Source organism: Paramisgurnus dabryanus, chromosome 22 (assembly GCF_030506205.2).
Source record: "Paramisgurnus dabryanus chromosome 22, PD_genome_1.1, whole genome shotgun sequence".
In the NCBI taxonomy this organism is placed as follows: domain Eukaryota; kingdom Metazoa; phylum Chordata; class Actinopteri; order Cypriniformes; family Cobitidae; genus Paramisgurnus; species Paramisgurnus dabryanus.
In genome coordinates, this window is record NC_133358.1 from 28,378,915 (window position 1) to 28,523,093 (window position 144,179).

Sequence of the window (144,179 nt, forward strand, 5' to 3'; positions counted from 1 at the left end):
CAAATAATTTCATGAGCTCATGTCTCCACCTGCGTAATGAGAAATGTAATAATATTTTCATAAAACGAAAACAATACTCAATACATGTAGTAGTTTAATATGTTTTATTATGATTGAATGATACTGCTGACTGTGTCGGACCGCGTAAAGCTCGACGTGTCGCCATAAACAAGTCCATTAAAAATTGCCGTTTAAAAAAAACTTCACACCAGAGGGACAGCCCCTGAAAAGTTAAAAAACAAGAAGTCTTGGTAAATTCCGTGTACGAACACTTGACTGAGTTTCCCATTGTAAAGATACTGGTATGTGCGCATTGAAGACCCGTCATCTCCGATCAACAACACGAAATGATTGAATTTATCTTCATATATCTTCATTTATCTTAATTTCACCCTCACTGGTTCATACATGGCAGGTGTAGTAAATATTAACTGTTTAAATCATGTTTTATGCGTGCTCCCACTACACTGTTTTCTACCGTCTGGATATTGAAATGAAAGTCTCGCACCGGAAAGGAAATACGTCACATCACTTACTTCCACGTCCGAGAAACAGGTGGATATACTTCTTGAGACACTACTACTTATTTTGAACATAGTCTTCATAAATATAAAATATGTTTTTAGAATTTGTTTCTTTTTTACGTTATATTACGGGTCTTTACAGGTTAAACAAGTCTTAGTTTGTCATTGGGGACCATTTTAAAATGTCAACACTTTGTAATTATTATATTATTTTGTAGTAGAGATTTCAATTTCTAAACTTATCAATGTGTTTTTATGTCTTAGTCACACGCGAATATTTGTAGCAATAGCCATCAATACATTGTATGGGTTAAAATTAACCATTTTTTTAATGCCAAAAATCATTAGGATATTAAATAAAGTTCATGTTCAACTGAGATATTTTGTTTTCCTTACTGTAAATATATCATAAATATATTTATCATTAGTAATATTCTTGCTTAGGACTTTATTTGGACAACTTCAAAGGAATATTCCATTTTCTTAAAAGAAAAATCCAGATAATTTACTCACCACCATGTCATCCAAAATGTTGATGTCTTTCTTTGTTCAGTCGAGAAGAAATTATGTTTTTTGAGGAAAACATTGCAGGATTTGTCTCATTTTAATGAACTTTAATAGAGCCCAACATTTAACACTTAACTCAACACTTAACAGTTTTTTGTTTCAAAGGACTCTAAATGATCCCAAACGAGGCATAAGGGTCTTATCTAGCAAAACGATTGTCATTTTTGACAATAAAAATAACAAATATACACTTTTAATCCACAACTTCTCGTTTAAATCCGGTCGTGATGCGCCAACGTGACCCCACGCAATACGTCATGACGTCACAGAGGACGAACGCGAAACTCCACCCCAGTGTTTACAAGTGTTGAGAACGCGGACCGTTCCTACGTTGTTGTATGTCAACTGATACTAATTAATGTCTTTGTGTCAGTTTATTGTTTACAATGGTCCGCAAATGTGCGTTTTATATATGTAACACGTGACCTCCCTACGTCACTACGCATTTACGTTAGGTCGCGCTGGACCGGATTTAGACGAGAAGTTGTGCTTTAAAAGTGTATATTTGCTATTTTTATTGTAAAAAATTACAATCGTTTCGCTAGATAAGACCCTTATGCCTCGTTTGGGATCATTTAGAGTCCTTTGAAACTCCATTGAAAAAAACTGTTAAGTGTTGAGTTAAGTATTAAATCTTGGGCTCTATTAAAGTTCATTAAAATGAGACAAATCCTGCAATGTTTTCCTCAAAAAACATGGTGGTGAGTAAATTATCTGGATTTTTCTTTTAAGAAAATGGAATATTCCTTTAAAGGCGATTTTCTCAACATTTCCCCAGATTTTCAAATAGTTGCATCTCGGACAAATATTGTCCTATCCTAACAAACCATACATTAATGGAAAGCTTATTTCGAGCTATCAGAATTTCAAAAATGGACCCTTAAGACTCCAGGGTCACAAATGGTCAAAAAATGGTCCCAAGCTGTCAATGGGGCAGTATCCGTATAAAAAGTCATAATTTGTTCCATTTATGTATACATTTGTTACAAAAAAGTATCTCTGAGGTACTAATATGAACTCTTTTAATGCAAAAGTGTACTTTTTAAAAGGGGGTACCACCCAAGTGACAGCTAGGGGCCATTTTTGACATTTTTTTCTGACAGTGTAGCAATACCATCCCGTTCATTATATTCTCTTTTTACAAATGCAAAGTTTCACAACCATAGACCAAGTCAAAACTACTAGTAAGTAAAGTAGTAAACTACTAAAGACAAAATAAATTGACATCACAATTGCGTGTCCCAACATATATTAGATTTGATTAAGATGAAACAATATAATTTAACTCTTCGGCATCTGATGGACTGTTTCTGTTTCACCACCGAAATCACATCAAACTGCAAAACACTTCAGTTTCAGAGCCCCGCTCTGAGGTCAACACTTTAAAACCCAGCACGCAACCTCCTCTTCCAATACAAAATAAACAGGAAAAATGGCGTAATATGAGTTGCAAACAGGGCATGCGGTGCAAATAAAAAGATCCAGCGGGCCGACCTCTCATTACATATACTTCTGCTTGTTGTTTCCGTAGCAATAAAGTGGCAGACATTGGGACTGGTCTGTTGAGCCATTGTTATCATCTCTGACCATCTGCTACTGAAGGCTGACATTCCATCTCATTTGCATGGTAACTGATATGGGGGGAGGAGAGAGAGAGAGATTGTGGGTGGAGTGGGTGGGGTTTGGAGAGGGGGGGTGGATGTCGTTCAGAAGGGCATATGCCCAAACATCCATGACAACAATATACGAGTGAAAGTTTTTTTTTCCATTTAAAGGAAAACTACTCCACGCAAGCATGCAAATGCACGCACATGCATGCACATGCGGGGAAAAGAGGGATAAATTGTCTTGTGCATGTGCAGAATGACAAAAGCTTTTTCTTCCTCCCCCCGTGTGTGCCGGTTTTTATGTTTTGCGGATGTGGGTGTGGAGTGAAGTGTGTGTGTGTGTGTGTGTGGAGGGGCTGCTGTTGAAGTGCAAATGTGCATCATATTGAGAGCTTGTGAATAGAGAGGTGTGACGTAGCAGAAAGCAGAACGCAGGTGCTTATCTCCGGGCTGTCACAGACATAGTGTGTCATATTCCTGGGGACTACCTTTCAAAAGCCACCGGCTCCAGCGTTAGAGCATCAGCCGAGCGGGAGCGCAGAATCACTGCTAACTTTCAGCATCTGTCAAGTAGGTTGCTTTCTGAGGTTGTTTTTTGTGATTGACGCTAGCTGTTGCCTTGTATGCTTGCGTTTGGGTATCAAATCGAGCTGTGTAAGTTGAGGAGGTGTGTTAGTGTTGACAGATCAATACAACAAAAAGTTTGGATAAAATATCAATTTATAATCATTTATATAAAATATGCATGTGAATTTAAATATTTATATATTGTGCATTGCTCTTAAAAATGTGTATGTTTTATTTAAAACATTAATTTCACAAAAAAATTAACAAATAATTTTTTTCCTCAAAGTTTGCCGTAGTGTTTAATTATCTATACGGCTAAAGAGACTTTTGTTGCATTTAAAACCTCTCTAGAGTAGATTATTAAACATGGTTTCTTTCAAATGACCTGTTTTTTAATCACACTAATAGCTTTAGATGTCATCTATCCAAATAAAGTCCCTATGCATGTGGTGCTGAGTTTAAATGGCTCTTGGCCGTGTTGGCACAACGCTTGCTCAGGTTGTTTGTGGTTGTGGTGGAGCAGCTGAGCACACAGAAGCTCTTGTGATCTTTCATCTCAAACTTTCTGCCTTGCGTTTGGTTTCTGTTTGGTTTTGATGAAATATAAGCTCACGTCTTTGTTTATGGGATGTGACGATGGAAAAAGATTGATTACATCGATTTCTGACGAGACTTTGATTAAAGTTCGTTTTCGATGTTTCTAAATCATTGCGGTGTAGTTTAACTAAATAAAGCTGTTAGTTTTGATTGACATCTGCTGATGGGGTTCATTGTCATGTCAACAGGTGAAATTTTTATTAGTACTTTGAAACAACACATCCAATAATGTTTCAGGCCATAATATGACTTAAGTTTATCACCGTGAATGTTTCACGTGAACAAACATACTTTATTTTCTGAAAGCAGATCATTATTTCACATACTATAATTTTGCTTAATATATTGTTTCTATGTAACACTTCGTTATTAAACAAAAATGTATATATAAGTAATTTAAAAATAATGTAATAGTCAAACAATTAATTTTCCTTCTATGTTTAATATATCTCTTATATTTCATTTTTTTGCTGTTTAAAACTAAAGCAACATCAAGACATACACTGATACTTTTAATATACAGATTATATTTTTTCTTAAAAAAAAAAACTGCAAGTTTATTTAATTAAATATTTAATCAATGCTTTTATTTAACTAGTTGTTGTTGTTGTTCAATGCTAAAAAGTCAAAGTTAACATATTTGCATGTTTTAAAGATATTTTTACACTTTTATTGCTATATATATCAATGTTGCCATTGAAACTTTAGCCTCCAGTATGAGAACCTGAGGAACTGTCCATGGTGCTGTTTAACTCCCGCAGTCCTGAAGAAACTCAGACCTCAGCGATGATCTCTGCCTTTCAACTCTGACAGATGCTGAAGGTCATATGGGATCCACTTTAACCTTCATGACCTCTGACCCCCTCTTTCACCCCCACTCAGTTCTTAGAAACAAAAAGATGCGACTCTTTCTGTAGCGGCACACATATTACCAAACATTCAGATGTAACTTTATTGCATCAGTGCATTAACCAACAATCTGAGTAATTAAATCCACAAAATACCCAATAAATCCGGAGACACGGAACAAAGCGCTCATCTCGTAATTGTGTGTCCATGTTGCATCTTGTTACCTGTTGTTTTTCTCGGCCCCCCTTCCACAAACACGTCCGTGAACAAACTTCACTTGGTTAATCCAGGCAAATGAATTTTGTGGGTTTAATTCAACAAGGTTTTAAAAATGTTCCATCTGCCGCGGAGCAGCTGGTGATGGTCTGAATGTAATTAATTACTTAACTTTTGAACAGTAGTCCAGGAAAACAGAGCTGAAGCTCTGTGCGTGTCTGCGTGTGTTTTTTCCAGAAACACAAGTGAAATCAGCACCATGGCAGGAAGATTGCGCACAATAGAGCAACGTTTGATTTTTACGAACGTTTGATGCCGTGACTTCAGAATTACATTCGCAATTAACCGAAAAATGCTTTTTAGAAACCTAAATTAAAATTAATGCCTAAACAACATCACAAATGGGATAAATGAAGTTTGGAGACGGAATTCTGTTGCGGAAAAATCTCGGCGTCTGATTGGTTTGTCGTGATGTATAACTTGTGATGTGGAGGAGATCACCAAATGTGATTCAAGATGTACATTCTTAAAAATAAAGGTGCTATAGAAGAACCATTCTTGGCTGAATGGTAAAGTAAAAGATGATAAAATGATATAAAAGAAATAAATTGAATAGTTCTGTTAAGCACCGTTACTTTTTAAACAATTCTGGCTTTAAGATCAGTTTGTAACGAAAATGCATACCAAAAAATATGCATGTAACTTTTATTCCCTGACATATAAAGGCAAAGTGCCACGTTGTGTAATTTAAATTGCACGGGCCTTTATAAGACTCTTTCTATCCGAATACATTGCAGCATCTACCTTGATAGCAGAGTTACCTCGTTGGCAACGTGTGTGTGTGTTTGTTGGCCTAACTATAAAGGATCTGTCTGTACCCTTGTGGGCCGGGAAGAATTAGGATTTATGAATTTATTTCCTCTGTTGTATTGTTTAAACAGCTTTGGTTCAGTTTTGATCCCGTCCTCTCGCCTTTGAGGCCGTTCCATGATGTCAGTTGCTGACTGATAGCAGGAGAACAGCCTCACAGTTTGAATGAAAGCGAAGTAGCGGTTGGTAAACACTGATAAGGGATAAATAGAAAGCGGTCAGGCAGAGATAGTTCAGTGGGAGCCCAGATTGTGTGCGGTCTGGTAAAATGAGATTCGAAGCCTGTCCTTTTTTATTCTTCAACCACCCCCCCGAAACAGACCCCCCCTCTCCTAACCGCACCATCCGCCACCCCTTCACCACACACACACGCGCACCCCTCCGAATTGCATTTGTCTGGAAAATCTCCAGTGACCTCGCACAGCAAGTCCTGGGCTTTTGAAATCTTTTTATTTTTTGTTAGTGCTTATGTGTGTGCGTCTGTGTGTGTTTGTTTTGTCTCCTGACATGGGTCAAGTTAGCCAATAGACACGTCCCTGCTGATTATGGACAGCTGCCACTGCTCTGAGTGCCACCTTAATGCATTTTACATGGAATTATGAAGCAGATAGACTATTATATACAATGAAGCGAACAGATCGGCCGTCTGATCTCACCTAACGTCAGGCCCGTTTTTAAACATCTTTCTTGTTGTCTGAAGAGTGATACCGCTAATGCTTTTTATCACAGTATCAGGTTTTATCAATTTGCTAAAACTATAAAATAATACAATAATACAATAGCTTTTATTTTTTGCGGTTGGAATAAAAATAGTACGGACAAGATTTTTATTAAGTATATTAAGTATTTAATGGAGATTATTTATAAAAAATAATAATAAACATTTGTGTTTACCTATTTAAAAAATTCTAAATATGTAACAAAATTGTTGTAATATATTTTGTAATATTTTTACTTTTATTATTATTTTAATTATCATTTATTTTATTATATTATGGATTCAAATTATTTCAATATATAATTATTATTATTTATTAAAATATTTCTATAAACGTCACATTTTTGGGGATTTATTAAAAAATTGCATAGATATTATTATGTATTTAAATATAAGTGCCTTTAACTGGTCAATATTTATTATTTACCAGTTTAATCATATTAACTAATTCATTTCAAATGGTTAGGTATGACATACTCTTAATTATTACAAACTCATGATTTACAATTGAAGAGTTTGTTGCAAAACGAGATAACTCCGTTTTTAACATTTTTGTCAAACATTTTTATTATTATGTTATCATGTTATTATTTTGCTTTATGGTGCTACTTAGCTGTTTTTTTTAAAGTATGAGGTTTAAATCAAAACAAACCAACTGCAGTTGAATTGATATTAACTGGAATGCACAACCAAAAAACGAGTTAATAACGGAGTTATCTTGTTTTGCAACGAAACTCTTCAATTATAAAAAAATGTGCATAGCAACTTCCCAGAAGTATTATCTTTCACCCAACCATTTATTAGATTAAATAACTAAATATTCATAGTGTAGATTAATACTTCAAATCTATCTAAGCAATCCATTTTATTTTTTGACCTTTGGTGGAACGCCCTTTTCCCATGCAAGCCATCTTTTATGAGATTAGACAGAAGTTATACCTTGAGGGTCACCATGTGGTTTATTTATTCTGAAAATAGTTCAGCCCGTTGTTCGTCGCCGCCTAATGAGATTGGTCGTAAAATGAGTGACACAAAGGCTTGAAGGGGGGATAAGGGGTGGAAAGAAAGCCAAAGCCCTCGGTTTCCCCTCTCGGCACGTGACACAACAGCAACACGCATCGCTAACCCGACCCCACCTCCTTTACTCTTCACTAACAACACCTTTCATGTCGCTGTGAAAAGCTTGCGTGGACGTGGTAAGTCAGGTGGTCCTTCACTGCCCCGCTGACCGTGTTTATATCTGTCTGCTGGTTTAAGAGAGAGATGATGAGGGTGAGAAGGAGGATTGGCTGAATGAAGGGTTTGATCTATGAAATAGATGGAGATGAGAGCAGAGGTTGTGTAAAGATGTCATTTACAGAGTCGTGTGTGTGAGGAAAGATGCTCAGATGATGGTTAGTGTGTTATTCTTCACTTGTTTTTGTGTTTTGCTGTGAAATGTGTTCATTAAGATGTTTTTTTGTTTGGTTAGGCAAGCATGGATGTTTGTATGGGTACGTTACTTTCTATAGTTTGAAACTTGAAAAGTGAAAAGAAGTTAGGAGTCATAAACTTCTGTGTTTGGTTTGCTTTGACTGGTGCGGTGGACTTGTGAACTATAAACTGCTTTTATTTCTTTACAGTCATTTAGTGTAAACATTTAACTAAAAAGACTAATAATTTATGATTATTCACATCACAGATTTGCTGGATTAAATATTGTTCAATTATAAACATCCATCATATTCACAAACTTTTAAACAAGTTTATTCTGCGCTTATAATTCAAATGTATAAAAAATGTATTATATTTGATCCTTTATTTAGCTTGTATTTTATAATATATAATTAATTATTTTTATTGTATTATTATTATTTATTATATTGTTTTGTGGTCCTGTGTAACTCAGTGGTGGCGAATAGCATTAGCAGCGTAAAAAGTCATGGGTTCAAACCCACATACTGATAAAAATATATACCTTGTGATCCACTGTAAGCCGCTTTGGATAAACGTGTCTGCCACATGTGAAAATGTATGTTATTATTAAATGTAAAATATTATTATTCATGATATGTTAATAATAAAAAAGTCCTAAAATTTTGGCATAACCCTTAAAAAAGTGTTTAAGATATTATGATCGTTATTTGGGAAACAGCAAATATCTGACATTGCACGCAATTGCATTATTAATGAATGTAAATATTTTTAGATATTGATCCTGGATATATATCCTGGTCAGTGTCCATCTTTCTTTATTAAATCCTGGAGTTTAAATGTTGTATTTATTAATATTATTAATGTACATATAATCGTTTTGAAGTTCCATCTGTTGATCTGGCAAGCTTGGTTTAAACTCATACCGTGACTTTTCTGATCTTTTAAGAAAGAAATGTGACCTCATTGTCCATCTGTGTGCATTTGTGTTTGTGTATCTGTGTCATGGAGTTATACAGTTGGTTTGCTGGTCTTCATGTTTAAGACACAGTGTCAAACAATAGTATCACAATGTTGTCTGCGGCTTACCAAAGCAAGTTTATGTTGAAATTGTTTATGCCTCCATTCTAGTTATTAGAGGATTACAGAATGATACATAATAAATCCATCATCTCCCACCCTCGGCCCTATTGGACTTTTCAGTTCAATCACATTTCCCCGCTCGCCCCTCTTTTTTAATGCTTAAAATACTTAGCAACTCTTTCCAAACAAAGCTTTATTCGGACTGGGACTTCCTATGCCAGAGGTAAATCCGAGTTAACATGGATTTAGACTGGCATGAGTTAAAGGACCAGAGTTTGTAATCCAGGTGGCCAGGGGATTTCACCACACTCTGGCAAAAATCACTTAAAACTCCCCGAGCCGCCTGTGCTGCCGTGTCTTCCTGAAATGATGACAACACAGAGAGATATGTGCTGAAACAGAGAACTGTGAGCTTTCAAAACCTGAGAGGACTTTCCACTTCATTATAGACCTGCATGTTTTACTTTGTATTGAGTTTATTGAGATCGGTTGTTTGTTTAGAGGTTTACTCTCAGTTTGTGTGGTATGAAGTAAATTGTCGACGGTTTGTGTTTCTAATGCTTGCTTGTCTTACCCACCATAACCCTATCACACTTAAAATCCCCTATATCTATTTTAATTAATTAATTAATTATTATAATGTTTATTAGTATATTATATTACGTTACATATTCATTTGGCAGACGCTTTTAACCAATGTGACTTGTCAATGCATTATTTATGATTACGTACTGTATTTTCCCTTGGTTTCAACCTTATGACTTTAATGCTTTTACTCAATGCTTTAACAATCGAGTTAAAGGAACATTTAGGTAAAATTGCAGTCGCCTCTCTATCGCCATCTCTGTTTGAAACATAAATTGCAGGTTACTTTACGAACTTGTCTGTACTGTACATGTGCTGAAGTCAGTTGACGTCAAACTGACATTTGCTGAGAAATCCAACCCAGTCTCACGGAAATTCGTGTTATAGTCATGAAAAATTTGATGAATGTTTTTGACACAATTTTCCGCTGCTTTTCATGCCTCTGGATCACAAATGTCTTTTTCGTGCCACCCAGCACAAACTCCTATAAATGGTTTTTCATGTCCATGCCACTACTTTCTTTATCGTCCCATTTTATATTTTGTTTTCTCATTGTGTTTCCTATTTTTTTACCATTGTCGCTTGGAGTTTGGGTTAGGATCACTTTCTGCGACTTCCTAACCCAAACCCCAACTCCAGGCGAGAATAGTTTTATAAGCGGACGAAAAACATGTAGAAACCAATGCATAAAATTACATCCTAACGCAAACCCCGAATCTAACTTATAACCCCAAGTGACAATGATTTAAAAATAGTAAAAAAACAAGAAAAAATTATAAAATGACACAATAAAGAAAGTTGTGGCACAGATACGAAAAACCATTTATAGAAATTTGTGTTTGCTGGCATGAAAAAGACGTTTGTGCTCCAGTGGCACGAAAAACAGCAAAAAATCTTGTCAATAACACAAAAACATTAATACATTTTTTTGTGACAATAACACGACTTGCCGTGAGATAGGCTAGGAGAAATCGTATTTAAATTATGAATCATATGCAAATTTTAGAAATCGCATTCAAATGACAAATTATTAGTGTAAGCCAGTGGTTCCTAAACTTTTCGACGTCCGCCCCTTGTTTAGGGCCCCCCCAAAGACATTTCATGACATAAAACAATCACAAAAGCTATATTTTGTGATGTTTGACTACACAGAATTTATGATAAATTAATTTGTAAATGTCATAAAACTGGGGCCCCCGGGCAACATCTTGCCCCCTTCCCCAAGAGGGGCCCATCCCCAAGTTTGAGAACTAAGCGAAGAGAGTGAAAGAGACACTTTTAAACACTGATTTTTATAATGTACTGCTTAATAAATGAACTTAAAAAGTTACAGATTGCAGCTTTAAGTTTTAAGCCCCCTCAGTTTTTGGAGCCGAATGGATTTTGCAGGCGACCTCCAAATCAAAAAAGCATCCATTATTCTCTTACTTGTCTTTTTATCTGTTTAGTATGCACAATATTATCAGTTCTGTGTTGCATCCTTGTCACTTTTCTGAGATTTTCAGTGGTTACATCTTACTTTATTCAGGTGGCAGGCGCTACAGATGCAACAGCACAGTTGCAGACGTCATCAGCATCTGAGCGTTGTCGCGGACTCCTATCTAATGAATTAAGACGTCGTAATTATCTCCCAGTACGGTAATGTGCAGTTAACCTTCGCTGTTTAGAAACTGTATGGTTCAAAATTTGACAGTCTCGACGTTAAATTTGTAGATTTCTAAATTCATCTTTGTACAACAACAGAGTTCAAGGGGCGCGAAATCACATGCTCACATGAGTTAAAATTTTATACAAAACTGTGTTCCTCTTAACTCTTTCCCCGCCATTGATGAGTTATCTCGTCAATTAAGAGAAAACATTTGCATAAAAAAAAAAACGTGTTCTTGATAATTTTTTTTGTTAATCTGCAATACCGCGAAAATCCACTAGACTTACCCAATTTATGAAAAAACTGAAGCCAAAACATTATTTACTAATTTTAAACTCTGTGTAGGTTTTGATAATCGTTCTGAATCTGATCTCTTACAAAATTCCTTCACAAAAATGCACTTATTTCAGCTTTTTACAAAAAAATTGTATTTTTTAAGAAAAATACCCATATTTAAGAGTTTATAAGCAGAGAAAAAAATATAAATGGGATGAAACGGGGGTTTTTTTCGTTTTGTTTATTGTTTGTTTGAAAGCAGAGGGTCTGTTCTTTCATATGATATATTTGTATGTTTATATATTTTTAGAAGAAAATTTTCCTGGAAGGCCTTTTGTGAAAATCACAAAAAATGCTGGCGGGCAACTTTTCGAAAAATGGCTGGTAGGGAATGAGTTAATAATTTTATATAAACATATATTAAAGTTTTTCATATTTGCAATTGAAAGTTTAGATTACAGTGGTTGGAAATTGCTGGCAAACTGAAGAAGTTTGTTTGATACGAAGTGTTTTCCCAAAACTTTCTTCTTTGCCAGTAAAACTAAAAAACTTCAAGTGCAACTTAACATCACTTGCGCTGGCAGATTGTTTTAGGGTTAGATCACTTCCATATATCATAAAGGGGGATCTTTCTGTCACTCTTTCTCTCTCATCTATTTCTCCATCTTACCCCTGGCTGTAAGGAGTGAACAAACAGGAGGGATGATAGTGTTTGTGGAGGATGAAGAATCTATGGTGAAGTGGAGTTGTTTAATGACACGAACAGCTGACTCATTAGGCAAGTGCAGTGAAAGGTAATTAACCCTGGGAAAAGTACAGCTGCCACACGGGCTGTTCATTTCAACGCAATCTTATTAGAAATCAGGAGTTTAAAGGGTCTTCTCCTTTCCAACCCTCCCATCATGTACTTTCCCCCACTTTCGGTTTTGTTTTTTCAACCCAAAGGCTTCGGAGCCTGGAGACCTGGCTTTTGTGCTCCAGGATTTAGCTCCAATGGTAGCCAGGGCTTCGACAAATTGCTGACCACCTGGTAGTACTCATGCATCCTCGCTATTGAGACACCTTCCCGGTCTGAAACAATGGCCCGGATCATGTGTGCCGATAACAGGGGACGGCCGTGGAAGTTCGCCGCAAGCACCTGGCCGTCTCGTATTGTTTTTAGCTCCTCTTTTATGTTTCTCCAGACCACATTAAGAGGAGGCGACGTGTTTGCCTTGTCCCAAATCTTGAATTTACAAGTCAAAGGCTATTCAGTTGTTAGCATACTCAATTTGCTTAATAGCTTTTTGAAAATCTGCCTACAGTATATGGCGTTAGCCTTAATTGTAAATGTTACCAGTTTTTGTGTTTAAAAAAAAGTTGTAAGTCATAAAGTAAAAACTACATATGATAGTTTAGCTATTCAATAAAACTTGAATCTAATTTCTGTTGTACTTTATTTATTTGGTTTTCAGTCATTTCATTCGGTCACTTTTGTACAGTCTTCTACGTGAGTCTCAATGTTGGATCTCTTTGAAAGCTTTTTTAACATAATTTTTATAATTCATGTTGTCTGCCAGATTTTTAGACTAATTTATCAGATGAGAAATGCTTTAAACTGTTGTATCTTTGAAGTTCCTCCCACATTAGACCTCGGGACACATGATGCACTTTAAGGTAATTATACTGAAACTAATTATACTTGCCCTAGAAAGACAACACGGCCTTATATACCAAATACAAGTTAAAATAGCAGCTTTTGAGTTCTCAGATTTCACAGTTTCAAATCTCTGGCATGAACTATGAAGACTAAAATCTGCCTTTTACACAAACACACGCGCGCACACACACTCCCTCGGCCCATGTAATCTTGTGGCACTCTGTTAATCTCTCTCTCTCTCTCTCTCTCTCTTTGTTTTGAGCTAAAGGGCCTTGGTTGTAAACATGCAGAGTTTTTATGATCTGTATGTTTATCGTCATTACCTTTAAAAATGATTGCTTAGACTAAAAAATAATAATAATTAACACATCACTTTGCATAATTTTTTTTGAGTTAAGACGACTAATAACTAACTATATTGAGTTGGATATACTTAGAAAAAAAGTTAATCATAAAACACTTTTGCAGAAGGTTGCAGAAGATCAACAGTCTTGGCACTTTTCGCAAAATGCCTTCTGATTGAAATAGCATGTAAGAGAAATTGCTCGGTGAGTCTGTTCTCCACTTGAGCAAACGCTTTACTCTTCAGCACAATGGTAACATTATAAAGTCACCTTTACTCTCAGTTTCAAGTCCCATGAAAGGCTGCTGGGAACCTAAAACATGAACATGAAAAAATTAAGTTATCAAGCTAATTACATTGAATTACTACAACTTAAAAGAACACTAAACTTATTTTGAAAATACGCACATTTTCCAGCTCCCCTAGAGTTAAACATTTGATTTTTACCGTTTTAGAATCCATTTAGTTGATCTCCGGGTCTGGCAGTAGCACTTTTAGCATAGCTTAGCATAATCCATTGAATCTGATTAGACCATTTGCATAATGCTCAAAAATACCCAAAGAGTGTCGATATTTGTCCCATTTAAAACTTGACTCTTCTGTAGTCACATCGTATACTGAGAACGGCGTAAAATTGATTGTTGCAATTTTCTAGGCCGATATGGCCGATAACTCTCATGTGTGTAACATGTGTGCAGCAGGTGCAATGATATACGCTTTGCCCGAAAATGAGCATATTTTCCAAAAAAGTAAAGTGTCCCTTTAAATATATATATAAGTAATATAACAATATTAAATTAATGTAATTATCAACATTATTATGACAGGACAACTCAATAAAAAAGTTCATTTAAAGGTGCAGTGTGTAAATTTTAGCGACATCTAATGGCTCAGTGCACTGCTCACCTCTCGCATTTGAAACACACAGAGAAACTATGGTAGCCGCCACCAGACAAACATGTAATCAACAAAGACAACTTAGTAAAAAAAGTTTGTCCGTTAAGGGCTTTTGTAGAAACATGCGGCACAAAATGGTGACTTCCATGTAAGGGGACCCTCAGTGTACTGTATGTAGATAAAAACGTCTCATTGTAAGGTAATATACACATTACGGATCATTATGAAAGGCCTTTATACACCCCTGATAATATAGTTTTGTATATTATGTTGCATTTCTGTCAAGGAATCCTTCTAAAAATTACACACTGCACCTTTAAAAGGGTGGTTTCCCAGGCAGGGTTTAAATTAATTCAGGACTAGGCCTTAGTTATATTAGGACATTTAAGTAGTTTTTAAAAACAAACTGTACAAAACAACAATATAGGTGTTCATCTTGAGACAAAACAATGACACTGATGTTAAGATGTGTCAGTACAAAGTGTTTAAAAAAAAAAAATTAGGACCGCTCAAACATGCATTTTAGTGTTGGACTAAGATAAGCCCTGTCTGGGAAACCACCCCAAAATAAAAAATTTAGAGTTTTATACTTGCACCAATGCATCAAATTAAGTAAAGGCAACAGATCCCCTGAATTATTTTTTGAGAGTGTTGAACCTTTTGGCTTTTTCGTGTTTCGTTTTGGATGTTATTAATTTTGTTTAGACAAAATGTTGAATGTCCATTAAACAGGTAACACTTCACGATAAGGTTGTATTTGTTAAATGCATTAGCTTACATGATCTTTGTTAATGTTAGTTAATGCATTAGCATTAGCAGTTTTCATTAAAGTAAACAATAATAGTAAACAAAGTATTGATCATGTATTATCATTTAAACCCCACCCAGTCCAGATCACACAGTTTTGGCAGATTTCTGCACACCTTTCAATGCTTTTCTATTACAAAGAGCGCATCAACAAAATCCAAACCGCCCTTCCGATTCGCATTCAATTGCAATCATTTCCTTTCGTCTTTTCCTCCCCATTACAGTAAAGAGATTCAGCACCGGAGGAAAAGCAGGTAAAACGCTTCTCTCTGTCTCTTTGCGCTTTATTACGCCACCACAGAAGAAAAAAAAACACTCAGCATGTGAAATGAATGTGGAAATTATTCCTGGGGTAAACTATAAACACAGAAGTTATCCCTCCTCCCCCCAGCAGCACCATCCTAGATCAGAGTGTAATTGCCAGTAATCAGGTCTGTTTGGGGCTGATAAACCTCTCTGAATGCGTGGAAGCCTCTCAATGTGATGACTCAATTACGCCCGGAGTGGCTCATCAAACCTGGACCATCAGCGGCTTTAATAAATAAGGAGGAACAAACTTGCTGCGGGCGCATTGTGATTCCATTCATTCCATAATTAAATCCATTCCTGCCTTAACCCTTTTCCAGCCGGACGCCACCGACGAACAAAAAGAGGGCGAGAAAGAAAGAAAGAGAAAGAGAGATAGGAAGAGTGACCTTGCCATGAGAGCGTGTGCCTTCATAACTCTCGGTTTGAGATACAGGCCGAGACAGGTGATATGGAGAGAGAAAGAGAGAGAGAGAAGGAGGGAATGGGAAAGGCTGATTGAAAGAAGAGGGGCGGGTGAATCTGGGTGGAGATAGAGCTCAAGGTCCTTATTTATTCATTGTTTAGTGAAACAAAGTGCTTATTCCACAATTACACCCAAAGTACAATCTCATTTTGAGAGGACGAGGGGGCCGAGTGTATCCGGACGGATGTTTCTTTTGCGTTCTTTAAGCGCTATCATTGTACAGTGAAGCAGATAAAGTAAAAGAGCAATATTGAACCTTTAAGAGAAGAAGCCTTGAAAGAGCCAAAGACACAAAGATTTTCTGAGTGGTCCTTCACGTCTTACTGGAATACACTGCTGAATATAAATTCAATCATTTTCACTGTCAAAACGTTCACAAGAAGTGCATTTATAGAAATAAAAGTTAATAACTATCAAGATTTAAATGCGAGTCAAACTTACAATTGCAATTATTTTATTTGTTTATACTAGGGCTGTGTATCGTTAACAATTCCCCGATACGATACATATCCCGATACGATGTGCATCACGATGCAAGACTATTTTGATTTACATTTTTGTTCAGAATTTAGTAACATTATTATTATTATTTTTATTATTATTTGTTTATTGTACATTGAATATGCAGTGTTGTAACAGCTGTGTTTTTGCCATTCATTTATTAGCTATTAGAAATATTTAAAATCCCAGAGTTAGTACTTAACTTATGTTTTTTTTAAGCAGTTTTACAAAGATGGCGCCTTATTCTTGTCTCTCATTATTCTACATCTATGAATATATCTATAAACATGCGGTCAGACTTAATACTATTTAATAGAAATCAGATTATTAATGTGACAGTTATAGTTTGAAGTAGCTCTGTATCTCTTCACTAGACGTACACTTTTCACATGCAAATCTTTGTCGTGTTTCTTCTCAAATGCGTTAGTACTGTTTAATAAGAGCATGGCTAATAAAGCCCTTTGCAGTAGTATAGGCTAAGATATCTGCGCAAAGTGAAAGTATACCCCGCCACCTTTATCTCTACGTACTCCGCGGGACACATGCGTCCTTTCCATATGGATCGCGGATCAACAGCAATTCATCACGTTACTTTCAAAAGTACATCCGAATCGATACGGAAGGTGCTGTATCGATGCGCGCATCGTCAGGCGTCCATGACGATGTATCGTCGCATCGATATTTTGAACACAGCACTAGTTTATACCCCAATGTCTTTTTTTTTCCTTCAAATTAAAGTGTTGTTTTAGGTTTCTATGGGAGTGGACAACGCTATCTTACTAGAATTCGTACATATTTTACGAGTTGGCTAATTCATATTATACCACGGTATGCTTTATTCTGATTGGTTTAGAAATGTTCCATGGGTGTTGATTATTTTTTAATAACCGCACAGCTAACCTTTCAAATGTCTTGAAAATAGGCACCAGAGCAATATTTTTCGGTAACCGTGATATAAGCAGAATAATTGACTCCGGTCCTTTGAATTATAAGAAAATAATGCACACCCGCAGTGTAACCCCCTTGGGTGTGCATTATTTTCTTATAATTCAATGGCCCGTCGTCAATTATTCCTTACTTAATTCATACGACCACATTTGTAAGTTTTTGTAGGATTCGCCTTGACCCGTGTGACGTTGGGGTTAGGTGCAGGGTTAGGGGCAGTGGCGGCTCGTGACTGCTCATCCGAGGGGCGCAAATTCAAAATAAGTGTTCGGAGTGTCATGTGTGTTGCTCATGTTTTCAAAATATGTGTTTGTTGCATCATGTGAACCATATGCATCACGTGTTTTGTCAAAATAAGGGCCTGTGCTGCACACGTGTCAAAATCGTTTATGGTAAAAGAGACGCTCACGTTCACAAAATACACGCAAGACACTCCCTTAACAGTAAACTTTGATTACGCATGAGTATCACGTCTCTTTTATCATAAACCCTTTAGATGCGTCTGCAGCAGGTACTTATTTTGACAAGACACGTAATGCACACAAGATCTCTCAAAGTGCAGAACAGATATTTTGATATTACGAACCACACACATGACGGGCTACATACATCTTGTGACGAACTTTGCATCGAGCGCCCTAGAAAAAAGAAGTCACCAGCCGCCACTGGTTACGGGTTCGGTTTTGTTGTTGTTGTTTTTTTCATAAAGATTGTACGTTTTAGCACGATTAACTTCGTATGAATTCAAAGAATTAGCCAACTCGTAAAATATGTTTGAAATCTTGTGAGATCAGGCTGGAGTGAATGATAATCGAAAGGACCTAAATATGTTAAATACATAACTCTCGTATTGAATTGTCTCGTATATTTTAAGTGCCCAATTCTCTACTTTCTTTTTGTGAATATCGCTGTTGTTACACATTATTTTAATGCAAACATCCTAAAACTGCCTAAACAAGATAATGTGCACTGAAAGAAAGACAAGGTCAAGAGTTTCACTAAATAATGGATTATATTTTCACCAAACCCTTAAAATATACGGCCCAAGTCAAGTGAAGTTATTTGTTTAAAGGGATAGTTTAAAGGGATTTGTTCAAAGGACTATCCCTTTAACACTTTTAGATCGGTTTGAAGCTTGAAGAGGCGGTCACCATCCGTTCCAGAAAACCCAAAACAACACTTTAAAAAAAAAATCAGCATTTGGATTCTGAGAAACAAAAAAAAGACTTTGTTGGATCAAAAGACATGAGGGTGAGTAAATAATGACCAAGTTTTCATTTTTGGGTGAACTATCCCTTAACTTCCTTTTAAGTGTATTTTTAGTCATTTTTCTTTGTTTGTTTTTTATAAGTCATGGCCTTTTACTGACCTTCTGCTTGTGATTCAACATGCAAATTAAAATGTTTGCAGTGTTACACTTACTTACTTGTCTCACAAAAAAGAAACAAGTTAAAAAGTAAATTTTTCAAAACACAATTTATCATCATTATGTCGTATTTCCCAATCAATTTGCTGGACTTCCAATGCAACTTTGATTATTAGTATCTCAGCTGTTATGATGCCATGGACAGATTGTGATGCAGATAAAACAGATGCGTTTATAATATGCATTGTTTTTTATTTGTTTGTCTGTTTATGCAGAAGTTAACGTCTATGTTGTACAGATGCTATCTTAATATTCGTGTGTGTTTCTGTTTTTCCCAAACAAATGAAAGAAAGTTTCTCCCATTTGGTTCTCCCAAATATTTCTGTGATGCTTTATTGTGATCAAATCACATCCATTCATAATATTTAAAGGCTATAAAGTGTATCTCTCTTTCTGTCTGGGAAAAAGAGCAGATGGGTTAGGGCAAAGTGCATTGGCCACATAAACACACACTCACACAGACGTACACACGCCACATCAGGAAGCTCCGTCTCCTTGGAGACCGAGGGGCCATGCACATTAGCGGGCCGGCCCTCAGAGGGACGGGTCGAGAGAAACCCCCTTATAATGATTCAGCAGATGACGGGCCGCTCAAGGAGTGGGCCGTCTTTCTTCTTATGCTAATGAGCGGGGGCCCCTCCTCGTCCCCGGACCCCGTGATAGAGGGGGTGCGCGAGGGGCCGGGAGAAAGATACTGGGAGTTTTTAGCCGTAATGAGCACAAAGCTCTCTCTCTCAAAGCCAACAGGCATGAATGGCTGAGCAATAGCGGAGCTGTTGTGTAGCGCAGTGTTTAAATTGTCCCCGATGCATGCAATCACACTGAACTCTTCCCGGATTAACCGTATTAATTACACACAAGCTATTTGATTTCTGTCAAGCAATCAATTTGCATCTTGTTAAGAGAGCCACATGAGGTCTTGTCTGTTAATTCGCTCGCATTTTTCTGCTCTGAGTGTTTAGTTACCGATTTTACCATTTCACTCAAAAACTGTGCCTTTTAGTAACAGCCTGCAGTGTAGGATGATTTATCAGATTACACCAAATAAAGTTATCTTGAAAAGTTAAGGTCTCTCGATCGCATCTATCCGTTTATCAACTTCATCCTCACTGTGTTGCTTAAGATGCGAGTGCTCATATTTTCACTTGACACATTTGTTGATTGAAAGATGGATTTCACACTAATGATACAAAAATACTCTGTTAGCATCTTAAACGTGTGATTCGAGTTGTCGCTGACATCTTTTGTTGTTTGATTTCTTGCCCTCAGAACATAAATGTCACACTCACATCTCAGAGCAGCTAAAGAAAAGCGTGTGCAGTAATCGGAGCCCGCGGGGAACTCGCAGAACATCTTATTTATTACAGGACAAACTAACAAAGGTAAAATGATATTGGTTTTCCTGCTGAAGATTTTTCAGCGAATCAGAGCATCTTTTATATGCATTTGCTGTTTAGACTATCTTGTGCATTTATTTGTGGACTGAAATGAGGCTTGGGTACACTTGCAAAAATTAAAGTACAAAAGCTGCCACAGGGGTGGTACCCTTTCAAAAAGTAAACCTTTGTACCTAAAGGGTGTATATTTGGACCTCAAAGGTACTTGAAAGGTACTGTACATATCTGTACACTGTAAAAAAATACAATGTAAAAAAAGTTTTTTTTTGTTAATTTACAAGTCATTTCAACTTACTATTATTTATCTTGACTAGAGATGAGTTGTTAAAACTTATAAAATTAAGTAGACTTTTTTCAACTATATTTGATAAGTTGTAGCAACTCATCTCTTGTTAAGATACAAGATTGTTAATAGTAACAAAAAATTGTAACAAATATTTGAAGTAGCAAAGATTTTTACAATGCAGCATTAAGTTGGTTTTGCAACTGTGCAACTTTTACAACTTAGTTTTGGAAGTCATTTCAACTTACTATTTTAAGTTTTGACCTGTGATAAGTTGACATTAATTATAAAAACAATTTGAAATTGTTTAAGTTAATTTGTTAAGTAAAGTAACATAAAAATATATGTTGATTTGACAAAAATGTTACTTTTTTACAGTGTACCTAAAAATGTAAAGTACCTAACCTTTTCAAATGTTGCTGTCCCAATGAAAATTTTTTGTTTGCGTTAAATCTAAAATGTACCGAGCCCCTTAGGGGACATTGGAGTAAAAAAATCTAAAGTTTAGTTTCATGTACTCACGTGAAACTTTCATGTATTCACGCGAAAACTTCATGTGCAGAATTTTTGTAAAAGTTTAGTTTAGCATGCGCGTGAAACTATCGCGTGCGCATGTAAAACTATCGCGTGCGCACGTGAAACTATTGCGTCCTCACGTGAAAGCGAAAGTTTTCTTAATTTTATTAAAACTTTATTTAATTTTTGCTCCATGTCTCCTTAGGAGCTCCGGAAGCGCACATGCGCATGTGAAACTATTGCGTGTGCACATAAAACTATTGCGTGTGCACCTGAAACTATCGCCTAGTTTTAAATTGAAAGGAACTGGTTTTATTTAAGTAAAGAATTTGAGCTTTAACACCAATGCTCCCTAGCTGTCACTGGGGTGGTACCTTAAGAGTTCATATTAGTACCTCAGAGGTACATATTAGTATCAAATGTATACATATCTAAACCTAAATGATACATATTAGTACCTTTATAAAGAGCACTGCCAGCTTGGGACCATTTATGGACCACCGAGTTTTAACCCGATGTACTATGTTAGGTTTTTATAAAGACAGCATTTATAAAGAAACAAAGAAGTCCACAACTTATGAAGTAATGTATATAATGGTCTAAAAAGCATTTTTTACTATTCACAATACACTTCGTAAACCATATGAAGCTGTGTCACTTGTAGAAAATCTTCAAAATGCACGGTTAAAAATCAAGGTGATACCTGTGGTGCATGTTGACATATGCTTTGGTTTTGTAGACTTGTGACGGGGGTAAATTAAGGGTTTGTTACCGGCCAGCTGTTGCCCGTTCCTGCTCTTCTTGAAGTCTTTCCAGGCCATTCTGAACATCCAAAATATCAAATTACGTAACCCCCCCAAAAAAGCCTGATTACTGTCGGGCTAATAAAAGATTCCTTTTCCGTGGCGAATTTGGAAATAAACCCAAACAATACGCAAATCAAACGGCTTAGATTTTAATAGTTTGGGCTTTAAAATCGCGCGGAAGTGTCGGGCCACTTCTGGCGCGCCGTCCGCGCGTACACTACCGAGCGAGTGTAATGAACTAATCAGGTACATTAGTTTTTACAGAATGTAATCTATAGTGTTTGGGAGTTGTTTGTCTCAATAGAGGCCCCCGGTAATCAAAAGTAATGAAGCTATTACGCTCCGGGAGCCGGGAGAGGGCCGGCATGATATTAAGAGGGAGCCACATAAAAGGTTTATTAAAGGAAATTAAGGTCCATCAGTGCCACACCTGCTCCCCCTATTATAAATGTATGACAGGTCAGTGGCTTCAATCACAACAGCCAAGCCGAGAGAAGGGGAGATAGGAGTCATGTTTCCATTATAAGCCAGTGACTCACCGAGCTCACCAGACCCTCCGACCGCTATAGAGCACCATCAGCCCAGAATAATTACATTTAATAGGTTTTATTTGGGATCAGCAAGGCAGCGCTGGCAGAGAGAGACTAGTGCTAGTGAGTAGGTGCAGCGGTATTAACAACTCTTTTTGTCTACTATCCCCCGCTACTTTTGTTTGTAGCGTGATTTTTGCATTATTACATTTTTCGCCCGCCCCGTCTCACCCTCTCAAAAGTAAAGTCTGTTTGTTGCATTTCGCTTTGAGTCAATTAAACTGAGTCCATCAAACACGCCGCACGTAATGGACCTGATCCGCTGCGTAAAATCCTGTGAAATTTTCCGGTTTTATTTGTCGTAAAGTTCAATGACCTTTCATTTTTGCGATAATGTCCCACCGCACGCTCCGGGATTGGATTTGGTTTTTTACTACTGTTATTTACAGTAATCCTAAAATGTTATACTTGTTTTTCTCTTTTAAAGTTATGTGCAGACATTGCGTGGGTGTTGGGTGAAAACCACCCTAAATAAAGTGCTCGGGATGACGTCATAAACTCATCCGTGACACTAATCTGGCTTACTTATTAATAACCTGAACTGAAAGGAATGTGGCCGCTATTCTGATGATGAGATCCTGTTGAGATGAGTTATTAAACAGGATTATACATTTCTGAAATTGAAATTGCTATTTGTTATTGACTTTACTTCTCACTTTTGGTTTACAGATGGAGTCCGACAGCGAAGAGAATCGAAGTGAAATATGTGATGGACGTAAGTGAACTTTATTTTTTCTTTATATATTTTTTCACTGCCATGCCATTAACAAACATTAAACTCTCCAATGTTAAATATTTAATTTAATTAAAGCCAAAAATTGCAGTTCTGTCATCATGTTGTTCTATGAATAATTTTTTTTCCTGATGAACACAAAAGAAGATATTTTGATAAATGATAAGCACACAGCTGATTGTATCCATTGACTTCCATAGTAGGAAAACAAATAGTACTGTGATAAATGATGAAGAAGATATGGTAACACTTTACTTTAAGGGGAGTTCATAAGACTGACATGACACCTTCATAATCATGACATGTGTAATGAACATTAAGGAGATTTTATGCACATTTATGACAACTGTCATCAAGTGTCATTTGTTTAATTATGTATTTTTAATGTAAATATGACATTGTTTGAATTGCCTAACTTGACATAAACCAACACATCATAACTTGTCATAAATCTGTCATAAACATAACATAGCAGAATAATTATCAGACTTAAAAAACTATCTAGCTTTATGGGTTAACATTACACGAAACTGTCATTTAAATTTCATAAAGTGTTAATACTGTCAAATAATTTTAAATACCTTAACAAAATGCAACAGATATGTCAAAAAATTATACTTAACTTTATGTATGGGCACAATACATAAAAACTGACAACTAACAGAACTTGTAAAGGGCTATGAAATTTTCTGACATAGAAGAAAAAACAAACTAAACATTTAATCAATTTAATTTAATGTAATTAACTTTGCAGCGATATGGACCCAACACTGCATGGGTTAACCTATTATTGTATTGCATTCATAACATTGTATTGTTTATTGTATTGTCTCCAAATGCAATAAAATATAATTTTTTTATATAATTTTAATTGATTTAATTTGTTAAACACATGGAGGAATTTTAAAAACATGATGAACTGAAGAATATTCATGATGTTATAAAACTATTTGACAGAGTATTAACACTTAATGACATTTTAATGACAAATTATATTCGTACCACTGTAGTTGAGGTCAAGAAAAATATTCATGACGCTGTTATAAAACTATTTGATTGAGTATTAACACTTAATGACATTTTAATGACAAATTATATTTGTACCACTGTAGTTGAGGTCAAGAAAAATATTCATGACGCTGTTATTTAACTATTTGACAGAGTATTAACACTTTATGACATTTTAATAACAAATTATATTTGTACCACTGTAGTTGAGGTCAAGAAAAATATTAATAATGCTGTTATAAAACTATATGACAGAGTATTAACACTTAATGACATTTTAATGACAAATTATATTTGTACCACTGTAGTTGAGGTCAAGAAAAATATTAATAATGCTGTTATAAAACTATATGACAGAGTATTAACACTTAATGACATTTTAATAACAAATTATATTTGTACCACTGTAGTTGAGGTCAAGAAAAATATTAATAATGCTGTTATAAAACTATATGACAGAGTATTAACACTTAATGACATTTTAATGACAAATTATATTTGTATCATTGTAGTTGAGGTCAAGAAAAATATTCATGACGCTGTTATAAAACTATTTCACAAAGTATTAATACTTAATAACATTTTAATGACAAATTCAATTTGTATCACTAAAAAGTGATAAAAAGTGGTCAGTTATGTTGTCTTGGTAATGTCAAGTTCTCATGACAAGTTATGATGTATTGGTTTATGTCAAGTTGTCATAACCAAGACATCTCAAACAATGTCATCTTTGCTTTTAAAATGACACAATTGAACAAATTACACTTAATGACAGTTGTCATAAATGTGCATAAAATCTCCTTCATGTTTAAAGCATGTGTCATGTCATGATTATTAATGTGTCATGCCAGTTTATGAACAAAAGTGTTATCGAAGATATTTTGATTGATTGAATTCCATCATATTTGTTTTTCCTACAATGGTAGTCAATGGTTACAATCAGCTGTGTGCTGAAACATCATTTCTCAAAATATTTTATTTTGTGTTCATCAGAAAAAAGAAGTTCATACAGGTTTAAAACAACATGAAGATGAGAATTCATGACAGAATTTTCTTTTTTATGCAAATTATCCCTTTAAATCAACTTGGCTATATAGGGAAAACCAAAAATTACACTTTCGAGAACTGATCAGGTAGAAATGAACATTACGTAACGTATATTCAAAAATTTAGCTATACACATGCACAAGCAATATAATATTTATTGACTTTATTTTTATCTTACCTTGTAATAAACACATTTTAATTCTTATGACACTAAACTTTTGCTATCAGTTACTAGTGTTTGTAAACATGCAGAGATGCATTTCATTTGCCCGTGCAAAGTTCGCATAAACAAGGTCAACACATTACCCATAATGCCGCAGTGCAGTCATTTATTTGTCACCGTGACGTGCCACCCGGCAGACCCTCTTCCTCCCGTGACCCGCCCTGCCTCCCGGGTGCTCACACCTCCCTCCGCACGCACATTTGATGTGAAGTGCTAGTTTAACAGCCGCACATCAGATCTGTCAATTTTAATATTAATCCAGTTTAGGCTGAGAGAGGTGCGTCTGCATTATGCAGAGACAGTGACTTCATTATGTGGCAATATTCTTTCAAATGAGTTAAGGAGGACGTTTTGAATGGGACGATTGACTAAAGCACGGCCGGCCGCATCATTATTCAAGTGTTCGGCGCCTTGTACTGTACCTCTCGTGCGCGCCTGGCCCTTTAATGTGCCGGTAAAAATTCATGATGGTTTTTATTGAGTTTTCACCGTGAGACTGAGGTGAAGCTGTGAATGAGATTTCTCTCCCACTGACACACATTCCTGCTCTCGCTCTCTTTTTGTCTCCCTCTCTTTTGAAACTAAGTTCACAGTCTGGCTTTGACTCTATCATGCTGTCAGAATTGTGATTGTTTAACCTTGTGTTATCATTTTTTCAGGCAAAATGTGTATTGTTTTTCGAATAAAGCTGTGACCTTAATTTTTCTCTTTGAGACAATGTGGGATATAAACCAAAGAATTTCACCTTGATGTAAACGTTTTGCACGTAAATTACAATTATGTGTCCACATCTAAAATATAAAAAAGCAAAATAAGAGCATTACATACCACAGACAACATCATCTTCTATCTTAAATATACATTCCCAATTCTTTTGTTAAGGGAACACATATTTGCGTATAATTTTATTGATTTGCAATCATGCGGTCATCGGGACGATTAGGCCATAACTAGTTTAAAAATAAAACAGGCGGTGTGGTACCGCACAGGGCCAGCTGTATCCTCTCATCTGGGCTTAAAAAAATACCAGAAAGCTCATTTGCATGTCCGTCTTTAAAGGATGAAACTGGCAGGGTATTTTGTATAGATTTGCATCCTTTTTGTTACAATCCATAGCCATATTTTCAAAGCTCAGATCACACAGAAGAAGGTACGGGAGTGTGCTTGAGATGTATTTTTACATTTTTTATGTGCCAGAAGAGCTCTTTTTCAAAATACCATCTATCACGGAGTCAGCGAGATTGTGTCCATCCGTGAGTGTGACATTAAGGGGTGTGAAGGACCACGGGCAGGTGTTGTAAACATGTGTGTTTACTTTTCTCTCTCTCTATCTTTCTGTTTGCAGTTCTGGCTGACTGCATCGCTGAGTCGCACAGGTAAGGCAGAGTTCACAACTTGCATTCGAGTGTCAAGTTTGTTTTTTACCGCATACGTGCGGTTGTCAAAAAATACAGTTAAGACCTCAGATTATATAAAGTGCTTTTGAAGTCTTAACAAGGGATAGTTCACCCAAAAAATAAATATTTTGCAATCATTAATTCACCTTCATGTTGAATGAGTTTTTTTTTGTTATGCTAAATATAAATTAAGATGCTTTTGTAACCAAGCAGATATGGGGCACCATTGACATCCATTGTAGGAAAAAATTATAGTATGGAAGTCAATGGTGCCCCAGATCTGTTTGAGTAGCAGAATATCAATTTTTGGGTCTACTATCTCTTAAAGATGTCTGATTTGTATTACATACATGTGCAACATATCAAACCAATTGATCAGAATTAAAGACATTTTTGTGAATCATTTCGACCAACTTGTCCCAAGGTCATTTTCAGTGTATGTATGAAGTCTGTTAGCCTCAAGTTTACACAGGTGTCCTAACCAGCTGTGGATCGTCATGCCAACAATAGACATGTTTAAATAACACTTGACAAATACTTCTTTGTTGTGAACAATATAAACATGTTTTTTTTCAGTTGTTGAGAAGTGTTACAGCTCTTTAAAATAAATCCTAGTAAGTTTAATATATTGTTCCTGTAGCTCAACTGGTACCGCATTGGATAAGCAGCACAAAAGGTCATAAGAACATACACACACAGAGATAATAAGTATAGATGGAATGCATTGTATCTGCCAAATGCATAAATGTAAATACAAATCTTTAAAATGCGACATTATCTTTTACTTAGATTTAGGCCTAAAGCAAACATTTTCGTTTCTGTATCAGTTCTCATAATGCAACGTAACAACTTATTATAGCAACAGATTTCTCATTGAAAAGAACGAGCCGGTTCATATTTGACTCTCTCTGTTCACACATAAATTCACACATGAGGATCTGTGATGCTTAATTTCTTAGTCACATCTTGCAGGAAATTTCAGATGATGTCCTGACGTTTTTTGAACTCGGTGACTTAAAGCATTTAAAGTCTACATAAAACAACTTACTTCACCTTTATAATGTGACATACTGTAACTTATACTCTTAAAAGTTAAGGTAAAGAACATGATAACATAAGAACCTTTGACTGAATGGTTCTTTGAGGAACCCAAAATGGTTCTTTAATGACATAATTGTGAAGAACCTTTAAGCACGTTTTTCTGAGTGTATTTCTGCCTAAAATCAATTGGATAGTGAAAGTGGTCTTTATATGATGTGGTGTTGATAAATAAGAGCGCTTGATGACAGCAGAGAAGGGGAAGTTGTTTCAGAGGTGAAGTGAGTTATTACATTTTGATGAAAGGTTAAGAAGAGAAATAATTTTTTCTTTGTAATAAAGTTCACTTCATAATGATAGCGATACTCGACATGATGAGTGCTGCTTTGGAAAGAGTGTTTAAACTAAGCTTTGAATTTAGATGGAAATTAAGACTACGTAAATCCGTGCAGTGACAGTTCTGGGGTCAGTGGATAGTACTTATTTACTTATAATATATAAAAATTCAAAATGAAACGGAAGTAGCGATTGTCTTATTTTCCCCTTGGTGATGTATATCCGAATGAAACGACTTCTGACTTGAATTTGTCCACTTGAAAATTTATTGGATCGATTGATTAGCTATTTGCTAATCCCAAAATAACCCCACCCACCTGCTATACTATATGACCGGAAGTAAAGAGAGATCATTTTCGAGGAGGGGAGGAGATTTGCGTTTTTGATTTAAGATTATGAGGGCACTTGAATTATTACAAAATAATGAAGCTCACATTTAAGTAAAAAATATTCCAAAACAAAGTACAGTTTTTCATTTCAATTTCATTGCGACTTTAAGATTTGCATTTGATTTTATGTTCGATACTACATATGATTATTAAGCCGATTATGCTAATGAATTCTTTTGTGACCAGTAGGGGTGTGACGAGACACTTAATCTACGAGACGAGACGAAACACGAGATTGGGTTCACGAGAACGAGACGAGACGATATTTTTACACTTTTTAAGAAACCCTCAATGATAAAATAAATGAATAAGAAACTGAAATCACATTATTTTTAAATGTTTTAACTAATCAAGGACTGGCCCTAACAATTATTTTGCTAACTGATAATGAAGTAATTTGTTATTTTGGGGTAATAAAAATAGACCCAGGTGAGCAGAAGCATTTAAAATTACATAATAACGAAGATGCAATAACAATTGGTTCAAATAAAGTATTAAAACCAAGTTACATTAAACAAACACATTACATCTGTGGCATAAAAAGCATTATGTATGTATTATAACAAATGCCTGCAGGGGGCGATAGAAGACTCGTCTCGCGGACGCTGTCTTCACTTTCACTTTCGACGGAGAGAAACGCTTATTTTTAGTCAAACAATGTTTAAATCCATATTAATATTTAATATGTCCATTTCTTTACACTAGAAATGATACAGCCACTGTCATTTTTTGAGCAAGAACATGCAGACATTAAATCATGTAAACTCTGTGTGAGGGTTTAATCTGCTGAGACTTCACATCTGACACTGATCAACGGACAAACACAACGCGTCTCAGACTTCACATGAGCTCCCAAATGAACATTATTAGAAACCCAAACAAAAAAGAAAATGCAGTAAAAGACAAATATAATGCATGCACTGTAAAAGGTTCAAACAGAAAGCTGCATCCTTCGGAGGTCGCATATGCAGGCTGCATACGTCATCAAGGTTTATTTCAGATCATTAACTGAGCATTACATTCGCAAGTCGTGAGCATATTACAACAATTTGCGATTAACTAAATAAATCGCACGAGATCTCGTCACACCCCTAGTGACCAGTGTTGGTTAGTTACTTTTAAAAGTAATGCATTACAATATTAAGTCACTCCCCAAAAAAGTAACTAATTGCGTTACTTAGTTACTTTTCATGGAAAGTAAAACTTACGTTACTTTTGCTCAATATTACTTAAATATTAATGTTTACATTTATAAAGTAAAGTAATATTATTACGTAATGCATGTTACTTGTAATGCGTTACCCCGAACACTGGTAAAGAGAGATCATTTTCGAGGAGAGGAGGAGATTTGTGTTTTTTATTTAAGATTATGAAGGCACTTGAATTATTACAAAATAATTTGTGACATTTACATTTATGTATTTGGTCATCTAAGTCACAGTGCATTTAATATATACATTTAACGAACGCTGCTAACGCAATGCTCTACCAATTGAGCTACAAGAGCCCTGGCAGAAAAGGACCAAACATGCAAACTTAGTGAGTAATGGCAGGTGAAGTGCGCTAGCATACGTCGCCACTTTTGTTCAGTTCACGACCTGCATGTAATAAAACCTATTAAGTGATATTGAATATAGCACTTTTCTTAAAAAGTGTATGTGTGTAAGTTGCCTTTAATTTGATGCAATAAAATGACACCAGTCTTGGCCCTTCAGCTTGAATCCCGGAGCGGGTAAAAAGCGAGCGGCTGCAGAAGGGGCCCGCGGGGCGCCGGTCAACAAGAGGAAATCTCTCCTAATGAAGCCCCGGCACTACAGTCCCAGCCCCTGCTCCAGCGAGGGGGATGTCGAGCAAGACCTGGCAACCGCTCAGGATAAAGACGCGCCCAGGAACACTGACACTCCAGCAGGTAGACAGATGTCCTGTTGTGTAGTCTGTTTTGATGAACAATTGACGCTGAATTTTAAACTACCATCTGTTGCATTCATATATTTGTTTCCCTCCTCATTCCCCTCCCTCTCTGCATCATCTTTCTATCCATCAGGCCCCTCGCACCCCCACACTTAATTTTCACCGGGGCCGCTTCTGTTTGTCTATCACATCGTCTTTATGAAGTTCAGGACAGCTGATCTGTCCGGAGTTTATTTGGTTTTTGCCAATTTGATTCGGATCGCGTGCGACCGGATTAAAAACTTGGTGTAGTTAAAGTGCCTTCCTGATTATGCACCCTGCAAAAGTGCCTTTTTTATTTGCAAGTGCGCTTGCTTGCATAATTATGCAAATAGTGGAACTGAGAATAGAAGGCACCAAATTATATTGTGCCTCCTTTACAAAGAGAACGATCACACACTCCAACAACAAAACATTTTTGGCAACAGAGGCACGGAAACGCTAAAGTTGATATTGCATTTTAAAGCAGCATCCTTTCTCAAACCAAAATGCCGCCATTTTCTAATGAATCGAATTACGAACATGTTGGCAACAATACCCATGCTTTACATGTGTACCTTCACACCCCTATAATCTGCACTTATTTGGTATATTTTTAACGATGTAACCAGGCAACAAACGTAATTGTCCCTTTCGAAAGCTTTTGTTAGACCATCGAACGCAGACCAAATATACATAATTAGGCATAATGTGTGCGACTCATTATTGGACACATGTGGGTTGTTAAATGGACAACAAAATAGCTCAATAAATTGAACAGCATCATTGGAAATGGAATTTATTTGTTTCCCTGAATTCATATTACCCATAATAATCGTAACCTTTTTTCCCTCCGAATTTTTCACGTTTTTTTTTTTTTTTTTTGAAGTTGAGGAATGATTAAGAAAATCTCATCTGTCGTATTTCCCTGCTGTCTCGCAACATGTTTACTTTGCGTTTTGCCAACGAGCACTTGGAAAATCGATAAGCCTGGAAAAGCTACTAAAAAAAAGTAATAAAGAATTAAAAAAGCATAATGTGCCATGTGTGACTGGATGGAGACGAAAAGTGACAAAATGAATGGATCTGTGGAGGGAAGAGAGAGGGAGTATCAAAAAGCGAAAAGAAAAAAACAGGGGAGGAATTAAAGGGGTGTACGGCTTCCATTTGGTGCTGTTGTGTATGTCACTCCAGCCAAGCTTCTGGTCTCCATACACACAATGGTAATGGTTATTCTGGAGTATAAACCATTCACCTGTTCCAAAACACAAACCAGTTTCTGCGTCCAAGTATTTTTCGCCCTTGTTCGCTTCAGTCTTTCTCTCTTTTTTTTTTCACTGTATTTTTTTCTCTTTTGGTCAGGGCTGTCTCCATCTGGATGGCAGAGAACTCCTAATCGTCTGCTTTGTTAATTGTGTCTTAGCATAACTGGCGAACTTTTCATCTGCGCTGGACCGCTTCGGGTTTTCGCACCTCGCTCATGATTCAAACTGCTGACAAAAGTGACAAAAATCAGGGAAATCGACAGCTTTCGAGCGCGTTCCCTGTGATTTGGTTTATACATAAATTGCATGGATTTTTCACATGCAATCTTTTATCTGCCCTCAAGTCGTATTAAAATGGGTGAGCCTTGTTCTTGTGTGGAATACTTTTGACTTAAAAGAGTAAATGCAGTGCTCAAATTGAGGGGGGGGGGGGGGGCTGGGGGGATCCGGGACCCCCCATAAGGCATTAGAGACCCCCTATAAGATGTCAAAATTATACTTAGGGGAGTCCCTCCTAAGATATTTTTATTTTAGTACAGATAATGCTGACAAACTCAAATAGATGATCAAAGTCAAAGTAATCAAGCAGGTATTTCTGTGCAAAATAATAACGCGTAGTGTCTATAAAATCATTAATTTCAGTATTTTTCTTTTAAGGAATTGTATATAAAGTTTAGTTTTTATAATTTACAGCAACAATCACAAATTATATGTCATTTGTCGGTTTATCATAAATACTTTGACACGCTAAATCTCAAAATTAAATAAAATTGCTGAACTTAGCCGGGAATTCCCAGGCAGGATCACATTTGTTTTTTTTTTAGGTTTAGTTATCAAAAATGCTTTTTTGTTAATTCTTTGTGTGATGTTCTGAACATTGTGGCTTTAAAAACTTATGATGAATCATTTAACGAATGTTTATCCTGCCTTTCATTTTAACTTAAAGAAAGAGAGTAAAATACCACATAAATACCAACATAAATTGGATGCATTTAGGTTTACTTTTTCTTTAATAATTTCATAATTATTGTCAGTGGCATCACTAGGTCCTTTAAAAATTTCTGCCCAGTCCACCTAAAAAATTCTGATTTATTCCAAAATTGTTACACAAATTCGTGATCGCTTTTAAGTCCTATTTAAATCTCATATGAAAACATCAGCGGTCTTTGGCTCCGCTCCGTCATTCAGCAAAAAAAATTCCGATCCTGCAGCCATGGATCAAAGTATAGTGTACATTAAACAATGACATCTGCATCTGTGTTGTTCTTTTTTAAAAAAAAAAACAGTTTACAAAATGTGATGTCGGAGCATTATTTTTTATATTTATTTTTGCTATGTCATGTTGCATGGTGGCGACCCCCCATAAGACCTGATTCAATATATGTATCATGTGTAATAGTAGATCATTTTAATTTAGACATCATTTTATGAAGTACATTTAATAAATGTCATCTTTTTCATCAATGTAGTTGTCTTTTAAAAATCATATAGCTCGACAAAGAACCTTTTAAGAAACTTTTTAAAGTTTTGCATCTTGGTAATCAGGTTTTTGTTATATGTAATAGCTGTTAATATATGTATGATATATGTTAATATATGTCATAAAGGCAAATTTTTTAAAATTGAAATTTATACATCATCTGAAATCTGAATAAGCTTTTTCATTGATGTATGGTTAAGGATAGGACAATATTTGGTCAAAATTTTGAGTAAATCGCCTTTAAAGTTGTCCAAATGAAGTCATTAGCAACTGCATCCACTCACAAAAATAAAGTTTTGGTATATTTACGATAAGAAATTCACAAAATATCTTCATTGAACATCGATACAATCGATAATTTTGACCCATGCAATATATTGATTGCTACAAATATACCCATGATGCGACTAAAGACCAGGGTCACATATAATGTATTTACACTGTCAAAAATATGGTAAAAAAAAAATTCCCTAGCTGCCACTGGGACGGTACCCCTTTAAAAAGGTCCTTATATGCAGCATTTACTGTAGGTAGATATGTATACATTTGTTACCAATACGTATATCTGGGGTATTATTATTATTTAGGTACAAAAAGCTACTTTTTGAAAAAGTACCACCCCAGTGACAGCTATTTTTGACCACTTTTTAATGCTGTGTTGACCAAACTATCCAAAAGATTGCTGCTTCATCTTGCTAAGGTAATATTTTTCAGAGTTGTTGTTCCCTGAGAAGGGAACGAGACGCTGCGTCTCCCTTGCCTTACTTCCAGCGTCCCTGTAACGCCGTCTTTGGCAATATTTCAGATAACGATATACTTCCTGGCTCCGGCGTCACCCTGTCTTTGTCGTTATGCCTCACCATTGGTTGAATTTGATATACACATTCAGACCCCTGGAGGCATCCCCAAAGTGTCACCGCAGTGACGTAGCGCAAGTTCCCTCGAAAGGGAACTGTAACAATGTATCTTAAAAGGTAACAAGATGTAACCTTGCTTTTATTTAAAAAGTGTCCCCACATTTAGTCCTTGAATTTGATTGTATTTGACCTGGAAAGTCCTTAAAAGGTCCTTGAATTTGAAGTTAACTAAGGTGTGGGAACCCTGATGTGCATTTCCAAAAATAACACAAAGCATAATTTCCAGCACAAACAGAATCACAAGTCAGGTTTCGTGCTCGCATTATACCCTTGTATTTTCTCAGCACCGATCTGCAACATTATGCTAGAGTTTGGCACGATGTGAACGAATCGGAAAGCACTCTAACCCCTCAAAGCCTGGTTTCAATTTTTGGCACGAGACGGGCGAGATTGTAAATGCCACTGAGCTCTCTAGCCATCATTTAGGGATGTTTTTGTGGAGATTAAAAGCAAAACTACTTTAAATGCTCTTTAAGACCAACAACTGTTTGGTAAGGCTATATAATCCCATTAGAAGCCCCCGAAACGGCATGCGGCGAAATGTTGTAATATCTAATCAACTCAGCGGCTGCATATGGTGTTAAGAGTGGCGTAAGAGGATAGATGTACAGTATCTCGTACTTATGGCTTATTTTCAACTTTAAACCCTAGCGGCCAAAGAGCTTTAATGCTAACGGGTAAGTTTTTAGAGAGATCAGAAGGATTGCAAGTCAATCCAGATAATAGTTGTCTATTGTTAATCATTAACTCATTGACTTAATCGAGTCATTTAAAGATGATTTTATGGGTTAAAAAGGTTTGAGATCTGTCTGACCCTATTAAAAAAGAAATAATTCAGTATAAATCTAAGCTAAATAAGCTTTATGGATTTATCAAATGTAGTATAGGAAATCATGCATCTGTGGTTATTGTGTAAAGCGTTTTACTGTATTAATAATTTGACTTAAATCCTTTTTGGCTAAAGGATTTGGATTTGAAAACATTTAAGTTTTACTGTAAGTAGCCTTGAATTAAAACACAGTTATGAATCTTAAATGGTTGGAAGATTAAATTGTTTATTATAAGTTTAAAGATCAAATTATGTATTTTATATTGATGTATTTATTAAGCTCATAGTGTAAATGTAAGCGAAACATTTGAGATAATACATGTGATGTCAGTTTTTTTCTATGAATGCATTTGAGATGCATATTAAAATGTCCCCATACTGTAGATCAAGTCATGCATGTTAACCCTTCTGTGTCTCAGATGAGGATCTCCGTGGTGATGATGTTCTGGATGATAGCGTCTATCACAACACAAAGTCCCACCCCCTGCTGTCGTGGTCAGAACAAACAAGCGAAGGTTCTCCAGACTTGGTGGCTCAAATATCTAAACACCAGACCGAACGGGAAGAGGAGGACTTTGAAGACAAAAACCAGGTGGAGATCAGAGCCGGCTATCATTTGTCCCCGGACCAAGAACCAGATGAGGAAGAATGGGGCAGTCCTCCATCCCTGACCAAGATCAATGGCATCCATCACAGCCCCAGTCCACCTGCAGATGATGGCCTTATAAAGAAACTCAGAATAGGGCACCAGCTCCAGGAAGATGCCATATCTGCTTACATCAACAGATCTAGCGCAGGGACCTTGATGGATGAGTACGGTTGTCAGAGGGAGCTCAGTGACAGTGAGGAAGAGCTACAAATGCCCAGGATGGAGGAACGAGGAGGTATTTGGGGTCCAGGTCTGGTGGCCAGACATTTAGAGTTGGACAGGGCCCGGTTGAACCTCAGTCTGCTGGAACAGGCTATGTTACTCCAGTCTGAACATAGACAGGTCATTCACAGTGCCTATAAGGACATGGACCGCTTTCTACTTGAGCAGATGAACCATGAAAGGAGGCAGCAGAGGATGCTGGAGATGGACGCCCGGACCCTATTCCACAGCAGCAAAGGTGACATTTACATTCATACAGTATATCACTTAGTTCTCTACCTACGGTAGGTACCAAAAACCAACAACCAGAGCAGAGTACCTAAAATTCAGCTTCGATACAGATACACTATAGCTTCAATACAGATTCGCCACAGACTCCCTTAAGCATCAATATAGATTTACTACAGCTTTAATACAGATCGCAACAGCTTTAATACAGATTCACTAAAGCTTCAATACAGATTGCCAAAGATTCAATGCAGATTCACCAAAGATTCAATACAGTTCTGCACAGATTCAATACAGATTTGCCACAGATTCACTGCAGATTCACCACAGATTCAATAGAGATTCACTACAGATTCAATTCAGATTCACCATTGATTTAATACAGATTCGCAAAAGATTTCATTTAGATTCACTACTGTTCAATATAGATCACCACAGATTCAATTCAGATTCACCACAGACTCAATAGAGATTCACTACAGATTCAATTCAGATTTACTACAGATTTAGTACAGATCGCCACAGATTCAATAAAAATTTGCCACAGATTCACTACAGATTCAATTCAGATTCATCATTGATTCAATTCAGATTTCTACTGCTCAATACAGGTCACCACAGATTCCCTACAGATTGCCACGGATTCACTACAGATTCAATTTAGATTCAACACAGATTTGCCACAGATTCAATAGAGATTCACTACAGAATCAATTTAGATTCACCACAGATTCATCAGATTCACTACAGATTCAATTTAGATTCACCACAGATTAAATTTAGATTCACCACAGATTCAATAGAGATTCACTACAGATTAAATTCAGATTCACCACAGATTCAAAAAAGATTCAATTCAGATTCACCATAGATTTGCAACAGATTGAATACAAATTCACTATAGATTCAATACAGATTCACAACAGATTCAATACAGATTCACCATCGATTCAATACAGATTCAATTTAGATTAACTACAGCTTCAGTACAGATCGCCACAGATTCAATTCAGATTTGCCACAAATTTACTGCAGATTCGCCACAGATTCAATAAAGATTCACTACAGATTCAATTCAGATTCACCATAGATTCAATACAGAATAACTACAGCTTTGTTTCAGATTCACTACAGCTTCAGTACAGATCGCCACAGATTCAATACAGATTCACCAAGCATGGTTGTGCCCTTTATACCTTAAAGTTCCCTTTTTACCTCATGGCAAGTAAACTGAGAACTGTTTGAATTGGGTAATGTTACTAGCTTACATGGGCTTTAATTTAGTTTTTTAAAATAAGGAATATTTATCACTTTAAAATATTTATATAAAGTAAAACATATATACACTATATTACAAAATAGGTGAGAAGCCATGAAATTAAGGTGCGGATGTAAAATGTCTTTTATTATCTGTAAGTCTGTATACAAATATTGAGCTTCAGAGCTTCTAACCATATGATTGGCCCACTGCAGTTTCAACACATTGCAATGCAACAAACAGTAAGAGGTTTTAGTCCAGAGGGACAAATAAGTAAAATCCTCTTAAGCGCTAAAAACATTTTGGCAAGCAAATATTTAATAGTAAATAACCAAAATGTTTCATTAAAAAATAAGTAGAAGAAGCAAATCTTCCCAGCGCAGCATGTTGGATTTTGATCAGCCAGATATTTTGCCACAAGCAAACATTAAGTGATAAATCCCAGTAAAGTATCTCTGATGTGAGCTATAAGCACTTTGAATCTTGTGATGACTGCTGTTTAATGGGTAATCTCTAACGATAATCTCTCTATGGATCAACGCTAAGAAACCAATGCCCTTAGTGAGACCTCATCCTTAACTAATGTCACAAACATGTCATTTGTTTAACAGCTCGCGTATAGAGACATGCGATTGGATTAACTGTACATTCTTCAATAGCACTTGTTTACTGTGTGTGCATGTGTGTGTGTGTTACAGATTCCCCTCGGACCGAAAAGAAAGACATCAAATGCCCGACCCCGGGCTGTGACGGGACAGGTCATGTGACCGGTCTCTATCCACATCACCGGAGCCTGTCGGGATGCCCACACAAAGTCAGAGTTCCCCCAGAGAGTGAGTCTGTTCTCACGTTACGCATCACTTCCTGAAGACATTAGACACACTTCACCCATTCACGGTGATACAATGCAAAACAGAACAAATACAATTAGCGGTTAACAATACTGTAATCGTTTATAGCCCATAAATATTCATGCTTTACTAATGATCAGGGACTGGTTACACAAATACCATGGGATAAAATATTACTTCTGGTTGCTTAACTAAACGTCCCCTATTATATTCAGCGTATAAATGCATTTGCAAAAGCCATGAAGTGCTTCCAGTATAAATAGTGTACTATGAAAACATATGGGTGATTCTCGCGAAATTAGACTTATGAGGTGTCATAAAAAAGTGAGAGTATCAAAATAAGAAACAGATACAAACATCTCTTCATGTACTATTTTGCACATGATTTCAAATGACATCATACAAACCAATTTTGTTGTTTTTTCCACATTTAAGGGGAACATTTTCATTACCGCAACGTGTCTATGACTGGATTTGGGTTCTTTGACATGGAAATATTTATAATTTAAAAATCAAAAAAATAATAAGCTTCAGTGCATGTTATACTATAAACATTTACAGTAAAGAAACATGTGGTATTTGGTGATCATTGGTAAATGTAGAGACAATAATAAGGAATATAAATGTGTCCAAGAAAAAAGTTCTCATCCTCCGCAACAATTTTCAATCATTGTTTAAGCCCTCAAGGAACTAACATTTTCAAAAAAAATTGTTGTAAGGGACATAATTGACTGTGACACTCAAGATGGCTACCAGGTAAGCAGTTCTTATTTTTTTTGTCTCTGGATAAAAATTGAAAGATTTTTGTCATAGTACCTAGACAACTTTTTAGTTCTCATTACCGAATCATGAGTTTGTGAATGCATATATTTAATGTAATTTCATGTTGCGGTAATGATTATCATTATAAAAAATTATCTAAAAAATTTAAATAATTTATAGGAAATATGTTTTAAATCCTCTAAAAATAATGGTTAAAGTTCAGACCTTAATCTTATATGTGCAAAAAAAATAGGCTTTAAGAGCTTTTTAAAAATTCTTGACACGGATTTCGTGAGAATAACCCACATGTATGCGTGTTATTTATTTATTATGATGGACCACAAAAAACATTTAATATGTTTATGTGCAATATGTATCTCAGTCTAAATGCATTCCAGTTATGTACACATAAATGCAAAGTATTTACATAATTTCACTACGGATGGTTTTGATAAAGTTTTTAACCAGTCGAGGTTTGTTTCCAGAGAAAATGCTTATTGAATACGCGTCCTGTGAAGGACTTTTCACTCCCTGTTTTCTGCATTTGAAAGTAGAACAACAAACATTCACCATTAAACAGCGATGCGACAAAAGAAAGGGAAATGTAATTAAGTTTTTCCTCTTTTTTTCCTTCCAATATAAAAGCCTGTACTCCTAAACCAGAGGCGGCATTCTGCGAATCAAAGGACCCGCGGATGCAGCCTTTAAATAAATGGATGTCCACATCCTCCAAACTAATTGAAAATTATAAACAGCAAAAAGTTACTTAGGATATTGGATGGAACTTTAACAATATGTGTGTGTGGTAGTCATCATGGTTTGTTTGTAGTCGTGGTGTGTTTGGATGTTGATGTTTGAAGAGGAAGCTAATTTAAAATGTTCAATTTACAAAAAGTGAGTTTTTGGCTTTAACCAGCCTGGATAAGAATGAAATCTTTCAGTATGCCGGTTGTTCTCCTTACATCAGGGTGTCATGCACATATAATCGAGATTACACTCATTTGTAGTTTATTTAATAAAAATTTAGCTTTATATGATTTTCTGTTTGTATAACATAATCTTTGCTTTTGTCTTCTAGTTCTTGCAATGCACGAGAATGTCCTAAAATGTCCGACCCCCGGCTGTACAGGGCGAGGTCATGTTAATAGCAACCGTAGCACGCATAGAAGGTAAGCACAATGATTATTTGGTGTTCAAAATCTAACATTACCCTGATTTACAACAGTAGGTTTATAATAAGTAGGGCTGGGTAAAAAAATATAGTTTCTGCGCTTTTATTCGATCTTCAGTTTAATGAAACAATAAAAGGTTTTATGGGCCTGTTTTGAACCTGTTTTTAATTTTGAAAACTGTTTTATTTCATGTTTCAAGTTGTTGAAATCAGCACTCTTACACATTACAATGTTTTTTGTTTTGCAGGAATCTGCATTGTTCAGTGTGCATTGTTCGCACATATTTATAATGTTTATAAATGTTTGTTAAACATAAGTTACGCGTGGGCCTACTCTTAAAGGAACAGTATGTAGGATTGTGGCCAAAACTGGTATTGCAATCACAAACCTTGTGGCTAAAACTGGTAATGCAATCACACAACTGGTGGCCAATACGCAAAATGACAACATAAACATCAGTTGAGGCTGCAACTCCACTTTTTAAATGACAATATCCTTGCCAGGCCACTGATGTCAGTGATATAAATATTTGAAATGAAAATAAATTCTTAATGTCTAGTGACATATCAGGGCCATTTTATGATTAATTGATATAAATTTCTTACATACTGTTCCTTTAAATGTGTTTTTCCTGCCTGATCTCACAAGAATTTGTACATATTTTACAAATTGTACAAAAATGGATGAACAAATTAATACGAATTAGCCACCTCATAAAATACGACCGAATTGCCAAGAGATAGTGTTGGTATTTCATTGATATAGCTAAGTGGCACGGTTTCAGTTACCAGCATTTATATTTAAATATGGATGAAAAAAAAATTTTTTTTTATGAAATATTTATAACTAATCGATATTGTATCGAATAGAAATTGAATTGAATCAAAACCATACGAATAATAATTTAATCGAATAGCCAAATTGTTCGCAATACCCAGCCATAATAATAAGAAATTGAGCTATTAGGTCGGATTTCGCGGAAATGTCAACATAAATATACGTATCTTGCAATTGTATACTTCAAACAGAGATGGCGACAGAGAGGCAAAAGTTACAGACCGCATCTTTAAAGATTATTCCTTACTTATTGTAAACTTGAAATTTACTTTGCAATCACAAATTAATGTTGTTTAAAATAATGCGCTTATAGTTAACTTACCTCTGTAAGTAAAAAAAGTGTTTTAAAGCATTAACTGAATTAAAGCATCTTATATGGTCAAGCAAGTTTAATTTTTCTGCAGACAGATGCTATTAAAACTCGAATATTGACTAAATAAGAAAGATGAAGTTTGCTGGAATAACGCAAGCCAAATGTTAATGACACTTAAAAAGAGAATACTATAAAACAACGAGGTGTTTATTGCATGCAGACTCTTAGATTCACTTTAATTGTACTATTACTGTTTAATGCATCCCATTTCAATTAAAATATAAAGTTAATAACTCGAACAAGACTTCAAAACAACTGACTAAGATGAACCATGAATATGCTAACTTCGTTTTCTCATCTTAGTCTCTCGGGCTGTCCGATAGCTGCAGCGGAGAAGATCTCCAAACCACAGGAGGAGACGGCGAAGTGCAGACTTATGACAGAGAGAATGGCCAGGTAATAAAACAACATCGAGACATTTAGAAATTAAAGAAACAGGCTGTTAAAAGGTAAACAAAACACTTAAATTGCATTTGTTCTTCATTCAGACCTTTAGGAAACATGAAGAAGTTTGACTTCACGTACAGATTTGCACATCCCATGGCAGCGTTGCAGGCCGGCGTATCTAAAGACATGGAGAAGTTCAGTAAAGGCCAATTCGACTACGCCAGCTTTGATGCCCAGGTCTTTGGCAAGCCGACGCAGATGGCATCTGACCAAACCCACGAGTCTTCGCACTTTTCTGACCGTGAGTGTCTGTTTAGTTTAAAATGTAAAGTTGCTCAGCATGCACAGACATTAAAATGATATTTTTGTGATACGATAGAGAGTAACTATTTCGGATACATAAAATCCCGTGACTCCTGGATGATAAACGGTTGATTCAGTATTAGATTATAAAGGAAGGACCCAAGCAACATTTGAGAACCAAAACATGGGAGTATTTTGCCTTAAACCGTAAAGCAATGTGCTAAAGCAGTTTAAATGATAACAAACGCATCGCAACCACTTATAAACCCTGGCATTGTGGCGGCAAGCTAGGCACAGGCAAACACCAGTCACGTTTCCTCCCGAAAATGTAAAAATCTATGATAATATTTTAATCAGTCCATCTGTCTCAGTATTATATTATCAATGTATCTCTCTCTCTCTCTCTCTCTCTCTCTCTCTCTCTCTCTCTCTCAATTTTCCTTTATTGAAATAAATACATTTGTATTGCCAAAGCATCTGTCTATAGAAAAAAAGGTGTATGTAGTGTAAATCTCTCTCTCTCTCTATACTAACTATACCTCTCTCTCTCAGCATCTGCACAATACTCCAGTTTTCTGGGTCCCTGCAGTCGCATGCTTGTGACCGGAGACAACAGCCCCGTTGGCCACAAAGCCCAAAGCAACGGCCTCCAGTCCAACATCACGTCCGCATCCATCCTCAACCTCTCCACCCGTTGCCGAGACAACAGCGAGGCCCTGCCCCCTGGCCGGCCCCTGGCATCATCCACAAAGGTAATCAAATTAGACCACTCAGAAAAAGGTATTTAATGTGGTCATTCTGAAACAACTGTGATTTGTGTATGAAAAAGAGAGAGTAACATCAAAAGACACTTTTTGGCACACAGAACTGTTTGCCTCTGGTGGCACAACAACAAGAGAGTGCCGCTTTTTTCTTTTCAGTTTTTTTTTTACCCACGCTGTCCCTAAAGCTTTAATGTACACAAAGGAGAATTTGTGTAATCACATCAAAACGAGTTGGGAGGAATACAATCACAGCTTCTTTCTCCATAACAATTATAAAGCTTTTTGTAAAACATGTGGCCGTGTATTCTGGGTTTGCGCTAATGGTAACGCCGTGTCGTCCGCAGGGCTTTTTTTCCACTGCAGATGGCCGAAGACATTTTGCTAAGTAATATATTATCCTAGATAAGCTCGCACAGATCCTTTGGCGTTGATCTCTAACAGACGATCTATGAGAAGTTGGATTAAATCAATTGGTTGAGGGATTTATAGACGGCACACTTTTATTTAAATTAAAAAAGTCACCAGATTATACTACGAAAAATGAATGCTGAATGAAATATGTGTCTGTATTGTCTTTGCTAAACGCAAAACATTGTTAAAGATTTATTAAATGCATCCCATGGCTTAAGTTGGCCTAATGGTTAGTATATGATATACAATGCTTAACAAATTTATTAGACCAGGTGTAATGTAAATTTCTTAAGCACTATACATCTAATGCTTGTGCAACCCCACCTCAAGACATTTCATTGTATAGTGATGAAATATATGATTTATTTATTCGTTTTCATGGACACGGTTTTCTACGGACCCCCTAAGGGGACATGGAGTAAAAATTATATAAAGCTTAGTTTCGTGTGTACATGTGAAAGTATCGCAAGCGTACGTGAAAGCGAAAGTTTCATGTGCACAAGCAAAACGAAACTTTTTAGAAAAATTCTGCACATGAAGGTTTCGCGTAATCACGCAAAAGTTTCACGTGAGAACGCAAAAGTTTCACGTGAGCACATGAAACTAAACTTTACGGTAGTTTTCCATGTCAATGATGTCCATGTCTTTTTCGTGTTTCTCAGCGCAAATTTCTATAAATAGTTTTTCTTGTCCCTAGCACGACTTTCTTTTTCGTGTCATTTTATGTATTGTTTGTTCCTTTTTTTCTATTTTTAAATCATTGTCGCTTGGGGTTAGATTTGGGATTTGGGTTAGGATGTAATTTTCGAACCACAACCACAAATGACAATGGTAAAAAAAAGAGAGTGCTGAGTGACACGAAAAAGACATTCATGTTCAGTGAAACGAAAAAAGCAGAAAATCGTTTCTATGAACACAAATAAATAAATAAATAAAATATTTTGTGACTTATCACAACTTGCCTTGAGATTGGGTTGTACTGTGATGGATGTTTGAATATACAGTAACTTGCAACATTTTCTGCACTTATCTTAAATAAAAAATGTGCAACAAGTAAAAGTATTTTTATTTTATTTTACTAACCCTCTAGATAAACACATACTGATGGGTACTGTCGAGCAAGTGTTCATTGTTATATAATAATCACCAAGTTAACCTCCATCATTTGACAGTAGCGGGTCTTCCACCTCTTTGAAAAAAATCGAAACTGAGAAGAAGTCAGAGAAGTATGTGATGAAACGTTTCACACACCTACACACCGAACAGAGCGTTCGTAGTCGCAGCACTCAGTGGGCAGAGAGCAGGTATACTGTACATAAACTGAGCGAATGAATTAAACAGTGTTAGCCGATCTGTCATCTGCGTCGAAATGTCTTTATGCATGTTAAGTATCTTGATTTCCCTGTTTGTGCCAAGCCGCTTGCTTTTTTCTAAGAATACAGCTTATCGTCTTACAGCATTTCATGGAAGTGTGGGTGAAAAACATCACCTCAGTTGTTTCTGATGCTGTAGAGAATGACAGTAGATTTTGGAAGTTTGTTCCAGCTGGTTGAGAGCGCTGGAGAGTTGGATTTACACTTTTTTAAATAAAGGTAGTTTGTCAGACCGTATGGTTTCATAAAGGACCTTTAACATCTACAGAACCATTCTCTTTCACATAAGCTTTTTGTAGTAGAAAAAGGTTCGACAGAGTATAACTAACGAAATGGTTCCTTTAATTGAAGGGTTCTTTGGAGAACCCCCAAATTATTATTTTGTGGCATCTCTGTGAAGAATCCTTTAGCCATCCTTTAGTGCTTCCATATTTGAGGAATAATCTTATAGCGATTAGTTTGTGAGTTTGATAAGCTTTTGAAAACAGACTTAAAACAGTAAAATATTTGGGGAATAATTGGTATCACACATTTTAAGTAGTTAATGAGTTTCATAAAAACTCTACGCTAGAGCTGTACTCATATACCGCCACATCTGTCTGCGATAAAACTTAAGACATTAAACAAAGCTGAGATTTTTTTTATTATTGCTTTACTGTAAATAAACTCTTTACATGTCTGACATCTGGATAGCTGTCAGAGAATAAAACTATAACAAACACATCTGTCCATTACCAGAAAATTCTGTCTGTCTGACCATGTCTGTCTGATCATCTCTTTATCTATCTATCTATCTGTCTGTCTGTCTGTCTGACCATCTCTTTATCTATCTGTCTGTCTGTCTGTCTGTCTCTCTGTCTGTCTGATCATCTCTTTATCTATCTGTCTGTCTGACCATCTATCTGTCTGTCTGTCTGTCTGCCTGCCTGCCCATCTCTTTATCTATCTGTATGTCTGTGTCTGTCTGTCTGTTTGTCTGTCTGACCATCTATCTATCTGTCTGTCTGTCTGTCTGTCTGTCTGTCTGACCATCTCTTTATCTGTCTGTCTGTCTGTCTGTCTGTCTGTCTGACAATATATCTATCTATCTATCTATCTATCTATCTATCTATCTATCTATCTATCTATCTATCTATCTATCTATCTATCTATCTATCTATCTATCTGTCTGTCTGTCTGACAATATATTTTTCTGTCTGTCTGTCTGTCTGTCTGACCATCTCTTTATCTGTCTGTCTGTCTGTCTGTCTGTCTGACAATCTATCTATCTATCTATCTGTCTGTCTGTCTGTCTGTCTGTCTGTCTGACCATCTCTTTATCTATCTGTCTATCTATCTGTCTGTCTGACCATCTATCTGTCTGTCTGTCTGCCTGCCTGCCCATCTCTTTATCTATCTGTCTGTCTGTGTCTGTCTGTCTGTTTGTCTGTCTGACCATCTATCTGTCTGTCTGTCTGTCTGTCTGTCTGTCTGTCTGTCTGTCTGACCGACCATCTCTTTATCTATCTATCTATCTATCTATCTGTCTATCTATCTATCTATCTATCTATCTATCTATCTACTGTATGTCTGTCAGTCATTCTGTCTGCCTGGGTCTATCTGACCATATCTTTATTTGTCTGTCTGTCTGTCTGTCTGTCTGTCTGTCTGTCTGTCTGTCTGTCTGTCTGTCTGACCATCACTTTATCTGTCTGTCTGTCTGACCATCTATCTATCTATCTATCTATCTATCTATCTATCTATCTATCTATCTATCTATCTATCTATCTATCTATCTATCTATCTATCTATCTATCTATCTATCTATCTATCTATCTACTGTATGTCTGTCAGTCATTCTGTCTGCCTGTGTCTATCTGACCATCTCTTTATCTGTCTGTCTGTCTGTCTGTCTGTCTGTCTGACCATCTATCTATCTATCTATCTATCTATCTATCTATCTATCTATCTATCTATCTATCTATCTATCTATCTATCTATCTATCTATCTATCTATCTATCTATCTATCTACTGTATGTCTGTCAGTCATTCTGTCTGCCTGTGTCTATCTGACCATCTCTTTATCTGTCTGTCTGTCTGTCTGTCTGTCTGTCTGACCATCTATCTATCTATCTATCTATCTATCTATCTATCTATCTATCTATCTATCTATCTATCTATCTATCTATCTATCTATCTATCTATCTATCTACTGTATGTCTGTCAGTCATTCTGTCTGCCTGTGTCTATCTGACCATCTCTTTATCTATCTGTCTGTCTGTCTGACCATCACTTTATCTGTCTGTCTGTCTTTCTGTCTGCCTGCCTGTCTGACAATCTCTTTATCTGTCTGTCTGTTTGACCATCTCTTTACCTATATGTCTGTCTGTCTGACCTTCTCTTTATCTATCTGTCTGTCTGTGTCTGTCTTTATGTTTGTCGGTCTGTGTCTGTCTTGTGCTCTTTCTGAAGTATTTTAATTTTTTCGCCATAATTGTAGAGCACTGTGTGCGGTTTTTAGCCCTACTGAAAAAAAGCTGGTTTAAGAGGGTTTTTGAACACTATTTTATTGGTCACCCACCAGCTTGACAAGGCAGGAAGACCAGCTGACCCACCAGCTAAACCAGCTGCTTTTATCATAAACCAGTTAAGACCAACCAACCAGCTTAGGCTGGTTTTAGCTGTTTTTCACTAGGGAGGGCATCAGTGGGTACTTTCAAAAACCTTACCTTAATCTCCATAATATCCTGGTCTATAGTTGTTCTTTGGCTGTTTCTTCAATGTACAGTAAGTCTATGACACTTTAGTACAAGCATTGTATTTCTTCTGTCCTCCAGGATTCCCTCATTGAGGTAGATGAGAATGGAACACTGGATCTGAGTATGAAGAAGAAGAGAGATAAAGCGAGGGAATCTCCTGTGATGCCAGCATTAGGAGAAGCTTTGTTCACCCCACCTGAACCTTCTCTAGCCAAAGCGGCAGGACTCCAGATCTCACCGGCCATCTACCGTGTCCTCTACGAGCAGGACACATGGGACACGCCATTAAACTTCAGCAAAACCCCTGTCCAGCAGGACAAAGAGGTGAGAGATTGAAGAGGCAGATCATGCTTTCTACCTGCTGATGGATGAAGAAACAGACACAGACAGCATAATGTTTGTATTCATGTTTTTCATTATCTTTGTATGAAATTGGCAAATTACTTCTTCAAAAAACTACATTAATAATATTATTTTTAAAACTTATTTAAATAATTAATTTGGCTGGATAGTGAAAATAAATACATGCATACACAGGAGTCACATCTTCTGTATTGTTTATAAACATCCTCATGTTGTTAGTTAAATCTAGAGATTGTGCAAAGCATGGTTGTTTTTTTTTTTTTTTTTTTTTATATAAATTTCTAAACTTTTCATTAATTCCATATGTTTGATGCATTTTAATACTTTACATATATTTTAACAAATATAATAGAAATTAGAAATACAGTTTTTCTCAGTCGCTGTGGTACAATTCTCAGATCAGAATTGAAATTCTCAAAACTGCTTGTTCAATTCTCACATCATTGTGTCACTTGTGCACATCAAAAAAGCAGTTTCTTATTTCTTTGAACAAGTTGCAAATGCTTTGGTACATCCATGCAAATAATTATGTACAATTCTCTTATTTTTTCTACATTATCGATTGCTTATGTCATGTTGATCAAAATGTATTATAATGGGTCTCTGTTGAATAGTCTTACCCCCCACAACATTTAGGCATTGGTTCATAGTATAAGTCTTTACTTGCAAAATGGTTGAACAAGTTCTCATAATACAGGGTTTGGTCAAACATATTTCCTTACATTTCCATTAGATGTTTTTTTCTAAATCTGTCCTGAATTGGTAAATTGCTCGCAGGTGAATCTTGACTTTCTCTAACAGACAGAAACGTCCCCCAGCAAGCAAAAACCGAGATGTTGAAATGATGGCTAACTATAGACCCAATAGAATGACCCAATTGAATTTGGTTACATGCCATTTTTGGCCATATAACTTGAAGATGTATGATATTCCAACATGTAAGCAAAGTCAACAAGTGTTCAAGGTGTTTGCTTTCATTTCTTTTACAAGTATACACATCGTCTATTCTTGGGTCATGGTTAGACGTCTATTAGACTTTTACTGACAGCCAAAATTTAGCCTTGTTTTAGCCAAACATGTTTCCTGGGTCAGGAGGTGGAAGAGATATTGTCCCATGTTCACATTTCTACTTTTATGTTATGCAGTGCTGTCTTTTCCTTTCTGTATCATTATGACATGGTCTGTCAACCAATGACAGTACAAACAGTAAAAGCGTAAATGTAAATTTTGTCCAGTCTCTTGCAATCAAACTCCCACATAACTTAGACTAAGGTATAACTTACAATTTACAATACTTGTCATCAAATCTTTAGCCATAGTTTACATCAGAACATCCCTCCAGAGTAAACTGTTATAATGACAACATGACTAAACAATTTGACTGTCTTATCCGTACACAATGACACAAGGACTTGTTATTCTGATGGCACTGACATGTTCATTGACACAGATATTTAATTTTGAGAGATGAACTAAGGATTTTGAGTAAAAGAGTGGCTTTTGCAGGTTATCCATGGTGTTTTGCTATTTGTACGAATTGTTTTGAGAAATGCACTTACTGTTTTGCAAATTGTGAGTATGATTCGAGAAATGTACCAAAGCGACTGAGAAAAACTGTAATAAAGAATGAGTGTCCAAACTTACAAGAAAAAGAAGCATAAGAAAAAGTTTCAGATTGTAAAAAGAAAGGTGCTTAAAAGTTTCTTCATAGTGTCTTATACACATCAAATGCTAAGCGTTCCTTGTTTTAGATTTCTCGCGGGATTTAACTTCGTGTCATGCAAATTTTTTGCTTGAGTTGTATATTTTCAACTTGATAGACTCGTTTGAGGCAAATAGCGTGTGTTTTCGCATCAATCCCGCCGCCCGAGTTTGCATCTATTCGCGTCTTTGCATTGACTTCGTATGTAATCTACTCACGCAAACCATTGAATTTGCATTTAGTGTGTACGCCCAATTAGAAGAACCAGTTCTTTCATACACTCTAAAAATGATTAGTTGACTTTACTTTAAAAAATTTTGGAAACCTGTTGCGTTACAAAAATAAGTAAGCAATTTTCCATACTGTTACGTATCCTTGTTGTTTTGACGTATGTTGTTGCATATGTGTACCAGAGGATACGTTCCGGGTTTTCTCAGTTTTTTTAGAATCTAACTTTCTATAATCTAAAAAACCCTTTTCACTACAAAAACGTTAGGGGTGGGCACCGATAAATGCTGATATATACTAATAATGCGTGGCAGATAACTATTCTGTATCACACAGCCGATATTATTCACAGCTATTTCATGTACTACGGCTTTTGATTAGTGAGTCCTTATCGATCTAAAATCACTGTTAGTTTGAGTCATTTATAGAGGGTATGCATTGACGTCACTTTTCCACGTGACCACACCGGAGCACGCCCTGTTGAGTGGCAAACATTCAACAAAATGGCTGATTTTCATAGCAGCTGCTTCAAAAATGCCTGTAAAACTGACTATTATTAGCTTAAATTGAATTTACAGATGTGGCCTTTAAAAATGCGCGTTTTCTCCCGCGGCATTCGCCAATTCGTCTCGCAGAGTCTCGCAGCATTCTGCAAGTGCTTTCAGGGGGGCTACTTTCCATTTTCCCCTAATGTGTTTCGCTTCACAGAATATCCACCAGGTGGCGCATAAAATATTGCATTGCCGTTGTTTCCAGAAGTTAATAAAGGCATTGCTGAATATTTTACATTGCTACTGTATTAAAACAGCAAAGTGATATGTCAACCCCTTCTTGCCAGCATAACAGCGCATACAACTATTAAGATACGTGCAATTCGAATTTATAGGAAGTGCAACAGAGAATTTAGTTTTAGCCTAATAAACGCGACTCTATTTACAATGAATATCTTAATTATTTGTGTTGTCGAATTTTGACACCGTTTCATTGTTTGTTCATAATATTTATAATTGTCAGTTTTTCTAAAAGTATCAATATTTTAAAGAGATTAATGTGGTATAAAAAAGACATGTTTTAAAGTTAAAAATGTTGTAAAAAATATAGTAGTATTCTTATATTTTAAGAATAACAATATGATACATTTATACTGCGCTAAAATGCTTTACATATGGAAAGAGGAATTCTTCTCAACCACCAATAAAGTTTACAAATTATTCTTTAGAAAAAAGGCGTTTAAACTCATGCGGGCTGTACAGTTGGCATATGATATCTTTTTATTTCGTTTTTACATATTTATATTTATAAAATCTTTAATAATAGGCTACCTTTCTTGCGCATATCAGTGTTTCTACGTAATTCATAATTGTAAAAAATATTATTGTAAAATAGAATATCACTAAAATAATTTATTAAAGTAACTTAATAAAATGTCTTAATGTCACTTATGTGTTTTTTTAGTTGGTCAAACCAAAATAATTGACGCGAACAGAGAAACTGTGCCTTTTGCGGACGAAAAACACCTCCAAAATGTTGAGTTTATGAATATTTACAATATGTACTTTGTGAAATGTGTGTGTAAAATAATCAATTTTATAACATGTGGCTGTAGAGACAAACACGCCGCATCGCCTTCCAGATATCTTACACGTTCGCATTCAACACTTTTCAAAACTTATTCAATCTAATTAATAATTATAAATTATGACATGAGAAAATTAGAAGTGTGCAAAAGAGCCAATTCAGATATTGTTAATTAAAGCTGTTTTATACACCTTCCTGCCTTGTTTAAATTAACAAGCATTTTATTTGCCACTGTCAACACGTTTTGTGATTGATTTAATGATTTATTACAGAAACTTATATGAAGCAAAGCTATTGTACTAAGCATCTTTATATATATAAATATATATGTATATGTTATAAATGTTGTAAAAAATATATTAGTATTCTTATATATTAAGAATAACAATATGATACATTTATATTGCGTTAAAATGCGTTACATATGGAAAGAGGAATTATTCTCAACCACCACCAATAAAGTTTAAACATTATTCTTTAGAAAAACGCCTCCGAAGTGTTGAGTTTATGAATATTTACACTTACAATATATACTTTGTGAAATGTGTGTTTAAAATAATAAATTTCATAACTGTAAAGACAAACACGCCGCATTGCATGATTTTATAAATACCGAGGTCCATATAAGTATTTTCCAGGGCATGCACCCCAGGAAAAAAAGCTTCTTATTTCCCTGCTCTACATATATGAATTTTAATACATCAGGGGCCGGATTCACGAAAACATTCTTAAGACAAAAAATAAGAAAGTTCTTAAGATAAATTATAAGAAGTTCGTAAGAATGTTCCTAAGTGCAATTCTCAAACATTTCTTAAGAAGTTCTCAAATTTTTTCTTAAGAATATCTTAAATTTGTGTCTTAAGAATAAAATGACAAGCTTTGGAATGAATTATGATACCCTGCTAATGATGTAATAAACTTATTAATCTTTTGACTAACGTTACCTTGCGATCATTAACGCGATACAAACGAGTGATACATTAAGACTATAGAGAATGTTATTCGCTGTTGTAACAGAGGCCAGCTAGTATTAAGGCGGTGCGGTGAGTAAATATCATTTCCTAACGTCGCAATCGGTCCGTCGTTCGGGTCGAGCGCACTGGGCGTGCGTGCTTCACTCTCCGTGCTCACGGCTTCGTCTCCCGCGCTCGCGCGTCAAGAGACGGACGCGGAGGGTGCAGCGTGCCCGCGGTTTCAGATCCCCTCGACTCACATGACAAAGCGATTACCGGTTCGCCTCCCGCTTAGAGCGGCTTTTAGCTGTTAAGTAATTTCACAATGAATGTAGACTATTACTGAGGAAGTTAAATGTTTGCTAATATTATCACTAATACTTATTTGTTTTTCATGACATATTACTGAGTAAGCCATTAAACTTCATTATATGAGTGTGAAATTCCTCTTTAAACTAATCTTTGTGAAGTAAATTGATTAAATTGCCATTTCAGACTACAAAATAGCCTACAACATGTCACATTTAAAACAATCACATTAACTTATAAAACATCTTACATTTTGAGATTTAGGACTACTGTAAGGTTGTCCTAACTTTAAGATGTTATTTAAGATAGTTTATTTTTCGAGAATTGGAATTCTTCCTAAATTTTTTCTTAAGAACATACTTAAGGAAAAAAATAAGAACTTTCTTAAGAAGCTTTTTTGAGAATACAAAATATTCTTAATTTTTTTCTTAAGCTTGAATTTAAGATAAAAATGTCAGTTAAGAAGATTTTTCTTCTTAAGAATGTTTTGTGAATCCGGCCCCAGAAAACCAAAGAATCAAATACCTATAGATTTCAAACCATGTCAGTATGCAGAAGACTTGTGTTGGTCATTAGGAATACATTGTAATAATTATTTTACCATCCTGGGCACACTGCTGCACACTTTCTCTTCTTTTGTTTATTTGTTTATTTAACTTTAATGACTTCAACAGGTACTGTTTTTTAGGCTTTAAGACTGAATGCAATAAAATGTTCAAGCCAAAATATGAACATTTAAACTCCGTGCACGCGCGCTACGGGTGGATGAAGCGTTGTACCGCGCACGTGATGCATCGCGTTTTCAAGTTCAAGCTTAGCAGAAGTCCAGTGCAACACAGGGAATCTAATCATTATACAGTTAAAAACATATCTTCAAGAATTAAAGGGTGGCGTTGAATGTTGTAAATAAACATGCTGAATAACGGAAAGTGAATTACTGGAGGGAGAGAAAGCAGCGCATTAAATTTGGACACCCAAGTGCTCAGCGGCATTAATGTTTCTTGTCCTGTCACCTTGACAGTCACTACGGTTTCATTTTTCTCGTCAATAAACTGCTGTATAATAGTCAGTGTTTGATTACTTACATCTCTCTTGCACTTCCACTAACTGCGCATCTGACCTCTGTGTTGCACCTCTGTCTGCCTGGTTTGATTTCATTGGTCATCTCGGTTTCATTTTGACTTTATCTTACTTAATAGACCCTTTAACTGTTTGTACACCATGATGACATGTCACTGTATGCGTGCGCATTTAGGCAACGGAGGTATGGCAAGAATCAGCAGTGAAGCAACCTACCCATTACACAAAAAATGCACACGGCCGCGCCGCTCTCAGTGTGTCTGCATCTATGAAAAAAATGTGCACCACCTGCATGCAGAGAGCACGCGCGCTGCCTGCACGACATCCAATCACTGCAGTCCCACGTTGGTTTGGATGATGGGACCGTACCAGTACAGCTCAGCAGTGGTGTAGTCTACTAGGAATTGTAAAGGATCTCCATATACCCGCTAAAAGTAGCGTGAGGATGCGTAACAGCATGGTTTTGTGACATTTCAAACTTTTAGTACACTGTAAACCCAAATTAGTAAGCAGAACTCAAAAAAATTAAGGCAACTCGTTGCCTCAAAATTTTTAAGTTCATGAACTTAAAACACAATTTCTTTTAGAGGTTAAATATTTTGATTACTTGTAACATAAACCTTTTGATTATAATTAAATTAAAAGTTCTTATTAAAGTCTACTCAATAATTTTCAGTTACATTGACTCATGGCATTAAGTTAACATTACTAAAAAAAAATAAGTACACAAAGAAGCACTTTTAAGTTATGTAAACTCAATGTTTTTATTTTTGTTCAGTTTTTTTTTAATTACACATTACTCAAAACCTTTGACACACAAAACTCAAAATCACATGGCTCAAAACTTAATTTTTTTGAGGCAACTCGTTGCCTCAAATATTTTGAGTACAGACAACTTAAACAGTTTGAATTACATTGTGTTTCACAAAATTTTTGCCCTTTCCATTTAAAATGGCAGTGTCAATTTAAAAGACCAACACAGACAACAATTCAAGTCACAAATACCGTTTGAAAATACAAAGGCACATTGTGCATATTGTGAAGAAAACACATTTTTAGATACATTTCTACATACACATCAAGTCCTTTTTGAGACTCTGTTACTTGGATGACACTTTTCCATCATCAAGGCAAAGTAACATTTGAGTGAATTCAAGTGTGTTGTCAGTCGCCTGGGATAGCTGAGGTGTAGTGCATAGATCAGTCCAAACATTACCAGAAAGGCATCAGTAAATCTGCAGAGGTTGACCAAATCTCGCTTTCAACGATGACAGATTTTCTCAGGCTGGAAGTGAACTGGACTTGTGTCGTCATCTATGATGACTGTAAGGAGGGCCTTTACAACATCTTAAAGCTCTGGCTCATCAGATGTGTCCTGCAAAATAAAACAGATATTAAAGCAAAAACTGGTTACACATGGCAAATACCAAGGGTAAATAGTTTTTTATTAATTAATTTTTGAAAAATTTTCAATTATTTACAGCAGGTTTAGTGCAAAAATAAAGGCATAAATCTAGTCATGACATATGTTAAACAAACAATATTGCTACAGAACAACAGACAGAAAGTGATTTTAAAAGATGTGTGAACAAGGAACACATCAGTGTTCTAAAGGAGCCAGCCAAGCTACCAGTACATCCAAGTTGATAATATGCTCCAAAACCTATAAAGATAAATGCCTTATCTTGTTTAAAGAGCACCTATTATACGATTCATGAATTATATTTTATTTTTTGGGGGGTTGTCAGTGTGTATTAGTACATGTTAAGTAATCGATGACGCAAGTTATCCTCTCCAACTTAAATCTCTTTTCTTGACTACTACAAACACATGGATTGTAGGCAACAGTTTACTTCCATGGCCTGTTGACGTGAACACGACGATCATTATCATAATCCCGCCTGTTTCTGACTCACAGCCTGTAAAGAATTTTTAAAGATTTAAAGAAGACTTAACCATGACTCAATCACGAGTTTTGTGCAGTTCAGAATAGCGCTTGTTTGTTACGCAGAACATAACAGATTGGTAAGGTAAGGATACTAAAACGTTAAAACCATGCCTGCATTTGTGATCGTAGAAGCGACAAACAACCAGCGCTACTCTGCACTGCTCAAAACTTGTGTTTGAATAATGGTTTAGTCAATAAATTCTTTAAATATGAAAACATAAGCGGGCGGGATTATGATAATGACCGTCGAGTCCAGATCAACAGGCTTAGGAAGTAAACTGTTGCCTACAATCCATGTGTTTGTTGTAATCCAAGAAAAGAGATTTAAGTTGGACACAATAACTCACGTCATTGTTTACATTGGGATTTGTAAATTTTGCATATCATTAACATGTACTAATACACACTTACACACCAAAGGAAATGAAAAATCATGAAAAACATGTTCTTCTAATAATAGTAGTGTATATTTTCCAAAAAAAAAAAAAAAACACTCACTGTGCAGGTCCTGAAGAACCCTGAGACGTCCTCATGTTTATAGACTGGAAGGAGATGAAGAGCAGCGATACACTTGGTGTGTATGTCACGTACCTCCTATAATGATAAAACACCATAGAACATAACTGAACTGTAAATGTTAAACTTGTAATGCAATCAGACAAATAAGTGAAGAAAATGTAGCATTCAAAATTGAATCATTAAACTTGTCAAATGCTTTTCAACTTTCCTCTTTCAATTAAGAATAACACCCATAAAATATTTAACAATATCTTTACCTGTTAATCGTAAATTCTTAGGATTTCAGTCAAAGCATTTGATGTCTTCCCAATTTTGGTGGTCTTTCTAGACTGATGACTCTTTTCAGGAAGAGGATGTCGGTCAAGCTCAGAGCAGAATATGTTGGGCAGGTTCTGTATTGTAATTCGTTGGAAGTCTAAATACACCTACATTTTTAAACAAAGACAACACAGTTATTTTAATTATGTGAATCTGGTAAATCTAACCCTCCCATAAAGCATAAAACAGCCCCTGAATGTGGTATAGGTTATCAGGAAAGGAATAACAAGAAAAAGTGCCACTACACATTACCTCAGACTCTATTTGAGTGCAGGCCAGAGTTCCATAAGGTTTTTCACTGGTGGGCATGTCTTCACTATGGTCTGTTGCCGCAGGTCAAATGCTGTCTGCATCCTCTTTCTTATAAGTGAAGAGGATGAAATATAAATCTTTAATGAAAGTGTGTCATATTTGTAGTTGAAATGTAACATTCATTTCAAATTTGGTTCCTATTTGACCGAGAAAAGGAGTGTTTGTAGTCTCACCCATAGATATGTATAAAGGCTAGATGTCTTACGGCAGAGTCTCTAACGTCCTCACCTGGCGGCCATCTTACCTCAGACAGTTCGCTCACTCTGAGCATTGAGTTTAATGGTGCAGGTACTTTTAAATGACCATAACTTGCTCAATGCTATACCAATTTTCAAACGGTTTGGTTTCTTACAAACATTATTAACGGGGCTATAATTCTGGATGCTTCAACATTTTTCATGAATTTTTTCTATTTTTTTAGTATAAGCATGCAGTGTCATAGGTACATCTTTGACGTTTATAACAAACCGTTTGAAAATCTGTACAAAATTAAGCAAGTTATGGTCATTTAAAAGTACCTATACCGTTAAAACTCAATGCTACGAGTGAGCGTCATGTAGTAAGATGGCCGCCAAAATGCGGACGTTCCACTCAATTGGCCAGCAGCACGGGCGAGAAATCTAGCCTTTATACATATCTATGGTCTCACCCCCTCAACAAAGATATTGGACTTCCTGCTTTCAATGATGCAAAATGATGATTTTTACATAATTGAAAGAAGGAAGTGCAACACTGAAATCTGTATTTCTCCGTGGCAACTGAGAAAATGATGCACGACCATTGAAAAACATGTTCTAACTATACAAAGCTTAATGCAAATGGGTGAAGTGTCCCTTTAAATATTTGCAATCTGTCAGTAAAAGAAGATGAGCACAACTTACACTGCCAAATCATTTTGCAGCCAGCCACCTGAAAGGCAAACAAAATGCATGTTAGCAAGTGTATAGCTCCATTAAATCAGGAGAACTTGAAACAGTTTGAGTAGAATTCCTCATACTTAATACTGAGTAACGTATAAGTTAACCAACAGTTTACATGATTATTGAACTTCCGAACACATGTGAAGGCAGCAAAAGTTGAAACTTTAGACCCATTTCTACGGTCTGATTAAGTGATTATCATTACATGCATCTTGCGTCTTTATATATTTTCTGCTTTTGTTGTCAGTTCTGTTTCATAACCAAGACATCGATGATAAACACACACCATAAAGAACTGAGATTTTGGCTATATTTTATCACACACACAGCGCATGCACAGCTTATGTCTTTGTAACTGTGTTTATTTACATACGAACTATGTTCGTGCTTATATATCCAAACAGTTGATAACAGTGACAGGTTTTAAAAACGCTGACCGCCATAGATAGGTTGATCTGAATATGCTGCTTCTCCCTTCCGAATCACACACATTACACTTTAATGTTTAATCACACACGCGAGAAAAGCGAGACCACGCGGGGCAGTACTGACGTGTTTCCCACTAAAGGAAAGCGACAGTTTATCCAAAACCCAGCCGCCACGGCAACGCGACTTCGGTGTTTCCAGGTTATTTACTTTATGTCCACATCAGACAACATTGGCAACGGCTGTTTTTTTGTATCGCGGGGGACGCAATCAACTGTTCATTAGAAAAAACACATTTAACACTTACCGTGAAACCGATGGTGCTGATTACTGCCGACAGCTTGAAGTTCGAATGCAGTCAATTGTGGCGCCAAGCCGGCAACGTCATTCCCACGTTGCGCGTTCCGGTTCTCACGCACGCGCTGATCTTGGACCACGTGAGTGTCGTAAGCCAATAAAATGATGGACCTAACCTAATTCAAAATTAAACTTTTTTCAAACGTATATTAATGTTATCTGTGATAAATTCAAATAAACATCTAATGTTGAACCCACTGGCATGGTCAATGAAATTACAATTCTGAGACCCTAATTTGAAGTGAATGTGTGTGTATATTTTAAATGTTAACCATTTTAAAATTTATATCATTTAATGACACTGACACACGCACGCACACGTTACTGATGTCAGACGCTTGACAGTTGAAACAACAAAAATAAGTACATTGAAATTATACTCTTAAGTGAAAATCAACTTAATCTGCAAATAGTTTCAGTAAATTAAAAATATTGAGTTTAATTTACTCACAATTTAAAAAAAGTCTCAGAAACGCAAAACATTTGAGTTAGTAGAACTTTTTTAGAAAATTAAGTTTATACTACTCAATCAATTTAATTATTTTGAGCATTTGGGTTTACAGTGTAATAGTGAAGCACTGGCATGCTACACTTGCTACTTTAGCGGGTTGATATTGCGCAAATGCTCTCGGTCTCTTCAAGGTCTACGCGAATTAGAGGTTTGTTATAAGACTCCGTTATACATCATGTCTCTTCTAATTGCACAGAAAAAAATGAATCAAATGATGCGCATTTAAGTCGGATTTTTATGGAGAATAGGCTTTGTGACCGTTTAACCCCACGTGGACCGAACAAGAAACGTATGCTTTCATGGAGTCCGTGTATGACATCTCCTTTATTTAGTTTGACATATTTTTATTTATATGCATTTAATAATACCGTAAGATCATAATGTATACACTGTAAAAATGATTCAGTGGCTTTGTAACTGTAGGCTATCTAAAATAAATGATTAAATTAACTTAATGTCAGTTATGTGTTTTTTATGTGTTTATTTTCTTCTAATTAATATTATTTGCATTTAAAATCAACTTTAAAAAAATGTACGTTTTACGCCTAACTTGAACTATGATGTACTTACTATTTTTACATTGATATTATTTGAGAAAATGTAGGCAAAAAAATAAATTAATAATAAGTAGAACAAATGTTAATTTTAAAAAATCCCATATAGCCAACAGGTTTTAATCAGCAACAGAGAAACTGCGCCTTTTGCCGATGACAAACACCTCAGAAACTCCTCGAATTTATGAATTTTTACACTCACAATATGATTTTATTTACTTACTACAAAAATATAACTCATTATACAAATTTATTCAACACCATTGCACACTTTATATCGAGTTTCATACCATGTAAAGGAAAACATGATAATATAAAAAGTATAGTAATGCAGAAAAGCGCATTACAACCATGTTCAGGCTATTAAAAACGTTCAGATGCAAAAATGAACTAAATGTACAATTAGATAAACTAGTTAATGATATTGCGCAAATGCTCTCGGTCTCTTCAAGGTCTACGCGAATAGAGGTTTGTTACAAGACTCAGTTATACATCACGTCTCTTCTAATTGCACAGAAAAAAATGAATCAAATGATGCGCATTTAAGTCGGATTTTTATGGAGAATAGGCTATGTGACCGTTTAACCCACGTGGACCGAACAAGAAAACGTATCCTTTCATGGAGTCCGTGTATGACATCTCTTTTATTTAGTTTTACATATTATGCATTTAATAATACCGTAAGATCACAATGTATACACTGTAAAAATGATTCAGTGGCTTTGTAAATGTAGGCTATCTAAAATAAATGATTAAAGTAACTTAATAAAATCTTTTAATGTCAGTTATGTGATTTTTTTTTAGTTAGACAAACCAAAATTAATGACTAGAAATAGATATTTGGTTTAAAATGTACATATTTTATTTGATGTATACGCCTTAATAATATAAGTATTTAATTTACAGATTATTTTAATCAATATATTTGATAATGTCAGAATTATATATTTAAGTTTTTAAACCTGTAATAATTGCTTTCTTCAAATTAATATTATTTGTATTTAACATCAACTTAAAAAAATGTACGTTTTACGCCTAACTTGAACTATGATTTACTTACTATTTTTACATTGATATTATTTGAGTAAATGTAGGCAAAAAAAAATAAATAATAAGTAGAACAAATGTTAATTTAAAAAAAATCCCATATAGCCAACGGGTTTTAATCAGCAACAGAGAAACTGCGCCTTTTGCCGATGACAAACACCTCAGAAACTCCTCGAATTGAATATTTGCACTTACAACATGATTTTATTTACTTACTACAAAATATAACACATTATACAAATGTATTCAACATCATTGCACACTTTATATCGAGTTTCATACCATGTAAAGGAAAACATGATAATATAAAAAGTACAGTAATGCAGAAAAGCGCATTACAACCTTGTTCAGGCTATTAAAAACGTTCAGATGCAAAAATGAACTAAATAATTAGATAAACTAGTTAATGATATTGCGCAAATGCTCTCGGTTTCTTCAAAGGTCTTTGCGAATTATTTTGTTATAAGACTCCGTTATCATCACGTCTCTTCTACTGTAAGTGTACACAAAAAAAGACGAATGATCCGCGTTTAAGTCAGATTTTTATGAAGAATATTTGACTGTTTATGTAACTGGCAAAAGAAAACTTCGTGTCAAAAAGCTTGCATGTGACATCAAAGTACTGCCAGCGCACCGAGAATCCCTGTCATGTTACTTCAATATCATATAGTATGCTTAAAGCATAAAGTCGAGCACACATTGTCGTCAGTATGCCCTACTTGAAACACGACTGCCCTCTACAGGTTTTTTATTTCCTGCGTCCCCCACCGAATCCCCCTTCTGCGGGATCTCGCAGAATTTCGGAAGTCTCCGCGGCATTCTGCTTTCAGAGACGCGCATTTTTAAAGGCCACATCTGTAGTTGGACTTGATAGCAGAGGTGGACAATACTTAGTTACATTAGTTACATTTTCCAAGCATCTGTGCTTTATTAGGATGTTTATATTGGGAAAAATTTTACTTCACTACTTTCTAAAGCATATAATCATACTGTGTATTCTTTAATATTGCATATTAAAATGTATTTAATACCCAATTACATTAAAATTGTGTACTTTTACTTGAGTAAAAGTACGTTAATGTACTTAAATATTAAATGTAAAACAAACACGTGTATTTATGAAATGTAAAGATTAAAAATTATGATAATATGCTTTGGAATGTATGTTTAAAAAAAACAGAGATCAAATACAAATACTTGAAAAAATACTTTTAAGTAGAAAGTAAAACCTCTGCTTGATAGTGACACTAGCAACTTGTCAACCCACCTGTGGTCTGTGGACGTTGGCATGAACGATTAATTTACTTCTCCTTTCGGTGTTTTTGGGCAGTCTGTAAAACGATAGCTCCAAATTCTTGTTAAATCTGTTAGTACCGTCTATCGCACAACAGCTGTTTCCCATTTAGACGCGTTTTCGCTGATTTCACACTGTACACAAATGCTCTGTCTTTTGCCACTCAGTGGGCGTAACCGCATTCACTTCCGCCGTCACGTGCATACCCTCTATAACATGCATTTGAAAAAGCAACACTCGTCAAACATAATAATTATACATATATTCCTTATTATCATGAAAATACCTGAAAAGTTTTGAAGAACAGCAATATAAATATATCCTTAAGCCATTTCCTGCTCATAGGTGCGTGTGTACGGTTCTTCGTCTACAGCGCATATTGAGTTTCTGCACGAGAGCGCCCTCTGGCTTTTGGATGTAGCGGCATTTCAATGTAACTTTCATTGAGAAGCATAACAAGCACCCCTAAAAAAACTTTTTTGTTTGTGTGAAAGGTGTTAAAGGTTATTTATGGAACCATTCAGCAAAAAAAAAAAAATCTTCCATGGCATTGTGAAGCACCAGAGTGTGGATGAAAGAGCAATATTGACCTGAGGAAACTACATATTCATGACATCAAAATGATCTCATTCGGTCAGACACAACTTTAGGCAGAATGTGACAAAAAACTGGAAAATAAATTTTACATGAATGTTTCTGGGAAGCTAAAAATGGTTGATCCTCTCTGGAATCTAAAACAGAGTTGTCTGTTTGTCTGATACTCCCCTGACATCTGGTGCTCAAAGATACTTAAAATAAGGTTTTACATCCAGCTCGACTATTAAAAATACTATGCGGGATTATGCAGGAGTTTAAATGGATATATTGGTTTACTAAGTATACTTAAGCAACAATAGAGGTCTCAGAGATCTTGTGTGCTTACAGATCTTCATCATATGTTTTCCTATGATAACTACACAGTGCCTCTTGTCTTTTAGATGGATCAGTTGGAGAACTCGACACATGAGGATAAAGTTTACAATGGGGATGTGAACATGGCAAATGCAAAAAACAAGATGCTTATAAGAGACAGCAAAAAAGAGTTAATGAGGTATTAACATTATTTTGTATATTGTCTCTATGTCACAGTCCTGTAGCTTGTGCTAATGTGTAATGCATTAGTCAGATGCTGTTATCCAAAGTATTACAAGCTATACATTTTATCAGTATGTGTGTTTACTGGGATCAAACCTATGACCTTTTGCACTGCTATGCTACAGGAACACTATAAACTTATGTCATGTGCATCTATGTTTCATGATCTGAACATTTGGGGTTTGAAATCTCATTCGCGCTGAATACAATATAAAGCATCTTCTTCTCTGCAGTTGTCCGACACCAGGTTGTGACGGTAGTGGTCATGTGACTGGAAATTACGCTTCACACAGAAGGTGAGGGACTTTATCCTGTTAAACCTAAGATATAGATGAAAGATGTAGCTTTTGCAAGCAGAAACCAGAGACAGCTGTTCATTTATTTTGGCATTGTCCTCATGAATCTCTTTTCTGGTCAAATGTACTTAATTTTATTGTTGACAATGTTGAAGAAAGTTTTACTTTACGGTGGAAAGATGTTCTTTTAGGGATTACTGATAAACAGACCCACACTTATTTTAGTAATTTTTTTATTTTTATGGTAAAATTTCAAATTTTTCCTGTGTAAAATATCAGGAAAAAACATGTTTTATTGCATTTAAAAATGAAGTAACAAGTGTTATATTGATACGATATTGCTCTCAAAAAACTGCAAAGCTATCCATATTTTACAAGTAAAGTATGTACTCTGTTCAAAGTCTTTTTATAAAATTGTTTGTATTTGATACCTCCCCCTAGCACTTGAAATGTGACTTGAACAGTTTCATTGTGTTGCATTTACACTTATTGTTTTGCTTATATTTTCTTTAATAAGAAAAAAAATCTGTTAAAAAAATCCCTACAAAATAAATGTTCCTACACTGCAAAAATTACTTTCTTTCTTAGTGATTTTGTCCTGTTTTTTAAGTACAAATATTTAAACATTCTTAAATCAAGACAAATATAATTTGAAAAAAAAGAAAAGTTTATTTTTTGGACAAAATAATTAAGTAAATGTGTGCATACAATTTTTTTTAAAATCTGCAAATGTTTTTTATTTCTTAAACCCTTTTTAAAGAAAAATTAAGCGAATATTTTCTTACCCCATTGGCTGATTTTTTTTGCAATTTCGCTTTAATTTAATATTTTATTGTCTAAAAAGTAGACTTATTTTCTCAGATTATTTTGCTCATCAAGAAAATGTATCTTGATTTAAGATTTTTTTTATATTCGTACTAAAAACAAGACAAAAATACTAAGTAAGAAAAGTCATTTTTTGCAGTGTAAGGTTCTTTATCAGGCTGTATGGTTTCATAAATTCTTTGTTAAATTAAAATCATAAATGAAACCTTTAGAAAAATAAGGCTATAGGTACTAACCAACAGCAATTCGTTAATTTAATATGTTTTCTTTAATAAAAATGTAAAGTTTAAGATTGTTTTATGTTATACATTTTCTTTGGGGGGCCGCAAAGGGATGCACCGTACACAAGGGTGGCCGCGCGCTGAAAAAGTTTGAGAACATCAAAAGAATCTGATGCATAAAAGGTTTTTGTAGTAAACGCTGAGAAAAAAGGTGCAAAAGCTTTCATGGGGTGCTACCCTTTTATAAAGTAGCCTACAGGGTATGTATTAGTACATCAAAGGTATACATATTGGTACAGATTGTACCTAAATGGTACATGTTAGGACCACCATCACAGTGACAGCTTTTGTCTGTTTTCTGACAGTTTGGAAAAGGTTGTACAAGTAATAAAGAAATGATTTTTCTATAGCATCGCTGTAAAAAAGAAGTTAGTTCCCTAGCCCTAACCCTAAGTTCACCCAAAAATGAAAATTTGATCATCATTTACTCACCCTCATGTTTTTTTCAAACCAGTATTTATTTCTTTGTTCTGCTGAACACAAAGGAAGATATTAAGCAATGCTTATAACCACACAGTTTTGGGCACCATTGACTTCCATAGCATTTTTATTCCTACTATGGAAGTCAATGGTGCTCCTGCTTGCTGTTTGATTACAACTATCTTCCTTGGTGTTCAGCGGAACAAAGAACATGAGGGTGAGTACAGTAAACAAAGAAAAATGTTATTTTTTGGGGCCACCATTTTGGCACATTTATTGAATAATATAATGAATACAGTTTGTGTCTTATTTTGGTTTTTGTAGCGTATCCGGTTGCCCATTGGCTGATAAGACCCTGAAGTCACTAATGGCTGCAAGTTCTCAAGAGCTAAAGTAAGAATTATCAAACATTTGTGATCCCACCTAGGAAATCCAGGCTAAAATGTCATAATTGAATGATGAGATTACGAGCATCTTTCTCATGATCTTACTCAATCAATATTTAAGATATCAAGGTTATATTTTTACATAATGTTTGTAGGATGATTTTATGTAGAAAACAGTACAGTAAATCACAAAAAATGACTTTAGCTGGGTATTTTCTCAATTTCTGTTTTAACAGGTGCCCAACTCCTGGATGTGATGGTTCAGGTCATGTGACAGGAAACTATGCATCTCATAGGAGGTGAGCTTCATAAAACAGGAAGTCTCTTTAGTATGATCCTGAACTGCAAAGCACCATAGTCAAGTTAAGATACATGAATCACCTGTAATACTTGTAATGTCTAATTCTGAAGAGCAATGACTCATGGTAGATATGAGACTATAATAGATTTGACAGCCCTCACGGGAGTTAAAATATTTCGTTTTAAACAGAATGCTTCGTGGCATTTCACGGCTGTTGAGGTGTAATGACCTCTGTTCAATAAAAACACGACAGGCGTCAAAGCCGCAGTAAACGCAGCGGCCGTATCTTTCCCACGCACCCGTCTGCAGGCTTGAACTTCTGAAAGGTTCCTCACATATGTCATGTTCCTTCCAGTCTGTCGGGCTGCCCTCGTGCCAGGAAAGGAAGCTTGAAGCTGACGCCAAGCAAAGAAGACAACAAAGACGAATCGGAGATGAAGTAAGAACACAGAAATGTATCAAGATCCCACCTGACGCATTGTCTTTTAACTTTTTCCCTGCCATAAGAGAAAACGCTTCACTGCCAATGATTTTTTACTGAACTTTATATTATCCACTAGATGGCGATCTAACCCAACTTATAAAACACTGAAGCATCCACTGATCCAAAAACAGTAAAAACTCTGTGTATGTTTTGATCGTTGCTCTGAATCTGATCTTTTGTAAAAGTTATTTAAAAAAAATGCTGCCGCTGGCTGGTATTTTTTTTTAACACTGGCAGGGGACAGAGTTAATAAAACTTGTGTAAACTCCAGAAATTTCAATTTTACTGGTTTAAAAACGTTTAAGCAAAGAGTTAAAAGCCATTATGATAAATCGTTTTCATGGGAGTGCACATGTAGAACAGACTGGGAATGTTGTTTTGAGGAAAACTGTATGGTTGAAAGCGAAATGCAAACTTTATTTAAATCCATTATTTGTTTGAGAAGAATCGCTGTGCATTTGAATATGCAGAACATCGGTTTCTAGAAACTCTGTTGGAAAATAGCACACCGTCTAAAAAATAAAGGAACAAAACTGTGTTTACAGGTATACAAAATATAATACAATGTTGTACCTTTTTAAGTACCTTAAAGTGATAGATCACCCAAAAAATGAAAATTCTCTCATAATTTTCTGACTCTCATGTTGTTACAAACCTGTATGAATTTCTTTGTTCTGTTGAACGCAAAGGAAGATGTTTTGAGGAATGTTTGCAACCAAAGCCCCATTCACTTCCATAGTATTCTTTTTCCTACTATGGAAGTGAATGGGGCTTATGATTCGTTTGAATTCCATTACATTTTATTTTATTTATATATAGCTTTTTACAATTGTTTAATTGCTTCAAAGCAGCTTTACATTAATAAAATGAGAGAAAACACAGAGGACAACAAAAATAAGTTCAGCAGCTTAGATTAAACCAAACTTGTGAGTGGAGTAATAATGTAACGTATAGAAGAAAGTTTTAAATTAATATCAGCTGAATCCCAAGGGACTGAAAGTAAATGTAAATGTTGCTGTGTAAATGTTGCTGTGTTATATTAAAATTAAAGTTGCCCATATTCTCCTAATTTATAATTTTATAATTAAAAATAAAATAAATGAGCAAACATTACTCTGTTTATGCATAACTAATGCAGTTTTATTTTCAAAGGTAACTGTTGTAAAAAAGAAAATTCAATCATTTTGCCAATCAATTTTTAAAACATTTTTTGTCTGTGTGCCACTGCCTCGAACTCTCCATTATTAGCCTACAGTACCCAAGTTCGTTGAGTTTCATGACGCCTTTAAGTATGTACATTTAAAAAAAATGTATTCACTTTAATTCCTTGCATTAATTTTAATTTACATTCTTGTAATGTACAAATAATTTTTATTTTATTTTAGAAAACGGGCCAAATTAAAAGGTCATTGCGGGCCAACATTGGCCCGTGGGTCCCAGTTTGAGCACCTCTGCGCTAGATCATTTAAGTGTTTATAGGTGATTAAAAATATTTTACATGTAAGCGATATTTAAGTGTTAGCCAGTGTAAAGATGCTAAAATCATGCTTATGTGATCATTAAGGTTTGGACAAACATTCCTCAAAATATCTTCTTTGTTCTTCATCAGAACAAAGACATTTTTACAGGTTTGTATCAACATGGGATCGAATAAATGATGACAGAATTTTCATTTTTGGGTGAACTATCCCTTTAAGGATCTATTGTGTACCTTTAAATGTTTTGTACCTCTAATGCTGGATTCACACCAAACGCGGTAGAGGTGGCAAAAACGCGCTATTCGCACGAAGTTGGACGCTTGAACATTTTGAGTTTACTCGCTTCATTCACGCGTGAAATTCTAGTCATTCGAGACATTTATGTGGAAATTCGTGTCATGGGAGGGGCTTCTGCGACTCCGCTCGTTTCCTGTAATCACTAATAGAGCAAGCTCCTGATTGGTTAACGCGGCGCGAATTTCCGCCAAAGTTAAAAAATCTTAACTCGCGCGTTTCCCAGGGCAACGCTCAATTCGCAAACTAGACGCACAAAGGAGGCAAATAGATGTGCGTAAACGCGTCTTTGCTTTGACTTAACATTGAAATCACTCGCACTTGATGCCTCTGCAGCGGCTGGTGTGAACACAGCATAACATTTAACTGGTAGAAAATTTGTCCTTAAAGGTACACAATTGGTCCTAAAGGTATAATACTGTAGCCCAAAAAGTACAACTTTTCAGTGTGTTGAAAAATGAACCTTTGATGGTCCCACCCCAGTGACAAAAAAAGTACAGTTTTGTACCTCTGTATAATTCAGACTTCAACGTTTCCTCATTTCTTTACAATAGCACATCAGTTTGCTCTTTTTTGCTTAAACGTAATACTATAGAGAAATTTTTTTTTAATCCAGCCTTAATTCCAAAGTCAAACCCTGAGTGCCAGAGCTTTCCTATTTTTACACCCATACTACATATTTAATTACTAATGCAAATACAAAAGCTTAGGAATTAGACAGTAACAGCAAATTAAAGGAAAACAGAAAAGAAATGAAAGCATATAGGCTGTTGCTCCATCTCTAATGTTTGCCGTAGTTTGGGCAGGCGCTTATCGATGTTGAAGTTGTAATGTCCTTTTGTTTTCATCACTAGATTAGAGCCCAAACTGCCGTAACAACCTTTCCCATACAGGCCCGCAGACAAGCTATTTGTACTTTCCCAAATAACCCCTCACCTCTTCCAATAAGGGCTATCGGGAAAGGGGTCGGCAACCTCCAAATCATGTGCTTTCCCCCCCTGTGGAGGACTCGCAACAATTATGTGCAATTTATGTCATTCCATTACTGACCTGAGGGGAAGGTGAGCGGCAGAATAAATTGGCCGGCTTCTCACCGCTCTCGTCTTCAACTTACGCTTTCCGTTAACCTCACCGCCCGTAATTATTTATTGGAGCGGGTTTCCGACTTTCCCTGTGTGCTGATAAAATTATTTGAGTTTTTTCCCTGTTTGAATACATTTTAATCAGCATTGCGCAGGATTAATCTCCTTAATGGTGTTCGAAAAGACTTCCAACTCAGCAAATCGGGGGTGGAGGGAAACCGGCAAATCCTCAGCGGTGCTTTGGGGTTCAAATTTTTAGCTATTAATTTATCAACTGAACGTATATGGGCTCATTTGTTTACAAAGATTGGGGATGGATCGTCTATGCTTGGTTGTTTAGCCACATAAACTAGTTCAATCCCAAATGAGGGATTAACTCGCAGTGCTACTCTGTCGAGTCGAGTGCAAACAAAAGGGGGGCTTTATTTTAAGCAGGCCGGGGGTCAGGTCGCATCTGTGTGTGTTTTGGCACGGTGACCCAGAAATCTATACTAAACAACTGTTGTGGTGCAGATGACAACGCACATGGCCATCAACATCCAAAGTTTTATATGAATTTATATTAGGGTTCCCACGGGTCCTTGAAATCCTTGAAAGTTTGTAAATCTGGGGCCCTAAAAAGTTTTTGAAAATATACATATATAGATACAGGCCATTGAAAGTGCTTGAATCTATTTTATGCAAGAAATTTTCTGAAAAAAAATCCATATAATTTCCTGTGTAGTGTAGGATCATAAAAATGCTAGATTTTTTTAAGCACACGTGCTAAACTGTTCACTTTAAATGCTTATATATCTTCTGTATGCGAATGTTGATTCATACCAAAATGCTTTTTTGCATAGTTGTGTTTAACACATGAAAACGTCTCTGGTTACGTATGTAACTGTTGTTCCCTGAGAAGGGAACGAGACGCTGCGTCTCCCTTGCCATACTTCCTGCGTCCCTGTAACGCCGTCTTTGGCGATATTTCAGATAGCGATATACTTCCTGGCTCCCGTGTCTTTGTTGTTAAGCCTCACCATTGGTTGAATTTGATAAACACATTCAGACGCACTTACCCCTGGAGGCGTCCCCAAAGTGTCACCGCAGTGAACTGTAACAATGTATCTTTAAAAGGTAACACAATGTAACCTTGCTCTCACTTGAAATGTGTCCCCACATTTAGTCCTTGAATTTGAGGTTATTGGACCTGGAAAGTCCTTGAAAGGTCCTTGAATTTGAAGTTAACCAAGGTGTGGGAATCCTATATGAATGTATCACACGATTCACGGTGGTAATTTGGCATTTCTCATGTGACAGGTGCCCAGTGGCGGGTTGTGATGGGCAGGGTCACGTGTCTGGGAAATACACATCGCATCGGAGCACCGGAAGTTGCCCCATCGCTGCCATGCGTCAGAAGGAGAGCACCATGAACGGATCGGCCTTCTCGTGGAAATTGTGTAAACAGGAACTTCCTCACTGTCCATTGCCTGGATGCAACGGGTTGGGTCACGCCAACAATGTGTTTGTTACACACAGGAGGTGAGGAATAGATATGTTAACAATACTAAACAGATCTTTAAAGGACAACAAAATGTATTTTATTTTCATTAGTATATGTTTAAACTTAAACTTGTTTGAGAACTACTGCTTACCCTGCCCTACATTCAGTATCAATCCTGCTCAGTGTTCTGATGTATGTTTGTGCATTGTGTGCTAACAGTTTATCCGGGTGTCCGCTGAACGCCCAGAGCATCAAGAAAAAACTCTCGGATGAGGAGATGATGACCATCAAACTGAAAACCAGCAGTGGTGAGTAGCATTCATGCATCTCCATAAACTGAACTGAAATAATTCAACTATTGCATTTCTCTCCCAAGGATAACATTTACTACACTGACAAATGTGCATGAATGCTTTAAGCAAACTTGTATGGCTCATGTTCATGGTTTGCATGTTTTATATTAGGTATTGAAAACAACGACGACATGCAACACTTGGATCACGAGATCAAGGAACTAAATGAATCCAATCTAAAGATAGAAGCAGATATGATGCATCTTCAGACTCAGGTAAACAAATAAATGCACCTGTCAGCCGCTGAACATTGCAGGCGTTGTGTTGTTTCAGAGCTAAAGACTCAAACGCTTTTCCTCATTTTCCCCCATATTACAACAGATCTCATCCATGGAGTGCAACTTGAAAACTATAGAGGAAGAGAATAAAATAATCGAGCAGCACAATGACAGTCTGTTGAAGGAGTTAGCGCGACTCAGTCAAGCTCTTATCAACAGTCTCACTGACATCCAGCTGCCACAGATGGTGAGATAGGAAAAAGTATTTACTGTATTTACAAAAGTATGTAAAGCATAACCTAGAATCAAGAACTTGTATTAACACTTATTTCATGCATCACAGTGTATCTGATTGCCACATCTGTTGATTTACATAATTAACCACACTGTTAAAAAATACTTTTCGGACTTAAATGTTTTGTTAAATCAACTTAGATTTACAAGTCATTGTCACAACTTATAAAATTTAGTTGAAAAAAGTCAACTTAATTGTATGAGTTATAACAACTCACCAGTAGTTATAACAACTCATCTCTAGTCAAGATAAATAATAGTAAGTTGACATGACTTGTAAATCCGAGTTGATTCAACAAAAAAATTTAGGGCAGCAAAGTATTTTTTTATCACTGTTAAAAAAAATGCAGCATGAAGTAAAGCAACTTGGTTTTGCAAGTCAGTTCAACCTACTATTTTAAGTTTTGGCTTGTGAAAAGGTGACATAACTTTAAATGAAATTGTTTAACTTAATTTCAATAAAGTCAAGTCAAGTCAATTTTATTTATGTTGCACTTTTCACAATTGTTAAATGGTTTCAAAGCAGTTTTACATTAAAAGCCGCTTTACATGGTAACTTCACTGTAAAAAATAAAATCAAAATAAAATAAAATAAAAATAAAAATAAAAATTGTCATTGGTCAATGCCCATGAATTGTTTCAAAGCAGCTTTACATTCAGTGCGTTCAATGCACAACTTTGCTGTAGAAAAAAATAAATAAATAAAATATGTCTAGGTAATCTAGAAATGTTGTATTTTTTAACATTAGTTAATGCATTAATTAACATGAAATAAAAATTCAACCTATTTTTTTTAAGTTTTGGCTTGTGAAATGGTGACAACTTTTTTGCATATTTTAAGTCAAGTGAATTTTATTTGTATAGTGCTTTTCACAATTGTTAAATTGTTTCAAAGCAGCTTTACATACAGTGCATGGGAACTTCACTGTAAAAATGTAAAAAATTAACTCAAAATTTTAAGGCAGCTAAGTAACTTAATTTTTTAGGTTGAACCAACAAATCTTTTTTACAGTGCTGCGTCTAGAAATGTGTTTTATTTGTTGACATTAGTAAATGCGTTAGTTAAGATGAAGTAACAATGAGCAATGTAGTTTTTCATCATTTATTAATCTTTGTTATTGTTACTTAATGCCAATACAATTCTTGATTTTAGTTCATTGTGCATTAACTAATGTTAATAGTTACAACTTTTGTAAAGTAATAAATATGTATTAGTGCATGCTGAAATTAACATAAACAAATAAATGTATATATATTTATACATTAATAAATGCTGTAGAAGTATTGTTCATTGTTAGTTTATGCTAGCTAATGCATTAACTAATGTTAACAAATACAACTTATTGGAATGTGTTACCAATATTATTTTATATTCTGAATAGATCTGAATATGTAGGTTACATGAAAATCATTTTAAAATGTCAGATCAGGTCAAATTAAAAATAGAGTAGTTTATAAAGTAAAACTAGGGTTACTTAGTACTGGTCACCACATGCAGTCTTCAAGGCAATTAAAATAACAAAAATATGGTAATTTAGTAACTATTAATCTCATAAGTTTTCATAAGAAGTCAGCATATCTAAATATCTGCATTGTGCTGTGGAGATTATAAATCTAATGTATGTTTTTAATCTTTCTCAGGGTCCCATCAACGAACAGAATTTCGAAGCTTACGTGAACACATTGACAGATATGTACAATAATTCCCAGCACGAGTATTCCCCCGAATGCAAAGCCCTGTTGGACAGCATAAGACAGGCCATAAAGGGTATTCATGTATAAGGCCAAACAATCTCTCTCACATCGGTTTGATCTTCTGCAGAGGGCTGGTACTGTGATCTGTGCAAGATATGTCTTGTTAAAAAAATGATAATAACTCCATTCCATAACAGATTCATTGCACTGAAAAATACCAGCCAGATTTTTAATGCTATGTTGATACGTTTCTTTATTTGTGATATTTTACCTCCCTTTGCACTTGTTTATTTCCTATGGTTTGCTTAACTTTAATTCCGTATATGTTCTTTTGTGTATTATTATTATTATATTATTGCTACATATTATCTTTATTCATGGGTACTATTTATTACACAGTAATCTTATTTATTTATTTATTTATTATTTATTTATTTACATCATAACCGTTCGCTGCAATTCCAAAATGCAAGGCCGACTTCACGTACTGTACTGTGGATTTTATTTTCGAGTTGATCTGCATTTGTTGTACAATAACTGGGAGTTTTTAATCGTTCAGAATGTATCACCTACTACATGTGTGATGCCTTTTATATTAATAATTGATGTCAGATGTAAGAAAAGCCCACTTGCGCCACCTGTTGGTGTGTTATTGGTCTATTAGTGCAGTTTGCACCCTCGAGTCATTTTTTGTTTTTGAACTGATTGTATGCCACTAAATGAAATCTTTTTTTACCCATAAATCTTTATTTCATGCAAAAAGTAAAATATATTATCTAAATTCTTCATCGACTGTACAGGACCCTTGGCCATAGCAAAAATCCAACTTTGAAGAATAGATCATGTTAAATTATTTGCATTTCTCTTCATATGAACTGCCTTTGACGTGCACATCTGTGTGCATTTATGTGCCTAAATGTAAATGAGTACATGGAGTACGATATGTTTAGTTGTAGACCAGTATTATGTGAACGGTGATTCTTTTTATTCTGCAGTATATTTTATTTTCTTAATGAAAAGCCTCTAAACTCAATTTATTTGCTGTTTATACACCATTTTAGGGTTGTAAGAAAAAAAATATTCTTGTAAAATGGGGCTCAAGTGTTTTATGATCGGAGTCGGACACAAAAAGGTTTTTATTCTTTTCTGTGGGACTGAACTTACAACATTTAAATGGCTCTTAATTGTTCAACTTTACTTATTTCTCCAAGCACTTCAGTCATAATTTATTCCAGATTTTATGGTTAGACTGACTGTACCATTTCTGAATAGTTTAATTTGGTAACTTCACTATGACATTTTGATAAAAGTATACATTTTCACAAATGTATAACAGCAACACGCAATAGATAATATATTAAATTACAATCCATAATGAGTCTGTATCAGTGGATTTGCATGCATGGTCAAGTCTTTTCAGCAGACCTGAATGTTGTTGCTGGAGGCGTTTAATTCATTTGACCACCAACAGCCTCATAGTCACAGCACTTTTAAAACTTTCTCTAAAAACGGACCCCTTTGCACTTTTATATGTTATGTAGTGTTTATTTTAAGCAACGCAGGTTACAGATTTGCTTTATTAATGCTATTTATTTGACCTGACCAGGTTTTTAGTTTAATCAAGTTTTACATTGTTCAGATAGAAAAAAAAACACACATTATCTGACCAAATGAACATAATGCATTGTATTCAGCATAAATTGAATCAAATTGTTTTTGTTAAAATCCTGCATTTATTTAATACTGTTAAATTATTTGTAAATCCTTAATTTATAAACCACAGATTGTTTGCTCAGGAAGTTTTGTGAGTGATATTTATTTTTTCCTTTTTGTATTTGATGTTTTGTAATGTGCTATGAATTTTTTGTGTACAAGAAAAAATAGTATAAAACAAGGTACTGTAAATGATTTAGTTTGTTTTTGTTTTTAAGAAATGCTTTTTGTTTTTCAGTTGGAGTAGTTTGTATATCAGGATTTCCTTACACTTTTAAAATTTCATAAGCAGTACTGGACTGTGTTGTACAGTTTGTGTATGGTAGAAATAAACTATTGAAATGATTTGCATAGCATGGTTTAACTTATAAGACTGAAACAACTTTACCAAGTCATGCACGATGTTTCACATAGAAAACTACTTCACTAACATTCACTAAAACTTTTCACATGTGTTTGTTGTGGCATCCAGGTACAAAAACCTAAAAATTCATTTTGAAAATCAAATGATCTGATAATATTTTATTAGATGTATGAGGTCACTTCCTCCTATAGGTTCACGCAGGTGTCCTAACAAAGGGACTGCAGGTTTACATCACATAACTTATAGACACAACGCATTAAACTTTGACATCCAGAAAGTGTCCAAATACTAATTCAAATACAAACTTATTGTTTAATGCTGTCCTTTTTGCTGAGTTTGCAATAAATAATAATAAATATTTAGTTATCTGATGCAATGACATTTATAAATTTTTAACTGTGTCCTAAGGCTATTTGGGGATGCAGTTTATTTTCCTAGAAAGAAGAACACAATTTTCATGGTCACCAGCAGATGGGGCATGAATGCAACTTTCAGGCACACAACATGACAGGCCCTGCTTCCTGGATGAAAACTACACAACACTAAAAGTGCCACACTTGTTTCAAAACAACAGAGAAGGTAAATATAAACACGGATGTAGTTCGACTGGTCGACTGTCAAAACAGTGACATTATAAGATATAATACTGAGAGTAATTTATCCTTGTTTAAGATAAATAAATTGTATCTAATTATTCGAAATGTACAAAACTAACATTTATTATAAAGTTTAATGACACACTTGCACAGCAATTGGATGATTGACATGTCATGCAATTATTGCATATGATTGCCAAGTCTCTTAAGAAATTATGGATTTTTCTTATATTGTTTTGTAAAAATTTAATTGTCAGACAACAGTGTAAAATTACTTTACCAGTCTTAGGTCACTTTTATATAATTTTTCTGTAGATATTTAGTATCTTTTCACGTAAGCACATTTGAGTCCCTAAGAAAAGTTTTTGTGGATCCCAATTAATAGGCTGACTTGAATCTCAGCCCTCCGCTCTAATAAACATCACAGCAGGATCTATCGCATGTTTTTGCTTATGGTGGTGGAGTATGATCATGAATATTCATTTACCTTCATTAGAGGGCTTGAGTTCAGGTATGGGGTAGAAAACTTGTATAATGTAAGCTGAAGCCAAGATGCCTCCTGGCCTGCATACAATGCTTACAGCTTTCTTACGGCTATAGCCCACTGTGCATGGGATATTATAGAGGAGCCCTTAGGCGGGTTGTAATCCTGTCTCTGCTCATTTAGAAATACTGCATAAGAGCTGAACTTTATTACTGTGTTAAACTTTTCATACTCTTTATATGTAGATACAGATGGTGATAGGACACTGACATGAATATGTAATCATATGATTTAGATTTTATGGTAGGAAACATCTGCCACAAGGCCTGTTACTTATTTCCAGTTGCATGGTTATTTTTGGGTCCAGACCTGATTTAGCAGGTGTATTACATCAGGGTCCCATAGCGGCATTGCTCCCAATAGTTGAAAATGTTGGACATCTACTAATTTTAAAGTTATTTCATAATGGAAATTTCTCAGTAGAGCTGGACTGGATCTTATAAAGGTGAGAGGTGAAAACAGGGCAGGGTGTCCTATGGGAAAACTAAGAGATCCAAGTGTGTCAACGTGGTAAATTAAATTCGTTGAGGTCACTGTCAAATGCCAAACATTATGAGCAGATTTCTAAATCATTGTTATATTTATTTCTGACATCAGGTAAATTTAGCGTGCAATGATGCAACCCTTTAGGCACATAGTGGGTATTTGAGATGTAAACAAAGCATGCACTATTTGAGACATGGATGGATGTTTATGAGCACATGTAAATTTAATGTGATGCTAACATATTAAAATGCAAATATATATTGTATATACATCATGCTAAGGCGCTTTGGATAATGCCAAATGTGTAATATAAATGCTAATTCATTCCGCACTGACCCCAGCTGCTCAATTTTTTTTTGTTTACTGTAACCAGTAATGAGATTCTTTCTTTAAACCTTGTATTAATCGTGCATGTGTTAAAAGTTATATATAAAAATGTATTAAAGGATTACAATTGCGTTTTCCAAGTACCACACAAGGTTTTAGCTCACTTATTTACGAACGAGCGTTTAGTCCCGCCCCTATTAGACAAGTCCCGCCCTCACCTGATCGTTATTTGCTATGCTTTCGACGTCAGTATGAATGACTCCTGAACTGTCCAGTTGCTGCTTATTCTACAGTGTAATCGCCAATCGGAAAGCAGGAGGCGGGACAAGTCAGAAAATGTTGAGAAAATAAACACCGTCTGCAGCCTATGAAACAGAACAAGCGAAGTAGAATGGCATTTAGCTTTCACTGATAGTCTCCAAATGGGCGGGGCCTATATAATACTGGATTAAATAATATTCAATAAAAAACATTTATTCAGTGTTTAATGAAAAACTTCGTCCGTATGACCGCAGCTGAGGTGTCACATGACCAATTTTATTTTCTAGCGCTGGTATGACTGACCAATCACAATCGTTTGTCATCCCTCACAAAAATTAACCATGGGTTTACAACATTTAAAACAAACAAACAAAAAATGTTTACCACACTTTTACAAAAAAAAGAAACATGGTTAATTTAGGAGTTTAACAAAGTCTTTGAAAGTGACATACGTAATATTATCTTATATGCTGAACAAACAATAGAAATATGACAGCTATTCTAATTGGTTATAATACGAATGGCATTGGTTTTACTGGAAACTACAATGGCCTCTAGGTGGGATCTCATGTGCACAAAAAAACAAAAACACACTTGGGGGATTTTGTAATGGGTTAAATGGTAAACAGCTGACAGTATTTATAATTGAAAATGAAACCATTTCAATGTGTATCGTTTCTTCTCAGCGGAAATTGTACAATGTTCTTCAATAAAACGTTGTGATATTTTAATGCAGCTCATCTTTCTTGGGCCATCGAGCGCCCCCTTGAGGAATAAACGTGAAGTATCATAGACAGCAGTGCAGCATTCGCCTCCCAATATCTGCAGCCTCATTTCTGGGACCCATGTGACGTGTGTTTACATCCTCTCAGCTGTTCTTGAAGAAAAACAGCGCTGGATCTTTAACGCCACTAAAATCTTTACATCCCAACATCATTGTGTTGAAAAGCACGAGCTCTGATGTGCACCTCATTCTCCGGCTCGTGCAAACTGAGCCCGAGATTGTTTCATGGCATCGTTAAGGTCAGTGAACAGTGTTGATTCCGCACAGATAATGCCGACATTTTTGTTTTGTTGCTTTGCGCTGATCTGAGCAAGATGTGCATGTGGCACACATGTAAAAGCAAACCAACTGTTTTGGTTTAATGTATGCAAAACTTGACGTATCTAACCATGCATACATGTTTGTTGTCTTTGTTACACGGTTTGAACAGGCATGTCCAAAACAAAGCTGTTAAATGGCACCGTCTTACTGGTTTTCCCAGTCTTGCAGCGTTTAAATGTCACCTAACAGCATGGGTTTCAATAAAGAACAGTAAATAACTGTTAGTTCCTCCTAGCAAAGTACAGCTTGTTTTGAATTGCACAACAGTGTTTTAACTAGATGCACCAAGTTTACTAATACTTAAAAATAATAACAATATAATCACAACATGGGAGTTCTGTATTTGTAAACAGTTTGCGTTTTTTTTTTTAATCTGAAAACAATGTTGTGATTGTGACACAGTTTATCCAGAAGGCCAGATGCACGACACGCGTGCAAATATGTGAAATTTGACTAAAATGTATTGCACGAATATGATTTAGATCGTTGGTGTTATTGAATGAATTTAATATTAGATGCTGCATTCAAGTCCTGCCCGAGAGATTATGGCGGATCTGTATCTGCCAAAAATTATTTCCCCCTTTCTTTACTCGTCTTTGATTTTGCACTGGAATAACACATTTTAATGCTTTAGAAATAATCTCTAAACCTAATAAGCACCGTTATAAAGCATTTTTACGGGTCGATAAACTGAGTTTTAAAACGCAGTGCGGACATTTGTATTGTTTTATAAGTCATTTAACTCGACTGCGTCGTGAGGTGCGCAGATCTACAATTATATGGATCGACGTCAGAGACTGCACGTCACAGCGCTAGTCACCATCCACATTGCGTTGATGTTTTACGCTTTTGACGTAAACAAATAAAATGTTTTTTCGACAGAAACCGCAGTTAGGGGAATAAAATGTTTATTTTTATGTTAATATTAGTACCATTTTATAGCTTTATATAGAGTATTTGAACGGTGTTGCTTTAAATATAAATGTTTTATGTCAGTGATGAGCATCATTCACAGAGATCGACAGTGCTTTATTTTCACATTATTATGATGGTTATATTTTATTTATTTGCTGGTAAATCTTATGAATCCTGTCTAGGACATGTCTTGGTCCTTTTTTATTTCAAAATCAAAAGAAAATATAAAAAAAATCATACAGTATATAAAATGAAATCTGTTTTATGACCCTTAACATTAAATATTTGCATTGTGACATTGTGTTTTCATGATAAGCATTTTATGTTTAAAAATATATAATTAGTATTACTAAACATTGATGAGTAGTGAAGCGTTACAATCATTGCAGAATTTGTTGTACTTTTATTTAATGATTTACATTTTGGCATTTAGCAGACACTAGCTCTGCTTTTATTATCCTTACAATTGCTAAAATTGAAATTGCTAATATGCTGAATCGAAACGCATGAATTTGGCAAAATCTCCCATATTTAAAAAAAAAAAAGGTTTTTACACTTGCAAGTGGTTTTTCAGGCAATATTTCGCAAAACTGCAGTTTTTCACGTCAAAACTTTTTAAAGATGCAAAATTTCTGATATATATTTACTTTAACCTCCCAGTAACACCTAATACTTAGCTGCTCCCACAGTATAAGGGGCTTTTCTTGCCATTAATGCTTGGATGACACACCTGCATCTGCTTTGATTCAAAATAATGGCTAGTTAATCCGTTATATGCGTAATATAAGTAATATGTACGATATACGTAAATCTACCAACATGTCACCTTAACTTTTGTAATGATTTATCACAAGAGGAAAAAATCTGTTTTAGACGCATAACATTGGTTAATGGCATCATTCTGAAATATTTTTTGAACTGACATTTAGAAATATTGCAAAAGTTTTGGGCAAATCTATAATGGAAACCATGCTACTTATGTCCAAGTGCAACTTACAGCAGTGAGAGAAGTGCTACACAAAGTTGAAGGAATAGAGGTATAAAATGTGCTTAAATGTCAATAAATGAAGGTTATGTAATTTTATTGATGAATGAAATTAATAATATTGATATAATATTGAATGCTCACTGCTGGCCAAGTCATAATTTGCTGGTGTGGTCATTGTGTGTAGTTTTTATGAGGCTCAACTCTGCTGCTGGTTTGGGATGAACCTACTGAGAACGTGTGGCTTTTGGTTTTGTCACTTGTACAGACATTTACTCAACAAACACATGCTTAAGATTCATGAATCCAGGAGTCAACCAAGGACACAATGTTCCATTTCATATAATGGCACATGCACAAAACCGCAGGGCTTCCTGAAACTCCAAAATCGTACACCGTAGTAATTTTTAGGAGTGCCCTGCACAGTGACGTGATGTAATTCAACTGAAAGTATTTTAAATCAAATTCTTAAAATTTTTGTATAGTTAAAATAAATTGATATTTATGCATACGTATTTATTGAGAGACTACATGTAAAGTTAGCACTTTTAAAAGTGTGTGTGCAAATGTTTAAATTAAACTAGTGGAGGTGAAATTGGAGACCAATTACACTACTATATAAAATATTCAAATATTAACATTTATGCATTTGCCGAACGCTTGTATCTAAAGTGACTTACAGAGCATTACAATGCATACATTTTCGTGTTCCCTGGGTTTGAACCCGTGACCTTTTTCGCAATTCTCTACCAATAAGCTATACCGGAGCACATGTTTAATATTTCAGTGTTGTTTCTAAAGCACCCCTCAAGAAATGTGTGTGTGTGTGTGTGTTTATTTTTATTTCATTCATTCAAATCTGTAAATAAACTTGAAACCTATATTCAACTATATGTCGATGCATGGTCTCTTGTAAATGTCTCGATTAATTGGCGTGTTGGAGCGGAGGAATGTCGTGCAGGTTTGTTCTGGTCGAGTGTTGGTTTGTATTGTGCAGTAATGATGCAATTATGCAACCAGCGAGTTTAAACATGTTAATGACGGATCAGCTCAGCCTTATAACAAACTGTTCCTAGTTCAGTATTAACCCAATAACAAACACAAACAGTAGCTCGGCCTGCACAATGACAAAACCAGTCAGCAACATGAGAATGCATCATCCTTCATCCCATAATTCATGCTTGATCTGGATGTGGTGTTCTGTCAGAAATGATTTGGTTGTTACGCACAATGCTCAGAGAAATGTAATAGTTGCTCTTCTCTTGTGCAAGTTGTGTACTGATGTTCAGGAACTCTCTAGGGTCGCAATCAGGTCTTGGACAAAAGCGAGTAGGAGGTTTGACCCAGTTCCCTCCCTGCAGTATTTTTAGTGCAGGAGACTCAAAGGGCAGCGAAAGTGGAAAGAACTTGAAAGAAGAAAAAGAAAAGAAAATATACGATAATGGCTCGCACAAGCCAAGCAAAACATTTGTAAATGAATGTGTTATGTGCACGTGTTATGATAAAGTCCATCGTTATCATATCTATGTCAGAAAGTCAGTGGTAATTGGAGTGGGAGATGTGAAAACATTTGTATGTAATTGGCATTGTGTGTATCATTTTAGACACATTGGCATTGCGCTCTGAGCCGCAGTAAATAAGCCTCTCGTTTGTTTGTTTAAATCTGGTTTAGGTTAATTTTAAAATCTTTGGGGTTACAATTCAGTTGAAGTCAATTACCCATGAGTGACACTTTGAGATTCTCTTCCTTACAGGCTGAATGTCATTTGCAAGCATTATGTTGTTATGTTAAGGGCTTTTTAAATAGAGAAGTGTATTTTTATATATTTGTAAGTGCGGAAAGACTTTCAAGTGCCTTACTGAAATAGGCTTTTGAAAAGGGAAATTCTGTCTTTTAAGATATGACTGGTCTTCAACGGTTAAGTGTTTATCCATTTTTTATTATAATTTGACTTAGTTGTAGTTCATTTAAAGGTAAAACTAAAGTGCAAGTCGATATGACTCATGCGTTATATTCTTAGTTTTCTGAGGTCATACGATAGCTTTGTGTCAAGAAAGTCATGTGGGCTATATTTAGTGAACCTGCATGTAGCTTTTTTGTTCTTGACAAAAAGAAAGAGCTGCATTGGGATTCTGCAAAAACCAAAAACTGACTTCCACTTATTCCTCGTCAGCATTTTTTTAAAGTTGCCCATCAGCATTTTTTTGTAATTTTTACAAAATGCATTTCAGGAAAATTTTCTTCTATAAATATATAAACATACAATATATTTAAAATGAAAGAAAAGACCCTCTGCTTTTAAACAAACAAACAAAACGGAAAAAAGTTTAATCCTATTTTCATTTGTTCTCTTTTTATCACCTCTCAAATATGGGAAGGTTTCTTCAAAAATACCAAATTTTGAACAAAAAGCTGAGATGGTTGCATTTTTGTAAAGGAATTTTGTTAGAGATCAGATTCAGAATGAATTAACACGACAAGTCAAATCAAGTTCAAAAAGGTCCCGAAGTCATTCCACTTAACTGAATCCATTGAATTACATAAATACAGGAGCAGCATAGAGCGGACACTCACGGCTGTAGACGGTAATGGTTTCTCTTGGTTCATATTAAATAATTTTGACATACTAGTCGCACCTGACTAGAAGTTCCAGGACCCGCCAAACTAGGGATGCACCGATACCGATACTGGTATCGGCCTCGATACCACATTTTCTAAAGTACTCGTACTCGTTAAAAGTCCCCCGATACCTGGAATCGATACCACGGTCTGAGAAATGTCTATGTTTGAGCGGCGTGTAAGGGGTTAATGCCTCTTGTGTTGTCCAAAGAGACAGAGTTTGCAACAAACTGGAAAACTAGTCCTTTGTTTTTTTGTTAAATTATATGACTAAAGCTGTTACCTGTAAATTTAAATCATGTTTTTTTATTAAGTACTCAGTATCAGTATCGGCAAGTACGGAAATGCAAGTACTCGTACTCGTATTCCAAAAAAGTGGTATCGGTGCATCCCTACGCCAAACTATGAAAAAAGTGCGACTTATAGTCCAGAAAGTACAGTAGCTGATGTTTCAGTTTTTTATAAATTGAGTAAGAGTGCCACCTAGTGAATAATAGTGGAATTACATAGCACCATAAAAACTCGTCAGAGAAGCGTCATTGGCAGGGAAATGTTTTCTCTTAATTGACAAGATAACCAGTTGTGTGCAGTTCAAAGTAGCACTTGTTGTTTGTCGTTTCTACGATCACAAATGCAGACATGGTTTTATGTTTTAGTATCCTTACCTTACCAATCTGTTACATCCTGGTCAAGCCGCGCAGGCAAAGTTTATCAATCAGCTTGTTCATCTGCATTTTCTGGATCAGATTCGGCTCGTATTGATAAGGTAGTAAAGATGATATTAACTCCTGTCAGTATTGCATTGTGAGCTAATCTTCCAAACATGGTCCAAACATCTTCCAAAATGAGCGTCACATTTCCGATTGATGTCAGAGGTATTCAGGCCAATCGCAACACACTGGTTAGCTGGCCAATTGGAGGACACTGCCCTTTTCAGAACGATAAGCTTTGTACAAAATCAATGCTTTTCAGGTAATAGGTACTCTTTGAAATAACACTGGTATTAAAGGGGAAATGACAGTAAAAGACCATCTGTGTCACAAATATTCCCTTAGCTGTATAACACAATGGTGTTAGCAGCGCAAAGCTTGTATGTTCGATTCCCAAGAAACACATCCTAACAAAAAGCACATTTTTCATCAAATTTCGTCATCAAAATAGTATGCCTAGGTCGCACATTCCTTGCAATAATAAGTTTCTCTACAAGCTGGCAACCGTACCCTTTGGGGACATCAATTCACATGGTAGTCTATGAAAAACAGTATAAGGGGCCAGTCACACCAAAAGCGTTTATGGCAGTTGCAGGCGCCTTATTTGAATGATATTCTATGGTCAGGAAGCGTTTGCGCGCTGTTTATGGGCGCTGAGCGCCTTGCGGTTTTTGCTGCCGGCCGCAGCACGGGCCTTTGAAGGAGCGCTGAGAGCGGAGAAGCGCCCGATGTCATTCGCGTCTTTCCATTGTCCAATCGAATGAGGGGAGAGGCGGGCCTTACATTGTGGTGAGGGAAGTTTACAGTTGCTTTGAAGAACCGGACTACACTCGCTCACTCTCTCCTGCGTGTTTGTGCACCTCTCATCCTCAAACAATGTCAGAGCAAGCGTCCTCTTTTTAAAGTTTCTGCTAATATGACAGTTAAAGCAACACCAAAGAGTTTTTTTTACCTTAAAATAACGCTTCCAAAACAGTTTCAGTCGTTCATCCACTCTAAACAGGGTGAACAGCACTTTCACATTCGCTTTGCAGCCCTCTATCGACCAAAACCGCACTAAAGAAGTTTCCAAACGTCGGGTAGTGGTCCTGTAGTCCGAGTGAATACTACAAAAACTTGCTTTACGGCAGACCTACAATCCAATCAGAGCCAGCTATGCCTCAGTATTTATGACAGTGGTAATGAACAATTACGCTTCTAACCTGTAGGGGGAGCAAAGAGCCAGAGTTCTTTAGTGTTGCTTTAACAGCAAAAGAGCGCTCACGCTTCAATATTTGATTGACAAGACAGCTGACTCGGTGGTTGCTTAGCAATATAAAAACGCGCCTTGCGTTTGCAAGCGTTTAAAGCGCTTTTGGTGTGACTGGCGCCTTAGACTACCAAACGAACTTGCCAACACTATTTCATGGTAATTCAAATATTATTTACGAGGTGGCTATTTTATATTCATTTGTATGACCACATTTGTAAATTTTTGTGCGATTTGCTTCAACCACTGCTTCAACCATTGGGGTTAGGTTATTGTTTATTTATGATATTCGTATGTTTTGTATGATTAAATTCTTACGAATTCATACGAATTTGCCAACTCATAAAATGCGCACAAATTCCTCTGAGATCAGGCTGGGCTTGGTGTTTACCTCATGATGTCACCCTTTGAAACCTACTTAACTGCTCCTTTCCAACCCCTGTAGGCCAGGGGAGGTACTGCACACGTCTAATGCCTATGTACGCGTTCGAGTCTAGTTTTAAAACATCTTCCAAATGCATAAATTAGATTTTTAATTAACTTAAAGGTGACATAGAATGATTGAATGGGGTATTTATCCTTGTTCTGTGATGTGACATGTAGACAAAAAAGTTTTTGTTTGGGTGTAATGCCTTAGAAGCTTCCTAAAAACCTCTCTCAGATATCTCTATTGGGTGGGGGATTTTAAACAAGTGGTTTTGCACCTATTTGGCTCCCCTACTGGCTTAACTTGCAATCTCATTACTGATTGGCTGACTTTGCTGCCACTCAAAAATGTAGCCAATTATTTTAAAGTGGAGGGGCAGTGAGATGCCTGTGATGTCATAAGCATCAGTTTTTCAGATTGGGACGTTTTCTGGCTGACATTTCTAAAAGAGAAATTTCTGTGAGACTGAGATGTTTAGCATGTCTAGCACTTTTTGTATGTTTGTCAATGAGGGTAGACTACCATTATTCAACAAAGACAAGGTAAAAATGGTTTTTCAATCTCTGTCCCCTTTAAATTACAAATGTTCAGTGTGGTCTTAATGAAAAGTCAGGTCAAGTCACGTTTATTAACAGCATATTGAACTTTATACAATACAAATAGCTTTAAAGCAGCTTTGTAATACAACAGTAATGTTTGGTGATTCAATAGTCAATAGGCCAATTTTATGTCAACTACTAAACCCACTCGAAGAATCAAAGTCAGCAGGTATCAGGTGACATTGTAAGTCTCACACACGGGTTCTGTTTTTCGGGAGTATTCTGGGCAAACGAGTTAACAGAAATATGGGAGAGCAAGCTCTAACTATCACCCTATGTTTTTCAATTTTCAGATCCTGCTGTACTTGACAATGGTCTGAAGTGATTCGCGTTAGACACAAACACCCCAACCGGGCATCCCTGCGGAGAGCCACTCAGGCACTTTTCCTCTGGATGTGAAGACCGGTCTAGTTTTTCATCTCTCACCTCCTCTACATTTATTTTCGTTCCTTTTTCTTTTTTCTGTCTGTGAGGGGAACATGGGGGGAGCCGTCAGCGCCGGCGAGGACAATGACGATTTGATAGATAACCTGAAAGAAGCCCAGTATATCCGCACAGAACGTGTCGAACAGGCCTTTAGGGCCATTGACCGTGGGGATTATTACCTGGATGGCTACAGAGAAAATGCCTATAAAGATCTGGCGTGGAAGCACGGGAACATACATCTCTCGGCACCGTGTATCTACTCGGAGGTGATGGAGGCCTTGAAGCTCCAGCAGGGTTTGTCTTTTCTTAATCTTGGCAGTGGAACAGGATACCTGAGCACCATGGTGGGCTTGATCATAGGTAAGCGTTATGAATAAACACATAAGCAATTCAACTAATTAACTTTTAAAGTGCACCTATTATGCCCATTTTTACTAGATGTAATACCCAGGTGTGCCCAATATGTTTCTGTGAAGTTTCAGCTCAAAATACCCCACGGATCATTTATTATATCATGTCCAAAATACCCCTCTTTGAGTGGGAACAAAAACAGGCGTGTCTGTACCTTTAAATGCAAATGAGCTACTTACAAAAAGGGACAGTGAGTGCTTTGTTAAAATAGATCTGATTCCTGTGAATACAGATATGGCAGACAGTATACTCGCTGAGGGTGGAAACTATCCTAATGTAGGACGGTCAATCAGTGGCCGTGGGTGGGGATTAATCAGTGTGACATCACATTAACAATAGAATGTCTAATGAGACTACTTAGGTTGATGGGGATTAAAAAAAAGAAGTGGGTGTTTTTTTATCATTGTAGGATGGTTGTGTTCACACACTGCCAACACACATTTATGTCCAAAGTGGATTTTGCATTAATAGGGGCCCTTTAAAGGGACCGTAAAGAGAAGATGGCAGTTAATAATATTATGAATATAATTTGGTGTGTAGGTTTTGAAAGTGAGTGATTATTTCAAATGGTTTATTAGAAAGTGTAAAGGTCTTAGAATCTAGGAAATGTTGTAGCGCATTGGATCTGATCAATAAAAATAAAAGGTGATGGTAATTTCATTCATTTTTCTCTTTGCAGGTCCATTTGGAGTAAATCACGGCGTCGAGCTGCACAAGGACGTTGTAGAATATGCCAGAGAAAGACTCGAAGAGTTTATTAAAAACAGCGATAGCTTCGACAGGCAGGTTTTGCATTTTTTTTAACCTCTTGAGACCTGGTTGCATTAGTAAATGCATTAGTCAACATTAACTAACAATGAACAATGTAGTTCATCAGCATTCATGATGTCAATAAAATTGTTAATTGTGCAACTAATTTTAACAGTTACAACATCTATTAGTAAATGCAGAAAAAGATAACAAAAAGTTACACTGCAAAAAATGATTTCAAGAAAAAAATTCTTGTTATTTTTGTCTGGTTTTCAGTAAAAATATCTAAAAATTCTTAAATGAAGATGCTTTTTCTTGATGAGCAAAACAACTCCAGAAAATAAGTCTAGTTTTAAGAACAAAAATATCAAATGTAAGTGATTTTGTGCATAAAACAAGCAAAAAAAATGTGCCAATGGGTTAAGCAAATTTTTCTTGAATTTAGTGTTTAAGAAAAATGTTCAAGCTTTTTTGCTTACCCTATTGGCAGATTTTTTTGCCTGTTTTATGCACAAAGTCACTTAAATTTGATATTTTTAGTCTAAAAACTAGACTTATTTCCTTGGGTCGTTTTGCTCATCAAGAAAAAGCATCTTAATTTAAGAATTTTTGATATTTTAACTGAAAACAAGACAAAAATACTAAGAATTTTTTTTCTTAAATAATTTTTTGCAATGTATCTTTCAAAAGTACACCTTTGTACCTAAAGAGTACATATTAGAGTTCCTCAGAGGTACATATTGGCAGCAAATGTATACAGGTTTAAAATGGACAAACCCACGCCATTGGTTTATAATTTAACATATATGTGGAGTTGTTTCAACCTAAAATGTTGTTTTAATCCATTGTTGGGTCAAATATAAACATTTTCTTGGTTAATTCAACCCAACGACTGGGTTCGTCCCTTTTTGACCCAATGCTGGGTTAAAAATAACCCAGTATTTTTAGTGTGTAAATATGAAGAGTTTGGTTCCAAATGCAATAAATCCATTTTGACTAATTTAGGTAAAATGTGTTTTCTATACAAAGAAAGTGACAAGATGACAACGACTATTTTCTGTTAAAAACTTTCACATAGCATCTTTAGGTTAACATAATAACATAAAAAGTTCAATCCATAATTCGATTTTCCAAGATTTATTATAAAAACTGATTCATTTTTCCACAAAATGTTATAAATCCATGACGTTATTTTTTTAAATGCTACAAGTCTATTGAATCAATTCAGTGCGCTGCCATTGTTGTTTACAATGTGTGGAATGGTGCGCTTTGATATGTTGAGTGGATTTATTGCATTCTGCAGAGAAAGAAGACTGGCGTCTATTGCATTTTGGGGAAAAAGGAAGAAAAGATGACAGAATGACATGGCGGTTATCAGATTCAGATTTTTATGACTGATATAATACTGATTTTGGTGGTAACTTATATTTTTTTAAATGGCGTTTATCATGTTTTGGAACCAAAATCTTCATGTTTGTGCATAAATGATACATATTAGGACCTTTTTAAAGGGTACTGCCCCAGTGACAGCTTTTGGACCATTATTGTACCAGTAGCAGTAAAGTTCTCAAAACTAAACTCTTTTCAAATAATTGATTCTGATATTGTTTAAAATCTTAATACATATATTATACTGTAGATTTCAGGCGTTTATGTGAAACAAATTATGCACTAGCCGACCCAAAATGTTCCTCCCTGGCATTTATGGTTTGAAAACACCTGTTTGCCCTCCTGCGCCAAGACAAGGAGCTTTTCACCAGTTTACAATGTTATTGAGGTCAGTAGAGCTGGAATGTCGAAAAGAAGCATTAGACGGCATTGACACTTCAATTGAAAGCTTTCATAACAGCTCCCTTGTTTCATAATGGAAAGCCTTGTGCTGAAAGCTTGCTTGATCAATGCCGTCGAGCTGTGGGAGCGATCTTGTACGGATGAATTTATTACAAATCGATATCTCCCGAGACTACTCAATAAAAACTGTTTCTTTGTTGCCACGAGCAAATAAAAGCTCCCAGTAGCTGTTTCAGGTATGAGCTGATGGTTATAATGAAGTCCAATATCAGATTAACATCACAATGAAACCGTCTTGGCATCTCTTCTCTGTAAGATGGGAACAAAGATGAATACTGGAGTCTATTGTAGAACATAGAAAGTCATTGAAATGTTTTATAAATGAAATTATAATCCTCACTAGTGTGCATCTTCAGACGAAACTGTTTCACTGATGTATTTTAAAGAAGCCATATAATATAAAACTGTATTTACCTAGGCATAGATGAATAATAAGAGCTCGGTACATGGTAATGACATATCAAGAGCCTCAAACGTGATTGTTTCCTCCCTCTTATGCAAAACTCATGCATGCAAAAGACAGCTAACATGTTAAAATTGCCACTTTTTATAGATGTGAGCAAAACTCCGAAAAGTTTTTGGGTGTGTCCTTTAAAATGCAAATGAGTTCATATCTGCACTAAATGACAGTGTCGTGGTTGGATAGTGCAGATTAAGGGGTGGTATTATCCCCTTATGACATCACAAGGGGAGCAACATTTTAATGACCTATTTTTTCACATGCTTGTTTACCAAAACTAAGTTACTGGGTTGATCTTTTTTCACATTTTCTAGGTTGATGGAAGCACTGAGGACCCAATTATAGCACTTAAACATGGAAAAAGCCAGATTTACATGATATTTACCCTTTAAAGTTTGATATTTTAAATGTGTTTGTGACATCACAGAAAATGTGATATTAACCACCCAAACAAATTTAAATGATTAAAATAAGTTAACAAAATCTTGGAACAAACAGATTCTCAAACTCTGGGGACATGTTCGCTGTTGGCACCGAAACCACGCCCACTCGCAGGAAAGCTTTCAAACTTTCAACCACTACAACCTGATTGGATGCTCATGATTGTGTTAGGGGCGGGGCCATGCTTGGTAGCTCCGGTGCATCATCGACCCACCGTTTTAGCCCCGCCCAAATAATTCTGTACACAGAAATGTGGAAAACTGTTTAATGGTGTAACTCCACAATTCAATACTACATACTTCACAGACTTTGTGACGTATTTCAGCAATACATTTCTAACATTTATAATGTGTTTAGAAACAATTATCTGAAATTACTTTACATGGACTTTTAACTGCAGTAAAAGCATGGTTCATTTTTGTAAGGAATACCCATCAGAGCACGGTTTAATAAACCCAGTGTTAAAAGCCCCTTTTGAAAATAAAGCCTCTTTTTTCAGGGTGTGCCATGTTTGTGTAGCCCATAATTATATCTAAAAAATTCATTTCAGATTCGAGTTCTGCGAACCTCACTTTGTGGTTGGGAATTGCCTGGAGATTTCATCTGACAGTCACCAGTATGATCGCATCTACTGTGGTGCTGGGGTTCAGAAGGACCATGAGAACTACATGAAGATTCTACTGAAAGTTGGAGGAATTTTGGTCATGCCAATAGAGGATCAGGTAAAGAACAGAACAGTACGATACATCCGGTCAACCCAGAAGTATATGATTGGACACGTAAAGGATAATTTACTCACCCCCATGTCATCCAAGATGTTTATGTCTTTCTTTGTTCAGGCGAAAAGATTTTAAATTTTTTGAGGGAAACGTTCCAGGATTTTTCTCCATATAGTGGACTTTAGTGGTCCTTAACAGTTTAAAGTTTCAATGCAGTTTAAAATGGCAGCTTCAAAGGGCTCTAACTAATTCCAAATGAGGCTCATCTAGCAAAACGATTGTTATTTGCGCAAAAAAAGTACTCTTTAAACCACAACGTCTCGTCTTGCACTAGCCATGTGATGCGCATATGTGAAACGCACACTTGTCACAAAGACATTAATTAGTAACATTCCACATACAACAACGTTGAATGGACCTCTTTCTCCGCACTTGTAAACACTGGAGTGATAGTTTCGCATACGTCGTGCATGACCTTTCGGCGTGTTTATATAATACGTAAGGTCACACTGGCGCATCAAAGGCTCGTGCAAGATGAGAAGTTATAGCAGGGGCGAAAGTACAATTTTTCAGAAAAACTTAATTTTAAAAGATGTTTTAGACAGAAATATATTTTTGCTGTGGTCAAAACTCACAAGTGTGGTCTATCAATACCAGGTAAAATTTTGAACAAATGTAAAACGACTTTAGTATAATTTCCCTTTGAACATGAGTAGCCCCACCTGCAGGGACGAAACTAACACACAGGTGGGTCAAGAGTAACACAACAAAATGAGAGAGATTTTTGTGTTACACTTGTTTTTAGTAAATATACATGACTGTGTCCTTGTTCATATGTAACTGCAAACATATTTTCTTATTTATCGTTTCAAAAAATATTCAAATTACATTTTAAAGGAATAGTCAACCCTTTTACCATTTTAAACTATGTTATTACCTCAACTTAGACGAATTAATACATATCTAACTTTTTTCAATGCGTGCACTGTACAGCGCGTCGTGAATGTGTTAGCATTTAGCCTAGCCCCATTCATTCCTACGGTACCAAACAGGGAAGCCACTAAACACTTCCGTGTTTTCCCTATTTAAAGACTGTTACATGAGGAGTTATACCAGTAAGTATGGTGCCACAAAATAAAACTTTTTTTGGTACCATAGGAATGAATGGGGCTAGGCTAAATGCTAACACATTCACAACGCGCTGTACAGTGCAAGCATTGAAAAAAGATAGGCATGTATTAATTTGTCTAGGTTGAGGTAATAACATAGTTTAATATGGCAAAAGGGTAGACTATTCCTTTAAGTTTCAGTTTATCAAATGTTTTAAAAGCTACCTGACAGTACAAACTTGAATTGTTAAAAATATTTAAAAAATTAACAGTTTGAACACTATAAAATCAAATTAAATTAGAATAATATAGTTTTTACATAATGCAACAGTATTAGCAGCGGGACAAAAGTAACAAGTGTTACATTCGTCCCGACAGGAACTCCTAACATTTAAACCCGATTAACTTTTATTTTGAAAAACTCTGAGAAGTCAAACTTTAGGATGTGTTAGAGCACTAAATAACCTGTAGATTGATCAGTACTGTAACACTTAAAACCAGAAACACAACGCGTTATAAGAATAAAATGACAGCTTTAGAAATTTACTTATCATGGTTGAAAACAGCTTTCTGGACCTACACGCGCAAAGATATTTGTGATATTTGTCAGCTCTGTCAAGGGTTGCGCGCTAAAGATGCTGTCATAATTTGGAATGCAAATGTAGTCTGGGCTCGGAGAAAATTGCTTTGTTACTTTCAACCATACTTATTTTTTATTTTATTGGCGAAAATTATGATTGTTTCACTAGATAAGACCCTTATGCCCTTATTGTTAGAGCCCTTTGAAGCTGCATTGAAACTGTAAAGTATTGAGGTCCACTATATGGAGAAAAATCCTGGAATGTTTTTTCTCAAAAAACTTCATTTCTTTTCAACTGATCAAAGAAAGACATAAACATCTTGCATGACATGCGGGTGAGTAAATTATCAGAATTAAAGTAATCCTTTAAATGTTTTTGTACACCAGAATACTGAAAATTGTATTCTGACATTTACTGCCAACAGCCATCTAGCTGGCAAATAGTAAATCATGGTATAAAGCTGCGGTGTAACTAAAATGAGGTCTTGGATACGTCCTGCCCAAACTTACTGTACTGTTTTATAGGTAGTGTGTCAGCACAAATAAAACTAGCGCTCGTAACATGAATTAACTGGGCGTTTATGGCCATTCCACTCGCTGGTTTTGCTTGCAATTTTGATTTGCATAATCATTGAATCTGAGGGAGTCGATGTGCACAGGAGGCCTTTAGTGTCTTCCTGTTGAGTTTAATGATACTGTTGACTATCTATCTACATGTATATTTACATACCTGTCTGTGTCTCTCTGTCTTTCTATATCTATCAATATATTTGTCTGTCTTTTATCTATCTACATGTAAATTTACATATCAGTCTGTGTGTGCATGTCTGTCTATATTTGTCTGTATCTACGTCTGTTCATATCTATCTACACTGCAAAAACTTATTTTCAAAAAATAAATGTCGTAGCATTTTTGTCTTGTTTTCAGACTACAAATATCTAAAATTCTTAAATTAAGATGTTTTTTGTTAATGAGCAAAACGACCCAAGAAAATAAGTCTAGTTTTTAAACCAAAAATATCAAATTTAAGTGATTTTGTGCATAAACAAGCAAAAAATCTGCCAATGGGGTAAGCAAATTTTTCTTGAATTTAGTGTTTAAGAAAAAAATTTAAGATTTTTTTGCATACCCCATTGGCAGAGTTTTTTGCTTGTTTATGCACAAAATCACTTAAATTTGATATTTTTGGTCTAAAAACTACACTTATTTTCTTGGTTCGTTTTGCTCATCAAGAAAAAACATCTTATTTAAGAATTTTAGATATTTTTACTGAAAACAAGATAAAAATACTAAGAACATTTTTTCTTAAAAAAAATATTTTTCAGTGTTTCTATATTCGTCTATCTGTTTATCATACAAATCTTTGTCTCTAGCTATATTTGTTTATCTATATCTGTCAGTTTGTGTGTATGCCTTTTGCTTCAAATCTTTGACCCATTTATTATCGGGTCTTATTCTGTGTTTATGTGTTGTTACAGCTGACTCAGATAACAAGAACCGGTCAGAGCTCCTGGGAGAGTAAGAACATCTTGGCGGTGTCATTCGCTCCTCTTGTTCAGCGAAACAGGACAGACGGCAACAAGCCTGAAGCTGTGGTGCTACGTGAGTCCCCGCCCCCTTCATGACCTCACACTCTTCCGTCCAATCAGGTTTTCCAAGTACAAGGAAGTGATTGATTTATTTATCCATGTACTGTAGCAACCCGCCAGCTTCCATTCCACGAATTCTGTTCCATTCATTAACCATTGAATTGGAACCAAATTTTATAATAAAATCAACAACTTTTGTGTGTTTTTCAGCACCTCTAGCAGTAAGGAGTCTTCAGGACCTGACGCGGATCTACATTCGCCGAACCCTCCGCAGCCTGATCACCGACGACAACGCCGGCCGCAGCACCACGCAAAGACCACAAAAGCGCAAACGCAGACGCTTTCGCCGCAGTCGCCGAATCAACACCTACGTCTTCGTCGGTAACCAGCTGATCCCTCGGCCCATGGACAGCGAGGACGACGAATGCATCGAGGAGGAGAGCAAAGACGAAGAGCTGGAGAAAGACATTGAGCCCGTGAAACCCGAGGAACCGCAGGTCAACCATCTGAGAGACAAAATCTTGAGCCTGCCCCTACCAGAGTCACTGAAGGCGTACCTGCTCTTCTATCGCGAGAAATAGACCAGCGCGCGCTGCACTTTCTCTCTGCCAATTAATCTAACGGTGGTGGTTGGTTTCTCAGACTGCTTCTGACCCTGAATTTCATCGATTTGTTTTCTTTTTTGATAATGTAGCATAATTTAAACATTTACAGTACGTGGGGTGAAATCTTTTTGAGAAGACATTGTGCTTGCTTGTGTTAACCTTATCCTTAAAAACGCTCACTTTTCGAATGTGTTTTTTTGATGAGTACGACGTCTTGAACGGACTTTAGTAGGTTCAAGCTCACCTTGTTCGTATTCAGATAAAGTTGCAAATGTGATGAGATGTTTTTCACAGGCTTGTATTGTAAGACCCAATATTTGATTAAACCAGTAATGATCGTTTTTCTTTTTTGCTTTGTAGAGAAACGAAAAACTATTTTCTGTATTGATTTCTGCCTTTTTTTGAGTCTACGACCCGACGGGTTTTTCGCTGTTTATAGTGCTAATGCTTTTGCTATCTCTCTCTGTCTTTACGCAGTTTTAGTGACGTTTCATCTAGAGCCTGTGTGTATTTTTTTTACATCCTAGTCACATTTGTACTTTACTGATATTGAGCTGTCTCTTATTGGATGATATTTTTTGTCCACCTAAAGACTTCCTCTCCTTGTGATCATAACATGAGACACGTCACTGTTTGTGTCGGTTTGTAGGTGATTTCACACTGTCGTAACAACTTGTTTGCAATATATTGTCAGCACAAAAAAAATGTGTGGCTTAATTTCAATGATTGAATCGACTTTGTGATCTTTTAGTGGTGTGTGAGCTAACAGCCGAACTTTTGATTCGATGGGGTCTTTAGCTAACTTAGCGTAGCCAGCAACTGATGTTCCTCAATATTTGTTATGAATCGACAACACCCAAAAATATTTGTCATAGGAAACTATGATTAGATTTACAGTATATTCACTTTATAAATAATATTCTTTATACTTATTTTCGGTAATGATAATTTTGCGAATGTTAAAAACTAAAGCTACGAAAATGTATTTTATCATACTGAATATTGTTAAACACCAGCACAAGTCTTAAAACATTTTTCAAAACCGCTCGTCTAGGTTTGCGAAAAGAAATGTGTTTGTTATTGACACATTCAAGTGTGACGATTAAAGATAATTTGATGGGACACATGCCTGAGATTTTTTTACTTTACCCTAATATAAATATACAGTATATGCCTTAATAACATATTTTGAGAACAAAACCAAAAAAAAGAAAAATCCGTTGAAAAGTATTTAGGGAGTAAAAGCAAGCAATACGATAAAAAAATACCTGGACCTGAAAAGTCTATATCAGTGTTTCACATTGCTTATCGCCCCAAAAATGCACTTGTACGGTCTTCAAAACAGGATGGTATCTCCACGTAAAGCTTGCTGGGTTCGTGAATGAGGGACTGCTGGAACATTCCTCCAGATTTCATTAACATCAGCATGTTTTCTTATAGGAGGTCGCTGTTAATGTACAGGAGTCTTTTTTCAGCAGTAACACTGATTGTTTGTAATTGAATGCTTTGTTTCTGAACCATCTTTTCATTAAATATATATATAAAGCCAATTGGTGATGCTTTTTTACTTCTGAAATGCATTTCGCACCAGACAAAGTGTTTACAAGGTTTGTGTGCTCGTGGGCTTTTCGGTTTTGCTCTGACTGGCTACATGTTTGATGACTGTGACCTTACACTGTGCATTGAAGTTAGTTGTCATTTACCAAATAGTTACTTTGATCATTTAACCAATCATTTTAGTGATAATTAAAATACAAAATGACATGGGTACCCAAAAACAATAATATTAATAAGTAGGGATCCACCGATATATCGGCCTATGATCGGTATTGGGAGATAAAAGTATTTTTCTCCACTATTGGATGACAAGGACGGCTGATGATCGGAGCACAATATATCCTTGCAATTAAAAGGGACCTCATTTATAAAATGCTGCTTAGACAATTTCCTAAAGATGATCTTACAATCATTTCTTAAAAGCGTGCATGTGTGATTCATAAAACAAATGTATGCATAGAAAACGTGCATATTCCTCACGTTCAGAAGTGAAATCTAAAAATTGCAAATGAGCTTGAAATTGTGCACAATTGAACAGTTGAAGATTTTTACCTTTAAACGAGTCACACATGGTCAAGTCCAAGCAAGTCTCGAGTCAAGTCTCAAGTCACAGTTCAGATAAATCATGCAAGTCAAGTCAAGGATTCACTAGTGATGGGAGAAACGAAGCTTTTCGAAGCTTTGAATCAATTGAACCAATTGGTTCTGTAAATTGATTCAGTTTTCAAGCGTTCGAAACACCATACACGCTGACGACACCTGCTGGTCAAAATAGTGTAAAAGCAGCAAGATCTGTTCAAACATTTTACACTTTTTACAAAATAATAGCAAGATTGTTCTAAAAATATGTTTTTAAGAAAAATAAATTATTTAATTTAATTAAGACATATTTAAAAGTGTATTCTGTGTTTAAAGTTTTATTTATGGCAAACAAATCATTAACACAAACTCCCTTCACATTTTTGTCATTAAGTCTGTCTATAAACAAAAAGTAGACAAAATGGTAGTGTTATTAGTCAGAAGGATGAATGTTTTATAAACTTTTACCATCTGACCCGAGTTCGCCTACACTGGTAATTTGTGATCAACTCCCCCTAGTGGTGAATCGTCGGATTCTCGAAACGTTTCGAAACAGTTATGACGTAATGAAGCCTCGTTTTCTAAAATCACGTGACTTTGGTCAGTTTAAAACAAGCTCAGAACCAATGATTCGAAACAAAAGATTCGTAAATGTTTTGAAGCCTCATGAAGCGTGCTTCAAAATCGCCCATCACTAGGGTTCACCTTCACCCTAGAAAGTCAAGTCGATTCCTGATAAGTTTCAAGTCACAGTACTAAAATAAATAGGTGTAAATTTTTTCGATAGGTCTAAAATCAGCATAAGGTAAAGAAATTGAATCAAATGAATCATAACTTTATTATGTATGTCTTTATTGTATTAATTAAATATAATTATAATTTTTTTTAGAGCTATAATAGAATTGATTTTCTCTTTGTCTTGGGTTGTTTGATTAACATCAATGACACGGACTTAAGTAGGTTAATTGAGGTTACTGTCTCTTTAAGAGAATACATACCACTTAAGACATAAACACATGTTTTTATTAGAAAAAGAATACTGTGAAGATAATTTTTTTGTATGTTTTTTTTAAACATGCAAATAAACTTTCCTCTTTAATTTTGCGTGTCAATCCGCAAATCGAATTACATATGAACCTAACCGTGGGTCGTTGACTCGTGACCACAGATCAACTGCAAGCGCAATGCTTTTTATTTTCCACACGCAGTCCACACAAACACTTGAAAATGTGCACATTTGATACAGACATTATCCTACATGTAATATAAAGCGGCCCGCTCATTTTAAGATGCCAATCAACATAAAAATTCTGGCTAACTTTACGCCACTGTCAAATTCCCCCATTTACGAGTCGTTTCAGTAAGGATAATGGTCACATTTCTAATAAGAAAAGCATAATTTGCAACCAAGGCCATATTATGACAAACAGAAAAGATTAATTTATTGCATTAGTAATCGTTATAGAGTGAAACTGACTATAAAGAGATGACTTTCTTACCTTATGGTTCTTGACGTTGCGGTTGTCCTGTCGGATATTCTTGCGTTGCATATTTTGTATCTGGCAAATCTTTTTTATTGGCACGGTCCAGTTCAAAGTCTTTATAACCAAACAAGACTATTTGTGGAGCTCGACTAATGTTGTCTGCCAGTTTTGGCGCGGTTTGAATTGTGCAGCTTTAAAGGCACAGACGCTGATTAGTGGTGCTGACGTCACAATAATAGTTTTTATTTTAATGAATTTTATTGCTGTTTGTTTATAAGTTCAAGTCATTGTCGAATCTTTCCCGTCAAGTCAAGTCTCAATAAACTTGTTCTAAAGTCAAGTCATTTTCATACTTTAATCAAGTAAGTCGCAAGTCATGAAAATGTGACTGGAGTCAAGTTATGTGACTCGAGTCCCCCACATCTGCTAATTAATGTCATTGAAATATAAAACAGCACCTGTCAATGTAGAAATCCTTTAAGAGCAGCAAACATGGCTTGTAAATGCTTTATTAACTCTTTCTCCACCATTGACGATTTACCTTGTCAATTAAGACAACATTTGCATAAAAAACATGTTCCTGATGAATTTCTAAATGTTAATCTGCAATACGGTGATTATCCACTAGATGGTGCACTTACTCAATTCATGAAAAAACGTTATTTACTAATTTTAAACTCTGTGTATGTTTTGATAATCGTTCTGAATCTGACATCTAACACAATTCGTTCACAAAAATGTAATTATTTCAGCTTTTTGCCAAATAATTTTATTTTTAAAGAAAAATACCCAAATTTAAGAGTTTATAAGCAGAGAAAAAAAATATATGTAGATAGCGTTTTTCTTTTTTGTTTGTTTGAAAGCAGATGGTCTGTTCTTTCATTTGATATATTTGTATGTTTATATAATTTTAGAAGAAAATTTTCCTGGAAGGCATTTTGAAGGCAACTTTTTAACGCATGGCTTGCCGGAAATGATAGAAGTTGTAAAACAAATTGTTTGAGATAGTTGTACTCTTCATTTATCTGTAATATTCATGGATTCATATACTGCAAAATTGTGCAATTACCTATTTTTTATGTAATGGAAAAGTAATGTAACAAGTAGAAATGAATATATTATATTTTTGAGTAACTAACCCAACACTGGTCAATGAAAATAATTATGCATTGTTTAAAGGTGGAGATTTGAAACTGTTTAGCTGCGCACAATTTCAAGATAATTAACAATTTATCGTTTTCACCTCTGAAAGTGAGGCGTACACTGAAAAATTATCATAAGATCAAATTTAGATGCATTTTATAAATGGGGCCCCAGCGGTAAAAAGCGCAACTATTGGTATATCTATCATTATTGGTGACATCATTCTAAGTAAATAATGTTAGTTTTAGCAAATGTAGTTGGTATCGGTGCATCCCTCCCAATACGGTGATTCTCGCGAAATTAGACTAATGAGGTGTCATAAAACATTTTGATAAAAAAAGTAAATGCAAAGTAAGAGTATAAAAACATTATTTACACATTATTTCAAATGACATACAAACCAATCTTGTTTTTTTTTTCACATTTAAAAGGAAAATTTTATTACCGCAACGTGTCCATGACTGGATTTGGGTTATTCGACATGGTAATATTTATAATTAAAAAATTTAAAAAATAAAAAGCTTCAGTGCATGTTATACTATAAACATTTACAGTAAAGAAACATGTGGTATTTTGTGATCATTGGTAAATGTAGAGACAATAATAAGGAATATAAATAAAACTAATTGAAATTTTCAATCATTGTTTAAGCCCTCAAGGAACTAACATTTTCAAAAAAAAAATTGTAAGGGACATAATTGACTGTGACACTCAAGATGGCTACCAGGTAAGCAGTTCTTATTTTTTCTCTCCAGATTAAAGTTGAAATTTTGCTTGTCATAGTACCTGGAAAACTTTTTAATTGTCATTACCGAAACATGAGTTTGTAAATGCATATATTTAATATAATATCATGTTGCTGTTATGATAATTTTTGATAATGATAATCTAAAAAATAAATAATTCTACAGGAAACATTTTTAAATCCTCTAAAAATAATGGTTATAGTAAGTTCAGACCTTAATCTTATATGTGCAAAAAAAAAATCTGATGCTGGATACCATCTAAGTCTGAATTTCGTGAGAATCACCCAATAACATTCCTGTAGGTCAAACAGTACAGTATGGCGCTAGCAATGCAGAGATGAAAGGTTTGATTAAAATACATACGAGTGCCTTGAATGCAACAAGTTTCTGATAAACTATCTACCAAATGTATAAATGCGTAAAGAAAAAATATTAAAAATCTTTATTAACTATACATCTTTATTAAAACAAATCATAGGTTGTTAAAAAAATGCAGCCTTACAGGAGATCTCTTCCATACCATCTTTCTTTTAAGACAGGACCAATCATAAACTATTGCATAGACACTACACACCAGAAATAAAGTCAAGTGTTTAAATAACGTTTGGGAAGATGAAGACTAGAGATAATTGGTTCAGTTCAGTGTGACTGCTATTTTAAATATTGGCCTTAATGCTTGATCACATCTTAAAACCAATGAGCTTTCACAGCTTAGGTGACAACAGCAAATTTATTTCAGAGGTAGAGCAAGTTGTTATTTTTTAATTGAAAATTATTACTAAGACAAAAAATTTTTGCTCTGATGAATTGTTAATAATAAGACCAGGAATGTGTATTAAATCAATAGGGGTGTTTCTGTTTATCAGGATGTTAGTTTACAGTAGTTAGACCATAAGTGCAAATGCAGAATAATATATTTCTCTCAGATAAAGGACATAAAGGCAATCCGTTCATTTATTAGCACATACTTCATTCCCTTATGAAGGTTCACGTCATACATATCCATTCAATTCACCATCTTCACAAACCTGTAAAGGACTTAAGAGTAGCAAAATAGGTGCAGTATGAAAATAAAACACATTCTTCTGGGTTTCTTTAGGCAGTCAGGAGTCTTAGTGACTTAAAAATGTTGCCTATACATCTACTTGATTTATTTTTTTTCTCCTAAAAGGCAAAAACATTCAGATTGCGTCAGATTGTTCATTTCTTACCCTTACGTGTACTTGTATATATGGTGGCTGGATGTCTTGAGTTTCAAGATGCTTGAGATAATTTATGACAATTTCATTATCAACCAGGTTAAATAATATTATAAAAGTATGCACAAAGATTTTAATATCAGTCAATGCAAACAAATACAGGCCTACCTTAATATCAAAGGGGAGGAGTCTAATTCTCTAATGAACACGTAACTGCAGTAGAAAAGGATCCGTGGTTTATCTGAACACTTTCGTTTTGTTTGCCAACGTTTGCAACTTTACCAAAAAGGTCACATTCAGTGCTTGGAGTTCATATCCCAAGTTGTCCGCACAATGGCTTGAGCCTGTAATTGTCATCGAGTTGCCCATCAAAAATCCACGGCACACTACAATTGTCTTTGTCCTTCGCAAAACTGAATCTGTAGTTTAAGGTTAGTTCTTTTTTTCCCTTCTGAATGTCTGGAAAGAGGGAGTCTGTCAGCTCGAGTACTTTATCTTAGATATCTGTGAGGTGGCCGTTAAAGTGGAGGCTGTCGACACCACAGGGGCCATGGTGGCGTTTTGACTGCTAACAAACATGGGATCCAAACAAGCCACCTTGGCGGCGAAGAAAGCGTGAATGCAGTGAAGAACCGCAAACAGGTTGGAGAATTCCAGCTCCTGGTAAATCAGAAAAAATGGCAATCTGTGAAGCTTTAGCTAGAAATGCAAGTTACCCTTGAGCTAATATCAAAATCAAAAAAGTACTGACACTTAAAAAAGCAGAATTCACTGTAATCTATCTGAATAACTTTCATTTTTGCCTGCTTCAGCTATAAAACATTGATGTTCCTCTGGCAAGGATATGATTTATTTTAAAATAGCTTGCTTAGAAATAAGGTTAACATAACGTGGGATCTAGATTTAACACATTTCCATATATTCATAGAGAAATGTGTGCTATAAAGTATAAGATCTCTGGTATAAAATATAATACCTGCCTTTTTAAAAATAGATAAAAAGCTATAGATGGAAAAAATCATATTTTTAAAAGACAAATCGTATTATATACTAAGTTTCAATTAATGATATAAAAAAAGTACAGTTACCTTCGCTTCAATAAGTTTTGTGTCTTGATTCTGGAACAGGAACTTAATTTTACTTTTGCCGTCATCTGAGGATCCTTTAAGCTGCGAGAATTTGTATCTCCACAGCACCACCTACAATAAAGTTGAAATAAATTACAACTATTAATGCACAAATGCCTGCACTGTATTACTCTACTCAGCGCTAATAAAAGCATGTCACAGGTGTATGAAAATATCTTTCAGAACAAAGTGGCTTTGGCTAATGTGCTGTCACAACATCATCATAATAAAACACTAATAATAAATAACATAAAAATATCTTTACATGACTACATTGTGTACAGTGTATATACAGTACATGTTTATTTAACATACTGTACTTCAATGTGCACTTGTACAAAATGTACAAAATGGTCCCGAGCTGTCAGTCTTTAAAAAGGTCATAATCTACAATTTAGGTACAGATACCGAATGTATATTTTTGATACCCATATGTACCTTTGAGGTACTGATATGTAACTGAGGTACTAATGTGTATCTTCGAGGTATGAATGTGTACCTTTGAGCTACTGATGTGTAACATCAAGGTACTGATGTGTAGCTTCGAGTTACAGATGTGTTCCTTTTTGCGGTACTAATGTGCAACTTTAAGATACTGGGGCGGCAGTGGTTGAGTGGTTCATGTAGGTTGTCTACAAATCGGAAGGTTGGTGGTTCAATCCCCGGCTCCACCTGACCAAGTGTCGAGGTGTCCTTGTGCAAGACACCTAACCCCAGCTGCTCCCGACGAGCTGGATGGCGCCTTGCATGGCTGACACCGCCATCGGTGTATGAATGTGTGAGTGAATGGGTGAATGTGAGGCAAAATTGTAAAGTGCTTTGGATGGCCATTGGTCTATGAAAGCGCTATATAAATGCAGTCCATTTACCATAATATGTAACTTTGAGGTACTAATGTGTAACGTTGAGGTACTAATATGGTAACTTTGAGGTACTGATATGGTAACTTTGAGGTACTTCTGTGTAACTTTGAAGTACTAATGTGTAACTTTGAGGAACTAATATGGTAACTTTGAGTTACCAGTATGTATCTTTAAGGTACTAATATTTAACTTTGAGGCACTAATGTGTAACTTTGAGATACTAATGTGTAACTTTGAGATACTAATGTGTAACTTTGAGATACTAATGTGTAACTTTGAGATACTAATGTGTAACTTTGAGATACTAATGTGTAACTTTGAGGAAATAATATGGTAACTTTGAGGTACTAGTAAGTATCTTTAAGGTACTAATTAGTAACTTTGAGATACTAATATTTAACTTTGAGGCACTAATGTGTAACTTTGAGATACTAATGTGTAACTTTGAGATACTAATGTGTAACTTTGAGGAAATAATATGGTAACTTTGAGGTACTAGTATGTATCTTTAAGGTACTAATTTGTAACTTTGAGATACTAATATTTAACTTTGAGGCACTAATGCGTAACTTTGAGATACTAATGTGTAACTTTGAGGAGATAATATGGTAACTTTGAGGTACTAGTATATATCTTTAAGGTACTAATTTGTAACTTTGAGATACTAATATTTAACTTTGAGGCACTACTACGTAACTTTGAGATACTAATGTGTAACTTTGAGGAAATAATATGGTAACTTTGAGGTACTAGTATGTATCTTTAAGGTACTCATTTGTAACTTTGAGGTACTAATGTGTAACTTTGAGGTGCTAATGTGTAAATTTAAGATACTAATATGTAACTTTAAGGTACTAATGTGTACATTTAAGGTACTAATGTGTAACTTTGAGGTGCTAATGTGTAACTTTAAGATTTTAATATGTAACTTTGAGGTACTAGTTTGTACCTTTAAGGTACTAATGTGTAACTTTGAGGTGCTAATGTGTAAATTTAAGATACTAATATGTAACTTTGAGGTACTAGTGTGTACCTTTAAGGTACTAATGTGTAACTTTGAGATACTTTTATTTAACTTTGAGGTACCAATGTGTAACTTTGAGGAACTAATATGGTAACTTTGAGGTACTAGTGTGTACCTTTAAGGTACTAATTTGTAACTGAGATACCAAACTTTCATTTTGAGGTACTAATATGTACCTTTGAGATACTAAATTGCACGTTTTGGTACCAATATGTACAGTACCTCTGGGGTACTAATATGAACTCTTTAGGTGAAAAGGTGTACATCCCAGTGACAGCCGGGCACTTTTTTTGACCACATTTTCTGACAGTGGGCATATATACAGATGTGCCATTGTTTACAGAAGTCTGCGCTGGGGGAAAAGCAAGTTATATTTTATGATGTCTACTATCAGCTGAAACATGACCTTTGTCACATTAATTAAAAAACTGGGGAGGATGTTAATAATTTACATTTCAAATAATACACAAAAAATTCATGAATAAGACAAAACAGTTTACTAATGGCTAAACCCATTCACATATATTTTTAAACTTTCTTGAAAAACAATGTGACATGAATGATGCATAATTTGCTAGATTCAGAGCCCAATACAGAATTCACTCTGAGATAATATTGTGACAAAAATGCACTGTACATCACAGCACACAATAGCTATAACTATTTACAAATCATCCAGTTAGCAAGTATGTTTTATATACTTACAATACAGCTAAAAGTAAAATTTTTAACTTAACTCTTTCACCGCCAGCGTTTTTAAAAAAAGTTGCCAGCCAGCGCCAGCGTTTTTCATGATTTTCACCAAAGTTTAATGCCTTCCGGAAAATGTTCTTCTTTAAATATATAAACATACAATATACCAAATGAAAGAACAGACCCTCTGCTTTCAAACAAAAAAAAACGTTTCATCCTACCTTTAGTGGTTCTTTTGCAATCAGCTTTTGAATATGGGTAGGTTTTTGCAAAAACACCATATTTTGAGCAAAAAGTAGAGATAATTCCATTTTTATGACGGACTTTTCATAGAGATTCCATTCAGAGCGATCTTTAAAACAGACACGGACATGCAGCAGCTTGCCATAGGGCAATACTTCCGGTTTTAAAAAGTTGTGGAAGGGCGCCACCTGGTGGATAATAGCGGTATTGCGGAAAGACGGAAAATCTCGTCATTGGCGGGGAAGCGTTTTCTCTTAATTGACGAGATATCTCGTCAATGGCGGGGAAAGAGTTAATTTTGTTTTTCACAACACCCATCCCCTAGACTCACCTTCGACGCAGCATCAAAGCACACAAAGCCCATGTTAAAATCGATGGTTAGTCCCATGAGATGACTGTCCACTATGCAAGCGTATGTTTTACACTAAAAAAGAAATATTTGGCAACATTAATGAGACAATTTAGCAGAAACAAACATCTTTATCTCTTAAATGTTTAATTAGGACATAAAGTGTTGTGCGTAATTATTTGGGGAAAAAATTAACACCAGCATCATCAGGGTACGGACACATTTGTTTGGTTTAGTGGGACAAATTGCACCACTCTGTTTCCTAATGTGGAGCAGTTGCCTAAAATCCTTTGAATTTGTGAAAAACAACCTTTCACATTTTTACACAAGTATAATCTAGTATGAGACCTTGTAAACAATAGTGTATTTGTCCACAACGTTTCTTCGTGTTGAGATAAGTACTGAATAACAAATCACATTTAAACTCTTTTGGCACAATGCACATCACAGTAAGGTTGTTTTGTTCATATGCCAGCCAGCATTGTCTAGCAAGTGCCGTTTCTTTTTCACAATCTTATCCGTGCTCTGCCGGTTCTATTTATCGTGCCAAAAAGACAGATATCTCGCTGAGCTAGACACAACATCGCCGCTGATATTCCCTCATTTCATTTCTCCCACTTTCATTTCATTTCGCTCCGATTCATTTCATTTCAGAGTTTCATTTAGTCTTTCTGAGAGAAACTTAATTAGAATGAGTCTGAATGAGGTTAACTGTGCTTGAAGCTGACCCGGGGGATTTCTGTACCTGTATTCTCTCCACTTCGAAGAACGTTGCCATCTGAAAGGCTTTCTCCCAGACAAGCAGGTCGCAGTCCAGCTCCACGCTGAAGAAGATGTCCTCCCCTGAGTCTGTCTGGACACTGAAGCAGTGTTTCCGTTTGTCCACCAGCTCGATATCCTGCAATCCATCCACAGAAAACATTAAGAAAGAAATTCGCTTAAAATGTGCATGTTTCTTTTAAGAGTATGGATTAGGAAAGTTGAGGACCCCCATAACCTTTTATATTTGGGGTGCTGCCATTTTGTAGTATAATCCAAAACCATAGAGTGGACATTATTGAGTTCAATGCACAACAAAAACAAGTGTATTACTGATATATAGATGGTTTAATCAGACACATGTTCATCGTAGCCAACTACTGTCGTAAGTTTCGTAGGTACTGACAAAGTTCAACAATTTGGTGTTTCCCGAAACCATAGTTCAAACAAACATTTGCAAGCTGCATCGCAAACTTGTGCGGGTTGAACGACAGCTCTTCACCTGTCGTTAGAAGCATAGTTCCTTGTTATAATATGTAAAATTACGTTTATCATGCTTTTGAACAAAATAAGCAAAAAACATGTAGTACATTCTATATCCATCATTCTGAATATAAAAAAAGTTATTTTACGTCTTTAAGTTTTTAAACAGAATTAAAGCGCTGCATTTGAAAACTGCGAGCTTTAAGACCCTGGGGAATCCCTGGAAAGAGTGACGTAAGAGGAAACTTTCGCATGAACTAAATATCTTGGAAATAAACAACAGAAAACTAAATCACGATAACAAAATCAGTCTTCCAATGCAATATATGCTATTTACAGCAGTAATCTGACATTAAATCGATTTGCACAGATTAAATAGTACTTTACCTCCCACGTGACATCATCAACTATGTTGCTAAACCAACATGGTTCAAACGACGAATGTGCGACAAAGTTACTATGCTTTCGGGAAACAGTTGTGAAAAGGTAGTTTGTTTCTCCAACTATGCATCGTACTATGGTGGTTCAGCTACGAGTTACGTTGTGTTCGAAGTGTCATGTGTGTTGCTCGTGTTTTCAAAATATGTGTTTGTTGCGTTATGTAAACCATGTGCATCCCGTGTTTTGTCAAAATAAGTGCCTGCTGCACAGGCGTCAAAACCGTTTATGATAAAAGAGAAGCTCACATTCTCAAAATACACGCAAGACACTCCCTTAATAGTAAACTCTGATTACGCATGAGATTATGCGAGTATCTGGCAAACGAGAGCGTCTCTTTTATCCTAACCCTTTAGATGCATCTGCAGCAGGCATTTATTTTGAAAAGACACGTGATGCACACAGGTTCACTCGACTAGCACTGAATTTTTTAGGTAAAAGATGACAACCAGTCTATCTGGCACATTTAGGGTTAAGGGCGATTTATAGTCGTGCGTAGGTCCTACGGCATAGCAGCGACGGCGTAGGTTCCGCGTCGGTTTTCATTTATACTTGTGCGTCGCCGTCCGCGTCAATGTGCAAACACACGCGAAACCGCTGGTTGGCAGTAATCACGCGTGTAACCACAGTAGCAGCAGAAGTCGTCACAGAAGAATAAGCTAAGCAAGTTAACCCACAAACGAAGAAGAAATAGCAACTTGTTGTGTATAATTTTAGAAGACCAGCAATGATGGAAGTAAATAAACAGCGACTTATGTTGCAGTTTGAGTTCTCAACTTGGCTCATCGTTGTTTTCACCGTCTGAAACGGAAATACCTATGACGCAGAGGGGTTCTGGTGGACCAATCACAGAGCTTGCGGTCTGCGTAGAGCCGACGCGCTGTTAGGAATTTTGTGAGGTGCGCGTCAGGCTACGCAGAGCTACGCACAGGCTACGGATAGCCTTCGCCGTAGCTACGCACGACTATAAATCGCCCTTTAGTTTTACTAACAGCTTGCGCCAGCGCAAACCATAATTTTGGCTTAAATAACAACTGTCATGATTTACTAAAGACGCACAGTTGAAAATTAGAGCTGAAAAGGTGTGTGTATAGTTATTTTGCGACTGATCTTATTGCATATGCATTTCTAGAAGTTTCCCTTTCAGACGCAATTTTTTGGGAGAAAATTATTTAAATTATTCACACAATGCGATTTAATGTTTGTGCGCGTGTTATGACTGGTATTTGTGCGATTATTTAAATAAATTATTATGACTATTTACTTCAATAAATTGAAACGTGTGAGGAGAGAGGGCGTGATACAAGGGATTCCCTCATCATAGTATTACCTTATCTGACATCACCATGGTATATTTATTTAAAGGTTTGCAAAAATGTCAAACATAATTTCAATGTAAACACTTAAATTTCTTTGACTCATACCTTCAAAATCTTGAACATGATCTCATAGACGGTGAAGGATTTCTCTGCTCTCGTCCAGTCCCATGTGGTGACCTGGAAGAGTTTAGATTTTCTTCAGTCACATCTGTCAACTAATTCAATGAACACAAGATTAGCTTTGGGTCAGTTGCTCTTGCGCTGAACCTGAGAGGATGATTCAAATGCGAAGCAAGGTAAACAACGTCCTGCTCGCAAATGACGGAGATGAGAATGAGTCACTCTCAATATCCGCTGTAACCTTTAATGCCAAAAGGCCAATGAAGATACATCATGGCGCAGAGAACTCAGAAGTGCTTTCTGTTTGGAGTAAAGTAGCTCAGAGCAGACAACTGAATGTCAGGACACCAGTCAAGTAAACACATGCAGCATATTGTCTGGGATGCTGGAAGACCATCTAAAGGTCCTCGAAGGCATTGTTACAGATAAACTGATATGCCGTTCTTGGAAGAGTGCATTAACTTTCAGCTAACAACTCCCTGCTGGGTTGAGAGAAGCATGAATTTCTGTGGAGGTCTAAGTTGGTCTATGTCTGATTTGGTGACCATTTCAAAGGCACAGGTTTGCTTCCTGTAAAGATGTAAAGATAAAAATGGTTTCGCAGGTGGACAAGCACACCAATGCTGTTCACCAAACAAAATATAATCTGGTTCATATGTGACCCTGGACCAGCCCCGCCGCTCCCATAACGCGCATCACGCGCTGTGCGTAGGGCACCAGGTCCTGAGAGGGCACCAAAATAATAGCCTAATGAAAAAAAATTATAATGCTGATAGAATTTCATTAGCCTGTAGAAATATTATTTGGCACTTTTTATCCATGTATATGTTACAAAAAAGGGGGAACGAGATAATTTAATTGCTCTAGTATAGAAAGTATGCCCCCCAGCCTTTGATGGTCCGTGCAGGTTGATCGCGCGGGCGCCTGACGAAGTCTGACAGAGACTGTTTCTCAATCTGAAGGCTGCAGCCTCCAGAGGTCGCATTTCCAGGCTGCATACTTCATCAAAACGTTTTTATTTCGTAAAATTAACAATTATAAAATTGACTATTATTCTTAGTTAATCGTAAATTGTTGTAATATGCTTATGACTTGCTAATGTAATGTTCAGTTAACTGAAATAAACCAGGCTTGATGACGTATGCAGCCTGCATATGAGACCTCGCGTAGGCTGCAGCCTTCGGATTGAGAAACGGCCAGTCAGCAACTTTTGGAAATGGCCCCGAAAAGGAGTCATGATCGGAAAAAAGAAGAAACTGCGGGATGATGCCCGTGCATCACTTGCAGGTAAATCCATCATGTTTTATCATTCACTCCTAAATAAGGGAAATGCGCATGTGCTGCAGCTGCTGCTAATCGTAATGCGCCTCGAACTTGCTGTGCTGACATTAATGTTAGGAAACTATGTTGTTATAATTTATAACTTCAGTGCAAGCTAAATTGAGATTTTACTGTAAAACATTACCTATGCATATGCATTTTACAAATAACTGACGGCAGCTGTTACTCTCTTTACTACGTTTCTTTAGATATTAAGCAGTAGTTTATTTTGTGGTTTATTTTGACGTGATGGTTAATACTTTCTCAGTATAAGTTAATGTTAGCAGTCAGTGCACATGGTAGGCTAACAATTCCTGACTGTTAAATATATAAAAATATAAAATGTCACCATGTATGATATGAAGCAAACATTACTTTGACACTTAGTTCTCTTAATCTTTGTTTTATTTAAGAATATTGAGCATTCTTGTTTACTTATTGGTGTTTATTTAATGTAATTTATTTAAAGTGACATTGTACTTGGGAAAAACATGTCTGGATTATTTTTATTTTTTATTTTGCTATTCTATTTAAGTTTGGTAATTTTTTTCTATTTTGCTATTCTATAAAAGTTTGCACTTTCAAATGTGTAGTGTTTGTTGACTAAAGCTGTGAAGATTTTACTTTCTGCTATTAATTTATATGTTTGGTAATAAAAAGTTAAACTTGCAAAAAAAAAAAAAAAAAATTCTCAAGGTCGGGGGGCATTTTAAAGGAATTATGCTTAGGGCACCAAAATGGCTAGCAGCGGCACTGCCCTGGACCACAAAACCAAGTCCCATGGGTAAACTTGTAGCAATAGCCAACAATACATTGTATGAATCAAAATAATGTGCCAAAAAAATATTAGGATATTATGTACCGATAATGTTCCATGAATATATGAATTTCCTACCCTAAATATTAAAACTGTTTTTATGATTGGACGCAGTGCTAAGGACTTTATTTGGACAACTTTAAAGGGGATTTTCTTAATATCTAGATTTTTTTGTACACTCAGATTACAAATTTTGTTTCAAACATTGTCATATCACAACAAGACCATACATTAATGGAAAGCTAATTTATTCCACTTATGAACTTTCAGATGATACATAAACTCGATTAAAAAAATTATCGACCATTATGTGGTCCAGGGTAACATATATTAAACAATATAGAAATAGTGTACAGAGGTGAGCGAGGCACAAACTAACGCGGTGTTAATTGCAACGCAGCTACTTTACATATTTATACAGGGCCGAGCAATCTGTGCTTTTGGTCTTTTTCTCCTTCTATCAGAAGATGATCTCATGTGAATTAGTGAAAAGTTTTGATGTGTTTTGGTTAAGATTTTGAACAAAGAGTGTTTTGGAGGCAGAAAAGTAAATTTCTTCAACTTATGTTTTTTCCATTTCTGAGTTGGGAGTGTAAGTCACCAAATCCAACCTTATATTATTTTAATCAGCCTTGTTACCTAAAACATAACAGCATTTTGAAACATGTCACCAACTCCTAGTAAATGATAGCTGGGATTGAAAAAAATTCACAGCGGGTTAGTTGTCACACTGTGTTACAATTAAGCCTCCAGTATACAATGATAATGAAATTAAAACAATGTAAATACTATTCATCAAGGTGATAACTTTTTATACAATATCAGGGAAAAGAACTCACAATTATGATGATTATTTGTTTTAATTGTGCAGCCCTTTAACAAAAATCTATTTATATGCATTGAAGCCTAATACAAGGATGGATAGATCAAGGATCATGGATGGATGATATATATATTATTATATATATATATTATAGGCATATATATAAACAATATCTACCTTTAGTATAAAGACAGAATTTTATTGAATTATTTGTGTTTAAACCAAATTTTCTAGCAGGTTGTACAACAAACCCTTTGTTTGTTACAATTAACCCCACCTATAGGTTAAGTTGTAACGTTTGCACTCCTGTCGCTTTGGGTGTAATTGTACAATGGCGGTAGGTCCGACAAATAAACTTTAGGGGCCCTATTTTAACGATCTGAAACGCAAGTGCGAAGCGCAAAACACAAGTGAGTTTGTGGGCGGATCTTGGGCGCTGTTGCTATTTTCCCGGCGTGAGAAATAACTCTTGCGCCGCGCGCAAATCAATAAGGGGTTTGTCTGAAGTAGGTTCATTATTCATAGATGTGGTTTGGGCGTAACGTCAAATAAACCAATCAGAACGCTATCCAACATTCCCTTTAAACGCAAGGGCGCAAGTTACATGGCGGATTGCTATTATTATGACGGATTTACCAGGCGCACGCCAGGAGTGGTTCACAGCCGAGGAGACCGACGTTCTTGTAAGAGCAGTCAAAGACAGAGAAGTTGTTTTGTATGGGGATGGGAGAAACCCGCCCAAATCAGCGTAGGTTAAACAGGCGTGGGAGGAAACAGCCACAATTCTCTCATCAGCTGGCATCCCCAGGACGTTGTGCCGCAAGCGCTACAATGATGTCAGGAGACGGGGGAATCCCAAGCTTGCCAGCATAAATCGGGCACGCCGTGTAACGGGAGGTGGATCTGCCTCCACACATGACCTGACGCCAGCAGAGGACATCGCTGCGTCCACCCTCACCGCTGAAAGTGTTGAAGGCGGGCTTTGAAATCGGACCCAAGAAACGCAAGCAATCCAACCCCAAAGTGCACTTACAAATCAAGTCCATATACATTAAGTTTTCTTATGAAAACATTTTAATTATTATTTACATAAAATAAACGTAATACAGCCACACAACAAACTTATGAAAATATTTTAATCGTTATTTACATGAGAATTTTTTAACGCAGCCACACAATAAATAAAAACTATCACCACAATGCTCACCACTATGATTTCCCTTATCTCATGTGTTAATATTTTTTATTATAACAATTTATGATTTGCAAAAATAACTGTTGCATCTGTGTAGATTAGAAAAGCAAAGTGCCACTGACTTTAGACTAGTTTTTTTTGGTCAGTGGCGCAATTGTTTTTTGAAACTGGAAAATAGCATCAGGGATGGTTTGCGCCGCAACACGCCTCCTTTTTTGCGCTGAACCGCCCAGGGAGCGCAAGTTCATTCCCTAGTTTGCCGACGTGCGTCTGTGGAGGGAAAAACCCGCTGTGCGCCGGTGCAAAATACGAATGATACATGCGTCACTGACAAAGTCACCTGCCCTGGATGCAAGATAGGGCCCAATGTGTTCATTTGTAGCAAAGAGGTGTGTGTTGATTGTGTAAAATATTATTCATCTAACTTAAATATTTTTTGAATAATAGAGCCAAAGTCAAAAAGCGTTAGGTTGTGCCCCGCTCTCCCTTATGTAAAAGTTATGAATATTTATTTAAAATATGATATATTTTTTCTAAATAATTTTTGTTTCATTCTGCCAACTACCAACAACATTTCTGCCAGGTTCCTACATTTTTTTTTTTTTTTTTGCATTTTTATAGAATGCAAATAGAAGATAGAAAATAGAAACAGGGAAAAAATGGTCAAAATGACAAAAATATTATATTTTCTGATTTTGAATACTGCAGAGAAATTCAAATGAATTTTTCAATAACAAAATGCGATTGTTTTTACATGTACAGCAGTGGTTCTCAAACTGGGGGCCGCGAGATGGTGCCAGGGGGGCCCCAGTTTTGACGACATTTTATAAAATAAATAAATTTATCATGAATTCTGTGGAATTAAACCTAAAAAAAATAAGGCTACTAACCAACAGCACTACTTTGTATCAATCAATATGTTTTGTTTAATTAAAAGTTGTGTTTTAGAACAGTTTTTTGTCATAAATTGTCTTTGAGGGGGGGCGCGAAGGAATACACCGTACATTGGGGGGCCGCACGCTGAAAAAGTTTGAGAACCACTGATGTACAGTACTGTACACCACCACCAGACTTGTTGTTTTTATTTTCCATCTATTTTATTAAGATACAAACTGAAAATACAGGAAATATGTACAAAAAATATATAAATTTTCAGGACTAAATGTCTTCTTTAGGCATCGTAAGTGTTTAGTGTGACATCTCTTGGCACTAAACACATCTTGAGCGTTTTTGAGCAGAATGAAGTAAAAAGACTAATTTCTTTAAAATTAGAAATTAGGATTTAATTTTATTTAGGTTTAAAAGATCCTGCAGTTTCCTGCTATTGCTCAAGTGGACGGGGAGTTTACCCTAAAACTTGACACATGAGTTTACATTTTATACAGTTTTTAATACTACACACACATTTCTTGTATTTTCTGGATGTATTCTATTACAGAGACTGAGAAACAATTATATATGATCACTATAACTTTGCTAAAACATCAAATCTAATTCTGGCTTGGTGGCTTAAGACTTTTGCAAAGTACTGTATTTAAAAAAAAAAATCTCAGTAATATACATTTTATGTAATAATCCTGATTTTTAATCACATCTTTAATGTGTTTTTGTATCTACTCAGTCTTTTACATTGCTGTTGAGTGACTTTATGTCACGTATGAGATTTGCTTTTGTTAAAATTTAACAAACAATGGACAGCAATGGTCGTAATAAATGTAAAAATGATGATTAAAGGCAAAACTGGAGCGTAACAGACAGGACAGGACATGAAAATATGCAAAATGGCAACATTTAGCAATGAAAACGACTGTGGTAAAGAGTGATAAACTCCATAAGGTCCTACAAGAATTATGATTTAAGTCATTTCTAAATTTATCCAAATTGCAATGTGTCAGAAATACATGAAAAACGCATGTTAAAAAGTATCATGTCAAGTGTTGATTATTGAGAGCACAGAGCATCTGTTTAAGCCGCTCTCGTATAATAACTCCAGAGAGCTGTTGGACAAACTGCTAAACGCTGTAAGTTCTCCACAATGTCACATCTCGTAATTGGGTTTCGCATCCTAAATGTTTGATCTGCCTCCCACTCCACGTTTAAATTACAATTAATAACAGATTGGATGAAGCTCTTTGATGTTTCGATCACGTCAGGATGGATTTATTAAGTGCCGAATAAAACCACCCCTCACTTCATCAGGACCAAACCATTTGATCTCAAATAAAGGGGGAGTCGGGCATCTCTATTTACCATATGTCCATCCAATCATACCAAAAGCGTGGCTGTAATCACAACCTTACGCTTCGAGGATTATATTTATGCTTTATCCCAATTGTTTTTCCAGAATTATAATTGAGGTGTTTAAGTTAATTGCTGATGGTGTCCAGAGATTAGAGTTTATTGAATGGAAGCGTCAGAGCTTCAGGTCATCTGATTTATCTTCAGACGACTGAACAGATTAATGGATTTCATAAAGTCGATACAAACTGAAGAAAATAATGTGGACACTAACCGCCCAGGGGTGAATATAAATATATTTTTAAAAGAAAAGCTCTTCCAGAATGTAATGTTTAATGTATTTATTTACTCTATCTCATGCTGTTCGAACAGCATGCTGTTGTTTACTAGAGCCCGACCGATTTATCGTTTTGCCGATTTTATCGGCCGATATGAGCATGTCGCAGATATATCTGTATCGGCGTATAAGCTGCAGATATGCGCCGATATGAACGTTTGTTACAGAACACATTAAATGCATTTGAAAGATGTAAGTACTTGTTTGTCCAGCAGAGTGCGCCATACTGGTTGCTAATGGTGACCCAGATCACTCACTGTAGTGACATCAGCCAATCCCCACCCCCTTCACTTCAGTCAGTCTCTCAGTTCAGGTGGCGGCAGCGGCAGTCACGCGGTTTCTTCAAAACAGTTTACACCTGGTATTAAGACGCGCTTTGGTCGATTGGATTATAAGTGGACGAGAGAGACACATTCCTGTTTACATTTGGTGGTTTTAATCAGTCTTTTTTGTCCACTTGCGAGTTGTTTCAAACGCAAGCGGAAGAAATGACGCGAGGCGGAGAAAGGACGCGCTTAAACTGACAGGCAGTCTGTTGGAGTACAGCTGCTTGTGCTGTTACATGCTCATTTCAAAGCAATTGATTAAATAAGCTCGCGCAACTTTACACCCTTTCTTAAATAAAAGAGGCGGAGAGCAGACGCTTTAGTTTGATAAAAGTTTAAAGTCCCGGCAGAACACTGTGGGTTCGTGTTATAAAAAAGTTGTGCAGTACATTAAACATTAGCCTACATCAGTATGTTGTCAGTAATTCAAGCATTGTCGTCTTAACGGTAAGTTTTTAATTAATTTGTGAAGTCCATAACTTACTCTAAAGCTAATAAACAATGACTTTATAAGTTTCCATTTTTTTAAATAAGCCCAATATAACATTATTCTCGTTAAAACTGACAATGGTTTAAGTTATATGTATTTTGTTTTGTTTGTGTTTTAAAGTTATTTATAATAAGTCAAATTTACTGTTTTGTGCACTTATATCAGAATCATTTTGGATAATAAAGTTTATTGTTAACTTGTAAAACACACCTGCCTATATTACATGTCTTCGTCACGTCATTTTAAGTGTTTGATCACCACATTTGTGGTGTGATCATAGAGTGATCATTGCAAAAAGTATTTATATATAGTATATTCTGTTAATGTATATAGTGTATTATATGTACAGTAGCCTGCTGTAGTATAATATTCTGTAGTATATGTGTACTGTACTATAATATGCACATAATGAATATCGGCCGATATATCGTTATCGGTCTTTTTTTACTCTCTAATATTTGGATCGGCATCGGCCCCAAAAAATGCATATCGGTCGGGCTCTATTGTTTACAAAATTGAACAAAACACAAGGAAAATTTCTAAAACTGTTTATTTATCAAATGAAAATTTGTGCATCTTGATGAGACAAAAAACCCACCACAGCTGTTGTCTATAAGTGTAACCGTGCACCACAGAACCAGTCATAAGGGTCAATATTTTGAAATTGAGATTTATACATCATCTAAAAGTTGAATAAATAAGTTTTCCATTGATGTATGTTTGTTAGGATAGGATAATATTTGTAAATCTGAATTCCAAGGGTGCAAAAAAATCTAAATATTGAAAAAAAAGTTGTCCAAATAAAGTCATTAGCACAACATCCACCTACAAAAATAAAGCTTTGATATATTTATGGTAGGCAATTTACAAAATATATTCATGGAACATGATCTTAACATAATGATTTTTGTCATAAAAGAAAAATCAATAATTTTTACCCATACATTGTTGACTGGTTTTGTGGTCCAGGGTCACATATAGTCTCTACTTTTGTGTTCCAATAAAAAATAAGAAGTTTTGAATGACAGGAGAAAAAAATTAAAGGAAGACAGATTTTGAATTGTTGTGTGTTCCTAAATGAATAACTACTGTAACAAAAAAACGTTTCAGCAAAATTTCTTTTAAGCTTTTATCTTATTAGCTTTTTAAGCTTATTTGTGAACATTTTTAAAGTGTTTGTGTCTGCAAGTCAAACAAATATTTTGCACATACACATATAAAATAATAAAAAAAGACTTTAAAGAAGAACTTACCGGAGGTGCTGAGAACTTGAAGAGTGATGAACCCCGTAAGGCAAGAAACTTTGGCGTATACATTCGGTCCTGAACTGAATCTTGCTCTTTCTCATCCACCCAGCCCATATAAATGATCTGAACGACAAATATACAGACAAAATGGTTAATGGGCCTCATTTATCAATCTATAGGTACATTCACACTGGGCGCCAGCGTTAACGCTTGACGGAAAGCGACGTGTTTGAAGCGTGGTCAACAGCCAATCACAGTGGCTGCAATAGATGCTCCACTGTTCTTCGGTCTTTCATAAATTTAATTGGCTGGCTCTGCACTAGGTTATTTGCATAAGGCGATGTGAATGGCTGACGCACGTGTTGGCGATTGAAAAGTGGAGAAATGTTCAACTTCTTCCGGAAGAAACGGCAGTGACGCGACATTGACGGATCCACTAGGTTATTTGCATAAGCCGATCTGATTGGCTGACGCAAGCGTTGGCGCTTGATAAGTTGAGAAATGTTCAACTTCTGGCGGGAGAAACGGCAGTGACGCGACATTGACGGATCCACTAGGTTATTTGCTTAAGCCGATCTGATTGGCTGACGCACGCGTTGGCGCTTGAAAAGTTGAGAAATGTTCAACTTCTGCCGGGAGAAACGGAAGTGATGCGATACTGACAGATACACTTGGTTATTTGCATAAGGCGATCTGATTGGCTGATGCACGCATTTGCGCTTGAAAAATTGAGAAATGTTCAACTTCTTCCGGAAGAAACGGCAGTGACACGACATTGACGGATCCACTAGGTTATTTGCATAAGCCGATCTGATTGGCTGACGCACGCGTTGGTGATTGAAAAATTAAGAAATGTTAAACTTCTGGCGGGAGAAGCGGCAGCAACGCGGCGCTGACTAATCCACTAGGTTATTTGCATAAGGCCATATGATTGGCTGATGTACGTTTTGCCGATTGAAAAGTTGAGAAATTTTTAACTTCTGCCAGGGGAAACGGAAGTGATGCGGCGCTAAAAGACCCACAAGGTTATTTGCATAAGGCAATCTGATTGGCTGATGCACGCATTGGGGCTTGAATAGTTGAGAAATATTCAACTTCTGCCAGGAGAAACGGCAGTGATGCAACGCTGACGAATCCACCAGGTTATTTGCATAAGGCGATCTGATTGGCTGACGCAAGCTTTGGCGCTTGAAAAGTTGAGAAATGTTCAACTTCTGCCGGGAGAAATGGAAGTGATGCGATACTGACAGATACACTTGGTTATTTGCATAAGGCGATCTGATTGGCTGATGCACGCATTTGCGCTTGAAAAGTTGAGAAATGTTCAACTTCTTCCGGAAGAAACGGCAGTGACGTGATGCCGACGGATCCACTAGGTTATTTGCATAAGCCGATCTGATTGGCTGACGCACGCGTTGGTGATTGAAAAATTTTAGAAATGTTAAACTTCTGGTGAAATGAACTAATATAAATGAAGCCTCGCTCCTAGAGTTTATGACATGAAAAAAAAATTACTTGGACAGAAGAATACTGAACTTGGAAGGAAATTAAGTTTGTAAAACTAAATGAAAACACTTTTTATTTATTTAACTTTTTTCTCTGCATTCCTTTTCAAACAGAAAACATAAATCTCGCCAACTCAAAAATTGCGTTCACGAAGTAAAACCTGACGTGAGATTTGATCATAGCCACTGCTCACGTCCATATTAATAAATGCCAAGTCTTGCGTCAAAGCGTTCGTTTTCTGTCGTAGGCTTGTTTTATAAATGATGCCCAATGAGTTTAATGAGTTTTACTTTGTAAATATCCTTAAGGATGGCCGAGACTAATGAGTCGCCTCATATTAGCAAAACCAAACTTTAACTCAACATTTCTCACCTCACATAATAAAATCAAGCATTTGTCAAATAACGAAGTGCGATTTAAAGAGCAAAATGCTAAATTTCTGTGTGGGAAGTCTAAAATCACTGCAACACCGCAACCAAAGTTCTGTCGGTCTCGTGATGTCACGTTGCTGTAAATGCAGAAAATGTAAATGTCTACTGCAGGGTATACGAGGAAGGGTGGCGCTGTCACAAATCATCATTCAAGTGTGGTGACCGAGTCATCCAAGATTTTATTTAGGTCTCTGCAGGCATCTGTCACCTATTCATGGTCCAATTCGCACTTTCTCTGAAATCGAGATGGGGAGATCGATCATTCTTACCTGCTGGTTTACTGGAAAATTTCTATTTATCTTCTTAACCTGCAAGAAAACGAACAGATTAGACTTTCTATGCAGATTGCAAAGACCCGCTTAGAAGAATAAAATGGATTACTTTTGATGCATTGTCTAAGATTATAAGGTACAAACATTTAATGGACATCTCAATCATAATTCTTTATTAAAGGGCAATTTAATCTGCTCTGTAGATAACTGACATAAATAAAGCATTTAACCAAATGACCTTTACTGCGTCTATCGTGCATCAGATAGAAAACCCAACCCAACACGACCTAACCCGTCTTACGTTTTCTTTTTAAAAAAAGAGACTCGTATATTCAGTCAGAGCTCAGCGTTTCTCCCGCTGTGAGGTTTTATTCATAATAAACATTATAACCGGCATCATTACCTACACTACCCCGGCCAATGACTTCACCCTTTCAAATGACTCGAACAGTTTCATTTGAATGTGAAATAGGGTTCGATTGTATTCATAGGAAATGGACTGAAAGGTCCTCCAGCTGGTCTCGCCGCATGATAATCCAAACCGAACGCCACAGTATCATGTTTTGAAGAGCAAACTTATTATGCACGAGCGTATTTTCAGCACGCTTAAAATAGGCAGCTGCGAGATGGAGCGTTTTTGTAACGGGATCCTCAAGGGCGAGCGATTTGGACTCTTCATTCCGCCGTAATTAAGGGCGAAATCCATCATTGTTGCCGTTTTAATTCCCTAATCTAGTGCAGTGAAGGGATTACAACACACGACCTGCCTGGCAAAAGTGAAAATTTCTTCTGGAATTACAGGCTTTATTGGGAATAAATTATCGTTTTCATTTCAAATGCCCCTGATGGTTCAATAACAGCACATGCTCTTGAGAGACAATATAACTCCATAAATCTCTGAATGTCATAGCAGCACATGGACCACAAATCTTCTGGTTTAGCGTCATTCATCAACGTATTTTGGGCCGTCTTCACAGTACCCATAAATCCAATTTGTGTTTTCAGTCTGATCTTTGGGACTGCCTGTTTGAGTTGTCATTATACAAGCGATACAATACGATTTGTTCAGACAGTTTAGTCAATACCCAGTGTATCTACATCGGTTGGGTAGCAGTGACTTAAGCATCAGCACAATGCTTTTCATTCATTACTATATAATCATTATACAATAAAACCATGCACATACCGGGACAGGCTTCGTGGATTTCATTTTGCATTGTATTTTTAAACAGCGTGACATTCGAACGATAAATCTGGAGTTTCAGATCGTTCCCTTTTGCTTTAATGACAGCATGCACTCAAGCTGGCACGGACACAGTTAATGATCCATGTTTCCCAGGATGCTTAGAAAATATTCCCGTGCTTTTTGAGTGCTTCTGTGAATTTTTTGGTAAAAGCTAAAACTTTGTTCATTTTCAGGTTTGACAATGTGAGCAATCACAGTTTGTAACAGGAGTGACCTTGTCTATTAAATCATCCCTTTCGAAGCTTGAAGCGTTGGTGTACTTACGTTGTGCTTGGTTAAAGCAGAAATATTGGAAGCTATTGCTTGAAGCCAATCTGAGCATTCATCAACACCAGAGCACTGAATAACACCGCTACAAACACCGTCAACAGCGATGACTTGAAAGGCGTTTTGCCTGAAGAAATTAAAGTACATGCTCTCATTACACAAAACACCAAAAATGTCTAATGCCTAATTCTCACAGTCTAATTCACTTTATTTCAAAGTCATTTAAAAAATATTGATTTAATTCAAAACAAGTCAAGTTTTCAATTAGACATTCATTTAATTACAATTAAATAATGGATCCTCATCACAATTTGCATTCGGTAATAAACATCTAATGTGACTGGCTATGAAATAATATTATCCTTAAAATGTTAATAAACATTCTGTGTAAAATTTTCCATACTAGGAAAGGATGCACAGCTTTCTTTGATAAAAGCAAGAGCTACATTTTGAACTATAAAGAAATCTCTATAAGTCCATAAGTAAGCTTAAGACAATATAAACAAATGAAAGGAATCACAGACATAAGTTTACTGCTCGTCTCACCTGCAGATGTCAGACCCTGGGATGTACTGGGACAGACGTGCATGTAAGAGAGGGATCAGTCGCAGGTCCACCCACCTCTTTTCCCACCGCAACCCGGGAGACATCGGCCAAGACGAGCAGGACAAAGTGTCCTTCAATGAATATAGACAACAGAGGTTAAATGAAATCCTAAAAAGGGTTAAAAAAGACATGTAGATAGACAGTCTTAAAATAAAGACAGAAAAATAGATAGAGACAAAAAAGACAGTATACAGAAATAAAATAACGACAGGCAGACAGACAAAAAAATATACAGAGTGACGGACAAAACAGACAGACAGATGAAAATATAAACAGAGTGACAGATAGACAGACAGACAAATAAGACTAAAAACAGAGTGACAGACAGACAGACAAAAAGACAGGGAGACAGATACAAATAGATACAAAGTGACAGACAAAAAAGACAGACAGACAGACATATAAAAATAGATACAAAGTGACAGACAGACAGACAGACAGATGAAAATATATACAAAGTGACAGACAGACAAAAAAGACAGACAGACAGATAAAAATATATACAAAGTAACAGACAGACAGACAAAAATGACAGAGAGACAGATAAAAAATATATACAAAGTGACAGACAGACAGACAAAAACGCCAGACCGACAAAAATAGATACAAAGTAACAGACAGACAGACAGACAAACACGACAGAGAGACAAATAAAAATATATACAAAGTGACAGACAAACAGACAAAAACGACAGACAGACAAAAATAGATACAAAGTGACAGACAGACAGACAAAAAAGACAGACAGGCAGATAAAAATAGATAGAAAGTGACAGACAAAAAAGACAGACAGACAAAAATATAAACAGAGTGACAGACAGACAGACAAAAATAGATACAAAGTGACAGACAGACAGACAAAAAAGACAGACAGACAGATAAAATAAATAGAAAGTGACAGACAAAAAAGACAGACAGACAAAAATATAAACAGGGTGACAGACAGACAGACAAAAAAGACAGACAGACAAAAATATAAACAGAGTGACAGACAGACAGACAGACAAAAACGACAGACAGACAAAAATAGATACAAAGTAACAGACAGACAGACAAAAAAGACAGACAGACAGATAAAAATAAATAGAAAGTGACAGACAAAAAAGACAGACAGACAAAAATATAAACAGAGTGACAGACAGACAGACAAAAAGACAGGGAGACAGATACAAATAGATACAAAGTGACAGACAAAAAAGACAGACAGATAAAAAGACGGATAAAAATATAAACAGAGTGACAGACAAAAAGACAGACAGACAGACAGATAAAAATAGATACAAAGTGACAGACAGACAGACAGACGAAAATATATACAAAGTGACAGACAGACAAAAAAGACAGACAGACAGATAAAAATATATACAAAGTAACAGACAGACAAAAATGACAGAGAGACAGATAAAAAATATATACAAAGTGACAGACAGACAGACAAAAACGCCAGACCGACAAAAATAGATACAAAGTAACAGACAGACAGACAGACAGACAAACACGACAGAGAGACAGATAAAAATATATACAAAGTGACAGACAAACAGACAAAAACGACAGACAGACAAAAATAGATACAAAGTGACAGACAGACAGACAAAAAAGACAGACAGGCAGATAAAAATAGATAGAAAGTGACAGACAAAAAAGACAGACAGACAAAAATATAAACAGACTGACAGACAGACAGACAAAAATAGATACAAAGTGACAGGCAGACAGACAAAAAAGACAGACAGGCAGATAAAAATAGATAGAAAGTGACAGACAAAAAAGACAGACAGACAAAAATATAAACAGACTGACAGACAGACAGACAAAAATAGATACAAAGTGACAGGCAGACAGACAAAAAAGACAGACAGACAGATAAAATAAATAGAAAGTGACAGACAAAAAAGACAGACAGACAAAAATATAAACAGGGTGACAGACAGACAGACAAAAAAGACAGACAGACAAAAATATAAACAGAGTGACAGACAGACAAAAACGACAGACAGACAAAAATAGATACAAAGTAACAGACAGACAGACAAAAAAGACAGACAGACAGATACAAATAAATAGAAAGTGACAGACAAAAAAGACAGACAGACAAAAATATAAACAGAGTGACAGACAGACACACAAAAATGACAGACAGACAAAAATAGATACAAAGTGACAGACAGACAGACAAAAATATAAACTAAGTGACAGACAGACCAACAAAAAGACAGACAGATATATAAAATATATACAAAGTGACAGACAGAAAGACAATAAGACAGGCAGACAGATACAAATATAAAAAGAGTGACAGACAAAAAACACAGACAGACAGACAGATACAAATATAAACACAGTGACAGACAAAAAGACAGATAAAAATATAAACTAAGTGAAAGACAGACCAACAAAAAGACAGACAGACAGACAGACAAAAATATAAACAGAGTGACAGACGAAAATACAGATTGACAGATAAAAATATAAACAGAGTGACAGACAGACAGACAAAAATATAAACAGAGTGACAGACAAAAAGACAGATTGACAGATAAAAATATAAACAGAGTGACAGACAGACCAACAAAAACAACAGACAAAAATAGATACAAAGTGACAGACAGACAGACAAAAAAAGGAAAAACAGACAAATAAAAATAGATAGAAAGTGACAGACAAAAAAGACAGACAGACAAAAATATAAACAAAAAGGGACAGACAGACCAACAAAAAAGACAGACAGACAAAAATATAAACAGAGTGACGGACAGACAGACAGATAAAAATATAAACAGAGTGACAGACAAAAAGACAGATGGACAGATAAAAATATAAACAGAGTGACGGACAGACAGACAGATAAAAATATAAACAGAGTGACAGACAAAAAGACAGATGGACAGATAAAAATATAAACTAAGTGATAGACAAACCAACAAAAAGACAGACAGACAGACAGACAGAAAGATACAAATATAAACAGAGTGACAGACAAAAATACAGATTGACAGATACAAATATAAACAGAGTGACAGACAGACAGACCGACAAAAAGACAGGCAGATCACATTTTAAAGAGACAAACAAACCAAAAGAAAAGAATATAGATAGACACACAAAATATGGACAGGTAAGCAGACAGGCAGAAAAAAATATAGACAGAAAAGATTATAAAAAATAGAAAAACAGACATACAGACAAGAACGATAGACAGACAGACATAAAGGCAAGGAGACAAACAGACAAAAAATATAGACAGAAAAGACAAAAATATAGAAAAACAGACAGACAGACATATAGACAATAAGAAAGATAGACATACAGTCAAAAAATAGACAATCAGACAGACAGATGAGGAGACAGACAGAAAAATAAAATAAAAAGACAAACAGCAGACAGATAGACAGACAAAATATATAACGAAAAACTTAATTACTGTATTTCTGTCCAATTAACTTGAACTGTCCCATTATTACTGCATATTTTTAGAAGTGTACCGTATTATTAGGATGGTAGTTCAGATGCAGACCACTATCACACAACGGAGACGATGTTCCACTGCTCTGGTCACTTGGTATGCCTGAACAAAAAATACAATTGATTGACTCTTCATTAATCTCTTCCAGCACAAACTGATCAGTAATCAGTCACTGTAATGAAACTCAGACATACACAAACAATCTTCACAGAGCGGCAGTTTCAGAAACGCAGGCGTCCTCTTCAGAAACGACACGGTCAGGGTAACTTCCTCACCCGCATTACGCAAGACCTGTACCTAAATATTTCAAACATTTGATTTACATAACATGATCAAAATACGCTTTTGTCTCAAATGGAATTACTCAGGGTTTTAAAACAATCTCTGATAAAACCGGTACAATGCTTACAAACCACGAAACTGTTTAAAATGAATTATTATTCGAAATAAATGACACATACCACTTCTTCATGCCGATAGCTCCTGACGTTAATGCCGTTTATCTAATGACAATAAATATTAATGAATAGCATAAAATAAACATATTCCCTTATATCATTACACAAAACAACAGTAGACTTGCTTAAGACAAATTAATTCTCCATGACCTTTTACAAGGATTTATATATTGACCAAGAACTTTAATATTACAGTTCTCATCAGTCAATTTCACACATTTCTTGAATCTAAGGTCAACACTTTAAAAATCATTCGCACGGCCATTCGACAGACTGTTAAATTATAAAACGGTTCTCGTTTGATTGCATAACAAATTCAGCATGTTCTTCATTAAGTTTGAGAATAAATGCACCAGCGCTGTATAGACATTTCTCCAAACCTAGTTGCTTTTCATTTGCAGAGAGCATGAGGGCATGCATATACTGGAAAAATAAAAGTTTTGCAATTATCTTAAGTCAGCAAATTGTACATTTTTCCATCATGTACGGTGTTCACTATGAAAAAAATTAATCGGATACATGCATGTAAGCACGCAATGTAAGCGGACAGATCGGATATTTCCATTTCAAGACTTGTCGTGCGTCATTAAAAATGTGACGCTGGCAAATGACATCAACTCAGTTGGATACCACCCGTGATCACATTACTTTTCTTAGCAGTGCAACGAAGGATACCGGATCCACTTAGTGGAGTAATGTTTCATGTCTAGTTACAGAAATAAATCTCTATAATTTTGTATAATCATTTTTCTGTGTCCATTGCATATCATGACATTTACATCCTCTGTGGTTTAAGCTGTTCTGACTAAGCATGTCCACCTTGAATGCTTTTGTCAAGTGTTTAGTTTAATGCTATGATGATAGCAGATACGAGTCACTTTTAAAAGATGATGTAAGCGGGTCGTCAAAAATGTGGATACAGGCAAAAAATCGGAATTGGGCATCAAGATTAACAGTGTAAATCTAGCCTAATAAATGTCCAAACACAGCCCAAACAAGGCAAAATGTTGACTGCCTGTGAAAATTTAAAGGAATAGGTCGACCAAAAATAAAAATAATGTCATTAATGACTCACTTTCATGTCGTTCCAAACTTGTAAGACCTCCGTTCATCTTCGTAACACAGTTTAAGATGTTTTATATTTAGTCCGACAGCTTGTTGACCCTTCATTGAAAATCTAGGTACGGTATACTATCCATGTCCAGAAAGGTAAAAAAAACATCATCAAAGTAGTCCATGTGACATCAGTGGGTTAGTTAGAATGTGTTGAAGCATCAAAAAAATACATTTTGGTCCAAAAAGAATAAAAATTATGATTTTATTCAGCATTGTCTTTTCTTGCATCTGACGTGTTATCCTCAGACATGATTGCAAAGTTTTTTTTTTTCAAACTTACAGCATGCGTCTCCTTCAGACTGTAAACAAAGCCTGGGGCACAAAGAAAAAAAACAGCTGGGGCGCACCATATAACACGTCAGCCGCGTCACTGCAGTCACGTGACTTTAGTCTCGCGCATGCGCTTCACAACAGACACAGAAGAGAAGACAATGCTGAATAAAATCATAATTTTTATTCTTTTTTGACCAAAATGTATTTTTTTGATGCTTCAACACATTCTAACTAACCCACTGATGTCACATGGACTACTTTGATGATGTTTTTTTACCTTTCTGGACATGGACAGTATACCGTATAAAGATTTTTTTTTGATCAAAATGTATTTTCGATGCTTCAACACATTCTAACTGACCTACTGATGTCACATCGACTACTTTGATGATGTTTTTATTACCTTTCTGGACATGGACAGTATACCGTACGTAGATTTTCAATGAAAAGGTCAACAAGCTCTCGGACTAAATATAAAACACCTTAAACGGTGTTATGAAGATGGAGTTTGGAACGACATCAGGGTCATTAATGACATTATTTTCATTTTTGGGTAAACTATCCCTTTAATAGACGTTTAACCATAAATAAATAAAACCAAACGATGGCTTACATGATGGATTAGAATACATCTCAAATTATTTGGCAAAAATTACAAAAAAATGTAGTGGATTTTTGGTAGAAGGGAGTTTTTCTCATAGCGGACTACATTGGGTCTGCAGTTAACCTAAACGGTGAAATGACAGCTATTACTTTCTGGGAATTGAGCTACAGGAACACTTGTGCTCTTGTTACCCAGTCAATATCAATGATGCCTTTTTATAACATGTCACGGGTGTAAAATATAAAAATAAAGATCTGTTTGGGGAAAATGATGAAGTGTTCAGAAGGCTGTGATAATTGTTTTAGTACTGTAACATTGATTCGAGTTCAATAGGGGAAATGCATTGGGGAAAACCGTAACATATAGTCTATTTCCGAGAATTCCCAAAATGCTTCCAAGTATTTCATGTTTGACAGCATAATCAAGATGAAAAGAAAATCAATGCCTCATGCAATGATTTTGAAAAACTACATCCTGGGAGCTCTAGCAGGTACGGACTGTGCCTACAACATCAATATTAAATAAACAATATAAAAGAAAGCCAAATGCATAATTTGGGGAAAAAATCTATTAAAGGACAGATGCTCTCCTAAACATCAGCTGTATGTTGAAATTTGCTAATACAGCAATGAAAAACATACCTGAAGTATGCCATCTCCAATAAACAGAAGACCAGAGAGTTCAGCTGTGAGGAAGAGCAAAGACAAAACACGATAAACCAACAAACAGCCTTGTGATTTGAATAAGGGTAAATAAAGAAAATATAAACAGCTCACCCTTCTGTTCTTTTGATATTTTAGATATCACAACAGGGATTTTGTGTTCAGCTCCACCCTATGAATAAAATGACAGAGATTTGTTGTTAGAATCTCGGAACCGGATCAAATCTTTTGAGGAATTAAAGTATTTGTGTAAATTCACCTTGATACTCAAACCAAATCCTCCGATGGTCTGTCGTCGAATGGTTACCGTTCTTTCCTACAGAAAGTAAAAAGAAAACTTACTTTTTGACTTGGCAATGCGTGGCACGTCTCTGGCATATCGAGGTAGAAGGTATTTTACCTTCCTTTATCCAGTCGTGTCCATGAAGGTACTTAATTAGTCTTAATTGCTTTCTTTCCATGTAAATTTCCCCAGGGAAAACCAACAATGTTAGTAATTGAATTAAGGGCCAGCAAATTCAACCTGATCTGCTGTTTACACTGGTTCAAAACCTTGTGAGTAATGATAATAAATGATGCAATACAACGGTCGATGCATACTGCTGCAAATGCCTGCAATATCAATGCCCACAGCGCTTCTCATATCTGAGAATCAAAGTTACAAAAATAAATAACTCAAAATCAAATCCATCCGCAGTATGCTGACTCATTCTGTACCCAGGAATGTTCTAAAGTTTTTATCCTCTTGTAGGAAGAGTTAATGACTCGGGGCATAATATAACCTTCACAGAAAACAAATTTCGACTGAATCAAAGTAGAATTCAGAAAGTTTTCCTAGAATTTAGCCTTGAGGTACAAACGTCTGTGCGGTGTTATGAATAAAGTCACACTATATCTATCACTTATGAGTAAAATTAAGTCTTACCCCAAAGGTTTTTACCTTTAAACAAATTACATTTCAGTTTTACTCAAAAATACATCCATTTATGGAACAAACATGGAAGTTTTATATTAATTGACGCTCCAACGTTATAAGACATAGAGGTAGTTCCTGGCATAAACAATTACATTACAGCTACTGGGAGACTGCTTTATTTAGCTTAGCTTGAAGCCACAATACGCAAGATATTTGTAATAAAATATAAAAAATAAAAAAAAACGGCGTTGTGTACTGACGATTATCCTAAAAGTTACCAAGGATTTGTAAATTTAAGGAAGTTTTATAAAAGCAATAAGCCCCGCAAAGCAGTGGGGTTACTGTGCATTTTATAACAGCTAAGGGGGTTTTAGGCACGACGCGAACGCCCATTAGCTGTTATAAAATGCACTGGTAACCCACTGCTTCTTGGGCCTTATTGCTGTATTTTAAAGCTCCTGCTCTATATACATTTTTCATCTTTGAAGGGTCATTTTCACGTAAAATGAAAAGGCATGTCTAGTTTAACTCTTTCACCGCCAGCGTTTTTAGCACCAGAATTTTTGCATGATTTTGCATGAAGTCTTTCAGAAAATGTTCTTCTTTAAATATATAAACATACAATATATAAGATCAAAAGAACAAAACCTATGCTTTCAAAAAAAATCCTATCTTCATTTGTTCACCTCTCAAATATGGTTAGGTTTCTTCAAAAATATAAAATTTTGAACAAAAAGCTGAGATAATTGCAGAGATTTTTGTTAGATATCAGATTCAGAAAGATGATCAAGGGCCCTATTTTAACGATCGAAGCGCATTGTCTAAAGCACACGGCCTAAACGGCCATGTTCGATTCCACTTCTGCTAATTTAGCGACAGGAAAAATGGTTTATGCGCCAAGCGCACAGCCTAAAATTGTTGTTCGTATTTTCGTAATGAGTTTTGGGCGTAATGTGCAATATACCAAAAAGAGTCTCAGCTCTCATCTCCCTTAAAAGCCAGTTGCGCCTGGCACCATGTTTAATTCCTATTTAGAAAGCGGAATTTGTAAAACTGAAAAACCTTTTAAAGGCGTTCGTTTAGTCATGAAAGTTAAAATAACAGGCTTTTAATTGCTGCAAATGTATTGATATCCTACATAATCATTGTAATCTCATAAAATAATTTGCAAATATGCAAAACATGCTGTTTCAGCACTCGAACAGCGCCATGGATTTTTTTAAGGTTCTCATCTTACCATATCCACAGAGTCATCATATACAATAAATCCGTGGGGTAGCATTAAAAAAAAACATTTAAAAACAGATGCATTTGTTTAAAGAGACTCAATAATAATCTTTTTCATTTTAATCCTTTCATTTTTCATAATAAAAAGCTTTTTGCGCTGCTACGCATCCATGTGTGTGATAAGCAAACCAGCGTTGTCGTCCCATTTTAAGTGCATATTTCTAATGCACTCATTAAATAACAAAAACACTATTGCGCCATAGACTTTAGACCAGGTTTTAGTTGGTCAATGGCTTAGTCTATTTAAGTTGCCTTAAAATAGCAACGCACCAAAAATGCACCTGAACACACCTCGTTTTCAGACCAGAATGCCCATGGGCGCAAATGCATTTGCTATTTAAACAACGTGACACTAAACATGAAAATGATAATTGCGCTTAGTTAAAACTAGCAAAAGACACTTGCGTCGCGCTTTGCGCTGCATTGCGCCTGGTGTATAAAGGGGCCCCAAAAGTTTTTACAGTTTTTGGATCAGTGGACGCTTCAGTAGTTTTATATGTTGGCTAAGAGTGCCACCTAGTGGATAATAGCGAAAATATGCATTGCCATAAAAACTCGTCATTGGCTTCTTTTTCGGCGGTGCACAATGTGAAGCTTGTCAAACATGCATTTAGCCAATCATGTGTGTGGCTCGTCATGTCAAAAAATGTGCGCATCATGAAATCAATAAAATTTGCAATAACACTATATATTCTGTGCTAAATACTTTACATGTAATAATTTTCCCTGTAAAAAAGCGCTATATAAATACATTTAACTTGACATTTATCTACGGATGATGTTCATTAATATATAACGTATCTACGTGAACAAATACACTATACATATATTAGCACAAACTCAACACAACCTGATGCATTGTATATGCATTGTTTAAACTCACACTTGAGTAGAAGGGTTCTCCAGAAACACAGATGACGTCTTGCTCTTGAATGGTCAGAATATCTTTGGCCAGGTGCAAACGGATATTGAAAGGTTCCTCATTACCATCTTGCAGCAAGTAAGTCCCAGTCTTCGTCTGAAAGAGCCAAAAACACGCAGACGTCTGTAATCCCCGCTTGACACCGTGAAGTTTATTAGCCGTGAAATTGATTGTGTGATAAATAGCCGGGCATTGTTTCAGGGCTGATGTTTTCATTTGGAAATTGCTGTGTCAGTCTTTGCCTGGCAGATATACAGCTGAAGGCTTCAAGCCTTTCAGGTTGTTGTGAGATATCAGTAAAATTTTTTAATTCTGCACCATCTGGTGTTGCTTATCCATTTGTTGGAGGCGTTTTGCTACTCTTCCAAATAGCCTCATCAGTTATCTGACAAAGGATTAAACATCTTCACATTGGCGCTGTCGTAATGAGTGACAAACATATTTAACAAATGGATAGTCGGGTCCAGATGCCTTCAGATGTATTTTAACATGAAAGACAGCCTGTCAGGGTATTAAATATGGCATTTTGGATCCATCTTTTAGCCTGAATTTACCACTCAAACTAACAATAACAGTAGACACATATTAAAGTAATAGATCCAAAAATCTGCCATTCTTTACTCAACCTCACGTTGTTTTAAATCTGTATGAGTTTCTTTATTCTGTTGAACACAAAAGAAGATATTTTGGTAACCAAACAGTTGGTAAAACAAATACAACGGAAGTCAATGGGTACCGTCAACTATATGCTTACCATCATTTATTAAAAATATCTTTAGCAGAATAAAGAAACGCATACCGGTTTAGTGCAACATGAGGATAAGTGAATGATGATGGGGTTTAATTTTTGGGTGAACTATCACCCTAAAATATATTTGAAAATGACATTGCATGGATTTATGGTTTAGTGTGGTATCTGCTACAGTCTTAAAGTCAGTCCTTACACTAGAATGAAATATATTTCTTAACTTGGTACACAGGCAGCCCTGATGCTTGACTCTGTTGCCATGGCGATAACATGTGTCAGCCATATTTAGAGATTCACAGTCATGACATTCTATACGTACAATTATCATACATGTTTTTCTGTATAGACGGTTTCATCGGACTCACGTGATACACGTCTGGATCCGAACCTTACTTCCGGTTTCGTTTTTTTAATTGTCTGAGTAGTTGCTAAACTGATCTCTTAAACAAATGCCTCGTCGAAAATAACAAATGTTTTGGTTTCCTAGGTAATCTACGTGTTGTTGTTTTGCTTGTTATATAAATACACTACGTTTAAAGAACTTTGTTGTTATTTATTCTTAGCGGAGTTTACCGGAAGTTGCGTGCGGACCGCGACAGCGGCTTGTTTATGTTGTGACCGCTGAAACGGCCTATAAGAGACTGAAAGTGTGCAGGTTAATATGACTGTTAATCATACTACTAATTTGGCAAAGTTAAAATACCCACAAACCATCAAAGCAGCCCACTTCAGTAATTTGGTTGTTGGATATAAGTGTATGAAGATGATTCAAAGAGAGGAGTCAAGGTGTTGAAAAATTGTCTTGCACATCATGTTTAAAAAGCAAATTACTTGACAAACAGATTGGAACATCTCTGTCTATATAAACAAGACTTATCTTCCTCAAAGAAACCATTAATCTTCTACACATAAGCTGCATCCCTTGTCCTCATTTCTGAGCCCAACTTGTGGTTTTGACATTCATAGTACATTTACATTTATGCATTTGGCAGATAGTTTTATCTAAAGCGACTTCAAGTGCATTCAAGCTATACATTTCTATCAGTATTTGTGATCCCATGACCTTGTGCTGCTAATGCAATGCTCCTCCATTTGAGCTATAGGAATGCGTCACAAAATCAACATAATCTAGTGCTGGATTTAGTTACAAGCAGTGTTGGGTGTAATTGGTTCCTAAGTAATTAGTTACTGTCATTTAAAGGTGACATAGAGTGATTGAACGGGGTATTTATCCTTGTTCTGTGATGTGACATGTAGACAAAATTTTTTTGTTTGGGTCTGTAATGCCTTAAAAGCTTCTTAAAAACCTCTCTCAGATAGCTCTATTAGGGTGGGGGATTTTAAACAAGTGGTTTTGCACCTATTTGGCTCCCCCTACTGGCTTAACTTGCAATCTCATTACTGATTGGCTGACTTTGCTGCCACTCAAAAAATGTAGCCAATTATTTTAAAGTGGAGGGTGCAGTGAGATGCCTGTGATGTCATAAGCATCAGTTTTTCAGATTGGGCTGTTTTCTGGCTGACATTTCTAAAAGAGGAATTTCTATGAGACTGAGATGTTAGCATGTCTAGCACTTTTTGATTGTTTGTGAATGCGGGTAGCCTACCGTTATTCAAAAAAGACAAGGTAAAAATGGTTTTTCATTCTCTGTCCCCTTTAATTTCGTTTTAATTAAAAAAGTAAAGTAAGGGATTACTCTTATTTTCCAGTAATTTAATTACAATTACTTCTGATGTAATTGAAGTAAATACTGTGTAACAACTATATATAATACAATAGTGGATTTAACATCAAAATTTAAAGTCTAAGGTTAAAGGAAAACACCACCGTTTTTCAATATTTTACTATGTTCTTATCTCAACCTAGACGAATTAATACATACTTATCTTTTTTTAACGCATGCACTTAATCTTTGTACAGTGTGTTGTGAATGTGTTAGCATTTAGCCTAGCCCCATTCATTCCTTAGGATCCAAACAGGGATGAATTTAGAAGCCACCAAACACTTCCATGTTTTCCCTATTTAAAGACTGTTACATGAGTAGTTACACGAGTAAGTATGGTGGCACAAAATAAAACGTGGCGATTTTTTAAGCAGATAAAAAATTATAATTATATTGTATGGCGGAAGAGTGCTTAGTTTGTAGCACTTCCTCCTCGGCGCGCATAAATATTGACGGAAGTTTGAGCGAGAGGGGATTGCTCAGCAGTGATGATGTTACTGCGTGCCGAGGTCGAAGTGCTGCAAACTAAGTGCTCTTCCGCCATACAATAAAGTTCTCATTTTTTATCCGCTTCTAAATTCATCCCTGTTTGGATGCTAAGGAATGAATGGAGCTAGGCTAAATGCTAACACATTCACGACGCGCTGTACAAAGATTAAGTGCACGCATAGGTATGTATTAAGATGTAAAAAGATAGGTATGTATTAATTTGTAAAGTTAAGGTAAGAACATAGTAAAATACTAAAAAAGGTGGTGTTTTCCTTTAAAATTGATGTTTTTATGTGTCCTTCTCACTTTAAATAGAATTAATTAAGAGTTAATAAGAATTATGGTAACACTCTAGTGTACGTTACAATTCTCACTATTAACTGGTTGGTTATTAGCATTAATATTACTGCGTTATTGGCTGTTTATTAAGACTTAAAAAGCACATATTAATGCCTCATTTTCCAAAACCTTATTTTACATCATTAATCCTACCCAATCCCTACCAATACTTAAACTTAACAAATACTTTACTAAGTATTAATAAGCAGTAATTATGACTATATTGAGGCAAAAGTAGTTAATAGTTGGTTAATAGTGAGAACTGGACTTTTAGAAAGTAATTAGTAATAAGTAGTTAAATACTTTTTGGAGAGAGTAATTTGTACAGTAATCTAATTACATGATTGAAGATGTTATTAGTAACTAAAAATTAATTACTTTTTTGGAGTAACTTACCCACCACTGGTTACAAGTCACTATTTTCTTCTGTATATTAAGAATATTTCAGAGACCACAAATGTATTTTTTTGTTAAATAGCTCATGCAGGTGTATGATAACAATCGTGTTTTAGCAAAAACATGAAAAGTCTACAAATCCATGTATTTCATTGATTTCTCTCTCTCTCTCTTTCTCTCTCTCTCTCTCCCTCTCTTTCTCTCTCTCTCCCTCTCTTTCTCAGTGACTTCTGCGAACATCTATTTGCTCAGCTTATTTAACCAATATTACAAAAATAGATCTATTACTAGTTACACGAGCACACACAACTTTATTAGCTGGTGTTTCAACATTGATTTACAAAATCGGCAAGTTATATTTACCTCTTCATTTGAAGTCTTGAAATCCATGTGCTAAGGTCAGGGAAACAGCCCTTAGAGAGAAAACGTGAAAAGAAAACACAACGTTATCATTCATTATGAGAAACTATATTGGCAAGAGTTAGATGTTATTGACTCGTGAGAAAGTGGTGCGTTTGGCAGAATAAATCAAGACCGCAAAAGTCGTTACAGATAAATGAGAATGCATTTAAAATTAATTAAGATTCAACTTTTACGGTTAGTTTGTAAACAGCAGAGGAAACATTCAGTTTTGTCTTGCGTGAAAGCTCGCTAAGTGCGGACGTGTGCGGAAATTAAATTGAAGGTTTTCGATTCAATTTGTATTTACAAAGAAACCCACTCGTGGTGTCTACATATGTAAAAGCAAGGAGGAAACATTTTGCAATGTGATGTTATTTTCTGCATTACTAAAAAAAACGTATGCACTAATATGTGGCTGGCAAGACTGAAAACCAATAAGAACTTCTCAATACGAATGCAAATGTGGCATTTCGAGGTGCCCGGAGGTCGCCTAAATAATTCAGTGAGCATTATTGTCCAACAATACATCAGTCTTTATTTAGGAGGTCTCTAAACATGTACCACAAACAAAGTCAGCTTGCAAAAATGCATAGCCTGCATGACTGCTTCATTATGCAATAACTTTATCATTTGCAAACAAACTGCTGTTTTTAAACAGCTCAGGATTATATTATTAAATAACCCAGGCAACATTCTTCTTAGTTTGTGAAGATGTAAGAAACTTCTCAATTAACCAAAGTGAACAGTCATTCAGTTCAGTTATTGAAGAATAATCATCCTAATAAAATTTTTATTTCCTCCTTATTAATTTGGGCTTCCACCAACTGAATGCCTTGCACATTGCAACTTTAATTCTATCCTTACCCCTTCCAATTCATTACTATAATGCATCTGGACGCTTTGAGGTTTTTTGTAAGTCTGATTATTCCCAATAATGTTCCTCATTAAATTCTTATTACCACAATTCAGTTTTAACTGTATTATAATACTTACAATCAGCAGAAACACACTACACCAAAAAAACATTTCTCGGGTACAGTAATGAAAAGTGCATTGCGGTAACAAGAACTGAAGGGGTTAAAATGTGTTTATTGAACTTATTGAACTCTAAATGGAGCTTAAATATAATTTCTTTTTTCTTCCAATTTGATTGGGAGGTTAAATATAACCAGGACAGATTCTGTGAGATTCATCCAGCAACACATCATCAGTACACAATGATACTTGTGATGTTCTTCTAATTAATTTATACATTTCAAGCCTTTTCACAGCACTGTTATGATTAACAAAAGTGCTTCACTTCTATGAGAAACAGATCGCATATCCTGCTGCGTTCAAATCAGTGTTACCTTACAAATGTCTCAATAATTCGTAATGCAAGTCGTTTTACACAGCGACATTGTCGTTAACTTTAAAATGCTGCTGGTGCGCTCAACACACAAGCATATGATTAAGATTGTTTATTTCACTGGGAAATTAAGTAACAGCGTCTGCGACTTCATCTCTCAAAGCACCTCGAACTAAAAACAAAACTAAAGGAACACATTATTAACCCTTTGACAAATGAATTATTAAATCACAAAAGAAAACAAAGGAACATAAATAAACGCACCCATTTCAACTCTTGTTTTACTCATATAATGTATTTGCTGCCTGAGATTTATTCATCAATCTTATTCCACCGTTTTGCTGCAGATTTTGTAGGAGAAGGGTTTTGTCGTTTTGAAATTATGTTGTCAAAACAATTTAAACCACAATAATAAATAAAGAAAACAGTGATGCATTATAAAAATGTTTATGAAAACAAAATTATGGGACATTTTTAAACACAATGGCAGTTTCCTGGACAGGGCTTAATTCTAGCCCCAATTCAGTGGTGGCCGACAACTTCTTTTTCGAAGGGTGCACAATCCAAAGCTCATCATAACATGTATTTAGCCCGTCATGTGTGTGGCTCGTAATGTCAAAATACGTGTCTGGTGCATACGCTTCGAAGGGGTTTATAATAAAAGAGGCACTCACGTTTGCCAGATGTGTAATCAGAGTTTAGTGTTAAATTGCGAGTATTTTATGAATGTGAGCATCTCTTTTATCATTATCCCTACAGCTGGCACGTATTTTGACGTGACGTATGATGCACATGGTTCACATGATGCAACAAACACATATTTTGACATGACGGGCAAATATGACACTCCGAACACATATTTTGATTTTGCACCCCCCTAGTCTGTCCCAGAATAAAATACTTGTTTGAACCGTCTTAACTCTTTCCCCGCCAGCATTTTTCATGATTTTCACAAAAGTTGAATGCCTCCCAGAAAATGCTCTTCTTTAAATATATAAACATTCAATATATTAAATGTAAGAACAGACCTTCTGCTGTCAAACAAAAGTTCTTACTACTTTTTATCACCTTTAAGCAAAAATTATATTTTTGTAAAGGACGTTTGATAGAGATCAGATGCAGAGATCCTTAAAAAACTTAGATGGACATACAGCTGTTTGCCCTGGGGCAATACTTCCAGGTTTTATAAGTTCCTGAAGTGCACCACCTGGTGGATAATAGCGATATTGCATATTGACGAGATAACTCGTCATTAATGTTTGTTAAAAATGTAAGAGTCTATGGCATGGGGATCACATTTTGAATGGTTATAATCCAATGTAAACAAGACAACTGCAATCTTTAAAGTCGTCACGGAATTGAAATTAAAGAGTTTTTTAAGAATATTGTGTTTTTTTTATAAATTACCTGTTTGTGAGCTTCTGTGCCCTCATAATCTTAAATCGCTAATATTCTCCCTTTCTCGAAACAACCTCTCATTGGCCTCGTACACACTACAAACTTTCAGGAGGGACAACTGCATTTAAATGCGGGAGTAAAACCCCTAAATGTTTGTTACATGTCTGTACGGAACAAGACTCACTGCCGAAAATCTGATGATTGACACAGAGATAACCATAGCAACGTTTCGACTTCTCGCGTGCATGTCACTCACAGCTTTGACCAAAATAATTTAACAGCGTTAGGTTTTGCAAAAAACTTCCGTCTTGGCATTGTGCATTTTACATATTTTTGAGGCTGCTTCACAGCAGGCTGTCTTGCAGTGTTGCCAGGTCCTCGTCTTTTTTGTAATCACATACCATTTTAGTGCTTAAAGGATAAAAAAAACTCAAGACACGACCCATTGTCAAAATTTCAGTGTCCATCACTGTAGTTCATCCAAAACAAACCAGAAATGAGACTCAAAGTGTTAAATACCGGAATTATCCTTTAACCGTTTATGGCTTTTGGCTCATGAAGCGATCAAGTTTTTGGTGTTATTAAAGTGTGAAGGTGCCGGTCCCAAAATTAAGATCTTTGAGGTAAAGCATTTGGATTTATTTCGGTTTATTATTGGATTTTTCTTGTTCACTGTTTTTTCGTGCAAGATCTGGCAACACTAGTCAGCAAACGCACGTGCCTCTGTAATTTTCTGCACCGTGCATACATAAGACTTTTTCCCCTTCTAGGCATTTATTTTTTCAGAAGAGGGACATGTCATGTCCATGATGCACATTTAAACACTTTATTAACTACTAGTTGTTAGTAGAATGCGGTTGTCAGTCCCGTAAATTACTGAACTTTGTATGTACAGAACAGGATTAAGGGCTCTATTTTAACGATCTGAAACGCAAGTGCGAAGCGCAACGCGCAAGTGAGTTTGTGGGCGGATCTTGGGCGCTGTTGCTATTTTCCCGGCGTGAGAAATAACTCTTGCGGCGGGCGCAAATCAATAAGGGGTAGGTCTGAAGTAGGTTCATTATTCATAGGTGTGGTTTGGGCGTAACGTCAAATAAACCAATCAGAACGCTAGCAACATTCCCTTTAAACGCAAGGGCGCAAGTTCCATGGCGGGTTGCTATTATTATGACGGATTTACCAGGCGCACGCCAGGAGCGGTTCACAGCCGAGGAGACCGACGTCCTTGTACGGGGGAATCCCACGCTTGCCATCATAAATCGGGCACGCCGTGTAACGGGAGGTGGATCTGCCTCAGGACTTGACGCCAGCAGAGGACATCGCTGCGTCCACCCTCACCGCTGAAAGGGTTTGGGGGCTTTGAAATCGGACCCAAGAAACGCAAGCAAGGTCCAACCCCAAAGTACTCTTACAAATCAAGTTCATATACATTAAGGTTTCTTATGAAAACATTTTAACTATTATTTACATAAAATAAACGTAATACAGCCACACAACAAAGTTATGAAAATATTTTAATCGTTATTTGCATGAGAATAAATAAAAACTATCACCACAATGCTCACCACTATGATTCCCCTTATCTCGTGTATTAATATTTTTAAGTGTAACAATTTATGATTTGCAAAAATAACTGTTGCATCTGTGTAGATTAGATAAGCAAAGTGTATGCGCGTTGTGCACGCTATACATTATGGTCAAGCATGCACCCTTAAAATAGCATAATGAACCACGCGCAACGCGCCACTGACTTTAGACTAGTTTTTTTTTGTTAGTAGCGCAATTGTTTTTTGAAACTGCAAAATAGCATAAGAGATGGTTTGCGCCGCAACACGCCTCCTCTTTGCGCTGAACCGCCCAGGGAGCGCAAGTTCATTCCCTAGTTTGCTGACGTGCATCTGTGGAGGGAAAAACCCCGCTGTGCGCCGGGGCAAAATACGAATGATACATGCGTCACTGACAAAGTCAATTGCGATGGGTGCAAGATAGAGCCCTCTGTATTAAAAGGGGAAGTGACAACCGAATTAATATGCAGTGTGTACGGGACCTTTACTTCCGGTCACACAGAATGTCGCAAGGGCGAGGCCGGCGAAAAAAATCGCAACGATTAGCAATTAGCAACATGACCCAACTTACAACAATTCAATCAGTTCTCGTTGGACAAAATCAAGTGCCGTCCTACCTTTTTCTCTTTTCAGAAGCAGTTTCACTCGGATATACGACACGACAGGGAAAATAAGATACCGTAAATCCTCTAATAATTTTTACTGGTAGTCCGTTTTGCTCAAATAGAAATAAAGGCCTGTCTCTAATTCTGGCCTCCTACCAATAAAGGCCTGGGTCGCGATGTGCTTGAGTAAAATAAAGGCCCGGGCCTATATTAGAGGATTTACGGTAATCATTACTTACGTTTCATGACGACTTTAAAGCTGCATTCCGTAACGTTTGCCTCTCTATCGCCATCTCTGTTTGAAACATAAAATTGCATTTATTGCAGAGTAATTTTCTGTATGTGCATTGTGCTTTGCTCTGCTACTCTGCACTACTCTCGGGCTGTATTGTTATATCAAAAACCTTCAGCATCTTTTGAGCATCTATATTTCTAAAAGTGTTTGTTAAAATTTGGAGAGGTTACAGCTCTGTCTGGCACTTCTCTCCACATATTGTGGCTATTTCATACACAACGGCAAATTTTTTTGGCCACTTTAATCAGCGTTTTTTTTTATCTGAGAGTGCTTGAATGATAAGATGTCAGAAAATTCTTAGGTAAGCGAAAAGCACCTTTATTACAGAGATATATTGGCGAGCCCTTAAATTTCAAATGTCCTATTATATACAAAGCCGTCTCAATGATGAACCTTTCCTTCGGTGAAGTGCACTTAGAAGGTAACAGCAATTTGGGGCTCATAAGTGAAGGGATGTGTGACTCTTAAGGGACAATGGCGAACAGCTCTCGAGTCCCATCTGTCAAATGAGATACATTCCTCTGTACACCTCAGAGCTGGAAAAAAACATCACAGATTACTCAGAACTTCTACCACAGATAAATTCCAGCTACAAAAGACACCAGGCTTCCAGACAGCATCTAGATGAATAATTCATAGATGCTGTATGAACCAATGTTCCCTAATCACATCTCTAACCAAAGGTCTTTCCACATGGGTGCCATCTAAAGCTTCCTTTATACAGACTAAGAAATAGACAATAAGTCTAATGAAATCTTTCTTATGATGTGACTCAATGATCATTATCATCTATCAATGGCATGCCAACACAAAAAGACGTTTGATATTTTATCAGAATGTGGGACATTAAAAAAATATCCTATTATGTTTTATTGACATGATGAAGGTTGAATTTGCTTTTATAGTCACCTAAGGCTGTCATTAAGAAACACATCGGCTATATAACCTACCAAACCAACATAATGCTACATCGAACGACAAAGTCATCACAAACCTCCATGCAAAGAAATTAGATTTGAATTGGTTAGTAAACTAATATGAAACGTCTGGTGCCCTGAAGGTAAAACAAATGTCCAAAAAACATGTCATGGTCATATTTCAAAAAAACGAAAAGAAAAGAAAGAACAGAATTAGAAAAACAATGCCCGAAAAGACCTAAAGCCTGTTTTCAAGGGTAAAATTGGAATGGTAATATGAAACCTCTGGTCACCTTAAAATTAAAACAAATGTAAAACAAACAATATTTAAACGGGTAATTCTCGCGAAATTAGACTTATTAGGTGTCATGAAACATTTTGATAAAAAAAATTAAAGGCAAAGTAAGAGTATCAAAATAAGAAGCATACAGTTACAAACATCTCTTCATGTACTATTTCGCACATGATTTCAAATGATATCATACAAACCAATTTTGTTTTTTTTTTCCACATTTAATGGGAAAATTTCATTACCACAACGTGTACATGACTGGATTTGGGTTCTTTGACATGGAAATATTTATAATAAAAAATCTAAAAAAATAAAAAGCTTCAGTGCATGTTATACTATAAACATTTACAGTAAAGAAACATGTGGTATTTGGTGATCATTGGTAAATGTAGAGATAATAATGAGTAATATAAATGTGTCCAAGACCAATTTTCTGATCTTCCGCAACAATTTTCAATCATTGTTTAAGCCCTCAAGGAACTAAAATTTTCAAAAAAAATTGTTGGAAGGGACATAATTGACTGTGACACTCAAGATGGCTACCAGGTAAGCAGTTCTTATTTTTCTCTCCAGATAAAAGTTAAAATTTTGTTTGTCATACTACCTAGACAACTTTTTAGTTCTCATTACCGAAACATGAGTTTGTAAATGTATATATTAAATGTAATTTCATGTTGCGGTAATGATAATTTTTGATAATGATAATCTAAAAAATTTAAATAATTATTTAGGAAATATTTTTTAAATCAGCTAAAAATAATGGTTATAGTAAGTTCAGACCTTAATCTTATATGTGCAAAAAAAAATTGGCTCCAAGGGCTTTTTAAAAATTCTGATGCTGGACACCTTCCAAATCTGGATTTGGTGAGAATCACCCATACATAACTTTCAACCAAAAAAAAGGAATAACAAAATAAGAAAAAATTGCATTAAACACTAAAGCTGGTTTTCAATAGTATTAAGATATTTTTGCGTATGAAAGTCACACTCATTTACTGTCTATGTAAAGTATATTCCGAGAATTGTTTCTCAACACATTAGAAATGTTTAGCTAAATTAATTACAAAGACTGTAAGCTATGTAGCTCTAAATTGTGAAGTTACACCGTCAAATTTTTCTGTTCAAGATTATTTGGACGGGGTAAAAGGTGGGGCAGGGCTCGATGACGCACTGGAGCCGCCCCTAACACAATCGTGAGCATGAGCATCCATTCAGGTTGTAGCAGTATTTTAAAGATAAGACAGACGGTAGCTTTTTTCAAGAACGGACACTCCCCCAGCGTTTATGAGCAAAGAATTCTGCCTGTTTTTCCAAGAATTTGATCACATATTTTATTAACTCGTTCCCTGCCATTGACGAGTTATCTCAATATAGTCAATTAAGAGAAAATATTTCCCTGCCAATGACGCTTTCCTGACAAGTTTTTATGGTAATCAGTCAATTATCCACTAGATGGCGCTCCTACCCAATGTATAAAAACTGAAGACGACAAATTTGACAAATTATTAATTCCGTGTATGTTTAGATAATCGTTCTGAATCTGAAACTTTACCAAAATGCAATTATTTCAGCTTTTTGCTCAGAATTGGGTATTTTTGAAGAAACCTACCCATATTTAAAAAAAGAACAAATGAAAATAGCATGAAACTTTTTTCCTGTTTTGTTTGTTTGTTTGAAAGCAGAGGATCTTTTCTCCTTTATTTGATATAATTGTATTAGGGATGCACGATATATCGGCCGGCATATCGTTATCTGCCGATAACTGCTTATTTTTAATATTATCAGTTATTGGTCTGATAGCAAAATTAGGCCGATAAATGAAAGCCGATAAAATATGGATTATTTCGGTTTGTTGAACCACTTCACTTGCTCATTGCTGGCCATGTGGATTTTTGATTGGTGATTTCTGTGACATAGCACGAAGATGACACGTGTTGCGGGCTTAAGAAGAGTATGCTAGTCTAGCGCAAAGACAAGATGTCCGCGGTCTGGGAGTTTTTCATTGTGAAATTAATATGAATATTTATCGGCCTATATATATATCGGTTATCGGCCCCCAAAT

At 35.9% G+C, this 144,179-nt stretch overlaps 3 protein-coding genes and 1 long non-coding RNA gene across 8 annotated transcripts in view; 2 read left to right on the forward strand and 2 right to left on the reverse strand.

Moving 5' to 3' along the window:
• The first annotated feature begins 3,074 nt into the window (after window positions 1-3,074).
• On the forward strand, window positions 3,075-73,870 carry st18 (ST18 C2H2C-type zinc finger transcription factor). Of its 4 annotated transcripts, none has more exons than XM_065258608.2 (22): window positions 3,075-3,268; window positions 20,120-20,232; window positions 23,112-23,157; window positions 26,799-26,829; window positions 30,329-30,522; window positions 35,453-36,142; window positions 38,089-38,223; window positions 40,082-40,172; window positions 41,689-41,781; window positions 41,874-42,073; window positions 42,628-42,827; window positions 47,441-47,686; window positions 62,759-62,871; window positions 63,149-63,211; window positions 65,062-65,130; window positions 65,360-65,422; window positions 65,780-65,863; window positions 70,062-70,283; window positions 70,465-70,553; window positions 70,710-70,813; window positions 70,920-71,063; window positions 72,752-73,870. In XM_065258608.2, the coding sequence occupies exons 3-22, from the start codon at window positions 23,112-23,114 to the stop codon at window positions 72,890-72,892; spliced, it is 3,018 nt and encodes a 1,005-aa protein (XP_065114680.1). In that variant the 5' UTR covers window positions 3,075-3,268; window positions 20,120-20,232; the 3' UTR covers window positions 72,893-73,870. The 4 variants fall into 4 exon arrangements, with proteins under 4 accessions (XP_065114680.1, XP_065114682.1, XP_065114681.1 ...); XM_065258609.2 differs by lacking the exon at window positions 3,075-3,268 and adding an exon at window positions 7,711-7,909; XM_065258610.2 differs by lacking the exon at window positions 20,120-20,232.
• On the reverse strand, window positions 56,397-58,917 carry LOC135740349 (uncharacterized). The gene is made up of 4 exons (XR_010529177.2): window positions 58,326-58,917; window positions 57,554-57,581; window positions 56,613-56,720; window positions 56,397-56,467 (listed from the first exon to the last, which is right to left on the reverse strand). It is a non-coding gene; the product is annotated as an uncharacterized lncRNA (long non-coding RNA).
• A 4,061-nt stretch (window positions 73,871-77,931) lies between the features above and the next one.
• On the forward strand, window positions 77,932-96,192 carry pcmtd1 (protein-L-isoaspartate (D-aspartate) O-methyltransferase domain containing 1). The gene is made up of 6 exons (XM_065258611.2): window positions 77,932-78,119; window positions 86,000-86,492; window positions 87,223-87,325; window positions 90,596-90,767; window positions 93,933-94,056; window positions 94,254-96,192. Exons 2-6 carry the CDS (start codon window positions 86,186-86,188, stop codon window positions 94,622-94,624), a joined length of 1,077 nt encoding a protein of 358 aa, XP_065114683.1. The 5' UTR covers window positions 77,932-78,119; window positions 86,000-86,185; the 3' UTR covers window positions 94,625-96,192.
• Window positions 96,193-99,971: 3,779 nt separating this feature from the next.
• Window positions 99,972-144,179, reverse strand: part of sntg1 (syntrophin, gamma 1) — a 59,601-nt gene continuing 15,393 nt past the window's right edge. For both annotated transcript variants that reach the window (XM_065258612.2, XM_065258613.2), the window contains exons 3-19: window positions 135,659-135,708; window positions 131,561-131,695; window positions 128,734-128,790; window positions 128,589-128,646; window positions 128,454-128,497; window positions 125,823-125,864; window positions 125,556-125,658; window positions 125,381-125,463; window positions 121,836-121,966; window positions 121,287-121,416; window positions 119,774-119,812; window positions 117,574-117,690; window positions 108,760-108,831; window positions 106,401-106,553; window positions 105,638-105,730; window positions 102,445-102,555; window positions 99,972-102,016 (exon numbers count right to left, since the gene is read on the reverse strand). In XM_065258612.2, coding sequence (XP_065114684.1) covers window positions 101,834-102,016; window positions 102,445-102,555; window positions 105,638-105,730; window positions 106,401-106,553; window positions 108,760-108,831; window positions 117,574-117,690; window positions 119,774-119,812; window positions 121,287-121,416; window positions 121,836-121,966; window positions 125,381-125,463; window positions 125,556-125,658; window positions 125,823-125,864; window positions 128,454-128,497; window positions 128,589-128,646; window positions 128,734-128,790; window positions 131,561-131,695; window positions 135,659-135,685 — 1,578 coding nt within the window. In that variant the 5' untranslated portion in view covers window positions 135,686-135,708 and the 3' untranslated portion in view covers window positions 99,972-101,833. The remainder of the gene's footprint in view (window positions 102,017-102,444; window positions 102,556-105,637; window positions 105,731-106,400; window positions 106,554-108,759; window positions 108,832-117,573; window positions 117,691-119,773; window positions 119,813-121,286; window positions 121,417-121,835; window positions 121,967-125,380; window positions 125,464-125,555; window positions 125,659-125,822; window positions 125,865-128,453; window positions 128,498-128,588; window positions 128,647-128,733; window positions 128,791-131,560; window positions 131,696-135,658; window positions 135,709-144,179) is intronic.

Excerpts from the sequence above, each read along its gene's own strand:
- st18 (XM_065258606.2), top strand. Across the intron at positions 63,212-65,061 it reads AATTACGCTTCACACAGAAG|CGTATCCGGTTGCCCATTGG; the intron begins GTGAGGGACTTT and ends TGGTTTTTGTAG. Across the intron at positions 65,423-65,779 it reads AACTATGCATCTCATAGGAG|TCTGTCGGGCTGCCCTCGTG; the intron begins GTGAGCTTCATA and ends TGTTCCTTCCAG.
- pcmtd1 (XM_065258611.2), top strand. The coding sequence starts at position 86,186 with ATGGGGGGAGCCGTCAGCGCCGGCGAGGACAATGACGATTTGATAGAT. Across the intron at positions 90,768-93,932 it reads TCATGCCAATAGAGGATCAG|CTGACTCAGATAACAAGAAC; the intron begins GTAAAGAACAGA and ends GTGTTGTTACAG. Across the intron at positions 94,057-94,253 it reads GCCTGAAGCTGTGGTGCTAC|CACCTCTAGCAGTAAGGAGT; the intron begins GTGAGTCCCCGC and ends TGTGTTTTTCAG.